At 36.3% G+C, this 144,179-nt stretch overlaps 11 protein-coding genes and 1 long non-coding RNA gene across 16 annotated transcripts in view; 8 read left to right on the top strand and 4 right to left on the bottom strand.

The window, feature by feature from the left end:
- LOC110463080 (ABC transporter G family member 27-like) overlaps positions 1-7,902 on the top strand; it is a 24,723-nt gene extending 16,821 nt beyond the window's left edge. The window contains exons 3-11 of the mRNA XM_021517421.1: positions 218-387; positions 728-833; positions 1,963-2,072; positions 2,266-2,427; positions 2,717-2,810; positions 4,256-4,319; positions 4,734-4,876; positions 6,796-7,010; positions 7,780-7,902. Of these exons, the coding sequence (XP_021373096.1) occupies positions 218-387; positions 728-833; positions 1,963-2,072; positions 2,266-2,427; positions 2,717-2,810; positions 4,256-4,319; positions 4,734-4,876; positions 6,796-7,010; positions 7,780-7,902 (1,187 nt within the window). The remainder of the gene's footprint in view (positions 1-217; positions 388-727; positions 834-1,962; positions 2,073-2,265; positions 2,428-2,716; positions 2,811-4,255; positions 4,320-4,733; positions 4,877-6,795; positions 7,011-7,779) is intronic.
- Positions 7,903-14,453: 6,551 nt separating this feature from the next.
- Positions 14,454-28,557, top strand: LOC110463079. Its single transcript, XM_021517420.1, has 5 exons — positions 14,454-14,507; positions 16,113-16,423; positions 27,148-27,242; positions 27,677-27,789; positions 28,536-28,557. Exons 2-5 carry the CDS (start codon positions 16,117-16,119, stop codon positions 28,555-28,557), a joined length of 537 nt encoding a protein of 178 aa, XP_021373095.1. The 5' UTR covers positions 14,454-14,507; positions 16,113-16,116.
- LOC110463092 lies at positions 17,990-19,945 on the top strand. Its single transcript, XR_002464348.1, has 2 exons — positions 17,990-18,108; positions 18,525-19,945. It is a non-coding gene; the product is annotated as an uncharacterized LOC110463092 (long non-coding RNA).
- A 4,940-nt stretch (positions 28,558-33,497) lies between the features above and the next one.
- On the top strand, positions 33,498-36,068 carry LOC110463091. Its single transcript, XM_021517438.1, has 2 exons — positions 33,498-33,816; positions 35,493-36,068. The coding sequence occupies exons 1-2, from the start codon at positions 33,577-33,579 to the stop codon at positions 35,754-35,756; spliced, it is 504 nt and encodes a 167-aa protein (XP_021373113.1). The 5' UTR covers positions 33,498-33,576; the 3' UTR covers positions 35,757-36,068.
- Positions 36,069-38,025: 1,957 nt separating this feature from the next.
- On the top strand, positions 38,026-41,685 carry LOC110463089. The gene is made up of 3 exons (XM_021517434.1): positions 38,026-38,125; positions 39,229-39,569; positions 40,272-41,685. Exons 2-3 carry the CDS (start codon positions 39,233-39,235, stop codon positions 40,607-40,609), a joined length of 675 nt encoding a protein of 224 aa, XP_021373109.1. The 5' UTR covers positions 38,026-38,125; positions 39,229-39,232; the 3' UTR covers positions 40,610-41,685.
- On the bottom strand, positions 40,840-50,872 carry LOC110463090 (meiotic nuclear division protein 1 homolog). Of its 3 annotated transcripts, none has more exons than XM_021517435.1 (6): positions 50,697-50,872; positions 48,688-48,753; positions 47,512-47,685; positions 46,883-46,990; positions 45,444-45,603; positions 40,840-42,953 (listed from the first exon to the last, which is right to left on the bottom strand). In XM_021517435.1, exons 1-6 carry the CDS (start codon positions 50,697-50,699, stop codon positions 42,847-42,849), a joined length of 618 nt encoding a protein of 205 aa, XP_021373110.1. In that variant the 5' UTR covers positions 50,700-50,872; the 3' UTR covers positions 40,840-42,846. The 3 variants fall into 3 exon arrangements, with proteins under 3 accessions (XP_021373110.1, XP_021373112.1, XP_021373111.1); XM_021517437.1 differs by lacking the exons at positions 48,688-48,753; positions 50,697-50,872 and adding exons at positions 48,097-48,158; positions 48,489-48,557; XM_021517436.1 differs by lacking the exons at positions 48,688-48,753; positions 50,697-50,872 and adding an exon at positions 48,489-48,617.
- Positions 50,873-51,113: 241 nt separating this feature from the next.
- LOC110463119 (importin subunit alpha-8-like) lies at positions 51,114-63,619 on the top strand. Of its 2 annotated transcripts, none has more exons than XM_021517480.1 (13): positions 51,114-51,274; positions 53,017-53,111; positions 53,579-53,691; positions 54,582-54,765; positions 54,876-54,980; positions 55,461-55,537; positions 56,734-56,847; positions 57,412-57,508; positions 58,830-58,998; positions 59,348-59,439; positions 59,959-60,126; positions 62,136-62,264; positions 63,152-63,619. In XM_021517480.1, exons 1-12 carry the CDS (start codon positions 51,196-51,198, stop codon positions 62,259-62,261), a joined length of 1,419 nt encoding a protein of 472 aa, XP_021373155.1. In that variant the 5' UTR covers positions 51,114-51,195; the 3' UTR covers positions 62,262-62,264; positions 63,152-63,619. The 2 variants fall into 2 exon arrangements, with proteins under 2 accessions (XP_021373155.1, XP_021373154.1); XM_021517479.1 differs by having other exon boundaries at positions 62,121-62,264.
- A 52-nt stretch (positions 63,620-63,671) lies between these two features.
- LOC110463118 (cytochrome P450 2U1-like) lies at positions 63,672-75,114 on the bottom strand. The gene is made up of 8 exons (XM_021517478.1): positions 74,279-75,114; positions 73,237-73,462; positions 71,656-71,782; positions 68,845-69,004; positions 68,193-68,329; positions 66,550-66,646; positions 64,971-65,177; positions 63,672-64,705 (listed from the first exon to the last, which is right to left on the bottom strand). The coding sequence occupies exons 1-8, from the start codon at positions 74,616-74,618 to the stop codon at positions 64,527-64,529; spliced, it is 1,473 nt and encodes a 490-aa protein (XP_021373153.1). The 5' UTR covers positions 74,619-75,114; the 3' UTR covers positions 63,672-64,526.
- Positions 75,115-84,493: 9,379 nt separating this feature from the next.
- On the bottom strand, positions 84,494-90,073 carry LOC110463069 (cytochrome P450 1A5-like). Its single transcript, XM_021517409.1, has 4 exons — positions 89,248-90,073; positions 88,056-88,853; positions 87,406-87,505; positions 84,494-85,997 (listed from the first exon to the last, which is right to left on the bottom strand). Exons 1-4 carry the CDS (start codon positions 89,666-89,668, stop codon positions 85,763-85,765), a joined length of 1,554 nt encoding a protein of 517 aa, XP_021373084.1. The 5' UTR covers positions 89,669-90,073; the 3' UTR covers positions 84,494-85,762.
- Positions 90,074-90,285: 212 nt separating this feature from the next.
- LOC110463110 (methylcrotonoyl-CoA carboxylase subunit alpha, mitochondrial-like) lies at positions 90,286-105,414 on the top strand. The gene is made up of 17 exons (XM_021517459.1): positions 90,286-90,366; positions 91,140-91,180; positions 91,761-91,900; positions 92,388-92,483; positions 93,769-93,890; positions 94,423-94,570; positions 95,007-95,128; positions 96,455-96,566; positions 97,185-97,266; positions 98,589-98,716; positions 99,349-99,532; positions 100,066-100,175; positions 100,371-100,573; positions 101,679-101,770; positions 102,256-102,443; positions 103,063-103,242; positions 103,732-105,414. Exons 1-17 carry the CDS (start codon positions 90,311-90,313, stop codon positions 103,855-103,857), a joined length of 2,130 nt encoding a protein of 709 aa, XP_021373134.1. The 5' UTR covers positions 90,286-90,310; the 3' UTR covers positions 103,858-105,414.
- Positions 105,415-112,977: 7,563 nt separating this feature from the next.
- Positions 112,978-124,002, top strand: LOC110463142 (putative uncharacterized protein DDB_G0286901). 2 transcript variants are annotated; one of them, XM_021517513.1, is made up of 6 exons: positions 112,978-113,057; positions 118,265-118,306; positions 118,929-119,912; positions 120,977-121,093; positions 122,969-123,546; positions 123,802-124,002. In XM_021517513.1, the coding sequence occupies exons 1-5, from the start codon at positions 112,991-112,993 to the stop codon at positions 123,532-123,534; spliced, it is 1,776 nt and encodes a 591-aa protein (XP_021373188.1). In that variant the 5' UTR covers positions 112,978-112,990; the 3' UTR covers positions 123,535-123,546; positions 123,802-124,002. The 2 variants fall into 2 exon arrangements, with proteins under 2 accessions (XP_021373188.1, XP_021373187.1); XM_021517512.1 differs by having other exon boundaries at positions 120,977-121,099.
- A 3,432-nt stretch (positions 124,003-127,434) lies between these two features.
- Positions 127,435-132,922, bottom strand: LOC110463132. The gene is made up of 5 exons (XM_021517499.1): positions 132,593-132,922; positions 131,863-131,990; positions 131,314-131,429; positions 130,401-130,522; positions 127,435-127,578 (listed from the first exon to the last, which is right to left on the bottom strand). Exons 1-5 carry the CDS (start codon positions 132,866-132,868, stop codon positions 127,456-127,458), a joined length of 765 nt encoding a protein of 254 aa, XP_021373174.1. The 5' UTR covers positions 132,869-132,922; the 3' UTR covers positions 127,435-127,455.
- Between the last annotated feature and the right edge of the window lie 11,257 nt (positions 132,923-144,179).

Below are 144,179 nucleotides of genomic sequence, written 5' to 3'. Positions count from 1 at the left end.
TGTCATTAATGCTCTGTCCTATGGATACATATCATATTGTTTTGAATACTTACCTGCATTTCTTCGAATCAGTACTGATGTAGGTTATATCATTGTATTGCATATACTTGAGATGTTAAGCGTTAAGTGAAGTTAAACCAAGACATTTTGGGAAGTAAATTTAGTCATAATTCATGATGGAATATATATGTTGTAATTAAAATTCATCCTGTTCTAGGATCTGGAAAGACAACCTTACTTAATACACTGGCGGGGAAAATTCCAGTTGTTTCCGGGAGTGTACATTTAAACGGACTACCTTTTGACAAAGCACTCCGTCGTCGTCTTGGTTATGTCATGCAAAGCGATGTATTCTTGCCTAATCTGACGTTGTGGGAAACACTTTATGTAAATATATTTATATCATATATGCTTTATACGTTTCATGGACTGAGTACCCGATGAAGTAGTATCTACATATCAAATATATCAAATCATTCAATGTGTGAAAATATGTTGTAAGATTAATTTCCAAATGTCTGATATCTTTCAAAAGATGGATGGTAGTTACTATATCATATTTTAAAATTTTGATTGCCGAAAAAACTACTGCACGATATGAATTGCACTATGAATGTATGGTAACAATATGAATGTATGGTAACAATATGAATGTAACAAGGTCTTAATCAGTTGATATTAAATTATTAGTACCATAGAATTCTGGATTAAATGTTTATGTGTGTAGTTTATAGCAATGGTAAGAATACCGGACAGATTCACAAAGGAAGAAAAGACAGACCGTATAAACATCATAGTTAAGTTTCTCGGCCTTCAGAAATGTCTACAGACGGGTAAGTCTTCCTTTTTCAACATCTCCTATCACTTTAAATAACTGGTATGATTGTTAGTGGGATAGAACGCCTAGAAGGTATAAACAAGCTCTCCATACGTACACACCTAGATAAACCTTCATCTTGTGTAACGACGTTTCAAACTTTACTTTGGAAATCTTTGAGCTTTATATTGTTATAAGTTATTGATAGCTAGCAACTTCACTTTCAAATTTTCATTTTTCTGAACGTAATTTAGTAATTTTTGTAAATGGGCGTGTCTATCAATTCTGATAAAGACCATGCATATCTACCAATGCTTAAACGATGCTATAGCATACCAGAATACAACGTTTATACATTTAGCAGTTTTAATAATTTAGCGCTTCGTGATTGGCGCTATAAACGCTTCCTAATTATAGCCGCTAAATATTAAGTGCTTTAACAAGTTATTTCAAAACATATATAAGTTGTTAGTTAACACACTAAGTATCTTTCTATTCAGCTGATAACAAAGTGTGTTATACATTAAGGGAATCTTGCATGATCTATTTCATATGAAATCTAATAAAAGCACCTCTGGCGAACTAAAAAGCATGAAACGACATTCAAAAACCGAATATGAATGCAAGCATCTGTTTTTCACAAATAATATTTCTCCTGACTATAAGACTACATTTTAACTCCAAGCATGTTTTTTTTATTATTTTTTTTTTCATGGTATCAGCTCGAGTCTCCTAGTTTTTCAATGACTGCGATATATGTCCCAGGTAAATTAAAGCACTTCAAGTACGTAGTGCTTGTGTACATCTATCAGTCATATCAATGTTGTAAACTGATAGTCTTATTGAACACGTTTATTTTATAGAAACCGGATGTCTCCTATTTAATTACTTTAATCGTATGATTCTTTGATACGCTTCATTTTGCTTTTACATGTCTGTTTTATTTCAAATTCACGGGCTCTAAATTAAATATATTTTAAATAATCAAAAAGATCTACGGATAAANGGGGGTTCTGGGGTAGGGGGGCGTCGCGTTCGTGTTTTATCTGCTTTCTGTTTTGTCACTATTTATTACATATACGTGTTGATGTTTTTCGATTTATTTTTAACAAACCAAGGACGCTATATCACCTTTCATTTTTCAGTTATCGGACGTACATATAGTCATGGCCTATCAGGATTGTCTGGAGGGGAGAAAAAGAGGGCTAGTATTGCTTGTGAGCTGCTGACGGACCCAGATATTCTCCTCTTAGATGTAAGATTCGATTTATAATTTCATTTGGATCATTTCATATCACTCTGATAGTCATGGTGTTACTACAAGTCGCAAAATCATCAATACAGAAATATATCGACAGTTTCGCGTTATACCGTAACTATTGCTTTCACTTCAATTTGTATCAAAAATGGGTAAATTGATATTATAATAATAACAATTATTAAAACAGGAGCCGACTTCCGGTTTAGACTCCAGCACTGCACACACGCTGATGGTTCAGCTGAAGAACTACGCCACAGGATACAACAAGACGATAGTGGCCACAATACACCAGCCCTCCAGCCAAGTGTTCCATATGTTCTCTACCTTACTGCTGCTCGTGGAAGGGGAGGTAAATATATTGTATTAGTATTCTTTCTTCTATACGCGTATTCTTCATTAACGATTTCATCAATATTTAAGCTATGCCTCCATTGAGCGTTTCCATTTTTTGTTTAGTCACATGATTGCTTCAGAAGTACAAGTCTAAATTAACATTTGTTCAGAAATATTTGTTTAAAATATTTCTGTCCCAACGAACTCATGAAAAACATTTGAAGTGTAATTGTGACAAATATTTAAATATGATTATCTTGAATATGAATTTATGAAATTTGACTAATTTAAAACGACTTTTGCAGATGGCGTATTTTGGTCATGCAAGTTCAGCCATGGGTTACTTTACAGATCTTGGAATGCCCTGCATTCCGGATTATAATCCAGCTGACTTCCTTCGTAAGTAACTTTCGTTTAACTTCAGTAGAATGGTTTTCTGAATTTCTAAAGACAAGAGCATACAGTTTAGCTCTATGTTCACTGACAGCTTTACATCTGAAGGCGTTTTTGATGAAGACATAAAAATTAATTTTCAATTTTGAATTTACTATAGGCCTATGAAATAATCTAACGCGACATTTATGAAGTTCCATGTTTGAAATCAAAGATGATTAAATTTAAAAGAACATAAGTGATGGTGTAAAAAAAAAGAAGCATCCCTGCCCTATAAATTCAATATGTATAAAGCCAATAAAAAAGAAAGTTGGCGTCAGTAAATATGTCATATCACGTGAAATGCTTTACCGATACAACAAACGTAACATTAAAATCGTTCCTCCTGTGTAATGGGTTCCAAAGTACCCTTTTCTTTCGCTGTATTCCTACATGTTTTGGAAAAATTTAGATATGGATATTCATTCAATAGAAAACTAGAATTTTGTTTTGTGAACAACAATATATGTCTCCCCTTATTAGCCAATAGGAAATCTTCGGTTAAAAAATTTAACAAAGGGCCATATATCTTTATATAGTGGGGCACAAGACCCGAATTTAGAATGCGACACCCCTACTTTCCAAGATACATTAAAACTATAGCAAGTTTGGACAACGTAGGTGAAATAACATGGAAGTTATGCCGTGGACAAACTTCGGTTTAAAAATTAACAAAGGGCCATACATCTGTATATAATGGGGCACCAGACCTGATTTTAGTGCGAAAGATTCCACCTTCCCAAGATACATAAGTATTGTAAGTTTGGTCAACGTAGGTGAAATAATATGGAACTTATGCTCCGGACAAACTTCGGTTTTAAAAATAAACAAAGGGCCATAACACTGTATAACGCGGCACTGCACATCTTCTGTGGGTGATGATGTTATACTTCAAGTTTGATCAAGATATCTTCAACGGTTCAAAATGTACGGGCCGGACAAGAGTTTAATGAATATATTGCACTTATTTAACCTTTGACCTTGAGGTGAAGGTCACAGTAACCTAATTCTAGTGCACTGCACAACTTCTGTGGGCGATGCATGCATACCTTAAATTTCATCAAGATATCTTTAACGGTTATAAAGTTATAGCCCGGACAAGTTGCGATTAGAAGAACCTAAAGAAGAACCAGTACTAATACAATATGTCTCCCTTCATTCGAAGGGGAGACATAGTTAAATCAATCAGATCAATTGCTCTTAAGTATCATAGAGGAGTCCTAAATGGAGAAACTTACAACATGATGCAGTAATAAAGTTAACCTTTCTTTTGCTTTATGCAGTGAATGATTAAATTTTGAAATAGTTAAGTCTGCACTAGGTATTTCCAGATTTCAGAGATGAATTTTAGCAGACCATATTTATTCAAATCTTCAAATTTTCTTAATTAACGCAAATAAATCATGTTGCAGTGGAATTACTGACATCAGATTCGAATGCAATTGAATTATTGAAGGAAAAGGGCAAAACGATCAGGCAAGTATAGTCAATTATGATGTCAGGCATAGATTTATTACAGAAATAGTTTACAGATATAACCTATTGTGTAATATTATTTGATTGAATTCCTAATAATGTCAATGATACTATGTTCACTGTATTAATTGTAAACTGGTTATCCGACTGAATATGCCGATGAAATGAAAGTGTGTATGAAAATACCATTACCATTTGAATACTTAAGAACCACAGATAAACGAAGTCTGTGACTTGGCTGTGTTTTCTGATGAAACACAAGCAATGCTTTCTAATAAATGTCGCACATATTTCCTCTGCTGTTTTAGAGCTCATTACAAGTGTAGCGGGCATGCAATTAGCGCTCTTAAGATGCGCGTTCTCCCAGTAAATTTGGTTTTTTCTCATAGAATGTTACGACGTGTTCTATTTCAGAATATATTCTCCTGTATCAGAGAACGAACAGCCTGTGAATAGGAGATACTCCTACACGGGTGATGGAACCGAACTCAAACAGTTACAGGCCGACAATGATGTGAATCCGAAAATCCATAATGGAAACAATGGCAGTTTTCCTGGTATGTCGTGAATAGTATGTTGTGTAGACGTGTGGTCCGCCATGGTCCGTCGTGGTATATTGTCCCTTAGATGATCTTTTATTTTATTTTGATATGAGAAGGTGATGCATTCAGATGACGTATTTTCAATACGATTTTCAAATATGTGTGATTCAAAAGGAGTTTTAGAGTTTCAGCGTCTCCCATGGTTTATGGCCGATAGGGACTGACACATTTTTATGGATATCTATAATTACATATGGTGTAAAGAATTGTTAACATCCAACATCAACAACACATATATCCTATCCAATAGCTGTTTTGGAAAAGTGTTTTGATGTTTCTTATTTTCTGTTTTCGACTATGAGTTTCAATATTGTCGTTATGTTTTTAATGATGCTATTGTATTTTCTTATATTACGAGTAAAGCATTTTATATATACAGGTTCAAAGATTTCTGTTGGTAGTGAAACAGTTTTTGTTGCGGAGAAAACTTTAAAGAACACATACCCACGTTGGCCAACGTCAATGTTACACCAACTGAAAATGTTGAACTGGCGGACAATCAAACAATCGAAAGGCCAAATATTTCAAAAGTATGACTTCATCCATGCTTTATTTCTGGCACTGGTTATGGGAGCTGTCTATTTCCAAATTGCAAACGTCGAAAACACTGTCAGGGACAAAATGGGTTTGGTAAGATTTGTCACAATTTAAACCATACACATGGAACATATTTGATCATTTTCACACATTTTGTTTCCGATGTAGCTTTGGAAGAAATATACAAGTTCCGTTAATAAGATTTTCAAGTGTATAAAGATAGGTTTACCGTCGTGAACTGAGGCTAAGTGTTGATGCAGGATGAGTTTTATATTTTCTCGCAATAAAATAAAATCAATTCCTATTAATTACTGATACTATTACCGTAAGGTAAAAACGAAGATTTGGTGATTCAATTTTGCCAATTTGCATGACTTTTACTTTCACAAAGTTTTCTGATGACCAAATTCTCTGCAACATCAGAAATGAATTATAAGTTAAAGAGTTACAAGCCTTGGTTTATCTCATTATGCGACGAATCAGGAACGTTTACAATGCTTGTTTTCCTTTATAACATTTTTTTTCAAATAATCAGATGACTACGCAGTGTAGCGTCATCACATAGCCTTTCGATATGTAAATTGAAGTATCATCACCATCGTAACGTCACTTGTCACGAACAATTCAATGACGTCACAAATTCGCTGCAAATGTAAATGGTGATGTTTTCATTTGATTTTCTAGTATAAATATAAAAACGTGAATGTGCACGACTTTCATTTAATATATGATAATCAGAATGAAAAATCGTATTTTAAATGAAGCTGTTCAATAACTGATACGAAATACATTAACTCTGAAAAAAATATTTGCGCATTCTCTAGGTGTTTTTCTCTATGCTGCACTGGGGACTCCGAATTCGATTTGCTACTATTTGGAGTTGTAAGTACGACTGTTTTCCAATAAATCGCACTCCAAATTAAGCTGTCACTACTCGTAATAGAATTAACATAATATGCTGTCTTTAACAAAAAAAACACCATATACAACATTGAATGCGTTTAAGTATTATTTTGGAGACAATCCTCCACGTTCATGTCTAATATGCACGTATATCAAAAAGCAAGAGAATCCAATTGATATCAATCGACGTCAAGGAAGGTGCCACAGATGGTCCAGAAAACACTAACGTTCAATGAGCACCTGTTTTTGTTTGAGTATTTCGCCATGTTTTTGTTTGTGTTTCCTTGCTTTTAACATCTCTTCTGTTTCTATTGTCATGTTGATTCCTCTCCCCCCACCCCCCACCCCCCAATATTTCTTTTAACTAAATTTAACTAACAATGCCGTTGTAAATTTGATACAAAACTGAATGCATTATTTTATATCGATTATAGTACGCCAGGAAACTGATGTAATACGGAAGGAGAGATCGGTAGGATCCTACCGGTTATCAGCCTACTACCTGTCTAAGATAACTAGCGAACTACCACTACTGCTGGTCATCCCGACACTGTTTAACACGGCCGTGTACTGGGCAGCCGGTCTTGGAGGTGTGGGCGGTTATTTTGCCTTCTGTGGTCTTGGCATTCTTAATTGTCTTCTCATACAGGTGAGTAGCATTTTTTGTATACTGTACGCATGTGTGATCAATGCGTCACCTTATATTTACTTATGCCCAAAGTTTTATTCAAATATGTCAAACGTGCCTTGTAAATCCATTCACAAATGATCCAGTTGGTCCACTGCCCAACAACCAACAATTATTCAGCCCCCTTTAACACTATTGTCACAACATGCAGCCACCAGCAATTCGGTTTTCCCACTACCCAGTTGCTCATCTATCCATCCAGTTGATTCACTATCCAGCCACCACCGGCTCAGATTTTCCAGTTTTCAGCCACCTCTAATACTGTTGTCCCGACACCAAGCAACCACCGATTCAGTTATCCAACTACCAAGACACCATTTATCCAGTTGTTTCATTATCCAGCCACCACCAATTCTATTTTCACACTGTCACGTCACCTCTATACTTACACTTATGCTGTTGTCCAAACATCCAAAAATTCAGTGTTCTCTCTGTCCGTCCATACATATCTACATTGGTTCTACTTGCAGATCGCAGGTGTTTGCAATGTTTTTGTTAACACGAAAACAAAATCTTCCAATGAGTTGACGTTCTTACTAATATTTTGATAGTGTGTGACAAATAAATGGCCCTCCTTTTAAAATCCAATAAAATCCCTTTTTTCGTTGCTTGGAACCTTTATCAGTTTCTTAATTTTATATACCCTTAATATTGTAAAACCTCGAGAAATTTCGAAATATTGAGTACAATTAATATCACCTGATGGAGACCATTTTTTGATTTATTTCAGGGTGTGGCACATATCATAGGCGTCTGTATTACCGACCTGACGCTCAGCATGCTCATCATGGACTGCTTCAACATAGGCGGTCTGCTGTTAGGTAAACTTGATCCGGAATCACAAACTCCTTAAATTCAAGTAGATTCTCAATGCTGCCTATTTCTTCGTGGTAATGTTCATCTTTGTATTCGCTTCAAACATTCTAATCTAGGGTTGAGGTAATTTCTACCTCCATACACCAAAGGGGTTACATTTTGCAACTGAACTTTGCTGACAAAACTTCTATCCGCTCTAGGTGGCTTCTACAACATTCATCCGCCATCTTGGTTAGTTTGGAGTAAGTACATTTCACTGGTCCACTACCCTTACGCTGCGACTATGATCTACCTGCTGAAGGACATGGGCACTATCAGGCAAGTGTTGAATGAGAATACAACAGTAATGGCAGTACAGTCATACAGTAACTTGCTTTCCATTCCGGAACACCTGGTCGTTTTTTCTTGTACTTTTTCCAGGAGACTCAATTGACATTTTTTCTCTGTTCATAACTTGCCATTGTATACTTGAGTCTCAACTACGATTTTGTTGACACTTTTTTTTATTTTTTTATTCTTTTGTTTGTTCCTTTTTTTTATGGAGGGGGGGGGGGCTATATTTCTCATGTTTCCTTTTATAAACATTCTCTCTTCAGATTATAAATCACAAGTACTTCTATTTCTCGGAAAGAAGAAATTGAACTTGTGGATAATCCTACTTAATATGGTTAAATATACAAACAATCGATTGACGATGTAAACTTTCCTATATTTTTTAATATGTTTATTTCTTTAATGCATCTTTTATCCATTTTAGCTGTAATGAGACCAGCGTCACTTCTTATCCGCGGTGTCTTGTGAACAACACAAACATGGTGACGTCACAGGATATTTTGGTTGGAGTGGGGATAGATCTACCGCTTCACTGTTACGTCTCAACTATGGCTATATCTATAATAGGTCTGCGTGTCCTGGGCTACTACGTTTTAAAGTGGAAAGGGACATGACAGTTGCTTACCATCTGTCTTACCATGGATATATAAGCTCCATGACAGAGGATGGCGTGTGATTGACTGATTTTGTATGGTCCATCAACATGAACAAATACCACTATGGTTCAAACTTTGTTTTCAAATACCTAGCATCATGTGCATCAGCATATACAATTAAAGCACAGGCGGAAATCTTGTTAGATGAAAAGACACATGTGGCAACTTCCTTTTCCAATAATTAAAAGAAATTCAAAATATCTTAGTCGTTAATATTAATAAGAAGGACAAGCATAAGCTCAAATTAGCACAAGGAATACGAAATACGGATTTAGTTTAAATTTAATACGTTTATGTAGAGAGTCAAACAACGTTAATTTATATTTCACCGATGTTCATTTCGTCGCTTTAGGACGATTAGTGATACTAGAAGCGAACAGAAGAAACGTATGTGGATGTACAGCAACAGGGACATAACACAAACGTAATCTACATGAAAACTAGTGTGATCTAATAAAAGCCGAGGGAAATATCGACATTCAAGAATATCATTCCGAGAGTTGGAGATTTCCATGTATCACCCTCAAGGTAGGGGAAGATTCAATTAGTTCTATTAGTTCTTCTCCCATCATGTTTCACTCACAAATAATGTTTTCCAACAAATCCAGAGTTGTCTTCCATGATCTGCTATTCAAGTTCTATTGGCGTGACGTAATTGCATTGATGACGTGACGCCAAACTATCATTATATCACTTGGATCGCGCCATCCTGCACGAGACTATCTCCCCCTAGGGGATGACAAACTGGTCTTTTGCGGCGTAAAAAGGAGACACACCTGTGAAGGGCGGGAGAAAGTGTTGTTCTGTTTTCGATGACCAATAGTAAAATGTCAGCTAAAAATTGTTTATAGAATTTGTATTTTATGTTGTGTTTATCTGTCATTACATAATTGATAAGTACCGAGTGATTTAACTTGATTGTGATACCCTATCTTGGTAGTAAATAGCGACTGCCATAAATGTAACAGAAAAGCTGGTATATGCTGTAAAGTTATGATGTTGTATGATTCACGTTTGCTGCACATATAAACTGTATATTACATTGTACCCGGTACAACTGTAAGACACATAATCTACTATAGTGATAGTTATCATGTAGTCTTTCACAACTCAATTTCATTTTTAAAAAGTCTGTCTTCTATGTATTTAACTTTATTACTCATATTGTTATAATGATTTATGTATGTAAAGAGGGTAGATTTTAATAAAATCTTTGAATCTGTGATGATTATGTGATTTTCGGTAGAGTGATTCCCCTTTGAACAAACGTTAAGTAAACGTTCTTGGAATCTATATTTGTATTGATTTCTCTTTATTAATGATGATTAGCGAAGTTTGATCAAAACCAATATTACCAGAATCTTTTATTAATTACTTGGAATGGATATGACATTATTTCTGTATACATGTATGTTGTAGGATAGTTATTGATAAATGAATAAATGTGATGATTATGCAAATGACCTGGTACCTTGAGTTCCTGAAAATGGTTTCCACATATAAGCAGGGTTATGCCAGTGGTTTAGGGTTGGCTGTGTTAAACCTACAGAAGATATCGAGTGGCATTCCATACAGCAGAAGAAGGTAAGAACACCTCTGCAAAATACTATACCAGTAACGCCTGCTAAGGCTACTCTGGTGGCTATTTTGTACGTTGTGTTCAGTGACAAGTACGGTACCGGTAAGTGAACGGCTTGGAGACGCCAGAAGCTCCTGCGTAAGGGGTCGCCTGAGAAGGCTACTCTGGTAATCCAAGCCCGCAGCTGATCTGGTACCGGTGTGCTGTGGTGGGGAGTGTGGAAGGTTACCTCGGGAGCTGCCAGGGATCAGCTCGGTGACAAGGTACCTCGGAGCTGCCAGGGATCAGCTCAGGGACAGGGTACCTCGGAGCTGCCAGGGATCAGATCAGGGACAGGTTACCTCGGAGCTGTCAGGGATCAGCTCGGTGACAGGGTGCCTCGGAGCTACCCGGGATCGGCTAGGTGGCAGGCGTATATCGGGACTGTTAGCGGGTAGCAAGGCCATACCTGGAGCTAGGAGTGTCAGCATTCCGATTTGCTGGTTGTCGTGTGGTTGGAGAGGTTGTGTACGTCCAGGCGACGTGTGTCGTGGTTCGACAGCACGGGTTGATAGGACAGAGGTACTGTCCTGGCCCACAATTGTCTTCATTTGTAAATATAGTTGATATTTTTAAGTGTTATTGTTCAACTGCTCGGCCAGGTAGCCGAGGATCCCAATCGCTTCTAGAGCAGGTAGCTCGGTCATAATTGAGATTCACACGGTGCACACACGCTACTAGGGGTTGCACGTTACAAATCTGATCATTTATATTTTTCCTTTGCTCAATAAAGCTTTTTAATGGTTTTTCGACAAGTTATACTACACGTAACATCTAAGCACAAATCCGAATATTTAATTCAGTCTTAACCACATACTTTTTTTAGGCCATAATTTGTTTGTGTTGGAATATTTTATACGGAAATGCCAACATCTTAGTTTAAATAAACAGCCTACTGGATTTATTACACAAATTGCAAAAGTTTCCACAAATTAGTTTTGTAATCGTTTATTGTTATGATTCCCTGTAAGTATGTGTCCTTGCTATTTTTGTTTGAAGACAGACAAGAACTTTTTCCCGGAAAATGTTTCTTCGTAGTTAAATTGTTCTTCTGTTTTGAGGGTGAATTCACCATTACGGTAAGTATTGGCACATAGCTTACTACAATGTATTCACAGTTTTCTCACTGTGAAATACGTGGATGGCTATAGAGTTTACCTGTGAAAAGGTAAGAAGGTATGGCGCACTTGTGCCTGTATCGACCTAAACGTGACCAACAGTAAAATCAAAAAAGAATTTCCTCTATTTCGGCAATTTAGATAACTAAAGTACAGGAAAGGGCACTCAGATTCGTATATGACGACAAATGCATACGAAGATTTACTAGCCCGTTCAAAATCACCATTCCTCCAAATTAGACTCTTCATAAATTTTGTTGTGGATGAATACAAAATCACAAACAAACACCCATTTACCTACGCAGTCATATATAAATAGTACAGAAAAAACACGCTATAAAGCATCACAAAACCACAGGGGAGGGGGGGATACTTTTTTCGATCAAGTTCAATACAAATTTGGGGCTACCTAGCAGACTACATCAGCAACAACACTCACACAATTCAATACAATCATGCAGAGCTTGTAAGGACCACAATGCACAAGAACTACATGCAGACAGACTAAATTGATCTTGTATAGAATCACAATGACAAAAAAGTGCCTTTTATTCATCATTTCTTTTTTTTACAGAATATTTTGAATTTAGATAAAAATTACGTAGGTCAAGGAGCGACAAACCCTTGCACATGTGTTACCAAGCCAGTATTTTAGTGCTGTATGAACAAATGTATGAATATTACTATACCTCTCTAGTTTTCCCTTTATAAAAAACAATACAATACCAGTTGAGGGCGGAGAGGAAACAGTAATAACAAAGTTATGGTCATCGAAGTTGATATTTCCCTTAGCGGTTTCGCCGCCTCAGAAAATAGTTTTGCACCTCGGGGGATCATACATTTGCTATGTCCCTCATACCCATTCTATAACTGTATAATATGTAATGTCATTGTATTGGTTTTGTACGTGATTGTCTTCAGTAAAATCGGCTTCAATAGCTTCTTGAAGCCAAAAAGTATTGTTAAAATATAAACAGACGCCAAATAATGCTTTGAATTGATGTGAACTACGTGACTTTGTCCTTAATTAAAAACTATCACAATTTAATACACTTGTTACATTTAAAGTGGAACATGTCAACTATGCCTAAAGTATTCAAGTTTGTTTGCATAAAGCACATGTTTAAAGTGACATATGAATGTGTTTTACTTTAATTTCCAAGTAAAATTAAGTTGAAAATACAATAGTCTTACTGGTGTTATCCTAATGTTTTGTGCGTCCACTGAATGTTTTGAAATTGTTCATAAGTTTGGTTGAGAACGATCTTATATAATATTAATAATCATAATTTAACGTTGCGTACATGTACTAATTGCTAACATCAAGCATAAACTCTGGAAGTCAGTGTCCTTATTTGGATGTAGGTACGCATTCCCCCATCTGTCAAACATTGGTCGCTGGTCACCCTTCTGGGAAATCAAAAGGGTATTTTTGTGAGGTAATCTATAACCTTAACTCGACCAAAAACAATGTAATTTTGAAAAAGAGGGAGCGGAATTATAGAAAAAGTGATATGATTTCCTAACCTATAATGTATACATACAGTATAATACCTTTTAATATACAAAGCTGTAAGCTTTGCTGCCCTTTGTTAAATCAAAATGAGATGCCGGCACAAAAACAATAGTACTTTTCTAAATACATCACTTGTTTTATTTGTGTAACGGGGAACATACCAGTATTTCAGAGTCATCTTTTAATTCATTCGCGAGATAAAAATGGAATAGAATCCAATGGCAGATTCGGGGACAAGGGTACAAATATAGTTTTAACGGATTTACTTTTCACTCTTAATAGATAATAATGGTATAATGATTATTTGGAAACAAAACAAATTGAGCCGCCATTCATTGCCGAGATAACATTTTTATGACCGCCCTTTTTAAGAAGAGACGTCATACAGGCCACACAAAAATCACTGTGTCTTGGAACGTTTACTATCAACCATTTTGGTAAGTCGATTAGAATGGTCAAGTTTATCAAAAATAATGAGATGGTTTCATGAACCGTACAATCAGTGCTTCAAAAGAGATGAAAGGAGGGATATGAGAGGCGATGATCCGACAAATATTGAAACCGAAACATCCTCTCCTATCCTTCGTTTTACCTCTTCCTTCTTCTTCGCCGTTTCATTTCAATCATTATGAGTAAACGTCTTGTAACCATCAGCTATATATATAATTAGCTATGGTAATTGTATAGTGTATATATATTGGGAGACGGCCTAATAAGTTGTCAGATTTACCTGTGCCTTATCCCTTTATATATATATATCCTTCATTTATTTTACAATTATGAAACAATTTATTTCAACTTATATGAATCATTCTTGTTGGCCCGGATGCTAGCGCGTGGGTCTTATTGTTGGCGGAAAACAGAGTACCTGGAGAAAACTCACGTTGTAGGGCAGGTGACCCCATACCTTTTCACGTCCGATCGGAGAGTCGAACCCCGGCCGCCTTGGTGAACGGCAGGTGTTCTAACAAAATATGTTTGAATTATTTAGTATGTTATTTAGTTTAATTAGTGCATAACAGTGAAATAAATTTAGATATAAAGGAAATATATATCTTACCGACAAAAATCTACCATCTTTCAGGAATTCTATCATGTCAATTTCAAATTGGCGGGAATTTAAATGAACACGTTTATTCAATAAAAACATCGCATTTGATTTACTGTTACACTTGTGAAAAAGGGATACCATTTCAACATTTTAAAACGACGGAACAGCATTTCAAACATTTTATAATCGTTTGCCATTTCATCATTATTTTTAATCGAGCATATTATATGTTTAACACGGGTACGGATCGAGCAACAAATTGTTCCATTACATAAGTACTGTGATCACGGTCAGTATTGCGCTTAAGCATTGAACCGAAAGAAGACGGGTTGGAATAAACAGACAAGCAGGTGCAATTTTTAGATGTTTTTAATCGAATCTATTATTTGTATAGAATTTAGCCTTCTCGATACTCTAAATATATACTATTGTTGGTCACTACACTTGTGGGGTTTCCTTATTGTTGCAAACACCATGTTGCGAGGCACAAACCAGCAAACAGGATGTAGAAACGCGTTTTTGATTTCCGGGAAGACAGATATTTGTCAATAATCAGCTGTTGACAGTTGTTATTATCATATATCTAGTCTACTTTGTTTTTGTACATTTCGATAACATCTTGAAAACATGTATATATTTGTTTAAAGTTGCTATGGAAACTCAGGCAGCTCTTGATGACATTACGAATTAGTCGTTTCGCCCAGATGTCACAATGCCCATATTTTGTTTGTTTATCCCGGGACCCTCCGAACTCTAGACCGACGCTCTACCAATAGAACTACCTGGTCGGCGACAATCGACTCTATCAGTCTAGTTCCGTTACATTCCTCCCTCCTTTTTCTTAGTCTTCGCTCTCGAAGACCCAACTATTTACAAGTAAGGTTCGTATATATTTCCCCCTTGTCAATCATTCACCCGGTGCTTGAATCAAGCTCACCAATTTTGTAACAGAGAAAGAGAATTGCAACAGCCAGACTGGGGTTGGAATGCGAAACCCTTGAGACGAACCGAACTCTAGACGGAGGCTCTACCAATTAAGCTACCTGGTCACCGACGATCAACCCAGTCCAGTTCCACTACATCACTGCATCATTTACACACAAGGGTGGAACTGTTTATCTCTGATATTGCACCGATAAAACATTCAAAGCAACAAACATACAAATTTGCAAAACAGGGGTCCAAATTCTGTGTACAGAATTGATATCTAACGTTTATGAAATTATCAAAGTTAAAGATCATAAGATGATATTAAATTCAAAGAGAGAGAGAGAGATGGTAAATATTTACCAAAGTATGAAAAAGGATGGAAGTGAATTTTTAAAAATAAGATCAATATTTGATTCATAATTGATATATTCCTTAAATCATTCACCCCTGAAATTGCATAAGGAGCTATTCCAGCTTTTGATTTGGAAGAGGTCAAATGTGTATTCAGAACGTGTCTTCAGGGGTGAATGAGTTCAGAGGTGAAGGAGTTAATATGCAATGTAACTAGAAATAAGAAGTTAAATTCCATTTATAATACAGTTAAAGCACAGTTTCCAATCACATACGGGTAAATAACAATTTTTAAATCACTATATTCTATTACTGCACATCAGTTAAATTACAAACTGTTAAAACACTGTATTATATTAACCCCAAAGTTACACAAATACAGAGGCTAGCTGATATTACTGGGGGTTAATTCTGCTCACAAACTACGATGCAGATATCAAGTTGATTTTAAAAAATAGCCAGGTGAGCAATTCAAGGCCATTGGACCTCTTGCTTAAACCCAACTGGTGGGATAATTGGGTTTGTTTTTGGTGAAGGACCTGGAAAACAAAGTATGATATTTTTGTCTAAATTTTAATCGAAGGTACTATTTTATATTTAAATTCCCAATTTGTTGATAACAATTTTATACAAGTTTTTAATTGTTAAATGATGCTTCAAATACTTTCTTATAGGAATATGGCACAGGCAGCAACTTCAATGACTCCAGAGCAGGTCAAGAAAATAAAGGCAAATTGTGAAGATATAGTGAAAAGAGTTCAAGCTGATGACATTATGGACTATTTTGTTGACGAAGATTACTTTTCCATTGAAGATGTAGCAGAAAATATTATGAGCGGGAAAACTCCCCAACACCAAACAGAACGACTTGTAATGCTTCTCCAACAAAAAAGATCAAAAGCTGGAATATTTGACTTTTTTCTTAACCAATTGGCAAGACATGGTAACAAAGATTTGGCCAAGAAAATTAGAGAAACTGAAGAAGGTAAATTATTTCAATTACTTCACTCTATTAAAGACTGTGTTCATACATCGTCATATTAGACTGTATAGTGGTACCTAGCTATAACCCAGTTTTTTTATATGAGACGAATGACACCTAAGTAACTATTAAAGTTTTGACTTTTCCAGACTTTTCGTTATGAGAAACACCATTTTGAATATTTTTTATGCTGTACTGCGGCGTCCGTCGCCTGTCCGTCAAATTTTCTTTGAGAGACTTCTTCTGAAGAACTTGAGGGCCTAGGGTTATGATATTTGGCCACTATGTACCTGGGATGGAGTGCTATAAAGTTTCCTCATTAAAATGACATTGAACTACTTTCAAGGTCACAGGGGTCAAATATGTTAAAAACTTTAACAATCTTCTTCTCAAGTTCCATAACGCATAGGGTCATGATATTTTGCCTGTAGGTACCTGGGATGGAGTGCGATAAAGTGTCCTTATTTAAATTACCTTGACTTACTTTCAAAGTAATAGGGGTCAAATATGTTTAAAACTTTAATAATCTTCTTCTCAAGTTCCATAAGGCCCAGGGTCATAATATTTAGCCAATAGCTACCTGGGATGGAGTGCTATAAAGTTTACTCATCAAAATGACCTTGACCTACTTTCAAGGTCACAGGGGTCAAATATGTTCAAACCTTTAACAATCTTTAACTCGAGTTCCATAAAGCCCAGGTTCATACTATTTTGTCAGTAGATACCTGGGATGGGGTGCTATACACTTTCCTCATTAAAATTACCCATACCTACTTTCAATGTCACAGGGGTCAAATATGTCAAAACCTTTTACAATCTTCTACTCAAGTTCCATAAGGCATAGGGTCATGAAATTTTGCCAGTAGGTACATGTACCTAGGATAAAGTGCTATAAAGTTTACTCATTAAAATGACCTTGACCTAATTTCAAGGTCGCAGCAGTCAAATATGTCAAATGCTTCTAACCACTTCTCCTAAACTTTAGGCTAAAGAACTAAAAGGTATAGAATCTTCATATTTCGCTGATGGCTTTCTGGGATGGAACCCGGCAAAATTTGAGAACGAAAATGACCTTGACCTACTTTCAAGGTCACAGGGGTCAAATGTGTTAAACTCTTCAAACGTCTTCTTCTGAAGAACTGAAAAGTATAGAGTCTTTATATTTGGCTGGTGGCTTTCTTGGATAGAGCCCGAAAAAAATTGAGAATTAAAATGACTTTGACTTACTTTCAAGGTCACAGGGATCAAATGTATCAAAGTTTTCATACGACTTCTTCTGAACAATTGAAGGTATAGAGTCTTTATATTTAGCTGATGGCTTCCTGGGGTAGAGCCTGACAAAGTTTGAGAATGATAATGACCTTGACTAACTTTCAATGTCACTGCGGTAACATATGTCAAACGCTTCAAACGACTTCTTCTGAAGAACTAAAAAGTATAGAATCTTCATATTTGGCTGGTGGCTTCCTGGGATAGAATCAAGCGACTTCTTCTGCAAATGAAAAAGACCTCAACCTACATTTGTACTTTAAAGGTCACAGAGGTCAACAACATTTCAAACAATTTGTTCTGAAGAACCAAAAGGAATGGATTCATAAGATTTGGCTGGTAGCTTTTTGGGATAGAGCTAACAAAGTTTGAGAAGGACAATGGCATTGACCAACGTACAAGGTGACAGGGAAAAAAAGGTAGTTTCAACAGCTGACAAAGTTTGCGAGAAAAATATTTGTAGTGCAATAGGATATTTAATGAGAATATTTTGCTATGACTGCTTAAATATTCAGGTTGTAACATTGGTTTAAACAAAAGTCAATCCATTTCGCACTGAAAAGCCGGATAAATGACAGATACAATCAACTGTTCTTAAACTGATTTTTATTTCCATTAATAAGTTCCGGAATAAAATGTAAATAACTTTTGTCCGTGCATAGAAAATGTAATTCCTTTTCAGAATAGGAAATAGCATTTTACAACTTTTGAGTCATTGATTTACAAAAGAGTTCAAAAATTGATAATCCTATTAGAAAGTTTACAATTTCCGTATTGGGGAAACATTGAAGTATGTTGTACTATGAATGTATTCTGTGTTATTATATTGATACAGGTGATGACCGATTTCCAGAGATTCCTGAAAAATTGAAAAACAAAATGGTGACAGAAAGATACGCTATGCACCTTTCAAAAACATTTCCAGCACAACATCTCATTACATTTGGTGTTTGTCTTGGTTTAAGTGACGTAGACATTTCACATGTCAAAGCCGACAATATGCAATATGGAGTATCTACTGTCATCTGGAGACTTATTACCGTATGGAAAAATAGGAATGGTCGTTCAGCGACACTTGAAAAATTACACAACTTGTTTCAGAACAATTCAGATAGCATTGAGCTTAATCCTGAAGCATATGCTAAAGCACTAGATAAGATCATAAAGTCATGAAATCCTATTATTTATCTAATCTTCATGATGTTAATTAACCACCAAATGCTCGCCTGCTCAAACTTTCAAAAATTTGTTTGTAAAAATGTAGAGTTCAAAACAGGTTAAAAGTCTAAAAAAAAACCAGAAATCATATTTTGATTTTAACTTCACTTCATCAATATGTAACTCCACAGGAACCTCTATGCAAAATACCAGCATCCTAGTACACATATTTAATGAATGACAAGCGTCTAAATAAAGTCATGGAGGAAAGGAAGACTTTTTGCAGAATAGGGAAATTTCTACCCAACTTAAGGCATGTGGAGGATTCTGGCCTGATTTGGAATTCCCAAAATGTTGTTTTAATTTCTTTCACTCCTGGACATGAAAGCATATTTTTCTCATTCCAACGGCCATTATTAGCTCAGAAACATTTTAAATGCATTTTGACTGGCTATTTGAAAAAAAAGGAAAATATGTACTTTTCCCCAATATTTTTTCTCAGAAAAGCAAACCTGCGAGAAAGATATCGGATACCTGCGTTCATCAACAGCTTTTGTTAATCAATAGACAACTGTTGTACAAGAAAAAGACTTTTACCAGGAATTCTGAACCTACACATATAGTGTTTGGTTAGCTTGTTGTTTTTATTTTACATTAACACTATTTTTAATCTATTAATGCATGTATGAAGCAGACCAGACTGAAGTAAGGGATTTCTGCCAACAGTTATTGTTTATATGACAATTTCATGAATTTTGCTTGGCGCATAGCATGATTTGGCCGATGGAATTGTCCTCAATTTTACTCAATTCTTATTGTGAACTTATGCTTAGAAAGCCAAAAACCAAGGTACTGAGTACAATGTATTTGGTAGCTGAGAAATCTTTTGAGTGGGACCACATATCGGAGGAATTTTTAATTGGCCTCTGTTTTTGTAAAATATTAATTATGTCAAAGACAGAAAGCAATTACATGTATATATGATCTCTGAACAAGAAGCACTAAGGGTCTTTATTGATCTCCTAATTTTTCAGTGGTGGTGGCAAAAATATACTGAATGTTATGCCAAAATGAATAAACCTCATAAAAGGCACAGCGTGATGGTAATTTTTGTTATTTATTTGAACAACTTGAGATAGCCATGTATCCTAACAATCTATATGGACGAAATAACACGACTGGTACTCTATTCCACAGAAGAATTTGTTTGAAAACGTCAAAATTGAACGGTGCAACTTTCTTGGTGGTTTAATGTGATTTATTTGAACTAGAATACTGACAGGTTAGCAAGGGCCCCGCTGTATGCCTGACAGTGCATCTCCCGTATAAGCACCAAACAAAATTGACTGTTCAGGAAGGACCATTTAAAATATTTTTTTGATAGTACATGTATATGTCCTGTTCTATTTTAAAGTAATTGCAGTGTTGACCTTCGACACTTTTTAAAGCCCTATTGCACATTAACCATCTTGTGACATTTTAGAAAATTTGGCCTTCTATGATGTATTCTATTTTTAGTAACAGCGAACTTGACCTTAGGAACTTTTTAAACCGCTATTACGCATCTGCATATACTTACAGTGTATCATCATAAGAAATTTCAGAAAGTTTGGCCTTCTGTTAGGGCCTTATATGATGTATTTTTGACAGTTTATTCCCAATTCTATTTTTAGAAACAGTGATCTTGACCTTAGGAACTATTTAAACCCCTATTGCACATCTGCACATCACAGTGTATCACTATGTGAAATTTTAGAAATTTCGCCCATCTGGATCATGAGATAATCTATGATACACACTGTGTCAAACAGGTTACTGGTAGATAATGTATCATTTTCTCTTTCCTAATCAATAAACATTTTAGAATTCCCTTCCTAGGATTGCCCTGAAAAGATGGTTTTCTCAACTTCCTTAAATACCTTGATAAATCCCCAACATTAAGTGGAGACACTAATGGATCGAGGAACTCTTATTGGAAGGTTTACTCACATTTTGACTGGCCTTGCTGGGGAATGCCCAGAAGTAGACTGAGGTCCCGATCTTGTCTGTGTCGACCATGGCATCATAAACGAGACTGGTGAGAATGTCCTTCACAGACATGGAGGTGATCCCCTTCTCTTTCTGAAACATCCTCTCTAGCTCCTTCAAAGTGAAGAAGTCTTTCTGGAAAAAAATATCATGAAACCTGAATTATTGTAACAGCACTTGCTAGCACTGCAATTAATTAGCTGATTCATTGGTTTACTTTGTTATAAAAAAGAAATAATTTGGATCTAAAGAAATTCTGTTGCATGTGTTTTCAGTCACATTCATAGATTTTGCATTATGGAAACGTCTATACTAGGATCATCTAATTAATAATTCACATGTATACAGTTTGAAAACACAAAAACACACTCAAAGATATGCTGATACAATAAATGTTAACATCACCATTAGCTTGAAACTTTTACTTAAATGATTGACTATACACGTGTATATAAAGACAAGTTCTCAAAAAAAATATTCCTTTCATACTTAAGGGTTCATTTATTCTGGAAAAATGCCAAAAAAATAAAGGGGTTGGGTTATCCCTGATAGTAAGCTTATTAATTATGACCAATTAATCCGATATGTAAGTCAACTCAAATCCTAAAATACATTAAGATTTTCAACTTTGGGGGCAATTTTAAAGAACATGACGTAATAACCAAATTGCAGGGGTAAAGAACCAACATCCATTAAGTGTCGAGTAATGTTCACGTTCATCTTCTAGGTAATAATCAAAAGTATATAGTCACTATGTACTAATTTACCAAGTTATCTTTCAGGAGAAAAAAACTATCCCTAGACTTATACTTAAGCCAAGACAACTACCAATTCAAAAGTGTTCTCTATCCAAAGAAATACCTTCAACAGCATGCATATTTGTAGCAGATCAACAGTCTAAATGAAATTTAAAAGGGAAAACCTTGGCCTTGGTTGATCGCAGAAGCGACAGGATATGGTGTGTAATGATGAGTCGTACCAAGTCAAGGTTTGCTTGATGTACATACATGTACTGGTTGTTTTATTAACTTTTCATAGAAAAAATCCATCATGCGTGACCTTTTTTCTTCAACACTCAAACCTTTCTTTCTAGACTGAAAACAAAACAAATGTTAGAAAGCAAGTTAATTTACATTTAGATTTTGAACGCAATCTTTGATAAGATTTTTTGGCAATAACATTGCCACTGTTAAATGTTCTTTGTAATAGTTTTAGCTGTGAGAACTAGTCTTTTATCAATAATATGATAAAAGCAATACCTATAGTGAAAGATACCAATCATCATTGGTATCAGCATTTTTTCAAACTTTAAAAAGACAGTCTACCAAATCAGCACCCTGGTCATCTAATTGGATTTGCATAAGGTGCCAATGCTATATGACATGAGTTTTTAATTTATTTGCATAAATTACCAAACAAAGCATAAAAACCTGCTGTTTGATCCAAAAATATCAAATTAATTATTACTGCAAAAGACTTTGGACGGAATGATTCAGAAAAAAAATCAATTTACCATCTTTAAAACACATTTTGTATAGCACTTCTAACTCGTGTTCAGACGTAAAGTATAATGCTTCCAATGCATGGGTGTCAACCTCTGAAACCTCCAATAAGGGAGATCTCCCCCATTCCACATTTCCAATGAGGGAAAAAGTGCGTGGAATGTGACTGAAACTGCTTTGCTCGATTTATCTTTCCATACTTGCCAACTCTCCTTATATTTAAGGAGGCATACTCCCGATTTTGGACCCCTTAATGCATTTTCAACCATTGAATTTGCTAAACTATTCCTGTTTGTTAAGATCTGATGGTTTCACCTGAAAGAACAGATCAACAAGAAACCGCCAATGGTGATATGGCCAATTAAATTGCTACAGTACATTTTCATGTAAAGCATCACATGTGATAAGAATCCTTAGATACATAAGCCATGCAAGTTTTATTGATGTTGGACAAGTAGTTACTTGGTAAATGACCTAAACCAATCTTCTTAACCATAGTGCAGATGGGGCCTGACCTCAACCAATCTTCTTAACCTGGTCAGTCAAGCGGAAAATGTAGGTCAGAACCAGTATCCAAAGCATTGCATATGATTAGCATCCTTAGATACATAAGCCATGCAAGTTTAGTTGATGTACAAGAAATAGTGACTTAGTAACTGACCTTAAAGGCCAGGGATGGGGTATTAAAGGGAGACAACTTCGATGGATGAATTTGTAAAACTTTGGCTGCCTTCACTTCAGAGAATGATTTTCTTCAAATTCAGGTTTTTCAAAACAATATTTGATACAGATTTTGTCATGGCTACAGAGTTTTTTTGTGAAGAATCTAACTATGGTTATCATTTTCTTTGCAAAAAAATAATTAGGTAATATTCATAATATAAATATTTTTGTAGTAATTTTGGAGGCTGTCAATTAAATTTGAAATTTGAATTTGACCCACCGGAAGTTGTTGCCGAAAGTTTACAACTGTGTTGTTGCCATGGCCCTAGCTACGCATGCTGAGTAAACAAAAGTCCTTACCTTACCAACATTTTGGCGGCAATGACCAGAAACCATATCGCGTAGGCACATACATATGAATGTTAATCCAATTATCACAGTCATAAACTGATAACAAGACAGAACCACACTGCCGAAAAACAAACATAGTCATTTTTTCAAAGATATGACCCATATATCCAATACCACCAGGATTTGTAAATCATAATATACAAGATAGATCACAGGCATTCTATACTCCTGCTGATATCACACAGAATCCTCCTTCTTTGTCAGGTTTAGTTCCATAAATGACCCATGTATGGGACACCATCTGGATTAGGATACCACCTCCTCACTAACTGTATTACACAGTTTGGCATAATGTCGCGTTTATGCCACACCAGTTTTCGTGTATGGCTATATTTCTCTAGTGCTTGCTTTTTCCTTTGTAAATAGCGAGCATATTTCCAAACCTGTCTGTGTGATAACATTACCCAAAACTTCTTATAAACTTCTTTCCTGCAATGATGGTTTCGTGCATGTTGTTGTTTGTTTTCTGTTTCCCACCACAATTGCCTGTAAGTTTCACCTGTAACGCAAGGCTGACTAAAACAATGATGACACTCAGTTGACAATGGATCTTTTTCAACAATAAATTCCTCATACTCTCCTATTTCAGATAGGCTGCTGCTTGCTTCACATTCCTCTGGATTTTCATCAAAGTTGGTCATGTTGCTTTACATCGATTCTTAAATTCGTCAGTATCAAACCCTGTATAAACCGTCTCTTCTAAATCCCATCCATAGTGTGAAAATAAGTGGAAAAATAGTATCCCCCCCCCCTCCCCCCACATTACAACAATAGAAACTTCAAGAAAGAATGGCAGCTGAAAGAAAACGTGCTTCAAGTTTTAAAATTGAAATTCCTGGTGACACCAGCAAAAAAGCAAGTATATTGTCAAAAATACACGAAGTGAAGCAGGTGCTGTACAGACAGCTGAATCTTTCAGTGAACAATGGTGACCTTTTGGACCATGTGTTGGACACCTTTATTGAGCAGCACAAGTGCCATTTGGATACCGTACCTAGAAATACAAACATGGCTACCTTTCTACGAGTGCCTAAAAAGAATGTTGATCAAAATGTGTTTATGACAGCAGAATCATCATTATCAAAGTTTGTGGAGGCCACTGAAAACCATGCTCGACTCTGTGATGGCAACCTCAGCAAGAACACTTTGATTAGTAAAGGACATATTGCTGTAGTGCGACTCAATTGTCAAAAAGAAAAACATCACACCATACTTTGGTCATCATCTCCATACCTGCTAAACAACGAATATCTTGTCAACCATAGAGTGATGCATGGATTTGTGTGTAGTGGAATGCTTCCTGTCCAATATACAAGGTTTTGTAAAGCTTCAAATATTGGACACATCAATAAAGAGAAGAGAAATTACATGTTTCGGTTATATAAGGATCACATAGAATCAGAATACAGGGACAGCATGGAGTCTGCACTTCATGAAGAAATTGGTATGTACGACAACCTTCATGGTATCGATATCATGACGGATGCCAGACATGGCTGGAGAAAAAATGCAAAAGATTCCAGCGTTGTGGCTATTGGAGAACAAACACACAAAGTACTGGAGTATATCCATGTGACTAAGTCTGACGACATTGTGTCACAAAGACATGAGCGGTTCGGCACTGAAAAACTCAATATGAATTTGTCAATCAACAAATTTGTGAAAGATAATCAGCCACTTACGGTCAATCAGAATGATGAATGGCATGCAGTCAAATCTGTGCAAAAGGCGTTGCAAATCATTTATAAGGGGCCGGCATACCTGAGAGGAAAAACATGGGCCGAAGAACTAGTGGACAAAGTGTAACCACTGTATACTCATTTCCATTGGGCCATGAAAAACTGTGAAAACGACCAATCAAAACTGCAGAAAGCTTTGGTGAAGGCTACACAACATTATCAAAATGTACACGATACCCGTCATCCTACAGCTCGATGTCAAAAGGAGCAAAAGTATGAACCATCCGTGACTCTCCCGAGGAGTGAAATGGCAGAAAAAATGCTTCTCATAGTTATTACAAATTCTGCTGTGTACAAGCACCCCGAAAATTGCGTACTTGCCAGAAATACATATTACGTGGAAAGTTTCAACAACACCTTGAACATTTTTCAGGACAAACGAATCAGTTTCAATGACAGTCAATACCTGGCAAAATCTCAACTTGCAGTCTGTCACTGGAATGAGAGTGTTGACAGACCCTTCACCTCAGTTTGGAACCCCCGTAGGGCGGGTGCACCTCGTAGGAGAAAAGGAAAGAAAAATTATAAAGCACCAACCTATCATTACTATTTGGAAAAGATTTATCAACAATATCTGTCAGTGGTTTATCATTTACTGATATTAACACAGACAAAATGAAACTGTTTTTAATACAGAAAATTGTTCGAAATTGTGATTTAAAAACAGTCAGGAACACTAAACTGTGAGTAAAAAGAGTTGTTCACACAATCAGTAAGTGATGCAGTATTTTGTATATATTTGTATGCAACATTGCAGTAAAGAGTTCGAAATAGTAAGGAAACAATTTCAACAAAACAACGTGTAGTACAGGAAAGAGCATATTAAGGATTTTGAACTGAACAAAGAAACTATCAAAACACAAAACTTTCATCTAAAATTATAGTAAATTTAGATACTCTTACCTTTGTATCTATCATTCACATTATAATGGTAAATGTATTGCATATAAATACATTATAATAGAATGAAGAAAAAGAGATGAACATTTGCCACATTCAATGTTTTTTGTAGTTTTTCCATATGAAATATTTCTATTTGTTTTATTTAATCAATTTCAGTAGAATTTCTCAAATTCAATAAAAAAAAAAAAAGTCAATGTTCGATAGATTTATATACAAATCTTCTTGAGATGTATACACTAGTGAGCATGTAAAAACAGTAAATAGTATAAACACTGACCATGTGGTGACCATGTGGTTGTGTTTACAAGCAGCAGCTGAAGAAGCTGTGTATAGCCAATTTAAGTCCCGCCCACTCTCTAATCAGCTAATTGCTGATCAACCGGTTTTTTTTATGTAGGTCGTCCCCGGCCTTTAACCAATCTTCTTTACCAGGTCACTGAAGCGGAAAATGTAGGTCAGAACCAATAACCGAAGCATTGCATGTGATAAGCATCCTAAGATACATAAGCCATGCGAGTTACATTGATGTAGGACAAGTAGTTACTTGGTAAATGACCTAAACTAATCTTCTTAACCAGAGTGCAGATGGGGCCTGACCTCAACCAATCTTCTTAACCTGGTCAGTCTAGCGGAAAATATAGGTCAGAAGCAGCATCCGAAGCATCGCATGTGATAAGCATCCTTAGATATAAGCCATGCAAGTTTAGTTGTTGTGGGATGATAAATAACTTGTAAACTGAGCTTAACCATTCTTCTTAACCGTAGCACAGACAGACAGACGGACGGACGGGAATAGCAAATCTATAAGCCCTGATTGCGTTGCAATCTGGCCAAAAATGCCATTGAGAGCGTAGTCATGCATTATAGATATATTTTAATAAATACAATTGCATGATAATGTCAAGATTTACTTAATATTCCTTAAAGATTAAAACTAAACAGCAACTCTCTTTTTTTCTCTCTCAAAGTTTTTACTTCTTTTATTGCTTCTGCTATCTTCTTGAGGAAAGCCAGACTTCTTAACCAAATATTCTTTTATTCATGAACCTGTAAGCACTTAGGAAAGAAAAGAAGGATAAAGCTCTGAATGCAAAAAGGTTCCGGTTTATAACAGAGGAGGAGGCTGGGGCCGAGGTCACACAAGACGAGGTTGGTATCACCGAGTACATATGGTCAGCTGTACATGTGTATACAGCAAATATCTTGAAATCATATAACTGAAATAGTTTGTCTTATTTTGCTCCTTAGATTTTGAGCAGATGGCATGGTTACAATTATAGGACTTAATGGATTTTTTTTCAAATTTCAAATATTATCATTTATCAAGAAAACAGATTTAGAGATGAAGTAAGAAATTAAAAAGATCATAAGTATGGATGGGTACTGTGCCAGATTGTTTATACTCCTTAACACTATAAATGTAGGTATTATGATAAAACGTACCGGGGCAACTGGTTAACTCGAACTTTCCCAGGGAGAAAGGCTCAGATCTTTTTATTAAATATAGATTCTGTATTGTTTTCAATAAACTGTCTTAGTACCTCATGGTGTTGTAATACATGTTTTGTTATTGATATGACCAGGTGAGAAATGCAACAGCAGGCCTTCAGAAACCTAGTCCTCATCGACTGGAGAACCTGAAATCACTAAAGCATGCCTTCTCCCAGGGAATTGTGTATATTGATGCTTTCTTCAGGTAACTTGACCATCATGAATTGACTGGTTGTTTGTTTGCAGGAAAGATAACGCCCTGAATTGACTGGTTGTTTGTTTGCAGTATAGATAACACCCTGAATTGACTGATTGTTTGTTGGCAGTAAAGATAACTCCCTGAATTGACTGGGTTGTTGTTTTATTGCAGTAAAGATCACTCTCTAAATTGACTGGTTGTTTGTTTGCAGTAAAGATCACTCTCCGAGTTTACTGGTTGTTTGTTTGCAGTATAGATAACTCCCTGAATTGATTGGTTGTTTGTTTGCAGTATAGATAATTCCCTGAATTGACTGGGTTGTTTGATTGCAGTATAGATAACTTCCTAAATTGACTGGTTGTTTGTTTGCAGTATAGATAACTCCCCTACTTGACTGGTTGTTTGATTGCAGTATAGATTTATATATATAACTCCCCTAGTTGACTGGTTGTTTGATTGCAGTATAGATAACTTCCTAAATTGACTGGTTGTTTGTTTGCAATATAGATAACTCCCTGAATTGACAGATTGTTTGTTTGCAGTAACGATAACTTCATTAGTTGACTGGTTGTTTGTTTGCAGTAACGATAACTCCCTGAATTGACTGGTTGTTTGTTTGCAGTATAGATAACTCCCCTAGTTGACTGGTTGTTTGATTGCAGTATAGATTAATATATATAACTCCCCTAGTTGAATGGTTGTTTGATTGCAGTATAGATAACTTCCTAAATTGACTGGTTGTTTGTTTGCAGTATAGATAACTCCCTGAATTGACAGATTGTTTGTTTGCAGTAACGATAACTCCCTGAATTGACAGGTTGTTTGTTTGCCGTAACGATAACTCCCTGAATTGACTGGTTGTTTGTTTGCAGTAACGATAACTCCCCTAGTTAACTGGTTGTTTGTTTGCAGTAACGATAACTCCCTGAATTGACAGATTGTTTGTTTGCAGTAAAGATAACTTCATTAGTTGACTGGTTGTTTGTTTGCAGTAACGATAACTCCCTAAATTGACTGGTTGTTTGTTTGCAGTATAGATAACTCCCTGAATGGACTGTTTTTTTGTTTGCCGTAGCGATAACTCCCTAAATTGACTGGTTGTTTGTTTGCAGTATAGATAACTCCCCTAGTTGACTGGTTGTTTAATTGCAGTAACGATAACTCCCTGAATTGACTGGTTGTTTGATTGCAGTATAGATAACTCCCCTAGTTGACTGGTTGTTTGTTTGTAGTATAGATAACTCCCCTAGATGACTGGTTGTTTGATTGCAGTATAGATAACTCCCTAAATTGACTGGTTGTTTGTTTGCAGTATAGATAACTCCCTGAATTGACTGGTTGTTTGTTTGCAGTATAGATAACTCCCTGAATTGACTGGTTGTTTGTTTGCAGTATAGATAACTACCCTAGTTGACTGGTTGTTTGTTTGCAGTAACGATAATTCCCTGAATTGACTGGTTGTTTGTTTGCAGTATAGATAATTCCCTGAATTGACTGGTTGTTTGATTGCAGTATAGATAACTCCCCTAGTTGACTGGTTGTTTGTTTGTAGTATAGATAACTTTCCTAGTTGACTGGTTGTTTGATTGCAGTATAGATAACTCCCTGAATTGACCGGTTGTTTGATTGCAGTATAGATAACTCCCTAAATTGACTGGTTGTTTGTTTGCAGTATAGATAACTCCATTAGTTGACTGGTTGTTTGTTTGCAGTAACGATAACTCCCTGAATCGACTGGTTGTTTGATTGCAGTAACGATAAATCCCTGAATTGACTGGTTGTTTGATTGCGGTGTAGATAACTCCCTAAATAGACAGGTTGTTTGTTTGCAGTATAGATAACTTCCCTAGTTGACTGGTTGTTTGTTTGCAGTATTGATAACTCTCCTAGTTGACTGGTTGTTTGTTTGCAGTATAGATAACTCCCTGAATTGACTGATTGTTTGTTTGCAGTATAGATAACTCCCTGAATTGACTGGTTGTTTAATTGCAGTATAGATAACTCCCCTACTTGACTGGTTGTTTGATTGCAGTATAGATAATTTCCCTGAATTGACTGGTTGTTTAATTGCAGTATAGGTAACTCCCTAAATTGACTGGTTGGTTATGTGCAGTATAGATAACTCCCCTACTTGACTGGTTGTTTGATTGCAGTATAGATAACTCCCTGAATTGACTGATTGTTTGTTTGCAGTATAGATAACTCCACTAGTTGACTGGTTGTTTGATTGCAGTATAGATAATTTTCCTGAATTGACTGGTTGTTTGTTTGCAGTATAAATCACTCCCTGAATTGACTGGTTGTTTGTTTGCAATATAGATAACTCCCTGAATTGACTGGTTGTTTATTTGCAGTATAGATAATTCCCTGAATTGACTGGTTGTTTGTTTGCAGTATAGATAATTCCCTGAATTGACTGGTTGTTTGATTGCAGTATAGATAACTCCCTAAATTGACTGGTTGTTTGTTTGCAGTAACGATAATTCCCTGAGTTGACTGGTTGTTTGTTTGCAGTATAGATAATTCCCTGAATTGACTGGTTGTTTGATTGCAGTATAGATAACTCCCTAAATTGACTGGTTGTTTGTTTGCAGTATAGATAACTCCCTAAATAGACAGGTTGTTTGTTTGCAGTATAGATAACTTCCCTAGTTGACTGGTTGTTTGTTTGCAGTATAGATAACTCTCCTAGTTGACTGGTTGTTTGTTTAAATTTCATACATTATTCAATTATGTAACACAACATGAATTTATATCATTGGCTAAATTTATTACCGATATTAATGAGTTAATTAGTTAACAATACTAATGTCCATCCTGTTCCACCATGTATTATTGTCACCCACTTGTATATATGTATTCTCTACACTGTATTGCTTGTAAGAATAAAACAATTGTCATTGTCATTACCAAACATTCCCTTTCATAAACAAAAGGGCTATCATTCCCTTTATTTGTGCAGTTTTAATGTCTTACACCTATAAATAATCACAACCAAATTACATATGATTACAATTTTGTTTGGTTAATAAGTGTGTTACTGTGCTTGCCCAATTGAGAATGATCATGAAACCATATCTGATGTCATTGATGGCATGTGTACATGTACACAACTCTTAATAACACAACATATGGCATATGCCTTTAATTCTTAATCAAGTCATCACTTGAATAGACGTATCTTCAAAAGGGAAAATAATATATGCACAACAATCTTTTTTAATTGAGTAATTAATCTATTAACTTGGTTAATTTGACCTGTTTATTGAAGATTGTTATAAGTTTTAAATTTGTTTTGGGAGAAAGGAAATATTTCATAGAGGAACAAAATGAGAAAATCTACATGTGATTTCACATTTGAAGTATTGTTTTAAAATGTAAAATTGTGAGATTTTTTCGTGTATCAGCTGGTATATTGCCTCTTTCATTATTTGATAAAAGCTGAAATCGAAACATTTAAACTCATTTCAGACTAAATATTGACCTGTTAATTATGAAAATGTATTAATTTGTATATGAGGAATATCTTGCTATTATGCTTTTTTCGGAAAGAAGAAATGAGGGAATATGCTGAAATTTGAAAACAAAATATTTTTCAAAATACGCTTGTTCAATACATGAAGATTTACTCATAATATACTGTTTTACTGGCATATAAAGTCATAGAAGATAACCAAAATAACTTCCCGAGAAGAAATATTTAGATTTGAGACTTTTTGTAAATTCCTCTGTATTAGATGGAATCATGCCACTTGCAATACTTAGCAACACCTGAATTGTGACATATGTCAACTAGTTTCAGACTTAATATTTGGCTGTTCAGCAAGAAAAGTGTTAAATTGGAGGATACATTTAAAGATTTTGTTCCTTTGGGAATTGGATTTTTTCACGTTAGGCTTAAGGGTAAATGCTGAAAACTGCAGAATTACACTACTGCACTGGTTTTTAATAGTAGAACATCATGAAAGATGACCAATATAACTTTTGAAGAGAAATCTAAATTGATTTTCAGGTCACCTGAGTCACTCATGGAATTTTATTTTATTGGGGATATTTTGTTGATTTTCAATGGGAAATACTGTTCCCCATTTTGGGGTTATCTTTACTTTATTTCAATATTATTTTATGTTATAACTAATGTTTACTATTTCTTTTGAAATTTTGGTCACTCCTCAACTTAATTTTGTAAAAGTCAATCCACAGTCAGAAGACGTTTTTTTGGTAACATGTAATTTAACTCAGGTGAATGGCCCTTTTGTGACTTAGATATATTAAAAACCATCTGAAAAACTTTAAGTACCCATACAAATACACTATTTTGAAGAAAAAAACATGCCTATGAGTTATTTATCTCAATGAAGCAATTTGTGAGTTTTCCATTTCCCGTTGCTGACAAGTGCATCCCGACCGGTCAACAACAAGGTGATACTAATTCATATATTTATAGGTGATGTAATGAGTTCAATTGTCTCAAATAGACATTGGCAAGCAGTGAACATTGTATACTGATAGCAACTTGTATGTATTACAAAACCAAACGAATGCACTTTGAAACCTCGGGAAAGTCGACAGCAATCAATAACGCTCAGTTTTCTATGTGTTGGTTACTTTGCATTATCGCTCAAATTTTATCGATACAAATACTGAAATGTCTCACTTATACAGATAATTGTTTTTCACTTTAGCTTTAAATCATATCATGACAACTACACAATACAATGTATGTCCCGTACACTGGCAGTCCTCGCACTCGGCCTTTCCGTATAACAACCACGTAGCTAAACACGTTTAATAAAGTGCATATACCTGTACACTTTGTTAAAATTGGTAACTTATCCATTCGCGTAATATTAATAACTAATTAGTATTGTGCAAAGCTTATTTTGTCGTTGTTAGCCCTATCCGGATACACACAACCACACACACTATTACTCACGCCGCATAAAAACTTTCCGGGATCCGCTACCCGGCACACCGTTTTTTCGTTATCTAGCCCGAGTGTCATGAAAATGATCGATAGCCACTCCGTATTTTATATGTGTTTTATATCTCTGATGAATGACACCTAAGTGACTATCAAACGTTTGACATTTCGTGACTTTTTGTTATAAGAAACACAACTTTGGATAAAAAAAAAATCACTTATAATCTTTTAATTGTAACGTTTGTTGATAATAGTCAGTTCACTTCACACTGAAAAGTTGGATGTATCTAATTCACAAAAAGGTCGTAAGTGACAAATACAATTAACTGTTTCTTAAACTAACTTTTATTTACATTAATAAGTTCCGGAATCACGGACTTAGATTCCGTGCCGGAATAAAAGGGATTGTTTTCAGTGCATAGAAAGTGGAATTCCTTTTCAGAATAGGAAATAACAATTTAGGTTGAATGTGTCACAACCTTACACTCCTATGAAGTTGATACTTAAAGGTATGCATGTCCACATACATCTCCAACATAAATGACATGGATAATGATCAAGATAAACGTATAGGTATTGAAATATAATCATCGCTTTGCACATTTTAGATAGATAAAATCCAGATTTACTTTGAAATTATCAATGCATGCACATGTTACACCTTTTAAGTCATCAATTTACGAAACAGTTCAAAAATTGTTAATCATAATATAAGGTTTATACTTTCCTTAATGAGGAAACATGAAATTATATTGTACATAGCGATGAATTAATAATGTATACTGTGTTATTATATTTGTACAGGTGGTGACGGATATCCAGAGATTCCTGAAAAATTAAAAATCAAAAGCGTGACAGAAGAGCATGCTATGTTCCTTTCAAACACAATTCTACCCGAAAAGTTAATTGCATTTGGTAATCGTCTTTGTATTGGTGAAGTAGAAATCTCACAAATCAATGCCGACTATGAGAAAAGTGGCATATCTACCGTCATACTAATGCTTATCCTCAGATGGAAAACTAGGACTGGTGGTTCAGCGACACTTGGAACACTACTGAAATTGTTTCAGGAACATTCAGATGAAATTGGTCTTATCATTCCAGCATATGTAAGAGAATTAAACAAGATCAAAATTAAGTCATGAAATCACATTGTCCTTTCCTTCATTATGTAAATTAGAAATGTAAAAAACTTTTGCAGGATAGGGAAATTCCACACGAGGAGGGTTTTCCAGATAAAACCAGCTAAAGGCTTGCCGGGGATTTTGCCCCAATTTAGAAATCCCCTGGCCATTAAAATATATGTTTCTCTCGTTCAGAAACATTTTAAAGGGGTGTTGACTAGCTATTAAGGAAAAGAAAAAGAACTACTTTTCCTCCCCATATTTCTTTTAGAAAAGCAAACCTGTGAGCAAGATTTAGGATACCCTTTTTCATCATCATTTTTTATAATCAACAGAAAACTGTTGTACAAAACAAAGCCCTTCAACAGGATTTTTGAAACTATACATTGAGTTTGGTCAGCTTGTTGTTTTTGACACATGCGTTTGGTGACGCAGGTGTCGAGGGATCGCATATACTACAATGTCTGATCGCATATACTAGAATTGCACTTCCTATGGTGATGCCATCTGGTGGGTGAATTTTGAATTTCATTGATAAAACATGCAAATGCTTTCGCCGCGCAACCATGCATTACATTTCATTCATGAAAGAAAAGTAATGACGTCATTTTGTGGTTAGCCAACGAATGCCAGAGAACACATTCAGTATCCACGCTGGTATTTTATTAACTGGTCGGAAATGAATGTAGTCTGCATAAAAAATGTGAACAGTGTTAATCTGACTTTGATGATCTGGAAGTTATGCATATGATTACTGTGATCCTAGATAATGCCAATATTAATCAAATAACAGCCAAGTTCTGCTCAGATATGTTAAAAAGGAGGAAGATTTTTTCATATAATTAGTATTTTATGATGTGTTTTTCGATCATATTTCATTAGTACCGAGTGATCTTATTGTGTAACAATATAATATCTCGATAGCAAATTGTAACAATTGTAAACATACTTCGCTTTAACAGAAAAGCTGGTATGTGTGTTATATTTATGATGTGATGTGATTCACGTATGCTGCCACACCTGGTACAGCTAAGATGTAACATACGTTATAGTGATAGTTATCGTTGTCTCTGGTAACTCAACATTATTTAAGGTTGTCGATCTACTATGTATTTTAACTTTAATACTCAGATTGTTTTAATAATATGTATGTAGATAAAAGACTTTGATAAAACATCCTTTGAATCTGATCGAGATTTTGCATCAATCAGTTATTTTTTGTTTGTACAGTAAAGCTTTTTGAAAGCTTTTCCACATATTATAGATATATACTTTTTTATCCTATCTTTTGTTTGTATTAGAATATTTTAAACCGAAATGGTTGTTAACCAGAGACGTGTATATTACATATACGTCTCTGTATTGACCACTATGCACATGAACTACATGCAGACAGCCTACATAGATCTAGTTTAGAATCACGATGTCAGAAAGTGCCTGTTATTCATCAGGTTTATTTTTTACAGTACAACTTTCAATTTCAATAACAATTACGCAGGTCAATGAGCGACAAACCCTTGCACACCTGTTACCAAGCCAATAGTTTACTGCTGTATGAACAAATATATGAATATTATTATACATCTACGGAGTTTTCCCTTTATAAAATAATACGATTAAATGTCCTATTTTCCTAAAATCACTTAAACCATTTGTGTCAGAAAGACGACTACTCCCTGTCAGAAAGACGACTACTCCCTCCCCAAAATAGGACTACTCCCTGTCAGAAAGACGACTACTTCCTGTCAGAAATGGGACTACTCCCTGCCAGAAAGACGACAACTCCCTGCCAGAAAGAGGACTACTCCCTGTCAGAAATGGGACTACTCCCTCCCCAAAATAGGACTACTCCCTGCCAGAAATGGGACTACTCCCTCCCCAAAATAGGACTACTCCCTGCCAGAAAGACGACTACTCCCGCATGACTATTTGTAGGCGGATCGGAGAATGGGTCATTCGGGAAATAGCTTTATGGTCACTCTTGGTGAAAAACTATTTCCCTCGGCGGCTTCACCACTTTAGGATATTTTTTCACCTCGGGGGACCATACATTTGCTATTTCCGGCATACCCATTCTATAACTGTATAATATGTGATGTCTTTGAATTTGTTTTGTACGTGATTGCCTTCAGTATAATCGGCTTCAATAGCTCCTTGAAGCCAATGATGTATTGTTAAAATATAAACAGACGCCAAATAAAACTTTGAATTGATGTGAACTACGTGACTTTGTCCTTAATTAAAAACGATCACACTTCAATTTAATACATTTATTACATATAAAGTGAAAAATGTCAACTATGCCTAAAGTATTCATGATTGTTTGCATTGGCGAAGAATCAACCACATGTTTAAAGTGACATATGAATGTGTTTTACTTTAATTTCCAAATAAAATTAAGTTTAACATACAATATTCTTACTAGTATATATTATCCTAATGTTTTGTGCATCCACTGAATATTTTGAAATTGTTAATAAGTTTGGTTGAGAACGATCTTATATAATAGTAATAAACATAATTTAACGTTGCATTCATGTAATAATTGTTAATATCAAGCATAAACTCTGGAAGCTTAAGTCATTGTCCTTATTTGGAGGTAGGTACGCATTCCCCCATCTGTCAAACATTGGTCGCTGGTCACCCTTTTGGGAAATCAACAGGGTATTTTTGTGAGGTAATGTATAACCTTACCTCGACCTAAAAACAATGTAATTTTGAAAAAGAGGGAGTGGAATTATAGAAAAAGTGATATGATTTCCTAACCTATAATGTATACATACAGTATAATACCTTTTAATATACAAAGCTGTAAGCTTTGCTACCCTTTGTTAAATTAAAATGAGATGCCGGCACAAAAACAATAGTACTTTTCTAAATACATCACTTGTTTTATTTGTGTAACGGGTAACATACCAGTATTTCCGAGTCATCCTTTAATTCATTCGCGAGATAAAAATGGAATAGAATCCAATGACAGATTCGGGGACAAGGGGACAACTATAGTTTTAACGGATTTACTTTTCACTCTTTATAGATAATAATGATATGATTATTTGGAAACAAAACAAATTGAGCCGCCATTCATTGCCGAGATAACATTATGGCCTCCTTTTTTAGAAGAGACGTCATACAGACCACAAACAAATCGCATTGTTTTGGTTCATTGATTATGACACCGTTGTAAGCGTCAGTCGCTTTTTGAGGTGCTTCTTAATTCTGTCCACTTCACTTCCGGTTGCATTAGGAGGTATCGAAGAAGACTTGTTTCTCAATAACTAGTGAAAATTATTTACAGGTGCAGTGGGTGATAACAAGGGTAGTATAATAATTTCATATAAGATAAGGGTATTCAGTTATATAAAAAACAAACCGTTTACTATCAACCATTTTGGTAGGTCAATTAGAACGGTCAAGTTTATCAAAAAATGATGAGATGGGTTCATGAATCGTACAATCAGTGCTTCAAAAGAGATGAAAGGAGGGATATGAGAGGCGATGATCCGACAAATATTGAAACCGAAACATCCTCTCCTATTCCTCTTTCTACCTCCTCCTTCTTCTTTGCCGTTTCATTTCAATCATAATGAGTAAACTTTTTGTAACCATCAGTTAGCTATGGTAATTGTATAGTGTATATGTTGGGAGACGGACTAATATATATAAGTTGTCAGATTTACCTGTGCCTAATTCCTATATATATATATCCTTCATTTATTTTACAACAATTATGAAACAAGTTAGTTCAATTTATATTAATTATTCTTGTTGGCCCGGTTGTTAGCGCGCGCGGGTATTATTGTTGGCGGAAAACAGAGTACCTGGAGAAAACTCACGTGGTAGGGCAGGTGACCCCATACCTTTTCACGTCCGATCGGAGAGTCGAACCCCGGCCGCCTTGGTGAAAAGCAGGTGCGCTATCCACTGCACCCGACCACCCTTTCATTGATTTTTTTTTCTAACTTTCCCACAAAAATCCACCATCTTTAGGGAATTGGTCTTGTCATTATCAAATTGGCGGAATTTAAATGAAAACGTTTACTCAATAAACAAATCGCATTTACTGTTACACTTGTGAAAAAGTGATATCATTTTTTAAAACATTCTAAAACCGCGGATCAGCATTTCAAACATTTCCGAATCGTTTGCTTTCTTATCGAACATATGTGTAACACGGGTACGGGTCGAGCAACAAATTGTTCCATTACAGCAGTACTATATATATGATCACGGTCAGTATTGCGCTTAAACATTGAAACCGAAAGTAAACGAGTTGGAATAAACGGACAAACAGGTACAATTTTTTAGATGTTTTTTAATCGAATCCATTATTTGTATAGAATTTAGCCTTCTCAATACTCTAAATATATACTATTGTTGGTCACTACGCTTATGTGGTTTCCTCATCGTTGCAAACACCGTGTTGCGAGGCACAAACCAGCAAACAGGATATGTAGAAACGCGTTTTTGATTTCCGGGAAGACAGATATTTGTCAATAATCAGCTGTTGTTATTATCATATACATGTATCTAGTCTACTTTGTTTTTGTACATTATTTTAAAAAGCGTATGTCGATAACATCTTGAAAACATGTATATATTTGTTTAAAGTTGCTATGGAAACTCAGGCCGCTCTTGATGACATGTTACGGATGGAACTATTTATCTCTGATATTGCACCTACAAATTTGGAAATCAGGGGTCCAACTTCTGTGTACAGAAAATTGATAGGAAGATATCTAATATGTCTATAAAATTAGCAAAGTTACAGATCATGAGATGATATTAAATTAAAAGAGAAAGAGAGATATGCTAAATATATTTACCAAAGTATGAAAAAGTATGGAAGTGACTTTTTAAAAACAAGATCAATATTTGATTCATAATTGATATATTCCTCAACTCATTCACCCCTGAAATTGCATAATGAGCTATTCCAACCTTTGAATTGGAAGAGTTCAAATGTGTCTTCAGGGGTGAATGAGTGTTTCGGATCAAATACAGGTAAATAAATAAAAAAAATCGCTATGTTCTATTACTGCACATCAGTTAAATTACAAACTGATAAAACACTATTTCATTAACCCCAAAGTTACACAAATAGAGGGGCTAGCTGAGATAACTGGGGGTTAATTCTGCTCACAAACTAAGAAGCAGATATCAAGTTGATTTCAAAAATAGCCAGGTGAGCAATTAAAGGCCATTGGACCTCTTGCTTAAACCCAACTGGTGGGATAATTGGGTTTGATTTTTATGAAGGAACTGGAAAACAAAGTAGGATATTTTTGTCTTAATTTTAATCGAAGGTACTATTTTATATTTAAATTCCAAATTTGTTGGTAACAATTTTATACAAGTTTTCAATTGTTACATGATGCTTCAAATACTTTCTTATAGGAAAATGGCACAGACAGCAACTTCAATGACTCCAGAGCAGGTCAAGAAAATAGAGGCAAATTATGCAGAAATAGTGAAAAATGTTCAAGCTGATGACATTATGGACTATTTTGTTGACCAAGGTTATTTTTCCATTGAAGATGTAGTAGAAGATATTATGAGGGGAAAAACTCCCCAAGACCAAATAGAACGACTTGTTATGCTCCTCCACCAAAAAAGATCAAAAGCTGGAATATTTGACTTTTTTCTTAACCAATTGGCAGAACATAGTAACGAAGATTTGGCTAAGAAAATTAGAGAAACCGAGAAAAGACCTATTCAGGTCTCAGAAAATGGAGCAGGTAAATTATTTCAATTACTTCACTCTATTAAAGACGGTTTTCATACAAATTACATCATTCTATTAGACTTTATAGTGTTACCTAGCTATAACCCAGGATTTTATATATATGTTTTTTTTCTCTGATGAATGACACCTAAGTATATGTAACTATCAAAATGTTGACATTTCATCACTTTCTGTTATAAGAAACACAACTTTGGATAATGGTTTTCACTTATAACCTGTTGGTTGTAATGTTTGTTAAAAAAAGTCAGTCCATTTCACACTGAAAAGCTGGATGTATCTAATAAGTGACAGATACAATTAACTGTTTCTTAACTAACTTTTATTTCCATTAATAAGTTCCGGAATAAAATGTAAATAAATTTTGTCGGTGCATAGAAAATGGTATTCCTTTTCAGTATAGGAAAAAGCAATTTAGATTGTATTAAGTGTCACAACCTTTCAATTCCGTCTTTGCGTATTGCAGAGTTATCTTCACTTGTGAGCAGGTAATGATTGTTACGTCATTGGTTTGTGTGAGAAAATTGCGTCGTTTTCTCAAATATTGATGACGTTACTCTCAAAAACAAATGATGTAACAATCAATACCTGCTCTAAAGAGAAGATAACTCTGCAATACGCAAAGACGGAATACTCTGAAGTTGATACTAAATGTATGCGTGTCCGAAGTGTATTCTGTGTTATTATATTTGTACAGGTGATGACCGCTATCCAGAGATTCCTGAAAAATTGAAAATCAAATCGGTGACAGATAAATATGCAATGTTCCTTTCAAAAACATTTCCACCTCAAAAATTAATTGCATTTGGTGCTTGTCTTGGTTTTAATGACGTAGAAATCTCACAAGTCCAGGCCGACAACGAGAAATATGGAGGATCTACCGTCATACATCAACTTATTGTCAGATGGAAAAATAGGACTGGTCGTTCAGCGACACTTGGAACTTTACATAACTTGTTTCAGGAACATTCAGATGACATTGATCTTAATTCTGAAGCATATGCCAAAGCATTAGATAAGATCATAAAGTCATGAAATCCTATTATTGTTCTATCTTCATTATGGCGATTAACCAGAGATGGTTAACCAGAGATGGTGTCAAAGCCACCAAATGCTCGCCTGTTCAAACTTTCATTGTATTCAAAATTTTGTTTGTAAAAATGTAAAGTTCAAAACAGGTCAAAAGTCTAAAAAAAAAAAAAAAAATTATTTTTTTATTTTAACTTCACTTCATTAATATTTAACCCCACAGGAACCTCTTTGCAAAATATCAGCATCCTAGTACACATATTTAATGAATGACAAGCTTCTAAATAACTTGCAGGTAAAACTTTAACATTTTCAGGCTGACACTCACGCCGGGGGTATCGCTATAGCTGTCTGTTCTTCGAACAGGCGAGCTAAAAATGGAAGACTTTGTGCAGGTTATGGATATTTCACCCTAGCTAAAGGCTTGTGGAGGATTTTGCCCCAATTTGGAAATCCCGAATTGTTTTTTTTACTTTCACACCTGGACATGAAAGCATATTTATCTCATTCCAACGGTCAGAATTAGCTCAACATTTTAAATGCATTTTGACTGGCTATTCAGAAAAAACCAGCAAAATATTTACTTTTTCCCTATATTTTTTCTCAGAAAAGCAAACATGCGAGGAAAGATATCGGATACCTGTTTTCATCAACATTTTTTGTTAATCAATAGAGAACTGTTATACAAAAAAAAGACCTTCACCAGGAATTCTGAACCTATAGGTATACTGTTTGGTAAGCTTGTTGTTTTTATCTTAACACTATTTTTAATCTATTAATGCATACATGTATGAAGCAGACCAGACTGAAGTAAGGGATTTCTGCTAACATTTATTGTTTGTATGACAATTTCATGAATTTTGCTTGGCGCATAGCATGATTTGGGCGATGGAATTGTCCTCAAAGTTTACTTAATTCCTATTGTGAACTTATGCTTAGAAAGCCCCAAACCACAGTACTAAGTACAATGGATATGGTAGTTGAGTGGGACCATACCTCAGAGGAGTTATTAATGGGCCTCTGTTTTTGTAAAATATTAATTATGTCAAAGAGAGAGTTGACAGAAAGCAATTACATGAATATATGATTTCTGAAAAAGAAGCACTAAGGGTCTTTATTGATCCCCTGATATTTTAATGGTGTTGGCAAAAATATATTGAATGTTATGCCAAAATGAATAAAACCTTATAAAAAGCCAGTGTGATGTTGACTTTTGTTATTCATTTGAACAATAAGTTGATAGCCATGTATTCTAACAATCCATATGGACCAACTAACACAACTGGTACTCTAAATTTCATATTCCACAGAAGAAATTGTTTGAAGACGTCAAAATAGAATGGTGCAACTTTCTTGATGGTTTAAGGTAATTTATTTGAACTAGAATACTGACAGGTTAGCAAGGGCCCCGCTGTATGCCTGACAGTGCATCTCCCGTATAAGCACAAAGCAAAAGTGATCATTGACTGTTCAGGAAGGACCATTTACAATCAATTTTTGACAGTATATGCCCTGTTCTATTTTAAAGTTAGTGCAGTGTTCACCTTGGAAACTTTTAAAGCCCTATTGCACAAGTACCATCTTGTGACATTTTAGAAAATTTGGCCTTCTGTAAGGGCCTTATATGATGTATTCTATTTTTTGTAACGGCGAACTTGACCTTAGGAACTTTTTAAACCACTATTGCACATCTGCATATAATTACAGTGTATCATCATAAGAAATTTCAGAAAGTTAGGCCTCCTTTTACAGCCTTATATGATGTATTTTTGACAGTATGGTCCCAATTCTATTTTTAGAAACAGTGACCTTGACCTTTGGAACTTTTTAAACCCCTATTGCAAATCTGCACATCACAGTGTATCACCATGTGAAATTTCAGAAATTTTGGCGATCTGAATCACGAGATAATCTCTGGAAACGAAAGTACAGACGGACAGATGGACACTGTGATTACTATAGGGCACCCTGACCCACATTTTGCGGGGGCCTTATAATGTTGATAGTCCTGCATCCCAGCAAGATGCTGATTATCATATCTGTAGGCATTGCGGTATATTAGAAGGCATTTCAAATATTTAACAAATATTACCCCCATGAACTTGTCTTCATTAGAACATACTAGATAACCATTTATATATATTATATACATTGTAGCAAACTTTACAAGGTGAGTTTAATATCAATATATTCAATCAAATTTACATATGATATAAATGTATTTATTTTCCAAACAAAAACTGTCATTCAACATAATCAAAATCCTCTGGGATATCAAACTGTTTGTCTATCACACTCTCTTCAAAGGAGAACTTCCGTTTAATCCAGGACTTGATGGAAAACACATTATCTACAAAAGGAAAGGGAGTCATTTAAAAAAAGAACAAGATACCCTTATTAGATCAAATATGGTTAATAACATTGTCAAACATTTGACAAAAAATTGAATTATGATGTCAAGTTTTGAAGGGTTTGAAGTTGCCACCTTAGACTTATTAAGATGTAGATTTTCTAGAGTCAAGGCAGAAAAGGATGAAAACATTTAAGCAGTCTTTCAAAACAAGCCAATTTCTCCCGACATTTACATAATTGTCTCCCGTTTTACCTGTTCAACATTTCTCTGTCACCCCATCTTCGATATCCAGGGGTTATGCTCACTTTCGTTCTCTACACCCCCGGAATATGTCCTAGCAAAATTGACAGGCTTTGAAGTTGGGCGTCACTCCTTTGTAATCTTCAAAGGACAGGTATCAGCCTAGCGATTGGTCAGGTTTTTTTTACCTGACACCAATCAAAAAGCTTTCTTCGTGCCTTCAAGTTTGCTATGACATATTCCAGGGGTGCAGAGAGCGAAAGTGAGTGTAACCCCTGGATATCGAGGATGCTGCCACCCCAAAGGTGATCGTTTTTAGCTCACCTGGCCCAAGGGCCAGGTGAGCTTATCCCATGGTGCAGCGTCCGGCAACTTTTTCCTTTAAAATGCTACTTGTCCTGAATGGCTCAGAGGATTTTGACCAAATTTGGTCAGGAGCATCATTGGCCAAAGGGTTCTCAGTTTTGTATAAACGGAGGGTATAACCCCCCTGGGGGCAGAGGGGCGGGGCCAAATAGGGGGAAAATAGGTAAATCTTTAAAAATCTTCTTCTTCTCAACCAATAGAAGGATTTTGACCAAATTTGTCCTAGAGCATCTTTGGACAAAGGAGACTCAAGTTTGTATAAACGGAGGGTGTGGCCTCTTTGGGGGCAGAGGGGCGGGGCCAAATAGGGGAAGTAGAGGATTTTTTCTCTCCTACTATACAAGTGAAGGGATTTAAACCAAATGCAGTCTGAAGCTTGGTCAGGAGCATCATTGGCCAAAGGGTTCTCAGTTTTGTATAAACGGACGGTATAGCCCCCCCTCGGGGCAGAGGGGCGGGGCTAAATAAGGGGAAAAAAGGTAAATCTTTAAAAATGTTCTTCTTCTCAACCAATTGAAGGATTTTGACCAAATTTGTCCTAGAGCATCTTTGGACAAAGAAGACTCAAGTTTGTATAAACGGAGGGTGTGGCCCCTCTGGGGGCGGAGGGGCGGGGCCCAATAGGGGAAATAGAGGATTTTTTTTCTCCTGCTATACAAGTGAAGGGATTTTAACCAAATGCAGTCTGAAGCATGATTAGGGACAAAAGAATCAATTTTGTATAAACTGAGGTGTGTGGGCCTCCTTCTAAGGGCAGATGGGTGGGGCCCATTAGGGGAAATAGAGGAAAACATCAAATATCCTTCTCCTTTTGTACCGATGAAGGGATTTTGACCAAATTTGGTCTGGAGCATCATTGGCCAAAGGGTTCTCAGTTTTGTATGAACGGAGGGTATGGTCCCCCTGGGGGCAGAGGGACGGGGCCAAATAGGGGAAAATAGGTAAATCTTTAAAAATCTTCTCCTCAACCAATTGAAGGATTTTGACCAAATTTGTCCTAGAGCATCTTTGGACAAAGGAGACTCAAGTTTGTATAAACGGAGGGTGTGGGCCTTCTGGCGGCATAGGAGCGGGGCCCAATAGGGGAAATAGAGGATTTTTTTTCTCCTACTATACAAGTGAAGGGATTTAAACCAAATGCAGTCTGAAGCATGCTTAGGGAGAAAAGAATCAATTTTGTTTAAACTGAGGTGTGTGGATTCCCCTTCTTTGGGGCAGATTAGTGGGGCCCATTAGGGGAAATAGAGGAAAACATTAAAGATCCTTCTCCTTCTGTACCGTTGAAGGGATTTTAACCTAACCAAACTTGTTTTAGAGAATCTTTGGGCAAAGGGAATTGAATATTTATAAATGGAAGATGTAACTTTGTTACTTGTACTCCTTTGATAAACCTGAATGGTACTCAGCAGGTTTTAAATTGAAAAATAAAATACCAGGTGAGCTATTAAGACCCCTGGGCCTCTTGTTTTTGTCACACTTTGGGTAAGACAGTGGAATGACATGAAGTAACATGATCGAAAGGAACCATAAGATTGTGATGTCACGGGAACAGTTAAATAAGACATTACAATCGGTTGTCATCGGAAGGAACCATAAGATTGTGATGTCACGGGAACAGTTAAATAAGAGATCACTATTGGTTGTCAACAGGTGAGAACATGTGAAATCAGGAAAGAAAACGGATCACAAATGCATAGAAACATTGTCTCTGAACGTAATATTGATAGGATGGGAGAGAAAGAAACAGTCCCCCAGTATGAGGGTATACCAGAGAAACTTCAGTCCTTTGGTGGATAAGTAAAACCATAGACTTAAAGCAAGCTTATAGGGTTATACTTTACCTATACAGCAACAAGTAACTGTAATATTTACAGATCCTACCTGTCCACCGATTGGCTGCTTCCTTGGCAACAACTGTCTGGTTCTGGACTTCCTGTAGAACATCAGGGTCACATTCTCTATACAGATCCAATTCTGACATCAACCGAGATTTTTCGTCCTTCTTCACTACAAGTTCTGCTAACAACTCGGATCGGTCATCCTGTGAAATCAATTCCAGTAATAGAGACAACCCTGTGATAATAGCTTATTCCAGAGATTTAAACAATAATTTTGATACAGTTGTCTAATTTTAGCATCACTTGATTTATTCACATAAACTATAAATTTCTTGTAAAAAAAAGTGGTTGAATATATAGTAAAATTACCTGTAGTGTTAAAAATGTTCAGATCTATGGTTCCCAAGCGTTGTGAACAGATTCATTATTTGAGATTTCTATAGGAACGTTTTGACAAGTCTAGTATTTGGCCTCATTACTGCAGAGTGGGAAAAGGATGGAAGGTAAACATAAAATTGCAGTAATCATTTCTTGATATAGTTATGAATTAAATGTATTTATTTTTCAGTGAACAATGCATAAATGAAGCGACAGTGATGAAATAATCACTGCAGAAGTCCTGAGGAACTATCTGATTTGTAGACATCCTCCTATAGTAGTGTTTATCACCTAAATAGCTGAAGGATAGTATTGAATGGAGGGACATACCAAATTTCTGGTTCCCTGAGGCCAGGTCTATTTCCCCAATGGAAAACAAAAAAAGCTTTGTCAAGGGGAACCAGAAACTTGTTTTATCCAAAAATACTATACTTTAACTGTTTTATTATACCTATAAAAAAGTATAGACACCTTTACAAGCAATATTTTAACTGTTTCATTATACCTATAAAAAAGTATAGACACCTTTACAAGCAATGTTTTAACTGCAATGTCTAAAACCAATCGAGAGCATTTGCTACCTAGGTCGGGTCAGATCAGAACAAGCTTAACCCTACCTAGGTCAGGTCAGATCAGAACAAGCTTAACCCTTCCTAGGTCGGGTCAGATCAGAACAAGCTTAACCCTACCTAGGTCGGGTCAGATCAGAACAAGCTTAACCCACCTCTCACATGATTGGCGTGATCATATTCGTGAGCAGGTTACAGAAATTGCAGAAGGAGTTAGTCTACACCCCTGGAATTTGCCAAGGAAGACTGCATGCAGGGGTGTTTAAGTTTTCAAGCTAAAACACAGCTGACATAGGACTAACCCCCTGGACAGCAAAGCCATGGTACAACAATATAGAAGTGGGGATATAGTTAATTTATTTATTTTTATACAGAATGAACAAAAAAGAAGAATCACTGAAATAGGAAAATTAGAATTTTCTCAAGTTACACAAACAAGATATGTTAAGTTCAAAACGTGATCTGCCCTATGAAAGTTTTCAAAAAAGTTACACTTCAACAATTAATTATTTTGTTATATATATATATTACTTACATTATCTTCCTTGCCAACCTTGGCCCTCAACACAGACTCTGTTAATGCCTTCTTCTTACTCTCGAACTCCTCCAGCTGATTCGTCACATCATTGATTTTTCTCTTCCTCTGTATTTTCAACATTAATATTGGTATTGTTTTTATATCAACTGATCAGCAGGTAAATTATTTCGTTCCTTCTCCTTTAAATACGATACAAGGCACTCAACAACAGTATAGTGCTTTAGTTAACATTCAAGGTTTGCTTCTAGAACGATAGATGGCCGGTATTCCTCAACTCCCTTTTAGGTTCATTAATAAAAACAATTATCAATTAACAAGCTATGACTGAAGTGATTTGTATTGTTTACCTGTACAACGATGTGACAAAATTGTACATTTCATATGTCACTTGAACCGGAATGTTTCGCCTATAGATAAAGAGTTTTATGAGACACACTGTCAAACAGGTTACTGGTAGATAATTTATTATTTTTTCTTTCCTAATTAATAAACATTTCAGAATTCCCATTCCTAGATTTGCCCTGAAAAGATGTTTTTTCTCAACTTCCTAAAATACCTTGATAAATCCCCAACATTAAGAGGAGACACTAATGGATCGAGGAACTCTTATTGGAAGGTTTACTCACATTTTGACTGGCCTTGCTGGGGAATGCCCAGAAGTAGACGGAGGTCCCGATCTTGTCTGTGTCGACCATGGCATCATCAACGAGACTGGTGAGAATGTCCTTCACAGACATGGAGGTGATCCCCTTCTCTTTCTGACACATCCTCTCTAGTTCCTTCAGAGTGAAGAAGTCTTTCTGGAAAAAATATCATGAAACCTGAATTATTGTAACAGCACTTGCTGGCACTGCAATTAATTAGCTGATTCATTGGTTTACTTTAACAGAAATAATTTGGATCTAAATAAATTCTGTTGTGTTTTCAGTCGCATTCATTTATTTTTGCATTGTGGAAATGTCTACACTAGGATTATCTAATTAATAATTCACATGTATACACAGTTTGAAAACACAAAAACACACTCAAAAATAATATACTGATACAATAAATGTTAATATCACCATTAGCTTGAAACTTTTACTTAAATGATTGACTAAACACGTGTATAAAGACAAAACTCAAAATTGTTCATTTCTTCAATACTTAAGTGTTTTTCTTACAATAAAAATATTGTTGTTTTTTTAACTAGAAAAAAATCTTTCTTTCACCTTTAAGGGTTCATTTGATATCTAAAAGTGGGAGATGGGTCACAGCCAGATGTGGGCCTATTCTGGGAAAAGCCAAAAAATTAGTGGGTTGGCTAACTTGGCTAATTATCCCCTACAGTAAGCTTATTAATTATGACCAATTAATCTGATATTTCGGTCAACTCAAATCCTAAAATACATTCAGATTTCCAACTTTTGGGGCAATTTTAAAGCACATGAAGTAATAACCAAAATTCAGGGGTAAAAAACCAACATCCATTAAGTGTCGAGTAATGTTCACATTCATCTTCTAGGTAATAATCAAAAGTATATAGTCAATGTACTAATTTACCAGGTTATCTTTCAGGAGAAAAAACCTGTCCCTAGACTTATACTTAAGTCAAGACAACTACCAATTCAAAAGTGTTCTCTATCCCAAGAAACACCTTCAACAGCATGCATATTTGTAGTAGATCAACAGTCTAAATGAAAAATATTTAAAAGGGAAAACCTATGCTGGGTTGATCTCAGACGCGACAGGATATGGTGTGTAATGATGAGTCCTACCAAGTCAAGGCTTGATGTGCATACATGTACTGGTTGTTTAATTACCTTTTCATAGAAAAAATTCATCATGCGTGACCTTTTTTCTTCAACACTCAAACCTTTCTTTCTAGACTGAAAACAAAACAAATGGTAGAAAGCAAATTAATTTACATTTAGATTTTGAACACAATCTTTGATAAGATTTTTTGGCAATGACATTGCCACTGTTAAATGTTCTTTGTAATAGTTTTAGCAGTGAGAACTAGTCTTTTATCAATAATATGATAAAAGCAATATCTATAGTGAAAGATACCAATCATCATTGGGATCAGCATTTTTTAAAACTTTAAAAAGACAGTCTACCAAATCAGCACCCTGGTCATCTAATTGGATTTGCATAAGGTGCCAATGCTATTTGACATGAGTTTTTATTTTTTTTGCATAAATTACCAAACAAATCATAAAACCTGCTGTTTGATCCCAAAAATATCAAATTAATTATTATTACAAAAGACTTTGGACAGAATAATTCAGATTTTTTTTTCTATTAACCATCTTTAAAACACATTTTATACAGCACTTCCAACTCGTGTCCAGACGTAAAGAGTATGCTGCCAATGCATGGGTGTCAACCTCTGAAACCTTCAATAAGGGAGATCTCCCCCATTCCACATTTCCAATGAGGGAAAAAGTGCGTGGAATGTGACTGAAACTGCTTTGCTCGATTTATCTTTCCATACTTGCCAACTCTCCTTATATTTAAGGAGGCATACTCCCGATTTTGGACCCCTTAATGCATTTTCAACCATTGAATTTGCTTAACTATTCCTGTTTGTTAAGATCTGATGATTTCACCTGAAAGAACAGATCAACAAGAAACCGCCAATGGTGATATGGCCAATTAAATTGCTACAGTACATTTTCATGTAAAGCATCACATGTGATAAGAATCCTTAGATACATAAGCCATGCAAGTTTTATTGATGTTGGACAAGTAGATACTTGGTAAATGACCTAAACCAATCTTCTTAACCATAGTGCAGATGGGGCCTGACCTCAACCAATCTTCTTAACCTGGTCAGTCAAGCGGAAAATGTAGGTCAGAACCAGTATCCAAAGCATTGCATATGATTAGCATCCTTAGATACATAAGCCATGCAAGTTTAGTTGATGTACATGAAATAGTGACTTAGTAACTGACCTTAACCAATCTTCTTGACCTGGTCACTGAAGCGGAAAATGTAGGTCAGAACCAGCATCCGAAGCATTGCATGTGATAAGCATCCTTAGATACATAAGCCATGCGAGTTACATTGATGTAGGTCAAGTAGTTACTTGGTAAATGACCTAAACCAATCTTCTTAACCATAGTGCAGATGGGGCCTGACCTCAACCAATCTTCTTAACCTGGTCAGTCAAGCGGAATAAGTAGGTCAGAAGCAGCATCCGAAGCATCGCATGTGATAACCATCCATAGATACATAAGCCATGAATTTTTAGTTGTGGGATAATAAATAACTTGGAAACTGAGCTTAACCATTCTTCTTTTACCTTAGCGCAAACAGACGGACGGACGGGAATCGCCAATCTATAAGCTCTGATTGCTTTGCATAATAATTATCTGGCCAAAAATGCCATTTAAAGGTGCTATTTTTCCCTAGGCTGTACATACATGTGTACATTTTATTGATGCTTTTAATTCTAAGCACGCGTAATCTCCCCCATGGACATTTTAAAAAGTTAGCAAGTATGTAGTTTCCCTTTTTACGAATCAAAATAACACCAAAAAGCATTAAATTGATTCAGATACAGTACCTTTTATGGTCTGCAGTAACTAGATCATTTGACAACAGGTAAAGAATTTGAGTTTGTACTTGAATGAGGGAGTTTCGAGGGAGATAGGTAATTTTTTGTCAAAAAGAGGTAGTCTCCCTCCTAATGAGGGAGGGTTGACAGCTTTGTCAAAGCCCGGATAGGTACTGAGACTAAGAAAATCCAAAGAAGGGGCGTGGCAATGCTTGCATCTGTTCATGGGGAATACAAGTATTATAGATCTAATGCTCGAAATACTTTACCATTGTAATTTTATGGCACAAAATCTCAAATAAAGATCATCTCTTTTCCAACAATGTCATTTTCATCTTTGAAAATTAACGGAGAGAAAGATGCATAATAATGTATGAAATTATCAGAATAATCAAGCACAACAGGACGGTCTTCTATCAAATATGGCGCGCTTTTTAACTTCCGGGACCGTTCGTTTCAGAAAAATGAGATATTGATGAATATATAAAACTCAAAAAAGTATACTTTATCTGCAGGGCATCAGTAATGGAACCCACATATAGCAAAATATCCATTAATATCTATTAAGCAATCACAAAAAGAACAATTTGTAAAAGAAACTAGAAAATCATCATAACTAGATTACTTAAGCCCTCCGTGAATCTGGCATCCGTGTACAAAAAATAGAAGAGGGGAGCTTACTCTGTTTGAAATCCACTACAGAGAAAGTAAACATGGATGTTGGGTGAATATCAGTAGGCCTATCTAGATTTTTATTATTATTTTATCATGGATCGAAAATCGCAATATAAACACAAAGCTGATGACGTACAGAAGATCAGAGACCGAACTAGAAATGAGGATGTCGGTAAGTAGGTTCGTGATTTTACCAAATTAGGCTTGATCGTACGCGTATACGTATCTATCATGCAATTGAAACACAGGCAGACAGGGACAAACGAGGGAAGTACCTGTGGTTGAAACATAGTTCTACATGTAACAGTTACACAGTACTAGTGTAGGCGTACACATCAAAAGCAGCGCGGATTATGTTGTCATGCAGAACATCTGTAAATATTTACAGTAACTAGCTATATTATTATTAGCTGCGTTATAATTTGTGACAGTTATTGCCCTTTGTTTTTCCTCCAGCACATTTGAATCTCATATGACTTGGTTTGAAACATTGGCAATGGGAGGACATCCTATGATTTTATTTTGAAAAGTGTAGTGTAATGTACATTTGAGCAAATTACAAACTGCATAGAAATTGCAAACCTTCTGATAAGTTACTGCAACATGTGTCACAGAAACTCGATCTAATATGGTGCGCGCAATTTAATCTTCTTCTTCTTCCTTTACAAGGATCAGACTCAAAGGTTTGAGTGCACTTGATCCTGAGAGGTGGCATTAAAAATGTTAAAAACAATTATTTTTGTTAATTTGTACTATCAGATAAAAACAGAAAACACTTTATGGAAGGTTGAAACTAGCCAGGGCAGACCTGAAAGAGTTCAGGTTTGGCTCCTGTGCTAGGGATGATGGTAGCGAATTCCAGTTAACAACAGTTCTAGGGAGGAAGAGGTAGTAAATTCCCCAACTCTAAACATCTTTAAGACTCGTCTTAACAACCACTGGAAGCAACACCCAGCCAAGTTCAAACCATCTTTTTATTAGACACTGTGTGACATTCTGATATGAACAGTGATACTGATAGTAGTGTGAACAGTGTATCTTAACCATACTTTTAACTATATAGGAGAGGAACTTTACTTGGAGTTACGTAACTCCATATCAAACTTACTATGCGTTAATGAAATAACATTTGTAAATAGCAACCAGAAGTCAATAGTACGCGAAAGTACGTTATACTATTAAGTAGAGAAGAAGATACATCTATACAAGCCCCGGCTTACCATTGATGTCAACTGAGCGAAACTGAGCGAATGAATATCTATACATATTTGTGTGGGCTGATATTTGATTAATTCTGTGGGCCCCTCTGGTTCACCTGTCTGATGCTATGAATGTGTACCATTCTGTTTGTCTGTTGCAGTTATACCACTTACCAGTAGGTCTGCAACAGCTATGCTTTAATTATATTTTTGTTTTTATATATTTATATAAGAAATATATTTCCCCCCTACATTTAAAATTTTCCCATTTGTTATTATTGAGGCCGGGTCAATAATTAGCACAGCAACAGAGGCACCGCCGCAATGATCATGTCCTTTTTCATGCACAAAATCAAAAAAATAAGAAAGCTATCATATCTGATTCCTTGTTTTTAATTTTAAGAAAAGTGAAATTTGAAATGAATAGAATAATCATATTCAATTAGTATCAATTAAAGTGCCGGAGAACATTTTGATTAAGGTTTTTCTCTCTCTAACTATTTTAACTGTTCTGAGAGCGTAGTCATGCATTATTTTAATAAATACAATTGCATGATAATGTAAAGATTTACTCAATATTCCTTAAAGTTTAAAACTAAACAGCAACTCTCTTTTTTTTTCACTCGAAGTTTATACTTCTTTTATTGCTTCTAGCATATTCTTGAGGAAAGCCAGACCTCTTAACCAAATATTCTTTTATTCATGAACCTGTAAGCACTAAGGAAAGAGAAGAAGGAAAAAGCTCTGAATGCAAAAAGGTTCCGGTTTATAACAGAGGAGGAGGCTGGGGCCGAGGTCACACAAGACGAGGTTGGTATCACCAAGTACTGTGTATATATGGTCTGCTGTATACAGTCAATATCTGGAAATCTTGATCATCTTACAATTTCACTTTTAATCATATAGCTGAAATAGTTTGTCTTAGTTTGCTCCTTAGATTTTGAGCAGATGGCATGTTATAACAATTATAGGACTTAATGGATTTTTTATTCAAATTTCAAATGTTATCATTTATCAAGAAAACAGATTTAGAGATGAAGTAAGAAATTAAAAAGATCATAATTATGGAGGGGCACTGTGCCAGATTGTTTATACTCCTTCACACTATACATGTATAGGTATTAGGATAAAACGTACCTGGGCAACTGGTAAACTGGAACTTTCCCAGGGAGAAAGGCTCAGATCTTTCTATTAAATATAGATTCTGAATTGTTTTCAATAAACTATCTTAGTACCTCATGGTGTTGTAAAACATGTTTTGTTATCGATATGACCAGGTGAGAAATGCAACAGCAGGCCTTCAGAAACCTGGTCCTCATCGACTGGAGAACCTGAAATCACTAAAACATGCCTTCTCCCAGGGAACTGTGTATATTGATGCTTTCTTCAGGTAACTTGACCATCATTTTGAAGTCTTATGCATGCATTAAGAGCCAGCTATCATCAGACATTGCATTATCATATGATATAGGTGGTACAGCAGTGTTAATTCTTCCAAAATTTTTACAGTAGCCTTTTCCTACATGACTGGAAAACATGGCAATATTATTATTGAAATTGAGAGGATCTTCAAGAGGAAGCAGCCTGTGCCTGTAATCAGCTGTAAAATTGGGCAAACAGTCACTGTACAGGTTTCAGATTTGATGTGATATTGTTGGTTTCCAAAACTCACAATTTTAAAATTTAAAATTTTCCAAAATACTCTATACTACGTATACTGAACCAAATATTTGCTAAATCCATGAATTATTGTATAATATGGTAACATGTCATTTGAGTCATAAAATTATTTGTTTGCAGTATCAATTACTTAGTGAATTGACTGGTTGTTTGTTTGCAGTAAAGATAACTCACTGACTTGACTGGTTGTTTGTTTGCAGTAAAGATAACTCCCCTAGTTGACTGGTTGTTTGTTTGCAGTATAGATAACTTCTCTAGTTGATTGGTTATTTGTTTGCAGTAAAGATAACTCACTGACTTGACTGGTTGTTTTTTTGCAGTAAAGATAACTCACTGACTTGACTGGTTGTTTGTTTGCAGTATTGATAACTTCTCTAGTTGATTGGTTATTTGTTTGCAGTAAAGATACCTCCCTGACCTGACTGGTTGTTTGTTTGTAGTAAAGATAACTCCCCTAGTTGGCTGGTTGTTTGTTTGCAGTATAGATAACTTCTCTAGTTGACTGGTTGTTTGTTTGCAGTATAGATAACTTCTCTTGTTGACTGGTTGTTTGTTTGCAGTAAAGATAACTCCCTGAATTGACTGGCTGTTTGTTTGCAGTATAGATAACTCTTTGAGGTGGCTAGTGAGTCTGTTCACTGGACAGGATGTTGAACTACAACAGGAGGCTGCCTGGTGTATAACCAACATATCTGCAGGGACACACCAACATGCTGTTGCCATTGCTAAATATGTTGCACCCTACCTTGTTACTTACCTGAGCAGTTCGGTACCGGTGATACAGGTAAGAATTATCAAAATGTTGTCTATAAATAATATTAGATCAAAGTAACCTAGCTATTCGCAATTTGGCAATTTTAGATGCAAAATAAAATTTTGAAACCTTATTTTCAGGACCAGAGTGCTTGGGCACTAGGGAATTTGGCTGGAGACAGCAAGGAAAGTTGTACCATGATACAGGCCCAGGGGGTTGTTCTGCCTCTTGTACAACTTCTACAGGTAAAATCTGCCTTCTACCATCTGCAAATTAAATACAGTCTTTCTCTTGCCGGACCTTAAGTTTGATTACGAAAGTAGGAATTTATATTTAAGAATTGTTGCTAAATGAATGATAAAACCAATCTACAGTCAGATCTTACCAATTAAGTCTTTACTTGATAAACCTGGAATTAAATATTAAGGTATGTGTTGTGAATCATGTATAAATCGGGACTGAGCTGACTTAAGTATTGTGCTCTGAGATTCACATGTGCGACAGTGCCTAACGAGACAGCATAGTCTACACTTGGTCAAGCCACTATACGGACGTGTTTTACATGCTGTTGGTCTGATCATAGATTACATTCACCGTCGCAAGCATATTTCATAACAACTATAAATCTTTCCTATAGCCTTCTCACAACATATGTATGATTTTTCAACTATAAGTCTGACATAAAAAAACTACAGGTTTGATCAAATTCGTTTTAATATCTTCAGTCACCTCATCCATCAGTTGTACAGTCGGCTTCATTTGCCCTGTCTAATATGGCCAAGGAATCACAGGACATAGCAAGGTAAGGGAGATAATTGAAATAATTAAAAAAAAAACAGGTAATAATATTCAAGGTTTGTATATACCGCTTTATCACAACCTAGTTCGTAGGTTGTCTCAAAGTGGTTCACAAATTATTATCCGTGGTTATAGGGTCTTTGCAACCAGCCAATATCTTTCTCAACTCCCTGGGGAGCATGCAGCCGGTGCTGCCATTTTGGCGCCTACAGCTACCATTCAACAATTCTAGCACTACCCAACCACATATACTCATTTACAGCTGAGTAGACTGGAACAAGCAAAGTAAAGTATCTTGCTCAAAGATACAATCCAGTGCCATGCCGTGACTCAACCCGGCAACCTTCGGTCACGACCCTGGTGTCCTACCACTAGCCTACCTTGCTTCCTTATGGTTATCATTTCATTTAATGGTATTTAATGATAGATTTCTGGTACATGATTTCCGATCCTCTACAACAGACTGAGGACACAAAGTAATTGTGTTATAAATAGAAAAGTTTATGGTAACGACACTACAGTCATGTCACAATGTTTAGCTCACCTGGTCCAAAGTACTGTTGCGTCTGTCGTCCATACGTCAACAATTTCTTCAAATGACTCCTTCTTCTTATCCATTGATTGGATTTTGACTAAATTTCACTGGAAGCATCCCTAGGTGGTGAGGATTCAAATTGTACAAATGGTGGAGCTGACCCCCCAGGTGGCTGAGGAGCGGGGCCAAAAGGGGGCGATTTGTCTATATTGCTTTAAGCAACTTATTCTCTGGAACTAAGAGATTGACATCAACCATATTTGACTGGAAGAATCCCTAGGTAGTGGGGATTCAAAATTGTACAAATCGTTGCGCTGACCCTTTCTTTTCCTGTCTCTCTACATTTATGAAGGATACAACAGATCTTTTTGATAACCTCATATCAAGTTTGATTTATTATTCCAGTAGACTGACAGAAAGGTCTGATACATTTCGGTGAAGGGGCTAGTTACATATTTAAGTATCTGTAGTTATTAAGATATAGGTATAAAGCTAGAACATTTTCTGGATTATTTGGCTTCAGACTAAATCGTAGATCAGAAGTACTTCCAGATATGCTCAGTTTGACAGTGATTCATAAAGATATGGACATTTTAAGGAAGATAAAATTGCTGGTATTTTTTTATTTCTTTTTCATGTTATCTGATTTTTGTCTCCTAACCTAGGGAGATTGTCCTGGCGAAGGCATTGCCCTTACTTCAATCCCTACTGGTCAACACACCAGAGAACCAAGGCATTTTGACAGAAGTCTCCTGGGTCCTTTCCTATCTGGCTGCAAGGTATACAGTGTACTCAAATTGTTGATAAAAAACGTAAAAGGAGGGACCTTGAAACATGTTGATGGTAAGCGAGGTCACAAATGAAACAAGGAGCATTGCTTCAAGACATATTGCAACTATATATATATTCTGTATGCCGGGAAATTTTTGGTGCAATTTAATTTTTGCCTTTTTTGCCCCTCCGTAGTGAGGGCAAATTTATCATTACAGCGAATATAAGTTAACAGCATAATATACATAGTAGTTATATGTGAGGGGCGAAATTAACACTGGGTGAAAATTGGTTTCATAAGCGAGGGGCGAAAATTTACCAGTATACAGTCTATCAGTGTATGACTTGTCAGTTATTTGATCAGGGGTAAGGTTTGGATATATGTTTGGAAACATTCAAAGGAGTTGTTACGATAAAAGAAAAAGGGCACTTTGTATAATGGTGGTTATGAAGCGAGGTGGCAAATAAAAACGACAGCATTGTATCATGGTATTCATATTTTCCTGTAATGCCCTTGCTACGTCTGCTTTCAATTAGAAGGAGATATACACATTTTGCTGTTTTGTTTACAGTGGAGAGTTCAGTGAGGAGATGGCAGGACTGGGCATGCTTACACAGATTGTTGATATCCTTGTCCAGCTTGTATCCACCAATCCCCACATAGCTCAGGTAATAGTCAGATAAAGGCCATGTAAAGCATCCAAGTTCAGGTAACATGTACAACACCCAAGTTCAGGTAACATGTACAACACCCAAGTTCAGGTAAAGTTCAGGTAATAGGTACAACAGGTAACAGGTACAACACCAATGTTCAGGTAACAGGTGCAACACCCAAGTTCAGGTAACAGGTGCAACACCCAAGTTCAGGTAACATGTACAACGTGCCCAAGTTCAGGTAACATGTATAACACCCAAGTTCAGGTAACATGTACAACACCCAAATTCAGGTAACATGTACAACACCCAAGTTCAGGTTACATGTACAACGTGCCCAAGTTCAGGTAACATGTACAACACCCAAGTTCAGGTAACATGTACAACACTCGAAATCAAGTAACGGTCAGGATAAGGTTATGCATCAAACATGTCTAAATAAAACAGTCTACATGTGGTAGTTAACACACACCACTCAAAGGCCAAAGGCAGGTACAGTGCAAATAAGGTCCTAGATACCAGCTACATAACTAAGGTTACAGTCCAAAAAAGGTCCTAGATACCAGCTACATAACTAAGGTTACAGTCCAAATAAGGTCCACATTGTCCTAGTACAGGTGTAACAGTCCATGTAACTTAATGTTCACCAACCACATAGTTCAGGTAACAGTCCTAATCAATTCTGAATAAATCAATATATTTCATTTTTAACAAAGTTTTTGTTCAGTCTTCGAGATAGTGGGTCCATTGCCATATTCAATATGGAGCTTGATTTCATTTTGTGTTTAGATATTCTGAATATCCAGGGTGTCAGCCTGCATGTATGCTTAAATGTTTTCAATGAAGCATAAAGCATGTCTATTTCCTGTTTGGTGATCAAAATACGACACACAGACACACACCCAATTACAAGTTTTAGCAACACGTAATACAGAACAGGAATGTTTTAAGTTCTATTTGACATTTGAAATATGAAGTGATGTCATCATTATGGCTGCTTGGCGAGCCTTTTACTTTTGCATTTTTCTGTGGTATACAAATCACTCAATTAGATATAAAGAGTCATTATCCCGTTGAATGTGTCGTTTAAATTGTCATAAATATGAACAGAGGTTCACAATGCAATATTTAATATATATTATGTGGTATAGCTCAGACCCACCAGGCCCTACCTCCAGCCTGGCATCCTGTACTTATTTACTTCCTGTTTTCCACAGTGATATTTTATTTTAGGCTAAACTCATTGACACTTTTATTAAAATCAAAATCAAAATTAAACTCGCAAGCATGAAAAAAATGAGGAGTTTTCAATTTAGTCAATTCATTGATGTTGCAGATAGTGACGCCATTGCTCCGTTGCCTTGGTAACATGTGTAGTGGTCCAGATGAGTACACACAGATGGCGTGTGTAAACCCTGCCCTCCTCCAGACCCTCGCTGCCTATCTGGCCTCCAGTCACCGGCACATCCGCAAAGAAACCCTCTGGGTCCTCTCCAACATGGCAGGTGAGCTGATTGAACAGCAATTCTGGACTCCAAGATTTGTTTAGGAAAACACCCATAGAATTTAATCGTTTGGATCTACTTGAGAAACCACTCCTATAAGGCAATCCTCTCAATAGACCAACATTTTCGCATCCTTACAAAACAGTTTACTTTATGTATTAGTATATACTGTCTTAAGAGACCATCTCTGTTGAAAAGACCAGTTTTTAGCCTTTCCATAATGTATGCACATGATAAAATAGATTACTATGATGTGATAGTTGTTTGTACCTGTGGTGATCCCCACTTCATTCAGTACTCAGCATTACACATGATGTAGCTGATAGGTGTACATTTCTTTTGTTCCCAGGAGAGCCCCATACCTGTCACACAATGATTTTTGGACCCCTCCTTCCAGTCGTTCTTGATCAAGTCGCTGGAGCCTATGACATTAAGATGGAGGTATGTTGCATTGTTGTCCAGGTAACACTTTTTCGACCAGTTAGTTCTGGCTGAATGAACACAAATTTTCCATTGGCTAAGTGACATCATGCCTTGCTGTAGATCTGTGGACTAGTATTATATTACCCTGTCCAATTTCCAATTTTCGTTTTAAAGACAACTCATTAAGAACTATTTAACGCAGGTACTGTCATTTGCTATGAAGCTACATCGTACACTGAACCCTGGCCAAAAGTAGTTCAATTTTGTTATAAATGTACACGTTCCTTATTAGGTGTTGGCGTAGGAGAATCCGAAAACATATCAGGAAGGGGGATTCCAAATGGGAAAAATTAGTTATGTTAGCCCAACATCTGATGTTGGTGGACTAAAATAATGAATTTTCCCCATTAATGAAAATTTGGACTGAAAAAAATTATCATAACCAAACGTAAATTATTTATTTATTTAAGGTATATGTAAAGGGTTGGGGCACTTCCTTGTGACCCCCACCAGTCACATTTATGTTTTACCCTTCAGGCTCTATATGTGCTTTGTAACATTGCTTGTCATGGGGAGGAATTTAGCCTACAGCTGTTGACTAATGGAATCCTCCAGAAGTTGGCGCCAGTGTTAAAGGCACATGATGTGGAGATTCTGAACTTAGGATTAGCACTAACTGAACTGATACTACGAAATACTGATGAGGTAAGTGACAAGATGCTAACTAGGGACCAGCAAACAACTGTCTAATACAGTGAAACTCATCCTAGACACTCCAGGGGTTACACTTACCTACGTTCTCAGAATCCTTGGAATATGTCATGACAAAATTGAAGACTTGTAGATGAAACAAAAAGATTAGTTTGATCTTTTGTTGTACATCAAAAGAATCTCGCAGTAGGCCAAGGGTAAATGTAACATTGACTGTCTTTGATGAAAATACAATCAACTTGTTTTAAGGATTAGTTGTCATATTTTTGACGTTTATTGGTGTGTAAACTACATCGGGCTTGCGATATATTGAATGGTGCGCGATATGTTAAATATATCGCCAGCCCGATGTAGTTTACACGCCAATAAACGTCAAACATATGACAACCAATCCTTATATTTATATTCCAAACCAACAATATTAGTTGTTCAATGTTGCGAGTATTGTTAATTGCTGTTTAAAACTCTTATACACACCGACTGGGTCAGCGGTAAATATTTTGGAACAGCCGGGTAGTTTCGCATTCCACAGTCGTTGTCAAGGGCAACCAGGCCGACAAAAACAATAAACAAGAAAGTTCCACAGTAAACACATCAATTTGATAATTGATTTTTTATTTATTTAAATGCATATATGTCAATTACCAATTTGTATACTAACATGTCACCATTTTAATATATGTTGTGGTCATTTAGCGATTTAACTGTCATACAATAACATTTTAAGACACAACACAGCGGAACATCGCCACTTGGCGGTAATTAGGTCAGTGTATCACTACACTGTGTCAGTGTATCATTACACTGACCTAATCCCCATTGTAGTTCATTGGAAAATATGTAACAATGGAACCAGTAGAGTTATCCAGGCACTATGCAGTGCAAATGTAAATATTTAATATTAAACGACTGTCAAAACAGGAAAATGTAGTTTTTGATTAATCACAAACGACAATAGCTTTCCCTTTAACTGAATTTTCAGAGAATTTCAACTAGATTACAGTTTATTTGCAAAACAGGAAGCAGAAGGAAACTTCCGACCATGCGTATTGACCTAGTAAAGTGAAACATCAATGGAGAATTTACTATTTCTTACAAATCAAACAGAACAAGAAAAATACTAATACAAATGTAATAGTAGATCTAGTTTAGCATACTGACACAGTTATATTACTGAACAACATTTAGGAAATATTAACCTGAAACCTGGTAACTAAAATCTGGTAACTAAAACCTGGTAACTAAAATCTGGAGAAGTACTCCTATCAATCATCATTGATACCCTAGTTTACTAATAAAGATATGACAGTAGGTTTGAACACCATTCCATCCATATGTATAAACTGGATATATTTTCAATGCTACATACATTATCATGGGTGGTCGGTGGTGCAGTGGATAGTGCACTAACTTTTCATCAAGGAGCTTCGAGGATATCCTTATCACACCCGCTCAACAACATGGGCTTTTTTCTCCGGTACTCAAGTTTCCTGCCACAATAACACCCCATGCGTGCATACTTACATTCAGACAAACAAGATCGATTAATATAATTATTGTAAAATACATTTTATAATTTGTGATACATTGTTCTTTTTTTTCTATGTAAATGGCAGTAGGATCCAAGAGCAAATTAAAAACAAAAAATATATCTATTTTATTTCTTTAAATTACAAAATACTCTCTCTTACATTATTCAATTCTGCAAGAGAGATGATTTTACACACATTTTCTGAGAGTATATTTTAACATTATTTTGCAGAAAAAAAATCAAAATAATATAGAACCATATAATGTGCAACTCATTAAAAATCGTAATTTGACTTCCTTGTTAACTCCACATTGGGGAAAAAAATGTGATATTTGTTTTTTTGTAAGCTAGCCATTTCTGCATATAAAAAAAGGTACAGTGTCTTTAAATGTTTTGTGAGTATAAAGAGATTTTTTTCCCCAGTCTGAACTATTATAATCTGACAGTGATTTACTAGATATTTTGTGTTAAGGGAAAGAAAGTGTTGGAGGAATGTGGAGGGCTGGATGGACTAGAAGCGCTGGAGTATCACAATAATCTACAGCTACGCGAGCGTGCCTGTAACCTACTGGAGACCTACTTCTACTTAGAATCATAACAGGTGATACATTGTGTTAGCACAAGACTACTGATAATAGCTTTTCCTGTGTATTTCGTTTCCAGAGTTAATCCCAGATACTTTGAAGTGATATACAGTATTTACAGTTTGGTCTATTTATTGGAATGTAAGATATGTTTTTCAAATATTTGGAATTCTCTGCCACTTTCCCTTTTTTTTTTGCGAATTCTATATAGGGATGTCTTCTACATTAACTCAGATTGTTTTAAGATGTAAGGTTGTTGGAATGCAATGTCATTTGATTGGTCGATCAGATGTATAAATGCTACAGTGTGATATCATTTGATTGGTCACTGGTATGGTAGCTTTTATGTAATTTCATATTTGTTGCTTGTTTAGATGTTTTTGTATTTAGGATGTAAAATTATTTAGTTGATCATTGGATGTAATTTGATTGGCCATTGAGATCTATACCTACTTTGGATGCAAAGTTATTTGATTGGCCATTGATCTGCATACCTACTTATGTGATGTGCTATGATTGGTAGTTAATTAGCTAAAACTTTTTCTGTGGTTAAATATGGAATTTGTTATTTAAGACAGAAATGATGCTACTTTGCAAAACAGTATATAATTTCAAGAGCTCAATTTCCATCCAAACATTTGGTGTAATTTCCTGATAATTGATCATATAACAACCCCAGATTGGCTTAGTACAATAATCAAGTTTCTGTTGTTCAGATGACTTGTACACAAAAACAAATCCACAACAAATGAATCGTGATGTGATTTTATTTCATTGCCAAAACAACAAACCCAAAATGGCAACGATTCGGTTTTATTTTTGAAGACAGTTACATGTACCAGAAAGAGTTTTCAAAATTGTCCATTCTGATAAAAAGTTTAGTTACTGACCAATACCTTTTTAGGATTAACAAAAACAAAACAGATCTGAAGGTGCTGGACTGCCACGGTGCTGGACTGCCACGGTGCTGCCACGGTGCTGGACTGACACGACGCCAGAGTGAGAAGACGCGTCACCAGAATCATAGCAACATTTCATGGGGAAATGAAAGACACCAACAATAACGAGTGGATTTATTGGTTTATATATCCAGGACGTGTCGTTTATAATGTACATAGTTTTACTCTGGACATCTATTCGGGAATATGGCAGCATTATAGCTTCCTTTCTGAGAGCAAAGTTCTATCAGTACTGGTACTGGAATTATGATTATTATAATGACAACAGTATATGATACGAGTGTCTGCTATTTCAGTTTTACTTGGTGAAAAGAATGTATTGTAATTGTAAATAAATTATATTTTCTTTATGTATTTTACCAAAATTGGAATATGTAAAAGAATGGTTTACATTTTTGAAATAAAACAACGTATTGATAAAAAAAAACCTTAAAAAACCTTTGTTTTGCACATTTGTTTTATTATACTGTTGCTTAATATGCTCGATTTATATTCACAAGTACTGTATTTATAGCGCTGTGAAATCACTTTCTAAATGATCTTATCTCGCACAGTGGACAGTATAAGGTGATACACATGTGTACATAACATTAACATACATATATATAAATATACCAGGGATTAAGCTCACTTGCTTTCTCTGCACCTCTGAAATATGTCATTAAAACATGATGGCAGGCAGTTAGCTATTGAATTGGTTTCAGGGGTAAAACTGACCAATCAGTAGGCTGATAGCTGTCCTTTAACGATTACAAAGGAGTGACAACCGACTTCAAGCCGGTCAATTTTACTGTTATGCTGCTGTACGATTGTTTTGATGTAGTCGGCTTGTATCATAAACAAGGTGGTGCGTACAGATACCCCCGTTTCATCCCAACATATTCCAGGGTGCAGAGAACATATGAGGAGGCAAGCCCTGGAAGTTAGCGTACAAACACTTATGTTAAAAGGCTATATGTGTTGTTGGCATGTACCAAGGATAATACAAGTCCTATTTATAATGTCTCCTTCAAAGTGTAGCTTCTTCCTCCTCTATTAAATATGTTTTCTGCCCTATGAGCAGAATATCAAAATACCCAATACTAGAAACGGATCCCTTCTTCACTATACAAGATGCACTTTGCCCCACCTATCCAACATATAGTGTATGGCGTTTATTGGCAGGAAGATCAACATACCAATTATACGAACCTGGATATCTCCTCCACTTTAACATACGTTTTGCCCCTTATGTCCAACTTACATATATCCTTTAACACAAATACATTACTATATAAACTAAGCTACATGTAGGGATCTAGGTTGAACATATCTTAACACTCAGCGAAGACGTGCCACAAGGTCATAGGGTAGAGGAGTCAATGTGAGCGCCTGGATGCCTTCCACTGATGGCTTGGGCGAGTCTGGGGCTGTGCTGAACTGGAACTTTTGGAGCAAATTTGTGAAGAACAGGAACAACTCCATCCTGGCTAGAGGTTCTCCTATACAGAGGCGGGGTCCTGTAGCAATAAGTGCAGATATATTGTAAATACTTTATTTTTCGGGTGTAATTCCTTTCGTGAGCTATGCCTGAATGTTTTTATCGTGAATACCTGAATTCCCAAATGAAAGGATACTATTTTGATTTTAATACTAATTGTTATCTATGGAGTTACCATTTGTGTAACATATTAATTTGCGAAAGAGTGTCTGCACAAATTAACTAAAGAAAAAATCTTTTCAAAATTTAGTAATATTAAAATTGCACAATATACGTGAGTTTACCTATGGAGAAAGGAACAAATGCATCCCTCCGCTTTATGCTTCCTTTGTCATTGAGAAAGCGCTCTGGAGAGAAAGAATGAGGCTTGTCCCAGTACTTCGGGTCAATGTGGGCGGAGTACAGATTGGCGATGATGATAGAATCTTTGGGAATAGTGTAGCCCCTGAGGTCACTCGTTCTGTTGGCCACATGTGGTAAGGAGAATGTTACTGGAGATTTGAATGAAACAACATTGAAAAGTTACAGACATGCTTTTAAATGTGAATTATGAATACTGTGAATCATGGTAGTATTTTCACTTTTATCTTATCACAGTTAGTCATAATTCTTATTTTACTGCCTCAAGTTTGTGAATATGTGTGGGTAAAGCTCAAAGTTATAGACGGATCATATAGGAGACAGTCCATTATGAGTACGTGTGGTAAAAGCTCAAAGTTATAGACGGATCATATAGGCGACAGTCCATTATGAGTACGTGTGGGGAAAGCTCACAGTTATAGACGGATCCTATAGGAGACAGTCCATTATGAGAACGTGTGGGTAAAGCTCACAGTATAGACGGATCATATAGGAGCCAGTCCATTATGAGTACGTGTGGTAAAAGCTCAAAGTTATAGACGGATCATATAGGAGCCAGTCCATTATGAGTACGTGTGGGGAAAGCTCACAGTTATAGACGGATCATACAGGAGACAGTCCATTATGAGTCCGTGTGGGTAAAGCTCACAGTATAGACGGATCATATAGGAGCCAGTCCATTATGAGTACGTGTGGTAAAAGCTCAAAGTTATAGACGGATCATATAGGCGACAGTCCATTATGAGTACGTGTGGGGAAAGCTCACAGTTATAGACGGATCCTATAGGAGACAGTCCATTATGAGTACGTATGGGTAAAGCTCAAAGTTATAGACGGATCATATAGGCGACAGTCCATTATGAGTACGTGTGGGGAAAGCTCACAGTTATAGACGGATCATATAGGAGACAGTCCATTATGAGGAAAAAATGAAACTCCTGCTTGTATATATTACACGAAGGAAAAACAAGTTGAATGTCATCTGAAATATGTCTAAATTATTTCCCAAAATAACATAAATATTTTTTTGTGGAGGAGTTGAATTTGAATTTCACTGATGATGGCATAACTGGAAAAGATGCTGTAATAAAAATGTTAAAAATATTGAGATGTTCTCCGGAAAAAAGTAGATCCAGTGTTTGTCAGAATATTGTCAATATTCTGCTAGATGATACCCAATGTACATCAACCGCACACTGTGGTAATCATTGTGCGTACTTCACCTGTGTACACATGCAGGGACTGTGATATCATAAAGCATGAACCCAAAAATCTTTCATGTTATGTACAGTATTAAATTATGATAATCATAAAGCATATATCGTTCTTGTCAAAAGAAGCATTTTTTGTACGATATACAATCAACAACATTCCTTTCAAACTGTCTTCTGCAGATCGTCTGTGAAGAAAGACTCATTCATTTCCCCTTTGAGTTAGGATGATCTGGTAGAATCTAGCTAATTGTCTGGCTTTAGATGGTCGTGAACTATACCATAGCCTTACATGTGTTGCCTATCCTCTGTACTTCCAGTAGTGTAGCCTCGACGTACGGCAATGTCCCTCTGTCTGTCAGGCTCACAGGACGGCCTCTACCAATCACCTATAATGGTGATAGAAAAACAAGGGAAGTCGTGTTTATTTCATGATGGAATTTGCAGTTTTAAGGGTATTGGGTGTTGCTTAACTCAATTCATCCGTATGCTTCGCTCAAAAGATGTCTAATAGAGAAATAAAAAGTATTGCCGCCACCACCACTGGTCTGAAAAGTATGTATTTACAAATTTTAATGGGATGTGCTTCTGAAATTGAAGATGCAGAACATAATTTAAAGGAAGTGTTTGTTGCAAAATGTCTGTTTTATTCAGAAAGATGTGTACTCCTGATCTGAATCCGATACAGTAGAAGCGTTCCGATATTTGCTGCCAGGTTTCCTGCAGTTGCACGGTTCTATGGCCTTCATGCTATTGTCCCTGCATCTGCAGCGTTGGTTGAGGCACCGGCTTCGTACAACATTGCCAGGTGATCTGACGGGATATTGGCGACATAGATAGAAGAGTGAATAGTCGTCTATTGATCAGAATAGCGTATAGTGTTACAACTAGTGTGTCTCATTTCAGTGGCCATGATTACATTCTGGCAGGTGTTGTGTTCCACCATAGAAATATCAGATAAATCTCGTTAGCCTTGGCAAGGGCCTTCTTTCCGAAGACAAGGAAATTGCAGCCGCTATTCCCAAGATTGATGCATGCAACAAAATTCAAGTTTTTTTGTGTGGTTTTTTTTTTTGGTATATGTCATCTAGACTCGGCAAATCATGTGTACAAAGTGACAGATGCAACGAAGATCCATAACATGCGTTCAACCCTTCATGGAAGAGTCTGGAACCATGCGCATTTATCATATCCTGATGATTCACCTCGATTTTATTATATGTCATTTAGTTTTACGGCTACTCTGCCGCCTACAATGATAGTACGAAGCTGAAGAAAAATTTGCATTGAGTACTTTAGACATGCAACTGCATAAATGTGTCAACAACTGCAAAACTAACCATGTTCTTGCATTAATAGGAATTTTAAAAAGTGTCTTCATATTTTATTTCGAAAATAAATAAGATGTTCTTGTCAGGGTTTCAAAGTAGGTTATTGTGCACACGTGATCGAGTATAAACCTGATCTATTTCCGCCTGGCATTTAGCCAGGGTACCAAGATGCGCAATTGTGTACATTTCCTCCTGGCATCTAGCCAGAATGTCTGGGAAGGCTAGTGTGTACATTACCATACTCGATACACCAGGGTTACGCTCACTGTCGCTCTATGCACTCCTGGAATATGTCATAGCAAAACTGAAGGCACGCAACTAGCTATTTGATTGGACTCATGTAAACAAAAATCTGACCATTCGCTAAGGATGATACCTGTCCTTTGTAGAATGCAGATGAACGACACCCGACATTAAAGCCACTAAGTTTTACCGTTACGCGACCACCAGATTCTTTTCATGTACATAAAAGGATCAAACTAGTCTTCCCGTCTTATTCACAAGGTGGTGCACTCTGAGCTTTCAATTTTGCTATGTCATCCATCACAGGGGTGAAGAGAGCGAACGTTACCGTAACCCCTCGAGTATCGAAGATTTACGTTACCTGGTCTATTTCCTCCTGACATCTAGCTTGCACGTCTGGGTAGAGGATCATGTACAGCAGACACCAGTCAAGACTGGTTCCTGTCGTCTCCCCTCCGGCCAGAAACAGGTCCACTATTATTTTGTAAATGTTAGACTCTGCAAAATATTTTATTAGTGTGTAAAAGTATCTTAGATATAAAGGCCATGAACGAACCAAACGATACAACTATATGTCATGGTAAGATAGATTTGCAGGGGTTCGATTCCCCATACGAACGTGAAAAGGTATGGGGTCACCTGCCTTATCATGTGGGTGTTCTCCAGATACTCCGGTGTCCGCCCACAATAAGGTGCCAGTGCGATAATACCCGGGCCAACAAGAGTTAGTAATATAAGTTGAAATAACTTGTTTCATAATTGTTGTAAAATAAATAAAGTTTGATAGATATCTAAATTTCGAAACATGTTTTCGTGTGTGAAAATGTTCGCTTTTCTGCTCTTCGATTGCCATGAAAATATACCAAATTAATCGCAAATATATAGATATGCCATGGTACCAATCGGCTTGGTGCTTAATACATTACACGTGTGTTTTCCGTTCTTATTAACGGTATCCATTATGTCGTATTTATCTCTTGTTGCATTGACATAATTGATATTGCTAAACGTACCGGTGTAGAGTTCCGGATCGGATTTATCCTCACACACTTGTAGATACAGGTCTATGAAATCTCGGATGTTGTCGCGGTCAAATGTCTTTCGGTGTTCTGTAATGGTTTTAGACAGGTAGGACTTGACCTTCTCTATAGCCGCCCTGCGTTTAGATATCAACTGAAACAAACAACTTGCACTTTTGAAAAATGTTAGACTCGTGCAGTATCTGTTCTGAGATTAGGTAAACGAGTATTATACTCACGGCACTGTTAATTTTTCGGTTTTTCGGTAATCTCTATCTTTGGATTTTACACGAATGGATACATTTCTATACAAGCATAGCAAAACTACAGACATCGTCTGTTGTTTTCCGCTTGATAATTATGCGACAGAATGTCACAGTTATTTATAAATACCTTATTTTATTATCCTATCGAAGATGTTTGTTGTCGTCCCAGGAAAACAAATAAATCTGATGAAAACATCATTTACAAAATAAGCTCCATCTTCAACTAGTCTAAATTTGAGTATGACGGCGATATAGAAAATGTGACAAAAGAGATTTTAGGGTAACTTTTTCAAGAAGGTTTGAACTAAGGGATTCGATTTCTATCTCAACTACATTGTCCATGTGCTACAACGGGCAAGCCCTAAACGAAGTTATATTTCAGACAAACGGGCCCCTAATGTACGTGATTTCATATCTAACAAGAAGCAACTCTGCCTTTAGTTTTAGACACACTAGGTCAACACTGTACACTGGTTTCATACAATCAAAGTTACAAAACTATAATCTTACTTCTTGGACTTTGCATTTAGAGGCCAACAACCTTTATTTTAGTCTAAAAAATGCAAAACTAAACACTCCTTTGGTTTGGTGATTTTGAGACTAACGCCTGCGTTATTGTGGACTGCAAATGCCAATCTCAACACTCCTTTCGTTTTGGACTCGCAAGGTCTGACTACTTTCTTGGTTGCGAACTAAAAATATCCTATTCAACACCTCTTGGTTTTGAATTAATGTGACCCAATTATACCCATAGTTTGGGGTTATGGAGGCCCATACGGCCCCCATACTAGACAACTTAATTAGTTAGGCCACGCTGTACATCCATTAGTATCATGTAATTACGCGGATCTAATGGCCGGACACCCTTTGATTTTGGACAAATCAGGCCCTCATTGTTAATACCCTTGATTTTGGTAAAGGAGGCCACACCAATAGTAAACTAATATGGCTCCACTGTACACCACTTAGTTTTGGACCAATGAGGTCCTCGTCTTACTACCCCTGTAGGTCCCTGTACACCAATTAGTTTCGGACCAATGAGGCCCTAGTATTACTTCCCCTGTAGGTCACTTTACACCACTTAGTTTTGGATCAATGAGGCCCTAGTATTACTACCACTGTAGGTCACTGTAAACCACTTAAGTTTGGACCAATGAGGCCCTAGTATTACTACCCCTCTAGGTCACTGTACACCAATCAGTTTTGGACCAATGTGGCCCCAGTATTACTTCCCCTGTAGGTTACTGTACACCACTTAGCTTTGGACCAATGAGGCCTTCGTATTACTACCCCAGTAGGTCACTGTACACCACTTAGCTTTGGACCAATGAGGTCCTAGTATTACTACCGCTGTAGGTTACTGTACACCACTTAGTTTTGGGCCAATGAGGCCCTCGTATTACTGCCCCTGTAGGTCACTGTACACCGCTTAGTTTTGGACCAATGTGGCCCCAGTATTACTACCCCTCTAGGTCACTGTACACCAATCAGTTTTGGACCAATGTGGCCCCAGTATTACTACTCCTGTAGGTCACTGTACACCACTCAGTTTTGGACCAATGTGGCCCCAGTATTACTACTCCTGTAGGTCACTGTACACCACGTAGTTTTGGACCAATAAGGCCCCAGTATTACTACTCCTGTAGGTCACTGTTCACCACTTAGTTTTGGCCCAATGAGGCCCTAGTAGTACTACCCATGTAGGTCACTGTACTCCACTTAGTTTTGGCCCAATTAGGCCCTCGTATTACTACCCATGTAGGTCACTGTACACCACGTAGTTTTTGACCAATGAGGCCCTAGTATTACTACCCCTCTAGGTCACTGTACACCACTTCGTTTTGGACCAATGAGGTCCTAGTATTACTACCGCTGTAGGTTACTGTACACCAATTAGTTTTGGACCAATGTGGCCCCAGTATTACTACCCCTCTAGGTCACTGTACACTACTTAGTTTTGGACCTATGAGGCCCCAGTATTACTACTCCTGTAGGTCACTGTACACCACTTCGTTTTGGACCAATGAGGTCCTCGTCTTACTACCCCTGTAGGTCCCTGTACACCAATTAGTTTTGGACCAATAAGGCCCCAGTATTACTACCCCTCTAGGTCACTGTACACCACTCAGTTTTGGACCAATGTGGCCCCAGTATTACTACTCCTGTAGGTCACTGTATACCACTTAGGTTTGGATCAATGAGGCCCCAGTATTACTACCCCTGTAGGTACAACTACCGAGTAGTTTGGTTACCAAGCAGGCGGACGGTTTTGGAGATATGCGGCGCTAGCATGAATACTCTTAATTGCTTTCGAGCAAGGAGGTCCCAACAGTCCTTATAATAAACCAAAAGCTACACTTTACACTACTAGGGTTTTAGACTGACTTGGTTCCACTGTTCATTAAACCTCTTTGTGTTAGAACAAAGACCAAACTAGCTGTTCATCTCCTACATCTCTCAGTTTGGTCGACGAAAGCCACACAGTACACACCATTGGTTGTAAACAAAATAAGGCTCTGTTAGTTTAAGAGTTACACACCTGGCGGCCGGACGGGAACCATCTCGTGATGGGGAAAAAGTTCTCCTTGGCGAAAGGCGCGTTGAGCTTGAAGATTTCCTCCAGGACCCCAGTCAGCTGTGTAAACCTGGCTTCGTCATACTGGAACCTGTAAAGGAATTTACAGTTTATACTTAACTGGAATAAGACCTAACAGTACGTGTTTATTGACTGAAAACTGTATGCTATTGAAATAGTTTAGTGGAATCTAAAATGGCATAACCATTATTGACTTACAATCTAGAAGATGATATTGTGAAAGACGATAAGAATTGAAACAGTATCGGCAGAAAAGAGAATCGAGAATGCCAATTATTGAATCAAGTTTACTATAATTAGTCCGATACTCGTTCAGTGGGAGTTGAAGGACTTGTATTTGTTCGTCGCTCCGTCATGTTTCTATGTCCATACACAATATCTCCTTAATTGCTGTACAAAGAAACGTGCATTGTTTGTTTAATTTTATTTCAAGGTTTACTGGTCTCGTCAAAGCCAAGGCCATATGCCCAGTGGAAAACACCGACGGAGAAAGAGTAGGGAGACGAGGACAGAAAAGGTACAAGTGTTTCCATGAGGGAAGCAGATTATTTTTGGTTTCTTCAATGCTTCCTAAGCAGGAAGACACTATGACAGCCCCAATTCTGCACACATTAGTCACCTCATACGTTAACTTACAGTGTGATAAAGCAGGCTTATTCTTTCCCGGAACATTCATAGGACAAGTGTACTGTACCACTCTCGGTATCGTAACACGAATTAAGTTCATGGTCTCGTCTGCAGATCAGAGGCTAGCAATTAAGTGTCAGTGCCGATAACTGGACTGACCAAACATGTTTAGTGAATGTCCATTTACAGTAAAAGCTCGCTATTACGTCCTTTGTTTTAGTTGTAACCTCTTTTACCCTCAACATATTTCAAGGTCCGGTTTTCATTTTTTCTCTTCTTTTGTTCGACAAAATTGCTATTAATGTCTTTCTGGATCAGTACGTCACGAAATCCTTTCATAATGTCAAACCTTCGCTGAACAACTGCTAGCAGTGTAGCGAAGTTTTATTGTAATGCACTGTGACTAGACGGTATAATATAAAGGTCAAGACAATGGGCCAAGTGTCAAATATTCATTATGTTTTTCCACATGAACGATCGATTACATTTTGCTTAACGTCATCGATGAACAAGAGAATCAGGGCCTATATTTATGAAACCGTTCTCGTGCTTAAGCATGGACTCTGTACTCAAACCAACTTCTTGTAACTTGCTTAAATCATGTGAAACGGCCAAAAAGTCAAGTGTAAGTATGAAAAAACAGTTCTCGGCGTGAAGTCTCTCCAAAATTCTTCCATATTATTGAGAGAGATTTTTTTTTTAATTAATTTATCACAGAAACAAGAAAGTGTGCTTGAGCGCAATACTTGAGTTTGGGCATAAGAACGGTCTCATGAATACAGGCCTACTATAACGACCACATATTCATTTGAATATTTTGCCTGATTACACAGTTTGTGTTTCTGTAATTATCTTCTGATAAATCCTGTACAGCATTCAATGATCGAAAATATATACCTTTCCCCAAACATTACACTACAAATGATGTTAGTGGCCGCTGATAGAAGGCATGGCTTCATCCGCACTGGCTTCTCATTGGATGAAATCAATGTTTCCATGACGACTGAAATTTCCTCTTGAATTTTCTCCTCTAGAGATTTCTTCCCTACACCAAAATCTCTGAGTGTCTGGAGCGTGAATCTCCTCAGCGTTTTCCATGGTTGGCCGCTGTTGTATGTTAAACCTGTATAGTAGTTCAAAACTGGATTATTGCAAATCGAAAGTGTCTACTTACTGAAATATATTTTTCAAATATGCACAAAAACGGATGCGAATAATTGTATAGATACAATTTCAAATACATATTTCACTTGTATTTCACAGCAAAAAATGTCTTTTCCATATATTTTTTGAAGGTAACATGCAGAAACATCTGACCAGCAAACCCATTTAATCCTCCAGCTTTACTGCATAATAGCATGATATAACATCAGGTCAATAACAGACGTACAACTTGGATGGTGGTCTCTGAATATTGGCTGAATATAATTATCAAGAATATAATCAGCGGGGAAAAACCAGTGGACGAACCATTACATGGATCTTATCACATCACTTCAATGACAAGTTTATATGTTATGATTAAATAAACGTATATGGTTAATAATCAGATTCCGGTTAATATCATTGTCACAAACTCGTCCTTGCATCGTTTAGAATAATAACTAGATAGTAAAATTGATGTTACTTGGTTTCGGCATATAAAGCTATCAGCTAACGGCAGCAGTTAACCCATATTTTGGGAATATCGTAAGTGTATTTCTTCAGTTTCTATTTATCCTGTGACAATAACCGGGATTTTGTTTTGTTTTGAGCGCATGAAAACGTTATGATATTTGAATATGTGATGGTACGTGGTTGTAGTCAAATCAATAAGATATTATACATAAACGCGTATTAGTCATTGTTCTAACACTTAACGAATACATGTGAAAATGTAATCACAACGAAATAAAGCATATCCTTACGGTAAATGTAGATCAATATAAACTGTACTCACCTGTTCCTCTGGAGACGCCGACCAGGGGTACGAAGAGCTGAGGTCTATCTGTGAACACGTCTGCTTTCTTCACAAACGCTTCATGTATGGCGTCGTACCCGTTCACGATGATCATGACAGTCGAACCGCAGTACAATGTATACACATCACCGTAGGTTTCAGCCAATTTGGTCAGTTCCAGATAACCCTTGGGGTCCTTCTTGAATAAAATTTCGTTTCCAAAGATCAGTCTAGGTTTTGGGCCTGGTGGTAAATTACTTTTTTTGGAGAAGAGTTTCCAAAATGACGTCATAAACATGAGAAGTCCAACAACAACGCTGATAAGAATGAAAGTAATCATATTGTCAGAGGTCTGCAGTGTCGCACCGATAAATATATCGTGTAATTAACTCACCGGTATATCTTTCTATCAGACAAGCCTAAGTCTGCGCAAGAACAATCTTCACTGAAAATGATTAATTATCTTGTATCTTGTTAACCTCATTCGAAGCTTTTTTATGGAATCTGATATATCTCACCACCAAGCTTTTGGTCTCCCTCACCAGCAAGTCTTTGGTTTCGCTCACGTCTTTAGCTACATGTAATCACAAATCGTTGGTTTCCTCACCATCAAATCTTTGGTCTATCTCCCTAACAAATTTCATAGCTAACTCACTGACAGGCCACTGGTCAATCCGACCATGGTCTTATCTCGCCGACAGCAACCTGATGTATATATATTTATCTCACCTCAACCCTGGACACAATTAAGTGCGATCTAGTAACCTGATATACGAAATAAAAATCCAGGACCATTCACTATATCAGAGAATGTGGGTGTTGCGACAGATTATATTAATTCACACTGGCCTTTCGTTTAGATTTATAATATATATATATTATGTAGGTCACTGTGTACACTATTTTATAACGCGACTGTCTGGATGTTTGATATATACAGATATAAGCGTGTCTCCTATACCATGTGTATAAATAGCATTAAATATTTAGTTTGAAATTGAATGCTTTAAAAGGTTAATTTAATGTTGTTTACGAATACTCCATCAACTTAGGCTTCAATGTGTTAATGTACGGCGTGACATTTGTATTGCTTCGTTTTATGTAGAATCCCCACAAATAACAAGAGGTTACCCAATTGTTAACAAAAACATAATTTGAACAATAAAACTAGGGAAAATATGAACAAATGAACGAATGGAGATCATTGAAAAGGTACAAGGAGAATAAGACCATGCGTTCCGAAAGCGTAAGCATCTTCTCCTTTATGTAATCATGCAGGTCATGTTACATTCCTTTGTACCACTCAGGACGTAGTCCTGTGGAGGTCACAAAATGTCCTCAATATATCGCCAAACGCAGTAATGCCAGATTCTAGATAAAGTATCAAACCGTTAACGTTTACGTGATATTACCTATTCGGAATATGATGTAATTAAATCAAAACGAATTGACATCACCTCTTCAATTTAGTGATGCCAGATTTTCGAAGAGGTTATATGCATACGTAATTAAGCTACTATTTCACGTACGACATGCATGATTGTGTGTCTAAGGTCAAGGATAATGTGTTAAATGTCAATGATTGTGTGTCGAAGGTCAAGGATAATGTGTTAAAGGTCAATGATTGTGTGTTGAAGGTCAAGGATAATGTGTTAAATGTCAATGATTGTGTGTCGAAGGTCAAGGATAATGTGTTAAATGTCAATGATTGTGTGTCGAAGGTCAAGGATAATGTGTTAAATGTCAATGATTGTGTGTCGAAGGTCAAGGATAATGTGTTAAATGTCAATGATTGTGTGTCGAAGGTCAAGGATAATGTGTTAAATGTCAATGATTGTGTGTCGAAGGTCAAGGATAATGTGTTAAATGTCAATGATTGTGTGTCGAAGGTCAAGGATAATGTGTTAAATGTCAATGATTGTGTGTCGAAGGTCAAGGATAATGTGTTAAATGTCAATGATTGTGTGTCGAAGGTCAAGGATAATGTGTTAAATGTCAATGATTGTGTGGCTAAGGTCAAGGATAATGTGTTAAATGTCAATGATTGTGTGTCGAAGGTCAAGGATAATGTGTTAAATGTCAATGATTGTGTGTCGAAGGTCAAGGATAATGTGTTAAATGTCAATGATTGTGTGGCTAAGGTCAAGGATAATGTGTTAAATGTCAATGATTGTGTGTCGAAGGTCAAGGATAATGTGTTAAATGTCAATGATTGTGTGTCGAAGGTCAAGGATAATGTGTTAAATGTCAATGATTGTGTGGCTAAGGTCAAGGATAATGTGTTAAATGTCAATGATTGTGTGTCGAAGGTCAAGGATAATGTGTTAAATGTCAATGATTGTGTGTCGAAGGTCAAGGATAATGTGTTAAATGTCAATGATTGTGTGTCGAAGGTCAAGGATAATGTGTTAAATGTCAATGATTGTGTGTCGAAGGTCAAGGATAATGTGTTAAATGTCAATGATTGTGTGTCGAAGGTCAAGGATAATGTGTTAAATGTCAATGATTGTGTGGCTAAGGTCAAGGATAATGTGTTAAATGTCAATGATTGTGTGTCGAAGGTCAAGGATAATGTGTTAAATGTCAATGATTGTGTGTCGAAGGTCAAGGATAATGTGTTAAATGTCAATGATTGTGTGGCTAAGGTCAAGGATAATGTGTTAAATGTCAATGATTGTGTGTCGAAGGTCAAGGATAATGTGTTAAATGTCAATGATTGTGTGTCGAAGGTCAAGGATAATGTGTTAAATGTCAATGATTGTGTGGCTAAGGTCAAGGATAATGTGTTAAATGTCAATGATTGTGTGTCGAAGGTCAAGGATAATGTGTTAAATGTCAATGATTGTGTGTCGAAGGTCAAGGATAATGTGTTAAATGTCAATGATTGTGTGGCTAAGGTCAAGGATAATGTGTTAAATGTCAATGATTGTGTGTCGAAGGTCAAGGATAATGTGTTAAATGTCAATGATTGTGTGTCGAAGGTCAAGGATAATGTGTTAAATGTCAATGATTGTGTGGCTAAGGTCAAGGATAATGTGTTAAATGTCAATGATTGTGTGTCGAAGGTCAAGGATAATGTGTTAAATGTCAATGATTGTGTGTCGAAGGTCAAGGATAATGTGTTAAATGTCAATGATTGTGTGGCTAAGGTCAAGGATAATGTGTTAAATGTCAATGATTGTGTGTCGAAGGTCAAGGATAATGTGTTAAATGTCAATGATTGTGTGTCGAAGGTCAAGGATAATGTGTTAAATGTCAATGATTGTGTGGCTAAGGTCAAGGATAATGTGTTAAATGTCAATGATTGTGTGTCGAAGGTCAAGGATAATGTGTTAAATGTCAATGATTGTGTGTCGAAGGTCAAGGATAATGTGTTAAATGTCAATGATTGTGTGGCTAAGGTCAAGGATAATGTGTTAAATGTCAATGATTGTGTGTCGAAGGTCAAGGATAATGTGTTAAATGTCAATGATTGTGTGTCGAAGGTCAAGGATAATGTGTTAAATGTCAATGATTGTGTGGCTAAGGTCAAGGATAATGTGTTAAATGTCAATGATTGTGTGTCGAAGGTCAAGGATAATGTGTTAAATGTCAATGATTGTGTGTCGAAGGTCAAGGATAATGTGTTAAATGTCAATGATTGTGTGGCTAAGGTCAAGGATAATGTGTTAAATGTCAATGATTGTGTGTCGAAGGTCAAGGATAATGTGTTAAATGTCAATGATTGTGTGTCGAAGGTCAAGGATAATGTGTTAAATGTCAATGATTGTGTGTCGAAGGTCAAGGATAATGTGTTAAATGTCAATGATTGTGTGTCGAAGGTCAAGGATAATGTGTTAAATGTCAATGATTGTGTGTCGAAGGTCAAGGATAATGTGTTAAATGTCAATGATTGTGTGTCGAAGGTCAAGGATAATGTGTTAAATGTCAATGATTGTGTGTCGAAGGTCAAGGATAATGTGTTAAATGTCAATGATTGTGTGTCGAAGGTCAAGGATAATGTGTTAAATGTCAATGATTGTGTGTCGAAGGTCAAGGATAATGTGTTAAATGTCAATGATTGTGTGTCGAAGGTCAAGGATAATGTGTTAAATGTCAATGATTGTGTGGCTAAGGTCAAGGATAATGTGTTAAATGTCAATGATTGTGTGTCGAAGGTCAAGGATAATGTGTTAAATGTCAATGATTGTGTGTCGAAGGTCAAGGATAATGTGTTAAATGTCAATGATTGTGTGGCTAAGGTCAAGGATAATGTGTTAAATGTCAATGATTGTGTGTCGAAGGTCAAGGATAATGTGTTAAATGTCAATGATTGTGTGTCGAAGGTCAAGGATAATGTGTTAAATGTCAATGATTGTGTGGCTAAGGTCAAGGATAATGTGTTAAATGTCAATGATTGTGTGTCGAAGGTCAAGGATAATGTGTTAAATGTCAATGATTGTGTGTCGAAGGTCAAGGATAATGTGTTAAATGTCAATGATTGTGTGGCTAAGGTCAAGGATAATGTGTTAAATGTCAATGATTGTGTGTCGAAGGTCAAGGATAATGTGTTAAATGTCAATGATTGTGTGTCGAAGGTCAAGGATAATGTGTTAAATGTCAATGATTGTGTGGCTAAGGTCAAGGATAATGTGTTAAATGTCAATGATTGTGTGTCGAAGGTCAAGGATAATGTGTTAAATGTCAATGATTGTGTGTCGAAGGTCAAGGATAATGTGTTAAATGTCAATGATTGTGTGGCTAAGGTCAAGGATAATGTGTTAAATGTCAATGATTGTGTGTCGAAGGTCAAGGATAATGTGTTAAATGTCAATGATTGTGTGTCGAAGGTCAAGGATAATGTGTTAAATGTCAATGATTGTGTGGCTAAGGTCAAGGATAATGTGTTAAATGTCAATGATTGTGTGTCGAAGGTCAAGGATAATGTGTTAAATGTCAATGATTGTGTGTCGAAGGTCAAGGATAATGTGTTAAATGTCAATGATTGTGTGGCTAAGGTCAAGGATAATGTGTTAAATGTCAATGATTGTGTGTCGAAGGTCAAGGATAATGTGTTAAATGTCAATGATTGTGTGTCGAAGGTCAAGGGTAATGTGTTAAATGTAGATGATTGTGTGTCGAAGGTCAAGGATAATGTGTTAAATGTCAATGATTGTATGGCTAAGGTCAAAGATAATGTGTTAAATGTCAATGATTGTGTGGCTAAGGTCAAGGATAATGTGTGAAATGTCAATGATTGTGTGGCTAAGGTCAAAGATAATGTGTTAAATGTCAATGATTGTGTGGCTAAGGTAAAGGATAATGTGTTAAATGTCAATGGTTGTGTGGCTAAGGTCAAGGATAATGTGTTAAATGTCATTGATTGTGTTTCGAAGGTCAAGGATAATGTGTTAAATGTAGATGATTGTGTGTCGAAGGTCAAGGATAATGGGTTAAGTTAATGATTGTGTGTCGAAGGTCAAGGATAAAGTGTTAAATGTCAATGATTGTGTGTCGAAGGTCACGGATAATGTGTTAAATGTCAATGATTGTGGGTCGAAGGTCAAGGATAATGTGTTAAATGTCTATGATTGTGTGGCTAAGGTCAAGGATAATGTTTTAAATGTCAATGATTGTGTGTCGAAGGTCAATGATACTGTGGTCAATGTCAATGATTGTGTGGCTAAGGTCAAGGATAATGTTTTAAATGTCAATGATTGTGTGTCGAAGGTCAAGGGTAATGTGTTAAATGTCAATGATTGTGTGGCTAAGGACAAGGATAATGTGTTAAATGTCAATGATTATGTGTCGAAGGTCAAGGGTAATGTGTTAAATGTCAATGATTGTGTGGCTAAGGTAAAGGATAATGGGTTAAATGTCAATGATTGTGTGGCTAAGGTAAAGGATAATGTGTTAAATGTCAATGGTTGTGTGGCTAAGGTCAAGGATAATGTGTCAAATGTCAATGATTGTGTGGCTAAGGTCAAGCATAATGTGTTAAATGTCAATGATTGTGTGTCTAAGGTCAAGGATAATGTGTTAAATGTCAATGCTTGTGTGGCTAAGGTCAAGGATAATGTGTTAAATGTCAATGATTGTGTTTCGAAGGTCAAGGATAATGTGTTTAAGGTCAAGGATTTTAAGTGAAAAGTCAAGGTATACAGAAATCACCATTTCACTATGTCTACCAAATTAATTATTGTTAGTTCAATACTTGCTTTGCCTTCGTATATTTTTCTAGATGACATGTCTTTTGTTCTGTCATACAATTTCATACCAATAGCTAGCCGCAGTCGGGACATGTTTTACTTACAAACATCACCCTGTACTAAATATTTCTCTAGGTTTTTATACAACTGATATATTAGATCCATTTTTATTTTGCAGCTCATATTTCCGCGGCAAATTACACACTGATATTTTAAATACAAAATACATTAATTATTGACAAAATATCCATTACATGATGGCCAAATATGTATATGTTATTGTATATCTTCTGGTAGATATGTGATCAGTTTAATCGCAGACGGAATCAAACCTTTAATTGCAAAGTTATATATATATACACGTGATAACTGATTTCGTGAGCATAGATGTGAATTGTCTTCAGACCACGACACATATACACATTTTCGTACCTACACACATACGCTGGGACGTTGGGCCGCGAAAAAAGTATTCTTTATCGTCTAGATGGGACACTCAACAACATAAAATGCACTCTTATTATGTAGGTTAATGGACGTGACTGAGAAAATATAAACTATTTTTTACCAGGTTTTATTCACATCTAGATATTTCTTAACCGTGAATGCGAGGTGATTTAACCGCAATCATATTTGGTACTAGTGATCAGGTTAACAGCACAATCTGGGGATATTTAATACGAATACTCCGGTAACGCAGCGTGGCACAGTTGGTAATGCCACGGTGTCTTGATCACAAGGTCGTAAGTTTGGATACGTTGCTTGTTTGTCATTCAACAAGACATTGTACCCCTGTTGTTTAACTCCACCTGTCTAGTGTGGATAATATTATCAGGGTTACCGTTGGATAAGTAGGTATTCAAGTAGTATGACGCAATAAATGACCGACTGCAAAAGTGACCAATTGAAAGAGAATAGCCATACAATATCCAAATATTATACCCTCACATAAACACGTCCCAAGATAAGAACGAGTAAGGTCCCACACTCTCTTGATTGTGTTGATATCATAATAATCAATAATTTCTTCGTCATTAAAAACCATAATCAATATAATATTCCGGTGAGCGGTTATATTCTAATTATAGGATGGATTATATATTTGCCCGTCCATTCGATTTATATTCTTGTCCGCCTCTTACCATAACTTAATTCTGAACTTCCCTTATCTTTGTGTAACATTTTGCATAAATACCAGGTATATCACGACAGGGTCCATAGCCAAAGGTGAAGCTTAATTTATAGGAAGGGTTAAATGGACAAATCATTATCACATTTGTCCAGGCTTTAACTTATGTACGGCTCGGTATCATTTTCTAATCTTGTATGAGTCTTTATAGACGGATGTATTAGCTTTCGTGGTGCGTACACCTCCGAGGGTCATATCCCGAAAACAAGGTCACAACAACTGGATCAAAGGTCATATATCTTTGTAAATTCTTGTTCATGCCATAACTTCAGAAAAGCTTGATAAGTAATCCTGGTGTACATCAGTGGGTAAAGTTCACAGAAAAATGTTAAATGTCAGATTAGTTTCATGTTAGCCTGTAGCCCAACAATAAATATTGTGTTCTGACGAATCTTCATGGTTAAATGTATATCATGTTTGAGCAGCGTGTCCCGTACAACTCGTGTATCAGTGTTTTCTGGGGTCATTCCCATGCGTGATATGGTGGCAAGGTTAACGTCACGCGGTACGGTTACTGGTCAAGTGTCAAATAATTGCAACCTTGTCGAAAAAATGACATCAGAAAGATTGAAAATGTTTTCCAAGAAAAACTTCACAAACTGGTGTATCACTAGTCAATGAATCGCGGCAGGGAACATATATGGCAAAGTAATATAGAAAGTCTTTTCTTTCGTAACATGTTACCGGAAAATCTATTGAAGTATTTGTGTCACGTTAATAAACTCAAGGGATACACAATTAAAAAATAAACGAAAATTAAAGTGCAACTGAACCAGTTTCCAGTCAGGCATAAGTTCTGAAGCCTTTACACTTTAAAACCCTATTATTATACACCAACCCAGATTCTGTGTTCGAGCTCAGATCCTTATTCTATTATCTAATTATTCAAATTAAATTGTTTGAAGCCGAACTGTCTTCAATATCGTAGACCTTTTCGGTCGTATCGCATGATTTCATTGAGTTATAAGAAAATTGAATCATGTATGAGCATAATGATTTTCATAAAAGGCTGGGCATGGATGGTTTTAATAGGCATAGTTCCGCACTACCAACGTCAGAAACGATTTGTGTCAGAGTGTTAAACAGGATTTTAAATAATAGTTGACATTGTTTATTTTGGTGAAACCAACCCGAAGACCACATTACAGATAACAAAAATAAACATTCCTTAATAATGTCAATAATTTCACTCACTTTTAAATAACAAACCAGAAATCATACAAACCACTCAAAATTATTTTAAATATTTATTTGCATCAAAAAAGAGATTCAAAATCCTTAAACTTATATAATTTCACAAAACATCATGTTTTTAATGAGATTCTAAATAAATTTAAAACATCATAAATATGATAAATTATTAATTATCTTTGTACTGAGCAACATGTTGCTGTACATGTACCATCAAAGCAATACAAATTGGTTGTTGTTTTCTAACATAAATCAGCCAATATCCCGCACCAAAACATACCAGCAAGACCATTCTCATGATTCCTTTCACTATGCATTTTTTTTTTATTTAGCAAGTTTATAATATGATCAACATTAAGTAAAATTATCACATACACAGTTTCAACATCATAAATATACTGTTGTTTGTATAAGTGTTAAATTGCACAACCATGAAATATTGCTTCTAAAGTCAAATAAGTCACATGTACATGTACTTAAAAACTGAAGTGAAGCATTTCTCTGGAACTCAAAAAGTTCTACATACTATCGGAAAAGTTCAACAACCACTAACCATTTCATCCAATTAATTATTTTTTTCAAGTTATGGACCCTTAATTTCCCTCGTTTCTGTTACATCTTGCAATATTATTTACTTCAAACTTTATAACAAGGTTTAATATCAAAAATGCTTTGGAAACTCTGCTAAATATTTTTTTAACTGTAATTAATAATAATGGTTGTATGCTCCTTGGTGTACAGCATTTGCAATTATTTGACTATAAACAATGGAGTTATGTCCCTTGGTGTACAGCTACCTGGTAATAATTATTATTTGACTATAAATAATGGAGTTATGTCCCTTGGTTTAGGGTGTCTGCTAAATGTCTCTTGTCATATTTAATAAATTAACTTCAAACTTCATGACAAGGCTATTTACATTGTACCATAAAAGCTGGGACAAGTTTAAGAACAACTATTATCAGACCGTACGTTTTGGAGTGATGGTCCCTACAATGTAGATAACAGTGTCTTTTTGATATTTTGTACTATAATTAACTGTTAACCTTCAATTTTTCTAACAACTTGAAGGTTAATTGCCATAAAATCTCAGATAACGTTGTTATATTTACATTTGCCCCCGCGCCGTCCCATTACAACAGTGTTAGGGCAAGTGTAATTATATAGGCTATAATTACAACTGCTCGACTATAATTACAACTGCTTGTTTCAGGTGTAGGAATATGTACATATGTAAACAAACAAAATGGCCGCCTGAAATGTATTTTGAGGCAGGGCAAATGGTTTTAATAGGAATATGTCTTAAAAAATGAAAATATGTAAATATAAAAAATACCTGGTTGTCTGGATGTAATTATTGTTGATATAATTACAAGTGGCCTCTGGCAAATCCCATAAAACCCTGGTTGTCTGGATGTAATTATTGTTGATATAATTACAAGTGGCCTCTGGCAAATCCCATAAAACCCTGGTTGTCTGGATGTAATTATTGTTGATATAATTACAAGTGGCCTCTGGCAAATCCCATAAAACCCTGGTTGTCTGGATGTAATTATTGTTGATATAATTACAAGTGGCCTCTGGCAAATCCCATAAAACCCTGGTTGTCTGGATGTAATTATTGTTGATATAATTACAAGTGGCCTCTGGCAAATCTACCATAAAACCTAGCGGGTTTTATGGGATTTGCTTATATAATGACAATTTACGAAGTATCATTCCTCTTGGTGCCATATTCCTGATGTGTTCCATAACAAAGTATTCCACCTATTCATCTACCAGTAGTCAAAAACGATTTCTCCTTTAACATCTGTTCAAAAACCTCTAAATGTGTTATATGTTTCAATCCTACAAACAACTGTTTACTTGGTACATGCCAGGCATATTATGTACTGCTTCTTGGTAGCCTTGTTTTATATAAAGTTGTCCCAATGAAAAGAGTTACAAAAGGGTATGTAACAGAGTATATTTCTATGTCAGCTATATATACATATTGCACAAAACTTTTAACTCAACACTCACCAGCAGACACAACGATAACTACAGTAAGCGGGTCAGAGGAAACCATTCGCTTCTATTCGTTGGTTAACCAAAAAATGGTGTCATTATTTTGTGAATGAAATGTTATCAGAAACCGCTATGTGTCGCAGCAAAAGGATTTGCATATAAATAATAAAAATAATGAATGGGATTCCATATAAAGATATCAGATTCCTTATAAGGAGAGGGACTCCATTTAAGGAAATAGATGTCGCTAGTGTCAAATGTGCAATTCTACGTTAAGCAATTTTCGTAGTATGCTAACGCATGTGTACAAAAATGACATGTACTAGTGTTATGCCATGCATGCCCGTTATGATGTCAAACCATTGTCATGCAATGTCAGAATCAATGTGTAATGCAATGTCTAATATCATTGGGGGTGCATTTCAAATCTATTTTATTTTTATGGCTGCATACAAAAATTACCAAAAGCTTTTGGGGAATTTGGTGTGAAAATAGAAAAAAATATTATGACAACAATTCATTCAAAAAGATAAGCTCTGAAATTCTTCAGACTTACTACAAGGTGGGTGTCTGGTGGGTCACTAATTACAATTCACACTAATATAAAACACAACATGGTCCAGTGTTTAAACATGGTTAACTTTACAAAAAGTCTACTCAAATAATTAAAATATCAAATATATTTCCAAAAATAATCAAACAGAGCCAAATGTATGCATATGTATGCATAGGCATTCCAAAAGCTTATCTCGAGTAAAGAAACACAAAAGTTTGAGATTTTTCCATGATGTTTCTGAAATATCCTATTTCAAAATGTTTGTTACTGACTCAATTAACTGACAACTTGAAGTCTTTGAAGAACAAGACCTTGAATGTGTTCGGTCAACATAAATAGCATAACATGTATTTTTAATCCCTGGTTTCGAGTGTGATTTTAAAAGGCTTAGGACTAATGACATAATTGTATTCTCCCTCCAGATTTGGGATCTGGGATCCACGTGTAAATGTCAGCTGGTGTAGGAGGTGCGTAAAAAACAGGAAAGCTTCCACGTCAACGAGACTTTCCCCCGGACACCGTCGCTCACCAGTCCCATAAGGCAGATAGAAATCAGGGATTGACAATGCTCCACTGTCATTTAAAAACCTACAAAACACAAAATGTAATGTATTCAGTGGAAACTTGTTAGTTTTGGTGCTTTGTTTTCAAGGTTATTTATCTTCAAGATAAAAGTGAAAACTTCCAAGTTAAGGATCCCCATATTGGCAAATTCAATTCTAATGTATGCAATTTTTAAATCGAATAAATCGAACTCTGAAAACACGAAAAACTTGGATATCCTGAAGTGAAACATCGGTCCCAACAACGTAAATCCTACATAAAAATATCTCCTAACTCAACGTTTCTTAAGATTCACAAGTCTATCATATATTCTTTAATTATTTGATACATATTTGACGCAGTGCTACGGTAAACATAGTTCTAAATGAGCAGCTTACGCTCGGTCATAATTACTTCGATTAAACTTATGGCATTAAAATGTGTTTGACTGTAAAAATACTTTGTACAAATAAAGAAACAAACTTCATCAATGTTGGTTTACAACAATTAGTACTTACTGCGAGCCCGTAAGGCACTTTTCTAACCAGAAAATGGGTCACAGTGTGCGGTCATGTGTAAATAAGCTCCACAGTAAAAATCTTAACCTAGGACTGGTTCGTTGGTTTATGTTTTTACAGGAGCTTGTATGGCACTGATAATTAATTGAGAGATAATAGGAACAATACGATAATTATTGTTGACTACATCGTGTTGAGGAGATGTTGAGGAGATGTCAAGTGTCATTGGGGTCTATAAATGTGGATATGTTTCCCGATTAACTCATACCCATTTCGGAATGTCGAAATCAACTGAGCAATCCAATTTTCTATCAGCATAGCACGAGGTCGGAGACAGAATGTGTGTTTATTGTAACATTAATTAATTAATGAATATGATAATGAATAAGTTGTTATTTTTTATTTTATTTAGTTATCTTTTTGTCATTTATCGACTGATTGTCAGAGAAATCAATGACATATATAGCCTCATATTGGACCAAACGTGTTACCAAGCTTTATGCCAACCATAGGGACTCGCTTAACTCGAATACTCGGATAACTCGAAGTTTCCCAACTATCCTGTCGACTTCGAGATAACGAGGTTCGACTGTATATGTTTTGATGTCAATTGCTTTTCTTTCCACTATCAATTTGGGGGTCAATTTTATACCCAATTACCAATTCAATGGGATATAATATGTCTTCCTGAATTTCATGAAAAAGTTCACTAATGAAAAATTAAAAGACCATAAATAAAAGACAATACTTAGAACTTCTCTTGGCATTAAGGAAAAAACATAGATTAAAGTTGCATTTAAAAATAATGTTCCAAATGTCAAGATAAATATAATGGAAATTCTTAAAGTAAACAGGAGAAGAACACAAGATTGAAATTTTATTATTACTGGTGTACAGAATTATATGATATGTGTACGACTACCTTGTGTACCTACCTGTTGGGGTCAAACCGTACGGGGTTTCTCCAATATCTGTTGTCATGGTGTACACTCCAGACATTAAACAGCATCAGTGTATCCTTTGGGATGTCATACCCTATACAAAAGCAAGAGAACCATTTAGAATAAATGTTAAATTGGTAGTTCAACTAGGCCAAAAGTTAAACAGTTTTATGGTTTTCCTATAAAGCATATGCTTTTGAAAGCCATTTTTTCTATTCCACTTCAGCCTATTTAAACAGGTTAAGTAATGCTAAATTAATTATAGCTTTTGTTAAGTATTTCATAAAATATAAGTATTCCCTTATCCACCTAATGACATTAAATTATTTTGAAAGTGAATCTTGAAATGCTTCATTTGTTTAGGCCTTCAATGAGCAGTTTAAAAAGTCTGAACAGTTAATTATAATTCATGTAGACATCACATACAAAGTAAGTTGTGTATACACATGTACTTCAGCTTCATCATGAAATAAGCACTCTGTACCTTTGTACCAACAACTGAAAGCTCTACCTCTGAAAATTTGTGTAATACTAAATATAGCTCAAAGTATGGACATACATGTTATATGATTATTCAACATACAGACAAGTGTATACTCTACCAATTATAATACATTTTGTATATTTCTAACAAAAATTTTTACCCTGGAATATGCAACTGTCCATGGTTCTGTGAGGTAACAGGAAAGGAAATAGGGTTACAATTCGTTGTACCTCCATTATCACAGCTGTTGTGTAGGGTAAATATGGCTGATCAGATAAATTAGGGAAACGCTTTCTCCCAACAACCTCATCCAATTCTTTCTGTACTTTTATTTGGATCTCTGGAAAGGCCACCATATATCCTAACAACCAAGTCAGCAGAGCTGGAACTGCCCCAAACCCTGAACTCATTAAAGTCAGGAGAAGATAATCAATATCCTCAGTCTCAATTTCACCATTATCTTCATCATTTTCCAGAAATAACAGGAGTTGGTCCACAGTATCTCGTATGATACTGGGATGATACGTGTCCTTGTGCTTGTTTAAGTAATGACGGAGATGCTTCAATAAATTCAGGCTTTTTTCGCCCATTTCTTTAAACTCATCATCACTAAATGTTGCAAGGATAGGAAAATAATCGCTAAGTTTTCTTTTTTCTGCAGAGAATCTCAAGTCTAAGCAATCAAACATCTCATCCACGGTGTCATCATCTGGACTGTACGGTTCATCAAACACAAGTTTTAACATGATGTGAAGATGAGCAAATTTAAAACATTCTGCTGGGTCAAATTCTTTGATCTGATCAGATTGTTGAAGAAAGTAACAAATAAGACTCATAATTTCGTCTGTTATTTTCTGTTCAACACAATTATCTGCTGCGCAGCAATAGCTATCCATGCTGTCCTGAACAAATTGACGCTTCACTTTCGTTTTTGAACCCAGATCTGCTGTTGCTATCCCTATAAATGAAGAAAAAAAACAATAGATAAGAACATTACCTTTCATAGTTTAGATTAATTGGTGGAAATTGTACATTTGATCAACTGCTCCTTTTCAAACTAAACTTTGTTTCAGAGTGAGACATCAGTGATTTTTGAGGTACATCTGAACATGAAAATACAAGTACACTAGCATATAACTATAGTTTTAAAATATGTAATGAGAATCTGGATTAATTCTGAGAGTCAGATAATGTTTCATAAAAAACCCAGAGAAATGAACATCACTATGTCAAATTATTCTGTCGATCTGTTATTCATGCAGGATTATTTCTTCGTTACTTTTTTTTTCTTTTATCAAAAGTCTTCAGAATAAGAATTCTTTTTTCAAGTTCTACCAGGTCCTATAACATACCTCTTTGGCGGTTTCCTAAATATAATAAGTCATTTGATTTGAAGTCTGGCCTTCCAGAAAAAAGCTCTTGGCCAGCTGAAAGACCCTCCAATATTCCTCCTAGACTACAAACAACTATTGTGTTGTAATTGCCTGTCTTGATACTGTATATATCACCATACCGGTCCTTTAGATTTGTCAATCTTAGATGCGATTTTGATCTGAAGTAATCAATGGACCCAACAAAAGGGAGTTTCCTTGGTCCAAGTGGGTAGTTAGTTTTACTTCTCCTCTTCCAAAGATAGATGAAGCTCAATGAAAACAGTATCACAACTACCCACCTGTTCACTTCCAATAAGGATGATCCCATGAATAACAATCTCTCCAACATGGAACTAATGTTCAATTCCGATTCTTTCACTGTCAAATTAGTTTTAGACATGTCCACATGTGATGCAGTTCAGAATTATAAATAGAGTACCATTCACAATAGATACAGGCTTTAACTTAAATATACATATGCAATTTTCACATGAAATCAAATTCTGAAACATTAATTTAAAATTGAAGTTCTAAAACTCACAGAATATGTACTCGAAATAAAATTATCAATATTTAATGTGTCGGTCAGTAGGCTAATCAACTATGTAATGCATATGATGTCACAAGTTTGTTTTACAATTAGACTATTTGCAATTTGTTTGATTACTTAATAAGAAGACAAATATGTCTATTTCAATACATATCGGCATCAACTTTCGCATGTTCATTGAATACGTTAACATATGATTTATAAAAAGAAATCTATGATGCGCTCCTTCTTCAGTTGCAGCAGCTGAATCTCCACAGTCCAGGTCAAACAAATGCTTGATTGTCTAAATGCTTACGTCAAAGAAAATTGAAAAAAAAATCAGTTCATCCACGTTACTTTTATCCATTATTTGATTATAAGTTTCCAATTAATTAGATGTCATTGTCAATTTTATCAATAAAAACGATGCCTTTGTAGAATTAACCGTAAATATCTAAGCTTCTGTTGGATACAGAAGTAAGCCGCTTATATCACAACAAATTTCAAACCAAAATGGCCAGCCTACCAAGTCGAAGGACACTCCAAAGACTTTTTAGTCAATATATCAGGTTGTCAGCTTGATTACAACTTGCAAATGAGCTTAACAAACCTAATACAAAAACACTTCTATTTGCGTCACGTATACGATTTGCTTATTGGAGAAAGTCGCAAAAAATGTAATATGACATGACCCTAACTTTAACACACTGGTTACGATTTGTTTACATTCTGATGCCCCTCGCAGACATACGATGATATCATATTGTAACTTTGTAACATACGCGTTACAGCAGCCTTGAAGCCTCCTACCATTGGCACTGTACGGGGTCTGTACCTGTCGATTACTGAAGTTCATTTTAGATAATGAAGTGATCGGACTTAAGTGTGGGGGTGGGGGCAGCTGCGATAACGTAGCTTTCTGACGACGATTAAAATAACATTATTTCTAACTATTTCAGACTCCTGTGGTAATATAGTCTATTAAAAGGGGTCTGAAGATTGACACCCGTGTTATATCATCGCCTTTTGTTTGTTACCTATGAAGCTTACTTTGTCAGCCCACTTCATCGGATCATACACAGTCAAATATAACAGCTAGATCACCCAAAGAGGAGGTTTTAGTTAATGTGGACTGTTTTCATTTGGATGAGAAACAGAAATTACTTTTGGAAATAATCATGTTATCTTGCAGCAAACCTTAGACATGTAACATTAGAGTAGCATAGAAGTGTATGGTGAATTTAGTTTTAAAGGCAAAGGAGAAAAAAAATGTCAGTTTGAATGCTAGCATCATGGTAATGTATACATTTACCAGAATAATGTACCTCTTTTTATATTACAGAGGAAAACAGAATATCACTAGACAACATCACTCCACAGATGGTGAGTACAAGGACAAATACAGCTCATCCAAATCTTCAGTATTTATGGCACAGTGTCTATGAGGTTTTGTAATTTTTCATTGTTATTTAGTCAATATCTATCAAACCATAAGGCTTATTATAAATAAGGTGTCATTACATATCTACTGTAGCTTGTTAGGGTGAAGGACTCTCAGATGTGTTTATAGATATGAATGGCCATTTGAAAAAAAATCAAGGTATACTGGTCTAACAAATGACTTAATCTACATAATCTTGAGGTGTGGAGTCTTTCTTTCTGTCATCTAGCTTGCTTTGCTAGAGGATATAAAGTTTGTTCAAATAGCTAGGTATTTATTCTTATGTAAAGTCACAAGTATCTATTGCATTCCAAACCTCAAATTTCTCCTGCAGATCTACAAGGCCAAGAGTCACAATATTTGTCTGCTAGCTGCACTTGAACAGAAGGTTGTCAAAGTTGTTGAAATAAATGACCTTGATTTACTTTCAAGGTCAAATGTCAAAATCTTCCAAAGTTAGAGAAATTATTCAATATAACTATATACATTAAATTGGAGGTTACTTTTCTGATTTCTTTACAGGTGTTCAGCACATTGATAAGATCCTCATTGCTAACCGAGGTGAGATAGCCTGTCGTGTCATACGTACCGCTCGTCGCCTAGGGATCAGGACTGTTGCTGTATACAGCGATGCAGACAAAGACTCATTACATGTTTCCATGGTAACACAATCATATTTTTAAAAAAAGATAACTTTGAAAATATGTTTTTTGTTGTCAGCAAAAATTAAGTTAAATTCAATGAAAACAACATTTGATGACTTTCAACAACTTTACTGGTAATACCCAAGAAATGTAAATGGAGTGATAACATACAATATGTACATGTACTCGTACATTAATTAACTTGTATGTCTGAAGCTGTACTGGAACTACTGAGCAACAGCAGTACAGTGGGGTATAACTTGTGAAAATATTGCGAATATTCAGAAAGAAGTTGCCAAAAAGCTGAGGGGAGGATTACGCTACAGTCCCCTATGATATATGTACATGGAAGTGCAGTGCTACCCATCAGTTCCCTGATGTTGCAACATTTTAAGGCATTTTTTGTGTTTTAGTTGTGAGGATGAGTTTTAAAAACTTTCGATCTGACAGGAAAAGCACAATTTCATTCTGTTTTAGTTTAAAACTATGTCCTATTCTGTTCCAGGCAGATGAGGCCTATAATATTGGACCTCCTGCAGCTTCACAGAGTTACTTATGTCAGGACAAAATCATGAATGTTGTGAAAGCATCTGGAGCACAGGTAAATTGTTCAGCTTACATTTGTAAACCTTATCCATGCAATTTAAAAGATTTATTGACATGACTGAAAAGTTCTGTCAGTGGAAAAAGAGGACAATGCTTCTGCATATTGAAATTATCTATACAGGCTAGCATTGTCAGAAGTTATATAGACTATTTAAAGGAAATCAAAATTGATTTATTCATATCTAGTCATGCAGTTTTAATATATTTTTAAAGTAATGTGCTATTCTGTTCCTTTAGTTGTTAAACGATAGTAGAAGTGAATGTGGGTTACCTGTGATGGGTGCATTATAATACATATCTGAGTGTCCTGTGCCTTAATATAAGTGATTAATGTAAGTACTGGATTCATGAATAAGTTAAAGGTGAAAGGAATGAGAACATTTGAATACAGAATACAAAAGGTAAGTTTGCTGTTGAAAACATTCAGCTAACTTGAAATTTACCATTTTTTACGCCCATCGAAAGATGTTGGCAGGCGGCTGGGCTGGTGTCTGCTTGATATCTTCACTAATTTTCAACAGATTAAATTCAAACTTCATAAGAAGGTTCATTACCATAACAACTCGGACATGTTCAATAACCACCAATATCCAACGATAACTTACTGAGTTAGGGCCCTTTATCCACTTACGAAACGGTGTCTGCTCGTTATCTTCACTACAGTAATGTTTAACAGATTAAATTCAAACTTCCAATAGGAAGGTTTATTACGATAACAGCTCGGAAAAGTTTGATAACCATCAATATCTGACAATAACTTACGGAGATAGGGCCATTTATCCACTTTCTGAAGCGGTGTTCTCTTGATATCTTCATCATAATTGTTGGAGTAATGTGTCCTGAATATGTCACTATAATTAATAGAGTTATTCCCCTTGGTGCCAATAATGCAATACTGCATGCATTCCATGATGTTGTATAACACGTATTGATCTATCATGTTTGAAAAACTATTCTCCTTTACTATTAATTACTCAGAAATATTTCATATATCAATCATACAAACAGCTGGTCATTCAACATGTGACGGGCGTATTATATACCTCTTTGTGGTGCCCTTGTTTCTTAATCTGTTCCTATATTTGCGGAATTTGCCAAGTTTTCCAGATATGGGATATTTTTTCAATGCTGGCGAGAGTCCATCTGTGTTGTTTAATTGGGATGCTTGAAATTTAATGAGGTCCTTTTAAACTTTCATGCTTGAAAAGGATATTGGGAACTCATCAATTGAAACTCCAAATTTATATAATTTCATTGTTGGCAACTTTATTTGTTTAAAGGCTGTACATCCTGGATATGGCTTCCTGTCAGAGAATACAGAATTTGCAGAGCTGTGTGTGAAAGAGGGGGTGGAATTTATTGGTCCCCCAGCCTCGGCCATAAGAGACATGGGCATCAAGAGGTATATATTTTGACTGTGTATGATGTACTATAACTACATGTACTATACTGTAAATAATCAAATTTTGCCAAATACTTATTTTCGGTCTTCAAACAGATATTTGGTGATGGTTTGAATTTGTAAGAGGAAATTAAATGAAGCTATGAAGTTATGTACTTCTTTCTTTTAAAATGCATTTGAATTTTTTGTATATTGTTTAAATTCACGATTGATTCTGTTGGAATTAGGAAAAAATATTTAAATCAATAAAGGCTTTCACTGCTTTACAGCTTCAAACATTTAAAGTAGTTTTATAAAAAAAACAATTACAGGTACTGTATGTCCCTTACTGATACCCTGAGCCTCATTTGGTTTGGCCGGTCAAATGAGAGTTCCGTAGCCAATATTTACAACCAAATTTTACAGACAAAAATTTTACATTTTTCCTGTAAGCTCATTTTCATTTTAGTTTATCTTTTATGTTTATTTCTGTGTACTGTTGGAATAAAAGCTTTATGAAATAATGAATTACCTGTTTTAATGTGGTATCCAGTACATCAAAGTACATCATGTCTGCTGCTGGAGTGCCTATCATTGAGGGTTACCATGGTGAGGACCAATCAACTGCCACACTTGCTGCAGAGGCTGCTAAGATTGGCTACCCTGTCATGATCAAGGCTGTGAGGGGAGGGGGAGGAAAGGTGGGTTTGTCTCCCGAAAAATTACCATACAGGGAAAAGATTGTCAACATTAGGATACTTAAACACAAATGCAGCAAATTTCAAACTTTCTTTCTGTTTGTCTGTGTTAGTCCGAAAGATAAAAAAAAAAAAAAAAAAAAAAAAAGTGGTAACCTGACATTTAATTTTTATTGTACATTTTTCGTATGTCGTTTAAACAGTCTGTAAAAGTCAAAATACAATGTATTGCATAATAAAACTAAGAGGTATGCCTTCCTACTTGTACTTACCATATATTCCCGACCCAAAAGTCCAGTATGTTTTTGTTTTGACTTTTTATGATCGTAAATTGTCCTAGCTCTAGCAATGCTTTCCAATGGAAATGTAGGAATTTTCATGAAACTGGGGCCAGTTCCTTAATACTTTTAAACAGCGACTTGTACAATTTTGTGTTTAGGGTATGAGGATTGCTCACAATGCTGAAGAATTTGAGTCGCAGTTGGATTCAGCAAAGGCAGAGGGAATGAAATCATTTGGTGATGATGTCATGTTGCTCGAAAAATATGTAGAAAAACCGAGGTAATTCCTATTTTCTGTTTTAAAAGGATTTTTTTAGTTTGTTCGGTACTTCTTTATATTGTGGGCGAAGAAAATGTGTTTTGAATATATCAAAGTTTACAAGCTCTTTATAGAAATATGTATTGTATATGAACTTTGATGCAGGACTTCTCCCGTGAGGTTTAGTTAAAAGACACTATTTTCTTCCACCTTGGCATATGAAAGATACAGTTGTCCCATGTGGAACACACATCTGGGATATGTGTATCCCACATGGTTGCTCACAGTGACCTGTACTATTGTGACATCACAATCAGACGACAGTGTTTTGTTGAAAATGCGTCAAAACGTTATTTGACTGACTGGCGGTCTTGTTTTCTGCAAGTGCCACCACTTCAAGAATGTAAGAATTGTTGAACAAACTTGCCAAGAAGGTCTTGCATGGGTCTCTATATTTGTGGTATACCTTACTTTTATCTGCTCTTTCCAAATATGACTTTAGTTTGTGTACATTATATCTAGATGTGTTGCTATTTACATTGTCTTAGTCCTGTTTTACCAAAATTTCATTTAAAAGGTGGGAGAAAAAGAGTCAATTATTATGTAGGTATGTGGGATATGGACATTTTACCTAGGGATGTTGAATTTTGGTCAGAACCGAGGCTTTGCTGATCGGGATATGGATATTGTACCCGAGAGTGCAGAATTTTGGTCAGAACCAAGGCTTTGCTGACGGGATGATATTCTACCCTCAGATGTAAAATTTTGGTCAGAACCGAGGCTTTGTTGATCAGGATATGGATATTGTACCTGAGAGTGCAGAATTTTGGTCAGAACCAAGGCTTTGCTGACGGGATGATATTCTACCCTCAGATGTAAAATTTTGGTCAGTACCGAGGCTTTGCCAAGGTTCTGAAAACAAGTTCTGCACCTGTGGGTAGAGTTTCCATATCCAACAAACCTATGTATGGTAGACTTTGTGTTATAGAGATTGGCTTGTGTTTTAGAGATTGGATCTGGTTCATTTTTACCGATATTTCATATATAAAGTATTATCTTTTACACTATCAAAAAAGTTCTGAACTGTCCATCTATATGTTAACCAACAGTAAAATTTAACTTTAAAGGTAAAAGATATAATAATATAAAACAAACAGTTGTGCACATAGTGTCGGCCCAACCAAACGTCAGACAACTCATTTTTTTTTTTATACAAAGTGTACTTATGTAGTCCACTAGACTGACTCAACAGTAAGAGGTAGTTGTTTTCCTGTGTATTTAGAGCACATAGTTTAAACCTATTTCACTTCAGTTGTTTTATTAAGAACAAAATTTGTTATATCACAGACATGTGGAGGTACAGGTGTTTGGGGACAAGCATGGCAACCACGTGTATCTATTTGAGCGTGACTGCAGCGTACAGCGTCGCCACCAGAAAATCATAGAAGAGGCACCAGCAGTAAGTTGATAGCTGTCTCTGCTGTTAGTTTATACATTGAAACAGCTGCTACAATGATACTTAGAAATCAACAAAAGAAATTGTATTTTGTGACATCGTATGATATCGTACAAATATTTATCACCTCCTCTTTATGTCTGTCAAACAAAGCCACTCCCAATTGAAAATGATCGCCATTTTATCAAAATGATCTCCCATTGTGCAAAAAAACAACAACATGTACTTGGTTATGTTTTTATGTTTTAAAAATTTAGATTAGATATTTTTAGTATGATAGACAGTGATATTGCATTTCATTGCACAAATGATTTCCATTTGAAAAGATAAACAATTTTTCTATGGTAGTTTTGTCTTTGATCTTTCCCAATTTGACCCTGGTTCCCTAGTGTTCCCAAACATCCCTGCGCATAAAAATCTCAAATAATATTATTTTTATTATCAACCTTTGAAAGATTTTTTTCTTTTTTTAGTAAAATAATCACTAACCATTAAATTTGCTGATAAAGAATATTAGTGGTGTTTTTGTCTATTATTAAAGATATATAGCACATACTGCAGAATACATACGAGCAACAAAGTAACTATTTTACACTCCTCAAGTTACTGTCGCATTTTCAGCCTGGGCTTTCAGATGAAGTGAGAAGATCTCTGGGTGAGGCGGCAGTGCGGGCAGCACGGGCTGTCGACTATGTTGGAGCAGGTCAGTAAGGGTCTAGCTAAGTCACAGAGGGTCAGTAGGTTGTTAAGTCATAGGGATCTGGAACAGGTAAGTAGGGATCTGGTCACTTGGGCTGTTTTCGTTTATCGCGGTCCAAACGGTTGAACCGGTTGGACCAGAGTTGTTCATTTAGGATGGAGGCACGATAGTCTGGTGGTAGGACGCTGGGCTCATGACCGAAGGGTTGTGGGTTTGAGTCACATCACGGCACTGTGTTGTATCTTTGAACAAGATACTTTACTCTGCTTGTTCCAGTCTACTCAGCTGTAAATGAGTATGTGGTTGGGTAGTGCTAGAATTGTTGAATGCTAGGTGTGAGCACCAACATGGCAGCACTGGCTGTATGCTCCCCAGGGAGTTGAGAAAGATATTGGCTGGTTGCAAAGGTTCTAGGTTGTGATAAAGCATTATATAAGAACCTCAAATTATTATTATCGAATTGTTTATAAAATAAGGTCAGACCCCAGTAATCTGATGCTACTTTCAGGCGAGCCTTGACAAAGCCTTGCAAGACCTGCATAAACATTTGCAGGTCCGTCAGGATATATACCTAATAATGTTACATTTAAAACGGACGTACCGGTTGTTCCGCATAAAGAAACAGGTCCCTGGTGTCTGAACCAAATCATTGAGAGTCTGGACCAAGTCATAAGAGATCTTGGCCAGTCAGGAAGGTCTGAGCCGAGTCACTGGGGATCTGAAACATGTTATTTGGGGTCTGGATAAGGTCAAAGATGGTCGAGCTTCACAAAAATTGTTCATTGGCTGATTTACTTTTATTCACGAATAATTCACAACTGTGTATCACAGCATAACAATGGTCTAGGTGCTGAAATTTCAGATAACAAAAATGCAGTTATTGATTAAAAGAATTATGAATTGTAAGATATTAAAAACAAATCTATTTTTTTAAACCAACTGTTTAGTTCAATGCTTGTAAAGCAGTTATGGACTGACAGTCAATATTTTTCTTCTGGTGACAGTGTTATGTTCATTGAAAATTTGTATGACATCTCAATATATTATTTGTTCAATTGTAAGTGTAAGTTTTATCTTAATTTCAACACGACATTGTGTTCATCTGAAATTTGTAAATGACCTTTTGTTGTAACATCTGTTCAATTGTGTTATTTTTATTCAAAATTCAACCCGGCAGTATATATTTCTACAGTACCATAGTTTCAGACAATACAATACAGAAACCATCAATTCAATTATGTGTGTGCATGTATTTTGATTTGAAAACAATGTTGTGTGAAATCAAAGTTTTTTATAGAGTTATAGTTTCTTTCCCTCATTCCCAGGTACTGTTGAGTTTATTATGGACAAACACCAGAAGTTTTTCTTCATGGAGATGAACACACGACTGCAGGTGGAGCACCCTATAACTGAGATGATAACGGGCACAGACCTGGTGGAGTGGCAGATCAGGGTAAATTGTGTTACATATGTAAATAACATATCAACAGAGACTGCTTCAACCCCACACATTGTACGAACCAAAACCTGCTCGACTGTTAAACATTGCACAAACCAGCGTCTGTTAGATTGTTTCACAATGTCCAGACTGGCACCTCCACAGTGTAACACGTTTTACAAATCATGCTCTGCTAGAATGTGTAACCCAGTATCTAGACTGGAACTCCTACAGTCCTACATGATGTACAGACTCACTCCTGCAGGAGTGTTAGCTTCTAGACTTGAACCTCCACATTTCATACTGTCCTTGACATTGTGAATCTAATATTCAAAATACTTGTTTCATTCTGCTCGATTTCCCAAAAAGATTATTTTAAAAAACATATCTATACACATACATTTTGTTGTATTATGCAGAGAACTGTTATAAGTTTTAAAAACTTGTTGTTCAATCATTTTGAATCATTTGATCAATAAATATGTTTAAACAAAAACGTGTATTTTAACTGGGACTTTCCATGAAAAATTGCTGAATTGAAGTTATTCATTATAGTCTTATAAGGGTTCCTCTTTCACATTTTCTTATTCTATTCACATAAATAAAAGCCTCACTCTAAGCGGCAACGGTTTATCTCTTATGTCTAGGTGGCAAGTGGTGAGAAGATTCCTGTTGAACAGAAAGACATACAGTTCAACGGTCATGCTTTTGAGGCTCGTATTTATGCTGAGGACCCTAACAATACCTTCATGCCAGGGGCAGGGCCATTACTACACCTAACCACGCCAGCTTCTGATGAAAACACCAGGATTGACACCGGCGTCAGACAAGGTAGGTGTTCACCAGAGAGCTCTTGTGAAACATACCACTGTGCAAATTATTCTAGGTACATTGTAACATTAGCTGTATAATATAGGTCTTTTTGGGTAATGATGGTGTCTATTTTTCTATACCCCAAAATTTTATAGATGTGGGCATATCAATAATTTCACCTATGTCTGTCCCATCCTGAGTCTTCGATGTCATAACTATCATAGTGTGTTCTTTTCTCAACAATAAAACTTTATATAAAGGTTTAGCAAGTGAAAATTTTGGACACATTCATCTTTCAAAGTTCCAATGCCGAGGTCAAGGTCACTTGCTAGTTATAGAAAATCATCAGCTAATTTAGTGTCATCACTTTTATTTTGTTATTGATTTGATAAAATTTTATACAATTAATCAAGATGAGGGAAAATGTGAAACATTTATTCTAACTTTGACTATAGTTGGACACTGTGTGCAAAAAAGGAGTGGGAGAGAATTCTGCGCAAAGAAAGGTGTTTGATAGCGAGTATTTAAGTTTTATTTTGTTTGCACTACAGGTGACGAGGTATCTGTTTACTATGACCCAATGATCGCCAAACTTGTGGTTTGGTCAGAGGACAGAGGTTCTGCACTGCGCCGTGTCAAGGCTGCACTGGCTGACTACCATGTAAGTGCTATCATTACCAAATATGGTAGCTGGATCTGCCTGTACATATCATTGTTTTAACAAGTTCACGAGGAGGATTCTTAAAATATACAGTCCCTTGAATCATATATTCACCTATAAATACTAAGTATACGTTTGTGTTTGAGATCTAATCTAATTGATTGTTTGATTGTATGATAATGCTTGGTTTAACAGGTGCTTGGTTTAAGTACAAACATCCAGTTTCTGATGGACCTTGCAGGCAACCCACACTTTGAGGCAGCTCAAGTGCACACAGACTTCATTCCACAACACTATAATGAACTGTTCCCTGAGAGGACGGTGTCTGACACCGCTCTATGTCAAGCTGCTATCTCCCTGGTACAACAGGAGGCTGTCAGAGCCAGGGAAAGATCAACAGCTACTAAAGGAAGGCTTTGTATAAGTTAGGGGTAAATACACCAACTGTTCCCTGAGAGGACGGTGTCTGACACAGCTCTTTGTTAGGCTGCGATCTCCCTGGTACAACAGGAGGCTGTCAGAGCCAGGGAAAGATCAACAGCTACTAAAGGTAGGCTTTGTATAAGTTAGGGGTAAATACACCAACTGTTCCCTGAGAGGACGGTGTCTTACACAGCTCTTTGTAAGGCTGCTATCTCCCTGGTACAACAGGAGGCTGTCAGAGCCAGGGAAAGATCAACAGCTACTAAAGGTAGGCTGTGTATAAGTTAGGGGTAAATCCACCAACTGTTCCCTGAGAGGACGGTGTCTGACACAGCTCTTTGTCAAGCTGCGATCTCCCTGGTACAACAGAAGGCTGTCAGAGCCAGGGAAAGATCAACAGCTACTAAAGGTAGGCTGTGTATAAGTTAGGGGTAAATACACCAACTGTTCCCTGAGAGGACGGTGTCTGACACCGCTCTATGTCAGGCTGCGATCTCCCTGGTACAACAGGAGGCTGTTAGAGCCAGGGAAAGATCAACAGCTACTAAAGGTAGGCTGTGTATAAGTTAGGGGTAAATACACCAACTGTTCCCTGAGAGGACGGTGTCTGACACCGCTCTATGTCAAGCTGCTATCTCCCTGGTACATCAGGAGGCTGTCAGAGCCAGGGAAAGATCAACAGCTACTAAAGGTAGGCTGTGTATAGTTAGGGGTAAATACACTTTGTATGTAGTATGTAATTTGTCATAGGAAAGAGAAAATGCAACGGTTAGACATGGATCGAACCCGAGACCCCTCGAACACTCGACGGACGCTCTAACCAATTGAACTAACTTGTCGCCTGAGATCGACCCAGTCCAGGTCCTCTACATATATATGTATCTCATTTCTTCTGTCTTGGACTTGAAATCACTTTATACACCAGTAACATTTTTCCTGCCATTTTCTCCAGAATATTTAGGTTCTCTGGAAGAATGTGATCACCAACATTTATCCTAGATCATTTTGTCCTGATTTCCTCTTGATGACATCTGCTTTATTCTTTTTTCAATCTTTTTTTAGTGGTTTTTTTTTTTTTTTTTTAGATCCATTTTCACCTTTTACACTGTGTACAGCTGCCAGAGTGAACTCACAGCTAATAAGAATAATTGTCCTTCAGGATGGAGATGAGAGTAAGTTTGAAAATTCATTACATTAATTTTATTTGTAGCACACAGTTTGACTGTTTAAGATATATTGATTTTACCTCCATTTAATAACTGAAAGACAGCCTAGCACAAGACAACCTAGCACAATAAACTACTTTTAATTGTGTATTGCTTTTGTTTCCCAATTTTAAAATCTTCCAACATGTTTACCCTCAGCATTGTTATTAAGACGTTTTAATCAAAACACATACTGTAAACTGAGGCTTTTTTTCATTGGAAACTCTGGTTTCTTCCCATATTAAGATCCCCTAACCAACATCCGGGCCAGCAAGAGTGATCGATATTCAGTTCATATTACTTGTTTCATATTCATTGTCGATAACAGTAAATGCGCAACAGCAAAATCTGGTCAGTTTGGAAATGGTAGTACGATGTACATGTAATCTGTGAATATTTCTTGAGGTCATGAATTCTAATTGTGAATAATTGTAATATGAATTGTTTTTCAGAAGTTCAGATAACTGTGCAGTCTAACAGAGACGGCTCCTACTCCATCAAGGTCAAGGACAGGCAGTATCATGTGACTGCCACTCAGCGTAAAGAGGGCGACGAGATGAATATTACATGTAACATTGACGGGAAATTCTCTAGTGCTCGCATAGTACGGATGGGATCCTCCATTCACATATTCTCACTGGTATGTTTACAACAGGGAGACATTTGTTAACATATACAGTAGCATTTGAACAGTGTTGTGCTGGTAGGCAGAGGTGGGTCTCACAATATCAAGGGGACACTTATGTAAGATATGTTAACGGAGTCTTAAAATAATTGAATAGATACAGTTTATTTTAGAGAAGCCCTCAGTGAAAGTATAAGTTGACATTTTTGTCCAGGTGAAATTCATCATTATATTTTATACATTTATTTGAAATCAGTTAAAATAAAAAGCTAGTGGAGAGAAAGGTTTTTCAACTAAATAATGTAAATTTTGAAACATAATAAATATTGGGAAACACAGAATAGTGTTTTAAATGAGGACGGACTAATGTATACCAAGAAATGTTTCGCCCAGTCCAACTTTCGCCCTTTACTAATGAAATCAATTTCCATCAAGTGTTAATTTTGCCCTTCACGTTTAATTACTATATTAATTATGCTGTTGACTAATATTTACTGTAATTATGAATTCACCCTCGGTAGGGAGCGCGAAAAAGGAGATAATTGAACTGCAGTAAAATTTTCAAAGTATACCGTATATTTGTAATTATCTATATAGTCAAGTTCTTCACAGAAATATTGATATCTGTTTTCAGGATGGCAGACAGGACCTGACTCTGCCGGTGCCCGAGTATCTAAGTGCGTCTGGGTCCAAAGCCAGTACTGGGGACCCTGTTGCTCCCATGCCAGGGGTCATAGAAAAGGTGATGGTCAGTGTTGACGATGTTGTGACCAAGGGACAGCCGCTTGTCAAGATGATAGCCATGAAAATGGAGGTATGAGTGCACATCAATGTTACAGTACAGTAAACACTTAATATAACGACTCTAAAGTACATTTAAGAGCCTGCTGACTACCACATTTTTTATGTCCCTATTTCTTCACAATGCCTTTATACATGATCCTTGGTGTAGCGCCAAATTCCCATATAATGTTGATATGTCACTATCCAAATGATAGCAATATGACCAGATTGAACTGTGGAATCTAAACAAACTTAAATCAATGTTCTCATATTTCCTGTTTTTACTCTATCAGCTTTCTATTACAAACACAAATATAGTGATTTGGTTAATTTTCAAGAGGACTTTTCTGAGCTTCTTGAAATTCTTCTGTAATGTCCATATGTTATGCTAGGCATTCACTTAATAATAAATAAAAAAAGAAGTAAATATATAATAAAAAATCAATGCATCTTGTTAGATAATATGTATGTTTATTATTTCAACTTTAACATTTAATATAAGTTCTCTTTATCTACACAGTATAACATAATATCACCAACGGCTGGAGTGGTAAAAAAGGTGTTCTTCAAAGAAGGTGACACTGTACCAAAGGGTGCTGTCCTAGTCCACATCGAGGCTGATCCAGAAGAAGGGGAGACAGACTGAAGGAAACGTCATTCTAGTCATTTAACAACAGACCATGGACATTTAATTGTGAATTAGAAGTAAGTGTTTAGAACATATGGCGAAATTCCAAACCTGTGAACAAAAGGGAAGTCCTGCAAAAATCTCAGGTTAAACTATTTATACTGTAAACATGAAACTTCTGTGTATGTTCCTTTCACCGTTCAAGGTTTTTGAACTATTTGCTGGTTCAAATGTTTCTGGTAAGCCACTAGATACTATGATTACGTATGAACAAATGTTAGATTTAGCAAATGTGACACATCAAATAAGCATGAAATACAATTCAACATCTTTTAACCCTTACAGGTCAAACATTTATCTTTCATATGCAGTTAATCACATAATGAACTAGGGTAGGTTCCATGACAGCAATAAACATTTGTGTCGTTAAAATATTTAAGGACAGAAAAAACTTTATTATTGCTACGGAATACTTGGGTACCTGTAGTCATTTACTTCCAATCCAACACTAATATTTCCACTGTGGCTGTGAATATCAACACAGAAAAACGTATATGAGAGAAAAATGCTACAATTTTATCAGAATTTTATCACAGCCAATATTTCAAAAAGCTATTTCATGAAACTATAGATATGCAATGTGTAACTTCATTTGATAATGATGTGTTCAATTAGCAGGATATGATTTAAACGTTTGTGATGTAGAAATTGGAAATTAAATTTAAAAAATAGACAAAAAGCCTTGAACGAATTATGAACAAATTACAACCATATAAGTGTCATTGTGAACTATGTCAATAATGTTTGTAAACATTATATTCTGTCATTCCAGATATAGATATATGAAGGGGGCAGGAAACATGTTTTATTAAATATATAGTTGGGTTTTACATTAAGAGGGTAGGGGACATTTCTTATCAAATATATACTGGGGTTTACATTTAAGGGTGGGAGAGGAAAAATAAATATAGATATATAGGTGATGGGGTCTACAATAATTAGCTAGGAGGGGGAATACATTGAAGGTAATGGCTGTCAAAATGAAAAGTGTCTCCACATTCCCATATATTTGCATCTGAAATAGTCCAAAATAATACTGACTTTTACAATTTGTGAGAGCAGGTTGTCCTGCTGCAACTTTGTTAGTTATGAAAAAAAGTAATGACATTTTTTAGTGTTATTAAGTATGAAATGCCAGTCTGATTACATGTATTTGAAATTTCAATATAAAAACACCATGATTAATGTCATGAGTAAGAAAATGACGTTTACGTGACTGAAGGTTTTGTTTCCGTACTGGAATAGGGTTATTCATCGCTTGTTTGAAGTAGAGCTTTACGCTGTTGTTTCAAGTTCTTTACAATGAATACTGAGAGCTGTTTTGGTTGTTAAACATGTTATTTATGTGAGGATGTGATACAAATTTTATGATATAAATACACATGTATATGTTTGTGTGTGTGTCTTGGATTATGAATGAACAATACCAAGTGTATTTGATACTCACTATATACATTTTTTACATAATATGAAAAAGTGTGATTACTCGTATAAAATAAAATTAAAAAAATGTTAAAAATGTTCTCACTGTTTTTTTTGTTGTGATTGGGGAAGAAGCTTACTAAAAATATATAGAGTTACTTCATGTGAAATATATAAATACTTGCACCATATACTATGAGTTTAATTTTTTTCTCTCCATACCAACACTTACACCCCTGAAATATGTGTTTAAATATTCGTAGGCACGGCCAGGCAGATACATGTCCTTTGACGATTACACCCAACTTCAAAGCCATCAATGTTAGCAGTGAGTTACTGCACAATTCTTTAGATTAGATCTTCATTAAAGCTTTCAGAATAGTCGTCTCTTTCATCCAAAAAGGTGGCGCCTACGGAGCCTTCGACATTTTAAGTAAATACATGTATCGAGAGCACAAGTCTTGGATTTCGAAATTCACAATATCAACACAAAATGACGTAATTGGAATACAAAATCGATATATATGAATAAAAGAACTTGGTGAAACCAAGGTCGCAAGATCAAGCACTCATCTCCAATCCTTAAAGGTACTAAATGTACCTCATACAAATTAGACAACAAGAGAGTACCGAAGTGTCAATAAACTGTTATAAGAACTAAAAATCGATAAAACATATACAAAATATAAAGAAAAGGATTTACATGGAAAATATTGAAAAAGTAAAAGGAGATTAAGACCATGGGTTCCGGGAGGGTTAGCGTCTTCTGATCACCGATGACACTAGTCATTTATATCTAGGTCAGATCCAAGTTATGACACGCCCAAATGGCGATATTCAGGGTAGTGATATCAAAACAACAAGTCACATAAAACATCGACCTTCATATCAAATGAGCCAAGAACCTTATCTTATAGTGTATAAATGAGATAGTTTTTACAAATACAGTTCAGGGTGTTGAAAGGTAAGCGATTTTAGGACACCGTGTAGCACCCTGTCAGGATGTCCCTCTTAAAGTCCTGGTAAGCGTTACTCTGTACCGTACCGTTCTATTAACCAACGGCGCCTTAGAGATCAACATACTTCTTCATTATTTACTCACTAGGTAATAATCGGTTTCGCAACACATGACGACTAGATAGGAAACACAAACTGCCATATTTGGGACCTTTTTGTTATTATTGATTGGTTAACCTTTTATAAATTTTAAGCTAGAAAGACAATATTGGACGAGTTTTATCAATTTCATATAAAAGGTAGACGAATCAATATTGTGTTTAGCACTTAATCAAGAATGCATGCAAGTTTTCGAAAAACAAATATTCTGCGACCATTGACAACGTTCAACGGCGCCATTTTGACGTTTGTCTTTTGTTTCAAATTTGACGTCCCAATGACGTTAAAAGCTATTGTCTTGGATAGGACGAGTGCTGATGAACATAAGGTGACATTTTTTAAAAATGAAATGAATGAATAAAACGGCAGTAAACGAACTGTCAACCGATAAAACATAGGTTACCAAAACACCATCCGCGCTTTGTTTGTTTGTGGAATATCGTCTGTATAACTATTGATCCCTCACCCGCTCAGTGCTATAGGGAGATTTCATTGCACGTCACGCACCATCGACGTCGTCGCTTTCGGTGACATCCTTACGATCCCAAGCGCCAATCAATAATAGTAATGTCATATATGTCTGTAGTAATGGCCGACTATTAAATAAAGCATGCGTATGGGTGTGGAGGCGATTTTACTTTTATTGGTGAGGAAGTTCATATATACAATGGCATCATAAGGTAAATAATTCAAATAAATACAAATGCAAAATAATTATTTATTAATTGTACAAGCCAAATATATTTGAAAGGCATTACTTTAAAGTAGTAATAACTCTACTGTATATTATTTGATATCAGGACACATTAAAACCTACATAGTAATACCAGCCTGTATTAACTACTGTGTAATACCGTAGTAGAGAGTGTTTTGGGATTTGTTTTGTTGTATTTGGCAAAATTAAAGTTCTCTTACAGATAAAACATTATTTACATATTTTTTGCGTCTTTTCCATAGCGTCCACAACGTATTTCCAAAAATTGATGTATGGTAAGTTCATGTTATATTTCGTTTGTTATTCTGAATATAACTGAACGCTTTACAGAAGACAAAACGGTAATGCATTTAGTGCCTTAACGTCTAAAAGATCAATAAATATATTTTGCCTTGGTCAGAAAAATGTTGTTACGTTTGTATTATGCTCTAAATTCAACATCACCTGTTTATTACACAATTGAGCGTACGTACTAGATAAAAATAATACTCGCGTACGCCAAATATTGTCTCCGACTCTTTCTCTCGTGGAATCCCATGTTCAAAGTACATACCATTCAAAGACGGGTTCTCGTCGAATTCGTCAATATTTCAGTGTGTAAAAGATATTAAAATTTATGGTTATTTTTCCGGTATCAAAGAAGGTCTAAACTATTCATAAATTTCTCACCGGTGAAAGAAACTTTTAAAGGAAATTCATTGTTCGAAGAGCTTATACATTTGCTTTAAACGTCGGAGCAAGGTAAAAGTTGAGATCCTGGATCTGAAAATAGATCTGTCCTACTGCACATAACAACACCATGTCATATTATCTGTCTTAGATTATTTGTGAAAACTGTAATGTGCAATGCTTTTAAAGATACTTCAGATTGGGTAGGCAGTTAGGTTTCAGAAAGACATCTACGTGTAAATGACCACGAACATCGTGAAAGTATTGTATGTTTCGTGACTTGATAGTTTGCACATACCTGTATACCTAGAGCGGGAGTTACACTGATACACTATACGCTTTCACCACACTTAGTATAATGATACATAGATTGACAGGTTGTCACCACGTGTCGTCAATAAACTAGTACCACACTGCTCACAATTACTCCTACCAATTGGCTTACTGTTATGTAATAAAAATGCATTTTTTTCTCAATAATAATAGATCAATATATATCCAATTTTGACTTCTATTATTTGTATATAATTATAACAAGCGAGGAAAAACGCACGGCCAGACCGGGGTTTGAACCAGGAACCTTCCGACTCTATACGACGGACGCTCTACCAATTGAGCTACTTGGTCGCCGACGATCAACCCAGTAAAGTTCCGCAACATTCCTCCCTTCTTTTCTAAGTCATCGTCCCCCAAGACACAACTACTTACAACCGAGGTTCGGGTATCCCCTTGCCAAGCGTACACAAAATGCTCGAAACAAGGGTTGGTCACAGGCACCACTATAACAGGAGATGAAATATGTACTGCCAGACCGGGGTTCGAACCCGGGACCCTCCGAGCTCTGGACGGACGCTCCACCAATTGAGCTACCTGGACGCCGACGATCAATCAAATCCAGTTCCGCTAAAAAAACCTCTTCACACAAAAAGCCTAGCAAGATATTATCTTAATCAGTTGAAGCACCACCTGTGGTACCCTTCACGATATCTCGTCAAATCCCCGACAGTATGTAGGTAACTAATCACTAATAATGTAGTGAGAATCCCGTTAAGTAGAACTCAGATAATGATAACGACCTTACAATTACGTAGCTGACACTGAGTGAATGGTCATCGTTCAACATTTAACAGTGGATACCATCACCTTTTATATGAACATCTCAACGTTCCTTGCCATTCTATTGTGTGTATGAAGATCCGTACTTTAGAGAGAATATCATATTATCCAACCAATAACACTGCACTTAGTACCTGCACTGTAGAGTAACATTACTTAAGACTTACTGGTTATGCTGCGCCATATGGATGCAATGACTGTGAAGATTCGGTTGGAAATTTGTAAAGTCCAGTATGCATTGTTTTGTCCATTTCTTTATTCACCTCTCAATGGAGATGTAGGTGTAGTCATAGACATTACAACATTGTAAGTAAATGCCATGTTACGTTTGAAGATCTTACGGAAAATACTGAGAAACGATTGTATGTCTACTATGTTTGAACCACGCTGTCTCCCTATGTATTACTAGTGTAATGAGATGATTCTACTAACACTCCATAAGGATAGTCACTCATCTTCGGTAACTCGAGATTGTGTAAAGGTCACATTTGCCAACAAGGATACCGGTATATATCCCATTAACATCAGTAATATATCCTACATCAGAAGTCCATCGAAGCTAACATATCACCGCACTTCAGACACAAAAGTACCCCCAATCAATTTTTGAGTTATTCTAAACACATTTATTCCTATCTTTTCAACCACAATCAAAGGCTTAATGCGTATGACTTAAGAATAGCTCCTACTTCAGCGTGATGGGTTCAATGGGGAACTACTTCAGACAGTTGAAAAAACGACACAATGCCGCATTGGATTCACTGTCCATAATTCAAAAACGAGTAAGCAGATTGGATGCAAAACAAAAAAAAAATAAACATATGCATACATTTCTTGGCCCAGTTGTCCAAACCAAACTCAACAGTTTGCATGATAAGTATCCAGCTGTGTCTAGCGAAAGCAAATACTATCATATTCCCTGTTTATAAAACCAACTAGTTTTGTTTTAAAACAAAAGAAACTATATTTGAACATTTCAAATTTTTCGGAAGACGAAATACATATAATACATATAATTCCCCCCTCCTAACCTTTACTATACCAGTTTGATAGATAATATGTGGTCAAATCATCTGTCACAATGTCACAAGACACCTTTTTTCGATGAACAACACAGGAGGAATCTCAGAATAAATACAAGATACCTAGCTACAGTCTAGAATATAGAAAAAAGAGAATGCGACGGACCAAAACTATAAATGGACGCGCTACCAGTAAAGTCACTTATTTCCTCTGCAGGGTGGGGGATGGGAAAACAATATACCTTCTGTTTCCCAATTAATGTTTAAGAGACGACTAATGTGGGAACCCCCTGCAGAATTATGATGGTTTTTTTTACATCTTCTACGGGACCAAATATTAATCTGCTGCAAAAATTGCAACACATGGGATATGATTTGTATTTCCTTTCCTTTAAGGAACTTTTGTTTTGTTTCCTAACGCCTACCTTGGCAATACCTTGCTTCAGGCCTTATATTTGATCGTTCGCCCAAGTGGGGAAGAATAGTGATTCTGTCCCCTAACCGAGACAACTCGAAGACCGTTTAATTAGCAATAGGGGTTATGTCCCCTAACTGAGACAAACCGAAGTCCTTATAATTAGCAATAGTGGTTCTGTCCCCTAACGCGACACACCGAAGGCCTTATAGTAAGCAGTCTATCCGATTCACGTTCAGCTTAAAATATATGTTAGTAAGGACTGATTAACCCGTTGTCAGTATAATGTACAACCAATTTTTACAAACATTGATTAACGTTAAAATAACGTTATATAACGTTAAAGAAATATGTCATATCAACGTTAAAATAACATTAAAATTACATTGTCTATACGATGGTATAACGTTATGGAAAATAAGCTGATGTGTGACAGGATAGAGTGTCATACGCGGCCTACGTATCAAGGTTAGGACATATCAGTTAGATGGCACTTTTAAGTGATCCTTACATTTGGACACCATCTTCATATGACCTAATCTGTTACGATGACGCAAAATTCCCAAACAGACACAAACCGGGATCAATTCTCCTTCAAAATCGACCCTGACTATATGCTTACGAGGCTCCATTCCATTAGTAAAATCGACCCTGAATATACGCTTACGAGGCTTCACTCCATTAGTAAAATCCACCCTGACTATACGCTTACGAGGCTTCACTCCATTAGAAAAATCGACCCTGACTATACGCTTACGATGCTTCACTCCATTAGTAAAATCCACCCTGATTATACGCTTACGAGGCTCCATTCCATTAGTAAAATCGACCCTGAATATACGCTTACGATGCTTCACTCCATTAGTAAAATCTACCCTGACTAAACGCTTAATAGGCTTCATTCCATTAGTAAAATCCACCCTGAATATACGCTTACGAGGCTTCACGCCATTAGAAAAATCGACCCTGAATATACGCTTACGAGGCTTCACTCCATTAGTAAAATCCACCCTGAATATACGCTTACGAGGCTTCACTCCATTAGAAAAATCCACCCTGAATATACGCTTACGAGGCTCCATTCCATTAGTAAAATCCACCCTGAATATACGCGTACGAGGCTTCATCCCATTAGTAAAATCTGGCATGAACGAACCAGAGAGGAGTATGAAATAGAAAACGACTGGATTGAACAGTAGCAAATATATGTACCTGGTCACAATTGAAAACATCTAACAAGATATTTCTCATCATTGTGAGAAGTCTGCTGCGTGTTGAAAATCACTTAAAAATATAATGTTGTACATTTTCTTGCTTTTTAAACGTTCATCGAGATAAAATAAGAATCCTAAGTATACACTTCATACATGGAAGTGCAACAGATATAAGTTATTTGAAAAAATGTGAAATAAATACCTGTAGGTACGGGTTATAACGATGGCAGCAAAGAACACACTCTAGTGATGAAATCCAAAGTAGCTAACACATCTATGTGTTAGGGGATATATACTGGCGAATTGGAGTAAAATTGCACATACTATTTTGTAGACAAACCTTTCAGTGGCGTGTGAGCTGGATATTGTTTTATCTGTGTCTCACTCGTTGTTGTATTTCCTCCAGTTATCGGATGTATATCCTGCACTTTAAACACAGGGCAGTAATGCTGCTGTCCAAACAAACTAGCTGTTGATGTGACCGTTGACTTGTTTTTGTGGGTTTTTTTATTATCTCGAGAGATTGTTGTCTTTTTTACCATACCGAGGTCTTTGTCCTTTATATCATATAGTCGTGTATATTAATATTGCGCCATTTCAACCCATACTCATTATATTGGTGATACAGTATAGATTGTTGCCCAAGTCATTAAACCGCTCTTGTTAATCCGCCCTTAATATATTTCAAAGGTTTACACAATTGTAATGTTACTGTAAAAACTTTTACTTGGCGTGTTCTTTATTTCGCGAACAATACAAATATAGGTTTTACTTGCTACTGCCAGACCTCGCGATTGTTTCATGGACACATATTTTGCAGTCGTATCCTTATAATTATCTCATTTGTCACATGCACCCTATAAACTCATTAGAAGGCATTTAAGTTTTGAACAAATTTGATCTATTTGATAGCGATTATTAAATATCTAAAAATAAATGTTTCATTTTATTGAATTTTAGCAGTAATTAAGATTTTGTGATAAATTATATAAACATCCTATAAACTGCCTCGTTTTATGTGTTTTATATGGAGTACAATGTCAAAAATTACCTAAATCACTATTCAAAAAAGTGTAAATTGTAATGAATAAACAAAAGTTGGTAATGCTCTTTCTCAGAAGGTGTATAAACATACGAACCATGGACACGAGTTGTCATTGTAAACGTCAGCTAAATAGACAAAACGAGATGAACAATTCGTCTACTTCTTATTATACACGCATTCCTATATACATGGATTCTCTTTAATATAACCTGATCGTGGTGAACACAGGAGGGACTGATTGACATAATACTCATAAAGTATTGATCACTGACACACTGTTTTAGTCATTTATCCCCGACTGGTCATACGAAACATCTAGGTAGATAGTGCACCGTCCACAGTCCCGACGGACATTGAATGAACAGGTATACAGGACAAAGAACACCTGTCGTGATGTTACCTGTGTTTATCTTATTGTGCCTGGGTAAGTAATTAACAGAGTTTCAACGCATTTACATTTTTATACTTAAAATATGTAATGTTTAAATTTCATATGATGTGAATTTACCGCTATTTTGCAGAAGTCTTATAAAAATGTGCAATTCAATACATTGTAAACTAATTTCAAATCAACATTATGATAAATTTGCATATTTCGTTTCATTGTAATGTCTAATGCTTATATCTCTATCAAACAATGATGCTTACTATTTGTTTCGGTTGTGACATTACAAATCTTTTGGCAAATTCGTTATAGGAAGCCAAAGCACTAACAAATTAACAAATTAGTAAGCCATATACAGGTATACTACGGTTTACAGCAGAACGGATTATAATTAAACCCAGCAAAGGTTATTGTAATAGTAATATATGAATTTTGCATTAACATTTCATGACGTTATTGATGCTTAAGATTATCTTTATTTACAAACCCATAACATATGCATAGGTATAATTATTTTCTGTGCCTATTGTCAGGACTGATAGTATTAAATACTACGACATGTACAGTGTATATCTAGTTTTCGGATTTCTATATTATGATAATATCACAGATTTAGTTCCACCTTCATGCTTTTCCTAAGGTAATGAATGTCGATATGTCCGTGTTCCAGTTTTTATGTAACAGAGAAATGACCATAAGTAAGCAGTGTTACACAATATGTTCAAAGCACAGCCGTATGACACAGATCCCAAACCCCACGGTCCGGATATATGTGTATGATACATAATACAAATGTATTGGGGTAATAGTTGGGATCAGTGTCACGCCCCTGTGGTTCAAAGGACACCATCACTTCCTTTTTAAACAATGAATAATTATCAACTGCTTATATATCCAACCTAACAATATTCCAAATTTTATACCTGTTAGATATCCGGACTAATTTCCTAATGAAACATTGTAGACAATTGAAATGGGCTGTACTTTTATGGTTTTGTTTTTATAATTTCCCAATAATAGACGTTTCATGATATTTTGTGTTATAAATATCAAAATGTCAAATACCCTTTTAAAAATGACGTCACTTATGGGGATCAATTTGTGTACATTTAATTTCAATGTGATGGTTGGTAAACAGAAATATTTCATTGATAAATGACGTTTCATGATATTTTGTGTTATAAATATAAAAATGTCAAATACCCTTTTAAAAATGACGTCACTTATGGGGATCAATTTGTGTACATTTAATTTCAATGTGATGGTTGGTAAACAGAAATATTTCATTGATAAATGCACCCTTCAAAAGTGTTTGTATGTCTATTTTTATTGGGGGAAAAATGCGCACATTTATTTTCATAAACCGTTGTTTTACCTGTTCTTATAATACTCCAAACAATCCTTCCTTAATTGATTATCGATATTGAACCATATATAGAATAGTGATAGCTGTCAATGTAACCGAGTCAAATGTAAGGGGGTTCCACTGTATACAACTTTCTTCTGTGGCTCAAGATGATCCTCAACTAGAGAGAATAAGAGTTCTTTTTAAAACGATTCATATATTATTTCTCTCTTAAGATTCGAGAAAATTGAATTATATTTCACGAAACAAGTAAACTTGGAAGGCACTGTTTAATTCCACAGGTTGTTTCGAAATGGAAGTATATTTAAACCACACTTTCGGAATGTACACATGCACAACTTTGACCCACATGCATTCTTTGGGTCGTACACACAACACACAAACATTACTCATCACAATTGTAAATCATTATTAAGTATATACTGTACCGCCATACATCCATGTGTGTATATATTTATATATATAACGGTATTGACAATATGTGGTGCCACTTGTCAGTCAGGACATACATCAATCCACTGACAGGCCCACTATCATGTTGACCAATACACATTCACAGAAAAAGGGTCAGTATGGGGCTCCCCACTGGTAATTAGATGATTAACTGGTATGAACTGGTATTAACTGGTATTCGTACAATTTGTTTCAATTTTGTTTGCAATGTTACAATAGTTATATTCAGTATTATACTTGATTTTTGCAACAATAAAGAAACAGTTTAAAACCTTAAATCAGCAGTTATATAGCGGATAATATCTATTGGATACCGTTATGCTGTAATCATACAATATATATATGTATAGGTGTGCATGATATCAGTAAAGTATTTAAAAAAATGACAATAAAATTACATAAAAGCTGCTTTAAATCAAGTAAAATATTGCACACAAATTTTTAGTTTGATTACGAAAAACAGAAGGAAATGGTTAAAAATCTCCACGGTACGTCATTAACTTCATTCTTCTATGATTGTTATGCATCTAATTAGCATTTATGACTCTAAGAATTATACTTCCATTTTAGAAATATCCCATTTACGTCCAATATCGCTCCCGCCAGATAACAAACGTCAATCGGAACCAATTTAGAATGATTTTATATATTTCCAAATAGTTCTCCGAGCAAAGTTTTCGTGACGACATTCTGAGTTCACAATTAAGTCTTCGTTGATCGCGATCCAAACGGTTGGATCGGGTTGGATCGGTTGGATCGGTTTGATCGGGTTTGATCGGTTGGATCGGTTGGATCGGGTTGGATCGGTTGGATCGGGTTGGATCGGGTTGGATCGGTTGGATCACAGTTGTTCGTTAATGAAATAAGGTCGGTAGGACCTAGTATTCTAATGCTGTTTTCAGGCGAGCCTTAGACATTCCCAGGTCCGCCAGGATTTGAAAACAGACAAACCGGTTGTTCCACATAAACGAACAGGAGGTTTACAACGAGATGCAAATATTAGGTCCGAAAAAAACGTAGTCGCGGTTTTCTCATGTTTATTCCAAATTTAATGTACTGAAAGATAGGATTCTGTATAATAATCTTAGAATCCTTTGTGAATAACTTATTTTGCAAATCATTCCACCGAATTCTTGTCGCAAGAATAGCACTACAGTGATAATGTTTAATGTTTAAATATGTGACGTTGAATAAAAATTCTTGCATTTTATATCTTGAAAAAGGAAAGGTTGTCAGATTAAATATCAATTTATTCTATTTCAGGGTGTCTTATTTCATTTCAGTTGAGCAATAATCGGCTCGAGGGAAAATTCAATGAAAAAAAGATAGAGATGCATGAAATATAGCGTTAATCCTGGCAAATTGCAAATACTTTTTGCATGATGCTGTATTTAACATCCTGTGGGCTACAAGCTATTCTAGAGATGATTTCGATGTAATTACAAAAACAAAACATATTCAGACACCAATTCCTCGACGGGGCCTCAAGTATGCCAACAACATCTTATTGATCGATGCATGCTTTTCCCCATATATATATTTGTCTTGTTTCCATTTTCGTGGCCCTACAACCCATCTCATACCTATAGTTAAGACAGCTATGATATACATATGATGGGTTGCAAGAACATTTGTGACAATTATGATAAAAATATGTTGTACTAACACAAGCTATAAACCAATCCGATAAACATGTGTTTAATACGTATATCACATTACGTAAGGTGAATGATTTCAAAACTGCTTTTGCTCAATACAACCTGTTTAAACAATCGAACCAATAAACATTTAATGTTAGTGTTTTACAAACATATTTTTTTATATTAAAAATAAACACCTTGAAGTGGTAGCACAACAATTAACACAACGATGGCTTTATAAATCGCACTGCTAGGAAAATAGGAAAATCTTGAAAAATAGACTTAGCGAGTCGTCATTCGTTCTGACTCACTCAGCTCACAACAATTATTATAATTAATATCCGTCGCCTTATCCACTTACCGCTATTCAATCTTCACAATTACTAGTAAGGAACATATGATCACTGCGATCCATCAGTTAGGAATTTATCCTAAAATTGAACGAATACCATCGCACAACGATTTTCAGGAAATGAAAGAGTTGTCAAGTTAACAAAGGATTTTCTTGGGTCAAATGTTATACATTAAAACATAAACTTATAAAAGAATCCACCAACAGCAAATCAAAAATAATACGGCAAGGCAGTTGATCGAAAGTAACAAATAACTGTCATAGAGCGATTTCTTGTCAAATTTAAAACCAAAATTTAAAGCAATAATAAGGTTGAGGATACTGCTCATGTCAGGCTCAAACTAGGATGCATCAATAAGGTCACAACGTCGACCAATTAAAAAACCAGAAACAAGTCTGATCGTCCAACCTCGATTAAACCAGAAATTATAAACCATATACTATTTTTGTGCAATTTTCACTAGAGTCATATGACTTTTCAAGAGCAAATGGACAAAACAAATCGATAAAATAGAGGGAGCTGTATAATTTATGTTACAAACAGTCTTTCCCTAAGACAGGGGCTAACTAACACACTTCACTATCGTTAAGTGTAATTAAGGATACAATGGACAACCAAGGGGACAATGGATTGCTACTGATAGTCTTCTCGTCTGTGGTGGAGCTGGATCATGGTAATCTAGAATCAATGTAATTCAATTATTTTATCAGCACTTGTGTTGATGCGGATTTCGCTTTCTATCACTTTATTCATTTATCTAATAACTAAGACAACAACACATACAGAATTATAAACAAACATTAAAATTCCACTTGGTAGATGACTATATACAGTAAGCAACGGCCTCCCAAAGGACAAATTGTATATCAAAACACAACATCACCTTATTTCAACTTCTATCATAGTGGAAAAGTATTACTTATCTATTACATCATTTACACGTCTAAAATTAATATGCTATCCAACACATACAAGCAGCATCTATTCCCGCTATCGTTTACACTTTCACAAAATAAACAATATTTCGTCTTTCGGAAGGGGAGTTAAAATGGAGGCAGGTGTAAGGTAAATCACTCATTTACGTTAATGACAACACTGCTTGTTTTTAAAAAAGCCCAGTCTGTTGTTGTATAGTGGCGGCTAGAAAACAGCTTATAACGATGTACACGTGTTTACCTATGCTTAATAGAACGAGGATTTCCTGCCTGCCTTATAAGAACCCTTTAGTTAAATAAAAGCATAATTTATTCAACCAAAACCCTTTGATTCATGTCTTTTGAACGACTCAAACCGAAATAAGGAAGTTAAGTCCAATTAATCAATCATGATTTGTTATTACTTTAATAACACATTCTTTGCAAAACCCGTTTAGCAATTCTGTCGTCGTAATTTTAGTCTGATCATTTTTATGAAACATCTTGTTTTCCCTTTAAGTTTCAGTCGGCCGCAGTCAAGGTAATTTCTTCCCATGGCTTGGTAAGTGATTTTATTATCAATTACATATTATGATAATTACATAACTGATATATGTGTCACTATTTACGACTATATATGCGTTAGTCATGTCATACTATGTCAAAACACGAGTTACGGAAGAAGATATTGACAACATTCATGATGATTGATTGAGATTACATTCTATGTCCTGAGTTTACCCTCACACATAATCTACTTCTACTACTTCTATTATCATAATAGGCTCAGCGAACCATCAACACCGACAATGATATAATGACCATTAAATGGCCGATAGAATGTAATAAAAATGAAATAATAAAACAGAAAAGCAAAACTGCACAAGAAAAACGCTGAATTGTAAACGATCAATGTTGGTATGAATTTCGTTCATCTGCATGTGCTTACATTGAAGTAAAATCAACATTTCATCAATATTTAAGAAGCATGACCCCTTTTATACTATGGTACATGATGATAGGTGCTTTGACATGCAGTTTAAAAAAATGAATATTACATAGAAAACATGCAGCCCTCATTTAAATGATAATCAACAATTAAAATGCAGATGTTAAATAATCTAGTGTTTTTAAGCAACGTCATAGACCATCGTATTGAAATATTACAATTTTATGTTTCACAGAGAGCCCAGGTGGACCAAATGTTATCGGCTTTCGATCCGGGCCTGGTTTGAATTTCGGAAATGGCTTCCAGGGGATGAATGGTCCTGTCATGCCAAACTTTGTTGACAATAATTTTGGACCTGCTATGATGCCAAATTTTGTTGGTGGTAATGTTGGACCACTTGTGATGTCAAATTTTGTTGACAGTAATATTGGACCTGCTGTGACGCCAAATTTTGTTGGCGGTGATGTTGGACCAATCATGACGCCAAATTTTGTTGGCGGTGATGTTGGACCAATCATGACGCCAAATTTTGTTGACGGTAATGTTGGGCCAGCTGTGATACAAAATATCAATGATGCTAATATTGGACCATCTGTGATGCCAAATGTCAATGATGCTAATTTTGGACCAGCTGTGATGCCAAATGTCAATGATGCTAATTTTGGACCAGCTGTGATGCCAAATGTCAATGTTGCCAATTTTGGAGCACCTGAGATGCAAAATATCAATAATGCAAATATTGGACCATGGCCAGCTGGTATGCGTAATATGAATGCCGCTAATATTGGACAATCTGTGATGTCAAATTTCAATAATGCTAATATAGGACAGGCTGTGATGCAAAATGTCAATAATGCTGAAATTAGACGTGATATGATGCTAGATGGCAATAATGCTAACACTGGACCAGCCGTGATGCCAAATGGCAATTTTGCTAATACTGGACAAGCTACGAATCGAAATATAAATGATGCTAATATGGGACCAGCTGTGATGCAAAATTTACCAAGACAAAATGTAATTCAAACGGTCGCTACATCAAACCAGCAAAGAGGACTTGCACGGATTCTTCCTTTTCCCCAAGTGATACCACAGATACCAGGCCTGCCGAGAGTATCCGTACCTAATCCTGGTTCACAAACAAATAACATGGCTTTTGATGATTTCGGACAGCAAATGCCTAACCAACAGCAAATACGACAGAATGCCAATACTGCAAGTAAGAATATCATGTTTTCATGACATTGTATTATTATTTTCATTTTCATTCTCTTATTTCAACATTTATCAAATCCAAACCTTCAAACGTTAATTTAGTATAATATCAGGCTAATTACAGTAATAACCTATAGATCTATATTATCAATCTACTAAACAAGTTGTAAGGGTTTTTAAGTAAAATAAGTATTGACAAATTGCTAATATCAGATAGATAACATTGATATAAAGTGTAGTTATATTTCATCAATCTTTCGAATAAGTTGTAAGGGTTTTTTATAACAAACAAAATGTATTGACAAATTGTCAATTTCAGATGAATAACATAAATATGCTTATATAGTTAGTATGAAATGGTTCCCTTGGGAAATTAGGTTGGCACAAGGTCATATACGGTAGTTTGATTTCAATGTTGTTTTTCAGAATAAATGAAATATAAAATATTTACACTTCTAAGATAACAACCCGTGTCTACTACTTCTGAAATCTTAAACATTAACCGATTTGATAGTCAGAATTTTTACACAAAAGCACACTTTTTACTGACAAGACATCTAGTAATATTAATTACGTACAGATATGTATACGTGTTATATATGTTCTACATCAATGCACACTTTAAGAAAACGGGAGATATCATAGTTTGAACTCAACCGTCATTCAAACTGAAAACGAATAAAACAAGAGCAGAATTCCAACACAAACGAATGAATAACACTGAGACTTTTCAAAAAGTACAAGTAGCATAAGACAAGATGTTGCGGAGGGATAAGTATCCTCTTCTTCATCTGCAACAGCTGAAATATAGGTCAAACATTTTAATGCCATGTAATTAAAAAGGGACACCGGGTTAATGGTATGACTAGTGTGTTGTTCCCTTTCCGCTTTTTGCAAGGGTCGCCATGTAAAGATTTCCTTTGTTCATATTTTGCTCTAGTTTTATCAGTTTGGCGTTAATGCTTATGTTGATACTACCGTATTCATGTTCTTTTAAAGATTTTTTTTAAAGTGTTTTTAAGGATTTGTTTTCCTTAACATTGATAAATATGTTGTCTTCTGTTTAAGATCGCGGTGGAGCCGAATTTGTAAACTTTGCACAACGACCAATAGGTAATCGTTTGGCACCGATCAACAGTGGCGTTCAACCCGTGCAGGCAGTCAATGATGTCAACCGACGGCAAGGTATTGGTATGTCACGTCTGGTTAAACTCGTTTAGACAACTGAGGGCAAGCTATTGGTATGTCACGGCTGGTAAAACTCGTTTAGACAACCGAAAGCAAGGTATAGGTATGTCACGTCTGGTTAAAATCGTTTAGACAACCGAGGGCAAGGTTTTGGTATGTCACGTCTGGTTAAAATCGTTTAGACAACCGAGGGCAAGGTTTTGGTATGTCACGTCTGGTTAAACTCGTTTAGACAACCGAGGGCAAGCTATTGGTATGTCACGTCTGGTAAAACTCGTTTAGACAACCGAAGGCAAGGTATTGGTATGTCACGTCTGGTTAAACTCGTTTAGACAACCGAGGGCAAGGTATTGGTATGTCACGTCTGGTTAAACTCGTTTAGAAAACCGAAGGCAAGGTATTGGTATGTCACGTCTGGTTAAACTCGTTAAGACAATCGAGTGCAAGCTATTGGTATGTCACGTCTGGTTAAACTCGTTTAGACAACCGAGGGTAAGGTATTGGTATGTCACGGCTGGTTAAACTCGTTTAGACAACCGAGGGCAAGGTTTTGGTATGTCACGTCTGGTTAAACTCGTTTAGACAACCGAGAGCAAGGTTTTGGTATGTCACGTCTGGTTAAACTCGTTGAGACAACCGAGGGCAAGGTATTGGTATGTCCCGTCTGGTTAAACTCGTTTAGACAACCGAGGGCAAGGTATTGGTATGTCACGTCTGCTTAAACTCGTTTATACAACCGAGGGCAAGGTATTGGTATGTCACGTCTGGTTAAACTCATTAGGACAACCAGCTTCGTTCAGCCTGGTATGGTCCGATTCAAATCCAGGCGTCGTGGCAATTGTAGCGAATCACAATACACATGATCGAAAATGAGTTGCATAGAGCATGTTCCTCTTTCGAGGGAGGCATGAGGAATGGGGGATGGGTAAGAGTATTCCCGCGCAAACATTGTCCATGTTATATGTCTAATATAATGTTAAATGCATTTACATGGATATAAAAGAAAAATAAGCTGCTGTGAACGAGAAACATTTATGGCGCTGATTTTCCTTATAAAAAGAAAAATATCAGGCCGTTGATAATATTTGTGCATGAATTATTAATTAGCGAATATCTTTCCATAAAATACATCCATTTGTTTTTATTAAAGACCACGGATGTTTTGTTTACATATACGTACGACATGGAAGCATAAAAAAACTCGTATTGGCACTTGACTATTAAGATGCATGATTGTAGAAACTACGGAACGGATGCAAACTGCGCAATTATTGCCGAAATGACGGTCAAAATCCGTTCACGTTATCACTTTTGTTAAATTTGTCATAACATATTTGAATAAGGCTGAAAAAGCAACCATGCCTATACTCATACGCATGAAATATTAAAAACAAAAACTTTGTCATTAATAAAGATAATAAAATCTTAATACATTAAACCATACACTGGTGGTTTGTTCAATGTACAGTGGACTCCACTGTGCCGTCAAATTTAATTTGGACTTTTCTTTTAATAATCCATACGATCCATTTTCAGACGTTTGCATGGTATAAAACAATAATTGAATACTATGATAAAGGTCTTCTGTGAGATTCCTTTATCATGACAATGGGTTGTTTATATAGATATTTTTTTACTTTGTATCCTTAGAAAAGTTTCGTATATATCTATGGACAAGAACTTCAACTTAACTTAAGCGTAAGCTTTAATTAGCATTTCATTTTGATAAGTGAGCCATGGAATTTAGAGGAAGATCTATCATACAACATTTGTTGACAATTAATACATATATTTCCTAATCCGCAGTTCCTATGTTGCCTTTGAGGAATTTTCGAAATACTAATCGGGGTGTCTCATTGAATATACCTGCAGTTATGCCAGCCCTACCATCTTTCGAAGGACGTTTCAATGCTGGTCTTGATTTCAACGACCCAAGGATTCGAACCCCGTCCGCGGCGGCCGCTGCAGCTTCCTCCAATGGGCAACGTGCTAACAATAATGGGCTTGGACAGAACTTGGTGCCCCAAAATATCGGCTTAAATGGAGGAACTGGACAAAACTTTCAGGTTGGCCAGAATTTAGCACTTGGTCCGGGTTTTCAAGGTGGAGTTAATTTCGAACCGGGCTTCCGTTTTCCAGGCAATGGTTTCCAATTTAACCAACCAGGATCGTTTCCTTTTAACGCAAGACCAGTTGGATTTAATGATGATGGATTCCAGACCTTCATTCCTGGGACACAGTTTTCCGACTTTAATGATTTCCGATTTGGAGGACCACCACAAGGCGGGTTTACTTCTCCGGCTCCTTTCGATGCTAATACGTTTCCCGGATTGTCATTCCCTGACCAAAGAGGAACAAATTTCTTAGGTGGAAACAACCTTATGGTAAATGACTTCGGATTTAACAATTTTCCAGGAGGACCTGTAATGACTTTGTGAATGTGAATCAGGGTAAGTTGTATGTTATGTGTATCTTGTCGTTCCTTATGTGTGAAATATTACACAACAATGCCATGTTTTTGTAGCTGTTGCTATTTAATAAGTCTGACATAAAATATCGCGACATAGAAGAATGTTTGATATCCGCAAAGAATGTTAGGATTGCGTTAATATTAGTTTGTGAATGTATTTCATATTACCTCATAAATGTTGTTATTGATATATGTTAAACTAAACAGGCGATGATTAAAAGTGTTTATGTTTTAGGTGCGATGAAACAGAATATGGTGTTTTGAGGACAGTGGTGGGCAGTTTGAAATAAAATGAAAGAGTATTTTGGACGACATCGCAAAACATTTCTCATTTTCATATTTAGCTTTAACATTCCAGCTCCATATCATCAAGCGTTTCTGTATGATTGTTTTTTTGCATTAAATTTCATGCATTTTCCGAAATGTGTTTTTTTTACATAGAATTTATTGTTTTTGTTTGAATATATTTTAATTTAAAAAGAGCTATTTCAAATGATAGTTTAGATTTCTGTTGCGTTGCATTATTCTAGTTTGACCTTTTAACTACAGTACAAAAGCCATGAAGAAATATTGTGTACTTATCGAATTCAAAGGTACATAAACGTTTCATTTACGGTATCATATTCTAAATTTAGCCGTCTTGTTTTAAATACGTAAAGATACATTGTAACGATCACGTCACTTAAAGGACAATTGACATGGCGTTATGAAACTCCACTATGATAATATTTAAAAATAGACATTGACATATAAATCTATTGGCTTGCGTCTTTTATCATAAGTAAATCAACATCTTCAATTATTTTTATCAAATTTCCAATTATCAATAAATTTATAAACGAGCAAAAATAAACCAATTAAATGAGGCTCTGCTGCGATAAAAAGACAACTTCTAAACGAGTTTCATATCAATCATATTAATGATAAAATACTTTTTAACAAGAAATAAAGAATGCATGCGAATTTTCGCAATAATCTTCGAAATCAACATCTCGACCTCATTTAAATTGTGTTCAATAAGACCGATCAGTTCTATCATGACAGTGTCTTAGTTTTGACGTCACAACGACCGGTATTATAAGAGGTAACAAGCAAAGTATAACATAATAGATAATTAGGTAATCGTATGTAAAATAGTTCGTCGTTTAATTAACAATAATAACTAAGATAATTTAATTTTATAAACACAGCACATACATAATCTTTTTTAATGTTACACACAGCAAAATAGTAGTAAGAAACGTCAGTTTTTCCATAGTATTAACTGAAACAAAACTTACAAAACCAGAGAGAAGAAAAGCAGTCGATATCTGTGTGTTGAATAACAGGATGTTTCACGAATGTTTTTAACTGAAGGCATTTCCTTGCCGTACATCGTTTTCTGTTGGGGTTTTTTTTTTCATGAAGAAAGTACTATAGGGGTTGAACAAAAACCTTAACTAAGAAAATGTCCTAAATTTCAGTAACGCTTTCAAATATTTCAGGAATTTATGAGTTAAGAATCGTTCATGACACCAAGACATGACAAGATAAACTATAAACGCTACAGTCTTTCAATGGTAGCGAGTTGCCTTTTGTTTCTAATACACTAGAAAGTAACAAGCACGTAACACCTTGAGTTTGGATTAAGTTTCTTGACACTTATCATTTTACAGACGGTGGACATCGTCACGTGACTAAAAGTCCTAGAAAACCACAGCGATTTTACTATTTCATGGTCCATGTCCTGTTTTACCAACATCTAGGGTAAGAGATGGGAGGAGAGAATCAAACACTATACAAACATGTCGGCATATAAAAGTCCTACTGTCAGATGTAGAAATTGGGTTCGAAACCTCGGTAGTTTTGGTCTTTCCCAATGTGTAGGATATCTGTATCCCACATACTGAGAGATGATAGATTTTATTTATCACCGAATAGCTTTGTGTGCACTTAAATCATTTAGAGATAAATTAATATATGTTTTACATTTGCATTTTGTTGTGATATAGTATAACATTTAAACAATCAAAAATGAATGATGGTGTGGTTCATTTGAAATGTTATATGACTATCCAATGTGATGAAAATGTTATTTCAATTTGTACCAACGATTGTTGTCAATTTACACTATTTCACAAAACGTAAAATCAGTTCCAATAAGAATATGTGTTTATTTCGATTGAATTGAATTTGGGTTAAATCTAAGACCGTTTCCTGACCTCCGAATCAGGTTCCTCAGAATGTACCCTGTATTCCATTCCGACATATTTTTTGTCATTTTTGTCAATTTCAATATTCTGAACAGTTAAATTTGGGACTGAGAAATAGTTTATACAAAAACGAACCCTGATGTATATTTCAGAAAACTTGAAGTAAATATTTGGGGATATACTCTTATTTTAGTTCTTTTCGTTATTTCTCTCTATTGAATATGTTGTTGTTGTTGTTGTTGTTGTTGTTGTTGTTGTTGTGCTGATTCCTCAATGAGATAATCTGTTAAAGCGTTACAAGTTGAGTGCGCTTACAGAAGTATATCTACAGTAATAAACCAAATGAGGTAATTTTAAGAAATAAACATTACGTTTTACTCATTCTTGTATACATCTAGTCGCATCTCAATTGACAAGGATATTGAGTTCTTTTACAAGTACCTTGAATATCAATCAATGTATAAGGTACACCTTGAGGTATTTGATATTACTTCAGTTCAAATCAATGGACAACATGCGCATNTCTTTTTTAACTTATAATTTATATTTAAAATTAAAAATGCCCGCCTTATCGACAGTCCACACAATTTCGTTCAATAGTTTGAACAGCGTATTGTCGCGTGCTGATTGGCAAACAGAGTAGTACTTTGAAATTTTAACAAACACTTCAATTTTATTCCACAATTCAGTATCGATACAATTGCGTATGATATGTCTATAGGGTGATTTAAGTTTATCAATAGAACTCCGAGCTGAAAGTTAGATTTAAAATTGTTTCGATTTTTCCCCGGAACAAATTTCGCGCATGGACAAATACAGTAAACACCGTAAATCCGATCTTGCCCTCCACGAGGGAGTTATTTTTGGAATTAATTCGAACTTTTCTCATTTTGTAAAGAATCCAGGGGTGAATTTATTTGTTGATTGTATGGGAACCTGCCAACAATCGATATATTCTATAACATCCTCGTTATTTGACCTGTCGTCAGAAACTGAGGAACCGTGCGTTTGAAGTGAGTGATCTTGCGACGGAGCACAGGTTCGTTACAAATGTCTGAAATGTTTATATGTGCTGTGACTCATATCAGTAGGTCTGTAACATATGTGTCAGTAGGTCGATAGAATATATATGTGTATTTTAAACATTTGTAACGAGCCCCTGTTGATCAGTGCAGTGTAACAGACGATATTTCTGATAAATTGCATGAGCGTTAAAATTGTTTCCATTGCGGGCATTGTCGATTTCAACCGATGTGCATTTGTACGATATTGCAGACCTTGGTCTTGTTTTCGTTGTAATAAAAGTGTTTTTTATCTTATTTTTTTTTATTTTGCACATAAATTTACAATGACATTGTCAAATCTCACAATGCCCATCGATATTTCAGCAGCCGTCATGTTTATTTATATTGGATTAATACGCTAAGAATTGTGTCTCGTGATGAATGGTAATTAAAGTACCATCAACGACACAGCTTTCAAAGAGGCTATATAGTGTCAATGCCATGCAAATGTAAATATAATGGGAATGTTCTCCTTCTTTTAACACACACACACAAAAACAAGCAAAACATGAAGAAAAGTATTCCTCTAATCATGATTAAAATTGGTCAGAAATATTAAGTATCATTAATCACCTTTTTTCAAATATGTGAAAAAATAATAATAATCAAACGCAACTTGATGAACTGGTTTATTTAACAACGACACCCAACATTAGGAATACAAGCCTCTCCCTTAGTGCAGCACTCGACCTTCCCTGGCAGGTACTCGCACGTTTTGGTTCCAATCTTACACGATGATAGTGTCTCACGCTTAGACTGTGGAGAACAAAATGTTTAAAAAAAAACGTTTATTACTATTGACAAAATATGTGTGGCAATGGTTATGAAATAATAGATGTTGTTTTCGTATTAGGGGATGCGTAGGTTTGTTTGGGTATAAGGGGATGCGTAGGCTTGTTTTGTTTTGGTATTAGGGGGATGCGTAGGTTTGTTTTGGTATTAGGGGGATGGGTAGGTTTGTTTGGGTATTAGGGGAATGCGTAGTCTTGTTTTGGTATAAGGGGGATGCGGAGGTTTGTTTTGGGATAAGGGGGGGGCGTAGGTTTGTTTTGGTGTTAGGGGATGCGTAGGTTTGTTTGGGTATCAGGGGAATGCGTAGGCTTGTTTTGGTATAAGGGGGGTGCGTAGGTTTGTTTTGTTTTTGGGGGATGCGTAGGTTTGTTTTGGGATTAGGGGGATGCGTAGGTTTGTTTGGGTATAAGGGGATGCGTAGGCTTGTTTTGTTTTGGTATTAGGGGGATGCGTAGGTTTGTTTGGGTATTAGGGGAATGCGTAGGCTTGTTTTGGTATAAGGGGGATGCGTAGGTTTGTTTTGGTATAAGGGGGGTGCGTAGGTTTGTTTTGGTATTAGGGGGGGGGGGATGCGTAGGTTTGTTTTGGTATTAGGGGGATGCGTAGGCTTGTTTTGGTATTAGGGGGATGCGTAGGTTTATTTTGGTATTAGGGGGATGCGTAGGTTTGTTTTGGTCTTAGGGGGATGCGTAGGTTTGTTTTGGTATTAGAGGGATGCGTAGGTTTGTTTTGGTATTAGGGGGATGCGTAGGTTTATTTTGGTATTAGGGGGATGCGTAGGTTTGTTTTGGTCTTAGGGGGATGCGTAGGTTTGTTTTGGTATTAGAGGGATGCGTAGGTTTGTTTTGGTATTAGGGGGATGTGTAGGTTTGTTTTGGTATTAGGGGGATGCGTAGGCTTGTTTTGGTATTAGGGGGATGCGTAGGTTTATTTTGGTAATAGGGGGATGCGTAGGGTTGTTTTGGTATTAGGGGGATGCGTAGGTTTGTTTTGGTAATTGGGGGATGCGTAGGTTTGTTTTGGTATTAGGGGGTTGCGTAGGTTGGTTTTGGTATTAGGGGATGCGTAGGGTTGTTTTGGTATTAGGGGGATGCGTAGGTTTGTTTTGGTATTAGAGGGATGCGTAGGTTTGTTTTGGTATTAGGGGGATGTGTAGGTTTGTTTTGGTATTAGGGGGATGCGTAGGCTTGTTTTGGTATTAGGGGGATGCGTAGGTTTATTTTGGTATTAGGGGGATGCGTAGGTTTGTTTTGGTATAAGGGGGATGCGTAGGTTTGTTTTGGTATAAGGGGGATGCGTAGGCTTGTTTTGTTTTGGTATTAGGGGGAGGCGTAGGTTTGTTTTGGTATTAGGGGGATGCGTAGGCTTGTTTTGTTTTGGTATTAGGGGGAGGCGTAGGTTTGTTTTGGTATTAGGGGGATGCGTAGGCTTGTTTTGTTTTGGTATTAGGGGAATGCGTAGGTTTGTTTTGGTATTAGGGGGATGCGTGGGTTTATTTTGGTAATAGGGGGATGCGTAGGTTTGTTTTGGTATTAGGGGGTTGCGTAGGTTGGTTTTGGTATTAGGGGATGCGGAGGTTTGTTTTGGTATTAGGGGGATGCGTAGGTTGGTTTTGGGATTAGGGGATGCGTAGGTTTGTTTTGGTATTAGGGGGATGCGTAGGTTTGTTTCCAGAAGGAAATATTGGCCCTCGGAAAACGGAAGGACGCAACACCACTACCAGAGCAAGAGGGCAACAAACAGAAAAATAACCAGCTTACAAAAACAAAATCTATCATTCATAAGGTAAAATGTACTAATTTCCAATCTACACAAACCAAATACGAATCTCCGACGAGGATACGCGCTACCGGGTAATTTCATGTTTTTTCATCGTTGAGTGTGCGCGCTCCATAGGATGTTTTTTTTTCTCCTGGTCACGTGATCATAGGTAAAGTTTAACATTTTTTAGCGAAAAAATATATTTTCGAAACAAAACTATACAGAGCACATTACCTATTGTAACTTATCAAAAGGTATTTGAATATTGATTTGTAAATATCTATAATTTGAATAAACTGAGGTATGCCGTACTGAATAATGCAAGATGGTATATAGATTCTTCATCCAGTGATTGGTTAATCATTTTCATCTAATTCGGATTTTGAACATTTCAAAATGAAACAAAGAGATCTATCGAGCCATTATTTTTTACAATTTAAAATTAATGATTGCGTATTTGGACGAAAAGTTTCTTAATTGGTATGAAAAAACATCACACAGCTGTGTTGAAGCCTCTATTTTATTATACTTCAAAGTTATTGATACTGGTCAAAGTCAATCTGAATGTTCGTAAAGCGAACCATCTGAGAAATTTAAGCATTCGTTATGGGATGAATGTCCAGGATTTTTACCAATTAAATTAACGAAAATATTTACCAATAATTCAACCGTTTTAAGGATGGCCTCGGAATGGAGAGACATGTATACAATGAAACTGTGGTGGAATGCTATTAACAACGCGGTAATTTGAAATAACAGGCACCGTGCGCCTTGCTCCAAGCCTATTCCAATTTAATAATGTGATTCAAATAATCAACACTTCATGACTACTTACCAGTTTACTTATATAGATATATAACAATAACAATGCCTGAAAGTTGTATTTTGATATATTCAGTATTCTTCTTTCGATTTGTTCAAAGGATACAAATATTTTGTCTACTTTTGTATTTCTCAGCATTATAATGACCTCGGAATGAAGTGGGTATCGAGTATACCAACTAGATCACTGGACAGGTACGTACCGGCGGTCGCTGGCTGCCTAGGAGACCGTCGATTACTTGACTCCAATCTTTTAGTGTCCAGGTGGGTTCCGCCTGTATCAGCACGTCATTGATCATAAAGGCTGGAGTCCATGCTACTCCTCCTGCAAAAAGGGAGGTTAGTATAGTCTCTTTCTCCAGCTTGGGGGTAACACCTCAAAATCTCAAGCCAACGAGTAAGCTTCCTAACTGTCTACCCAGAGGCTTGCCGATGGCAAGACTTTTAAGAATCTTACCCTGAGGGTTGAGATTTTTCTGTGTTCTCCCACCCCAACACCCGTCTTTACCCTCGGGTAAGACAGAAAATAAATACTTTACTCTTACTAGAAGTGTGGAGTATCTGTCTAATCGGGAAAAAATCAAACTAACACAGGCATAAAGGGAGATCATCTTAAAAACGATGAAAAATCGCAGAAAACGGGGATAAATCCAATCTTCCAAACGGCAAGTAAATTAGGTACATATTTTTTAAATATTTCTAGGAATAAGCGTTTCCAACAAAAACATATCTTTCGAAAGAAGTACATTTTTAAAACCCAAATGATGCATACTTATATTGTGGAGTAGCCATTAATGAATTCAGGTTTATTCAAAATATGACTTCTATATTGCATTTTTTTCTGTTTCATTCATGAATAAGCCTGTAAATACCATACACATGATTTAGGTAAAATACAATTCTTATTCTTTAAAATTCTTTAAATGACCCACTTATTTCAAGTTTTACTTTCCAAGATTGATATTTCGGTGAACATTTATCCATAGAATATATCCAGCAGTATCCGATTCACCGTTCTACTATTCAGATTTTAAGAAATGTTCAATTGTTTTTCTGATTCATGAAAATACAAAAGCCATGATTTCTTCCACTTGAGATGTTTATTGGTGAACTTACTTGTTGCAGTGTATTTCCAATCTAAGCGGGTGCTTTCTTCTATAGCCGAGTCTTTGTACATGACGTTAAATGCATTTCCACTTAGTTGCAGGCTCGTGGCTATAGATGCATACATGCTATAATGAAAATAACATAATTGTAAATAATAACGCACAACAGCCTGTATGACTTTGTTTCTATTTACTATTCGTACAAACAAATAAACGTGTCTCCCCAACTGAACTACAGTACCCATTAAACATGGTTTGAAATCAGTGAGTGATGATTATCTGTTACACGTCTTCAATTCTTCTAGATTGTATCAGGACGTGATCAATTTGCTCAAATTAAATCATGTTTTGATGCCCAAAACTTTCCATTTTCAAACTCTGATATCTTATCTGTCATTTTCTGACAGCATTGTTTTTTTTACATTCTTTTCGTTATCTATTACGTCACACAAGGAAGAGAACAATCCCCGCTGACACCAGTGAAAATTGAACTTCGTGATCTGAAATGATTACCACAAACAACGTTAACAGAATTAAGCTATACCGTCACTTGACTTACGCCTGTACTACGCTCTCCGTCTTATTGTGTGTAGCGTCATTAGAAAATTCATTTATCTGGGCATAAACAGCACCCAACCAGCGGTACGTCTGGTTCCCAGAGCTCAGTACGTCAACAATTTGCGCTCCCTAAAATAATACGATGGCTTGTTGAAATAATCACTAAATTTACAAAAATAAGCACAAATTCAAACAACTACATTTCTTTTTTACAAAGAGTCAACGCAGAAAGCCGACGTAAACAGTACTGCACCATATAGTCACTCTTACCATTTATAACACATCAGTAGTACTTAATTGTTCAACAGATTAAAATTCATCAATTAAAATGTTCCGTAATGATGTCATTTTAGCCCATTATGATTCATATGTAATCAATAACGTTAACGCAACAGCAAACCCGCACTACGAACCAAAAACGAACCAAAACGAAAGGCCAACAGCATCAGCCGATGAGACAATAATCAGGAAAGTCATTGCAGAAAATCTCCCTATGTAAAATTACTTAAAAACTACAGGCGAAACAACGTGTTTTGTATTATCATTTCATGTTTTCTGCATCACCAATTGCCCCCAAAACAACGCATGACCTTGACAACACATCATATTGCAATATATTGCAAACATTATTTATAAAAATGTTGCCTGTTTTGATAGAATTGTATTCGCATTAGCATTTTGGAGGCAATTATTCTTTTACAAAATATACCAAAATATACATAACAACTTACCTTGGCCGCTAGAAAGGAGTTTCTATGGTAAGGCAATGGAAATTGATGTGTGATGAGTCTGACGTTTTGCGAACCATAGTGATCAGCCACTTGGAGAAGAGTTGGGAAGGCATTCAGGCTATCGGGACACAGTGGTCCTAGGAATGCTGACAACTGTATAGGGGCTGAGGTGTTCCCCTTTCCATAGGTGAAGCCAAGAGGCTTACTCGGGAGGGGGACCTGGCCGCATACTGCCCCGATAAAGGCAGAGACAACTAACAAAGCACTGTACTTCATTGTGGAGAGTATAATGTTAACTCTGTATTTCCCTATAGGCCTATATATATATATATGAGTGATAGTGGTTATCAAGGTGGTCATGTGCAAGGTTTGATAATATTTGCATCTGACCACAGGGACCAGATACACTACTGGAAGTCAAATAGACAAATTAATAGCTGTATGTCCTATATATACATGTGTATATATATATTACTATAAACTACTTATGTTGATATCAGTGACTGACCCCTGTGTACTAGTATCAGGCGTTACGTTGAGGTGTATGCTTTTCTCATGATTTAATTCGTGTCCAGATTACAAGCAACCACGTGACTTAAGATAACGAGCAGAATACAGGTGTACAATAGGTATAGGTTGTCTAGGGAAGACTTTACCATATATCAACTTCCTTTTATCTGAAGATCGCTGACTTAATACATGCTTATATACAGCGAGGATTCAGAAATCAACTAATTGTTGAGCGCTTACATAGAATACCAGAAACTAACTAAAAGCATAAAATCATAAATATATGTATAAAAAAAAGGCAAGCGGCCATAACACCTAATCAACAGAAAAACACACACCTGATAATCAGTATAATGGTTTCGAAATATAAAAACAAACAAAACAAAAACGGGTCCCACTTTCAAGAACTTTCTTGAGCTGACGACAATCCTTTCACCTAACATGTGTCTTAGGAGAGCATTACTGGACTAAGGAAATCATTTATTTTCGTGTGTGCTTTCTTATTAGTCCCCCACCGGTTCCCGGGGGGTCCGTCCGGCCGTCCGGCCGTCCGAGAAGTTTGCCCGGGACATATTTTTTACTATTTAACCTGGAGTTACCAGATTTGGTTTACATAAACTTTACAGGGACATCTTGGGGTGGCGGAGTGCAGAGTGCAAGAATCAGGTCGCTATGACGTCACAATGACCTATGCTTTGACCTTTGCCTTAACTTTTGAAAAAAAACGTGTACGGGACATATTTTCTGTACTATTTCACCTGGAGTAACCAGATTTGATGTCCAAGTACATCTTGGGATGACGGAGAGCAGAGGTCAAGAATTTGGTCACTGTGACCTATGACTTGTCCTTTGACCTTTACTTTTGAAAATGTTTGTCCAGGGAATAACTTCTATACTATTTCACCTGGAGTAACCCGATTCGGTGTACAATGACATCTTGGGATGGCAGAGTGCAAGAACTGGCACAATATAATAGCAACATCAATAAAAGGTAGCTTGCAGACTACACATCAAACTAAAATGACATACAGAAGCTTCATACATTTTAACATAGAAAATTTCAATAAAGACATGGAAACTTCACCTCTGCCTACCACCACTGAACAGTCAAAATTATCATCCGAATCTGTAAATGAAATGTATGAAAATTTCGAAAATTCAGTAACCAACACTATAAACAAGCATGCACCAATGAAAACCCAATCAAATCGCAAGATAAACTTCCCCTGCATGAATCAAAACCTACGGAAAGCTATACACAGAAAACACATGCTATATAACAAATATACTATAACCCGAAACAACAATACATGGGGAAAATACAGGATTCAAAGAAACCATGTCAACAAACAAAAGAAATCCTCCATAAACAGTTATTTCATGGAAAGATGTACTGGTGGAGCTAAGAAAAATGATTTCTGGCCTACAATCAAACCATTCCTTTCGAACAAAAACAAACACCAATCTAACATAGTTTTATTGCAAGATGACAAAATTATAAATTATTTCTGACAAAACTGAGGTATGCCAAACTTTTAACAACTTTTTTTGTAAATGTCGCTAATGAAATAGGAGAACACATTGATTTTAACCCAGACACACACGAGAGCATTAACAAAATCAAAGAAAACTCAGACCACAATTTGCAATTTAATTTCACCACGATTCAGGAAGAGAATATAACAAAAATAGTTTCACAATTAAACATTAAAAAGGCTCCCGGGGTAGATCACATCAGCGCAAAACTCATCAGAGCAGGACAACACTCCCTTACCCCTCATATAACCAAACTCATCAACACAACCATAACTTCTGGAATTTTCCCCGCCAATTTAAAGCGTACCCAAGTCCAACCCATTTACTATCGCCCAGTCAGCATACTACCATCCATATCCAAGATCTATGAACGAACACTTTTTGACCAACTCAGCAAATTTTTCGACCATATTTTTGACAACTTTCTCTGTGCTTTTAGGAAAGGATATGGATGCCAAACCGTACTTTGAAGAATTATTGAAGACTGGAAACAAAAATTGGATGATAACAAATATGTAGCTGCTATTCTGATGGATCTATCTAAAGCATTTGATTGTCTCCCACATGAAATTCTTCTTGCCAAATTAGCAGCCTATGGAGTTTCGGAACATTCATTAAACCTAGTAGAAAATTATCTTACCAACAGAACACAAAGAATTAAGATTTAAGACACTTTTAGCAGCTGGAGTAATATCAAAAAAGGGGTACCCCAAGGCTCAATCTTAGGCCCACTTCTTTTTAACGTATTTGTTAATGACATCTTCCTCGCTGTAAAACACTGTCAACTATACAACCATGCTGATGATAATACCCTATCACACTCATCTACAAACTTAGAAAAACTGACATCCGCACTCGAAGAAGACACCAAAAATCTCATACACTGGTTCGATATAAATAAAATGAAAGCAAATCCTGACAAATTCCAAGCACTTGCAATAGGTAAAAAGACCTGGTCACAAAACATTTCTTTTCAAATAGATGATATTTCGATCCCATGTGAAGAAAGTGTAAAACTACTAGGTGTTGACATTGACTTTAAGCTCTCTTTCGATCTCCACATCAAAACCATATGTAGAAAAGCCTCACAACAACTAAATGTACTCTATAGAATTAGAAAACACCTGAGCAGACTAAATAAACTCACAATTTTCCACACCTTCATACTATCACACTTTAGTTTTTGCCCACTCTCCTGGCACTACTGTTCGGAAACAAATGTTAAAAGAATTGAGAAAATTCAGTATAGGGCACTCAGATTTATTTATGATGACTTCTCAAGCAACTACGGTGAACTTTTGGCCCGGGCAAAGATACCTACTTTGAAAATTAGAAGAATGAGGCAAATGGCTATAGAAACCTACAAAAGCATACACCAAACCACACCGTCATGTCTCCACAACATTGTCACACCCAAGTCTCAAAATTACAGCTTCAGATATACAAACATTTTGGACATCCCACATGTTAAGACTACTACATACGGTATAAAATCCTTCAAATATGCAGCAGCCTGTCTTTGGAATATTCTTCCTGAAAACTTTAGGACCACAACAAATTACGGCCATTTTAAATCGTTCAATATCCTCCTGGAATGGAACCAAATGTAAATGTGCAGCCTGCAAATAATAAATATTTCACCTTACTCTAACCTCATCTTCTCTTTATCCAGCCTACAGTGTCTCCATTGAAAACTTTAAATTTCAAGCCTTGTTTTAATTTAATTTAATTCAATTTATTGATATATGGTATATGGACTTTGAGTGTTGTGAAACACTATACCTATTATCAAAGTAATATATGAACAAGATGTGTGTGATATTAGTAATTGATGTCTTAATGTATTGCATTTTATGTACCATGTATCTGTATGTGTATATGTATATGTCGGTCAAAAGCTTATGCTATTTTGTTATATACCCACCGACTCTAAATAAAATGTATATGTATGACTTGACCTTTGACCTTTACTTTTGAATTTTTTTGATATAAGTGTACTGTTTGTTAAATTTAGAAATCATTGCCGGTGGGGGACTATGGATTGCCTTGCAATACTTTTCCTTGTTGAAACAAGTAATGCAAAATTAAAGAATGTTTGTAAAAATAAAGACTAAATGTAAACTTGTTCTCAGTCGCCCCGGGCGTACTACATGTTTTTGGCCACTGCGGGCCTATGCTTTCCTCGAACTTTCAGGGGTACATAAAGCTTTAAACAATCCCATAAGAATAGATCCAACAAGCTCCATTCACTTACAAACTCAGTTACATGCTCCGAAATATCTATCAAAAGACCCGCCCGTGGTCTTTGCTGTTTTTTCAAGTTTTTACTTCATCAAACCTATCTAACGCAGTTGTGGCTTAACACACTTCTACTTCTACTTCTAAATGGTACTGACCAACTTCAACAATTTGAAGATAAAATGTCAGACGAGGAGTAAAACATGGAATGAGATTATTTTTAAAAGATACGAGATGGTCTAATTTGCGTTTGGAAAGTGAGGGTAGAGGGCTGATTTGAACAATTCCGTTGTGGGGCTCGAACTAATGTCAGGTGGGAGTTTATTCCACTCGGGTATAGTTCGAGGGAAGAGTGATGCCTTTCTGGTCTGGGTTTTTGAGTGGGGAATTTGATACGAAAACAGGTGGTTTGTTCGGGATTTTCTAACTGTAGGGATTAATCTGTCTGATTTTACGATAGCGACTTTCTGGTTTACAATGTAATGAAGCATGGTCAGACGAGCATCTCAACGTCTATCTGCTAGAGGGCGCTGCTTTAGGTGATCAAACATTTCTGACACACTGGAGGGTACGATGGTTGTAACTGTGCTTATGGAGCACATAGCGCGCTGCCCTTCGCTGGACCATTTCCAACTCGAGCTGAATTCGACACTATTTTAAGAATTCATGATCGCCTTAATAAAGTTGCTAGGGCAACAAATTGTAATTCACACATTGTTACCAAACCTGGTAACTCCAGAGAGATAAACATTTGTTACGTTGGTATAGGTTCATATCACCACAATTCACAGTTGGTGAAGCTTTAAAACGTGTGATTCACATCAACATTTACATAAACATCGTGAAGATCATGCGGATTTTTTATTAGCATCAGCCAGGTTTGTTGTCTAGGCATTCGCCAGTGTATCCTCTCATTGAAATATAATACAGCTTTTGTATAGCAATAGAGCGAGAACAAACACTGTTATTTTGATCAGGTTTGACACATGGGCTTGATTGCAAATATTAAAGTATATAGGATTTTATAGTTTATCAGGGGATTATTACAATATCAACTTCACAATAACGAAATCAAAAATTGAGTTACATTGAATTGTGGTGTTTCGCTAAATGGTTTCCGGACGTTTTCTCAGAGAATGCTGGCCGGATTTTATTAAACTTAACATGAGCATTAGTGGACGTGTATAGAGGTGCTTAACGCGTTTCATTTTTTGATCAGTCGATGGATCAACTCGTTTATGTGTATACACCATCCCAAGGCCAACGAACTATTTTCATTAGTTAACATCATTGCGACAAGGGGACAGTATGGAGAATGTCGGTCACTGTCACAATTAAAACTTTAATCGTTTCAAAATTGAAACCGAGGGACCTTTCGATAATTTATGAATGTTTCGCAACTGTTATTTTCAGATAAAAGTATTATTTATATTGAAACAAATTCATGTAAATTATATATACTTTCTCGGAATCAATATTGAAAAAGTATATTTTCAACGGCGAATTCAAGAACGCTTGAATAAGAAATACCAATGGGTAAAATACGTTTCACAAAATACACACAATTGCTGATCGACTGTCCTAATTGTTGATATACTTTCCTTGTTGCTGATCTACTGTCTCAGGTAGTGATCTACTGTCCTTATTGCTGATCTACTGTCCCAGTTGGTGTTCTACTGTCCCAGTTGGTGATCTACTGTCCTAATTGCTGATCTACTACATGTATCTTTATTGCTGATTTACTGATGTACTGTCCCGGTTGCTGATCTACTGTTCCAATTGCTGATCTACTGTCCCGGTTACTGATCTACTGTCCCGGTTACTGATCTACTGTCCTAATTGCTGATCCACTATCCTAATTGCTGATCTACTGTCCCGGTTGCTGATCTACTGTCCTAATTGCTGATCTACTGTCCTAATTGCTGATCTACTGTCCCAGTTGCTGATCTACTGTCCTAATTGCTGACCTACTGTCCCGGTTGCTGATCTACTGTCCTAATTGCTGATCTACTGTCCTAATTGCTGATCTACTGTCCCAGTTGCTGATCTACTGTCCCGGTTGCTGATCTACTGTCCTAATAGCTGATTCGCTATTTAATTGCTGATTTACTCTCTTGATTGCTGATCCACTGTCCTAAGTGCTGATCTACTGTCCTGTTTGCTGACCTACTGTCCTTATTGCTGATCCACTGTCCTAACTGCTGATCTACTGTCCTAATTGCTGATCCACCGTCCTGATTGCTGATTTACTGTCCTGTTTGCTGATCTACTGTCCTAATTGCTGATCCACTGTCCTAACTGTTGATCTACTGTCCTGTTTGCTGATCTACTGTCCTGTTTGCTGATCTACTGTCCTAATTGCTGATCCACTGTCCTGATTGCTGATCTACTGTCCTAATTGCTGATCTACTGTCCTTTTGTTGCTGATCTACTATCCTAATTGATGATCCACTATCCCAATTGCTGATCTACTGTCCTTGTTGCTGATCTACTGTCCAAACTGCCGATCCACTTTCCTAATTGCTGATCCATTGTCCTAATTGCTTATCCATTGTACTAATTGCTGATATACTGTCCTCATTGCTGATCTACTGTTCCAATTGATCTACTGATGTACTGTCCCAATTGCTGATGTACTGTCATAAATGCTGATATACTGTCCTAATTGCTGATGTACTGTCCTAATTCCTGGTCTACTGTCCTAATTGCTGAGATATTGTCCTAATTGCTGATATACTGTCCTTATTCATGATCTACTCTCCCAATTGCTGATATACTGTCCTAATTGCTGATATGCTGTTTTAGTTGGTGATCCACTGTCTTATTTGCTGATAAACTATCCTAATTGCTGATCTACTTTCCAGATTGCTGATATAATATCCTAATTGCTGATCCACTGTCCTAATTGCTGATCCACTATCCTAATTGTTTATCTACTGTCTTTTTGTTGCTGATCTACTATCCTAATTGCTGATCCACTATCCCAATTGCTGAGCTACTGTCCCAGTTGGTGTTCTACTGTCCCAGTTGGTGATCTACTGTCCTTATTGCTGATCTACTACATGTATCCTTATTGCTTATTTACTGATGTACTGTCCCGGTTACTGATCTACTGTCCTAATTGCTGATCTACTGTCCTTTTGTTGCTGATCTACTATCCTAATTGATAATCCACTATCCCAATTGCTGATCTACTGTCCTTATTGCTGATCTACTTTCCTAACTGCCGATCCACTTTCCTAATTGCTGATCCATTATCCTAATTGCTTATCCACTGTATTAATTGCTGATATACTGTCCTCATTGCTGATCTACTGTTCCAATTGATCTACTGATATACTGTCCCAATTGCTGATGTACTGTCATAAATGCTGATATACTGTCCTAATTGCTGATGTACTGTCCTAATTCCTGGTCTACTGTCCTAATTGCTGATAGACTGTCCTAATTGCGGATATACTGTCCTTATTCATGATCTACTCTCCCAATTGCTGATATACTGTCCTAATTGCTGATATGCTGTTTTAGTTGGTGATCCACTGTCTTATTTGCTGATAAACTATCCTAATTGCTGATCTACTGTCCAGATTGCTTTTATAATATCCTAATTGCTGATCTACTGTCCTAATTGCTGATCCACTATCATAATTGTTTATCTACTATCCTAATTGCTGATCCACTATCCCAATTGCTGAGCTACTGTCCCAGTTGGTGTTCTACTGTCCCAGTTGGTGATCTACTGTCCTCATTGCTGATCTACTACATGTATCCTTATTGCTGATTTACTGATGTACTGCCCCGGTTGCTGATCTACTGTTCCAATTGCTGATGTACTGTCCCGGTTACTGATCTACTGTCCCGGTTACTGATCTACTGTCCCGGTTACTGATCTACTGTTCCAATTGCTGATGTACTGTCCCGGTTACTGATCTACTGTTCCAATTGCTGATGTACTGTCCCGGTTACTGATCTACTGTCCCGGTTACTGATCTACTGTCCTAATTGCTGATCTACTGTTCCAATTGCTGATCTACTGTTCCAATTGCTGATCTACTGTCCCGGTTGCTGATCTACTGTTCCAATTGCTGATCCACTGTCCTAATTGCTGATCCACTATCCTAATTGTTTATCTACTGTCCTTTTGTTGCTGATCTACTATCCTAATTGCTGATCCACTATCCCAATTGCTGATCTACTGTCCTTATTGCTGATCCACTGTCCTAACTGCTGATCAAATGTCCTTATTGTTGATCCACCGTCCTAATTGCTTATGTACTGTCATTGTTTCAAATCTACTATCCTACATGTAATTGATGATCCACTATCCTAATTGCTGATCCACTGTCCTTTTCGCTGACCTACTGTCCTTATAACTGACCTACTGTCGTAATTGCTGATCTACTGTCCTAATTGCTGATTCGCTATTTAATTGCTGATATACTGTCTTGATTGCTGATCCACTATCCTAATTATTTATCTACTGTCCTTTTGTTGCTGATCTACTATCCTAATTGCTGATCCACTATCCCAATTGCTGATCTACTGTCCTTATTGCTGATCCACTGTCCTAACTGCTGATCAACTGTCCTTATTGTTGATCCACCGTCCTAATTGCTTATGTACTGTCATTGTTGCAAATCTACTATCCTACATGTAATTGATGATCCACTACCCTAATTGCTGATCCACTGTCCTTTTCGCTGACCTACTGTCCTTATTACTGACCTACTGTCGTAATTGCTGATCTACTGTCCTAATTGCTGATTCGCTATTTAATTGCTGATATACTGTCTTGATTGCTGATCCACTGTCCTAATTGCTGATCCACTATCCTAATTGTTTATCTACTGTCCTTTTGTTGCTGATCTACTATCCTAATTGCTGATCCACTATCCTAATTGCTGATCTACTGTCCTTATTGCTGATCCACTGTCCTAACTGCTGATCAAATGTCCTTATTGTTGATCCACCGTCCTAATTGCTTATGTACTGTCATTGTTGCAAATCTACTATCCTACATGTAATTGATGATCCACTACCCTAATTGCTGATCCACTGTCCTTTTCGCTGACCTACTGTCCTTATTACTGACCTACTGTCGTAATTGCTGATCTACTGTCCTAATTGCTGATTCGCTATTTAATTGCTGATATACTGTCTTGATTGCTGATCCACTGTCCTAACTGCTGATCTACTGTCCTTATTGCTGACCTACTGTCCTTATTGCTGATCCACTGTCCTAACTGCTGATCTACTGTCCTAATTGCTGATCCACCATCCTGATTGCTGATCTACTGTCCTGTTTGCTGATCTACTGTCCCGTTTGCTGATCCACTGTCCTGATTGCTGATCTACTGTCCTAATTGCTGATCCACCATCCTAATTGCTTATGTACTGTCCTTGTTGCTAATCTACTATCCTACATGTAATTGCTGATATACTATCCTAATTGCTGATCCACTATCCCAATTGCTGACCTACTGTCCTTTTCACTGACCTACTGTCCTGATTGCTGACCTACTGTCCTAACTGCTGATCTACTGTCCTAATTGCTGATTCACTATCCAATTGCTGATATACTGTCTTGCTTGCTGATCCACTGTCCTAACTGCTGATCTTCTGTCCTTATTGCTGACCTACATCCTTATTGCTGATCTACTGTCCTTATTGCTAACCTACTGTCCTTATTGCTGATCTACTGTCCTTATTGCTGATCTACTGTCCTAATTGCTGATCCACTGATCTACTGTCCTGATTGCTGATCTACTGTCCTGATTGCTGATCTACTGTCCTGTTTGCTGAACTACTGTCCTAATTGCTGATCCACTGTCCTGATTGCTGATCTACTGTCCTGATTGCTGATCTACTGTCCTGATTGTTGATCTACTATCCTGTTTGCTGATCTACTGTCCTAATTGTTGATCTACTGTCCTGTTTGCTGATCTACTGTCCTGTTTGCTGATCCACTGTCCTGATTGCCGATATACTGTCCTGATTGCTGATCTACTGTCCTGTTTGCTGATCTACTATCTTTATTGCAACACTTGTTGCCTCTATTTTTACACTTTCTCTTAATTACCGAGTCTGATGGCTCCCCATGGATCTCTAGTTAGCCTGCTGGTATGACTTGTGGTACTGTTCCCTGGTTAAAAGTTGAAAGTTTACTATATACGAATGTTAACAGCAAAACTAGGCCTTCATATTTATATGCAAATGATATACTTTTTGCAAAAAATAAGCAATTAAACAATATCATAAGAAATTTAGAAAACATATAGAATCAAGAATAAGATTATTTCTCTGGAGTAACCAACTTTGAGAAGTCAGGCTTCATTTTTGCCCCACCCCCTGCCCCCAGTTGGGCCACACCCACCATTTATACAAAATTTAGTCCCCTTGGCCCAAGGATGCTTCAGACTAAATTAAAATAAAATCCCTTGATCCCTATGCTAGAAGAAGGATTTTAAAAGTTAACCTCTATTTCCCCTATTGGGCCCCTCTCCTCTGCTCCCAGGGGGGGCACACCCACGGTTGATACAAAATTGAGTTCCCTTGGACCAAGGATGCTCCAGACTAAATAAGGATAAAATCCCTTAATCCCTATGGTAGAAGAAGGATTTTAAAGGTTGTACCTCTATTTCCCCTATTGAGCCCCACTTCTCTGCCCCCAGTGGGGCCACACCCATCGTTTATACAAAATTAAGTGCCCTTGGCCCAAGGATGCTCCAGACCAAATTTAGTCAAAATCTACTGGGCCGTTCAGGACTAGTAGTATTTTAAAGGAAAAGTTGGCGGACGGACGGACGATTGACGCTGCGCCATGGCATAAGCTCACTTGCCCTTCAGACAGGTGAGCTAAAAAATATAACAAAAATGTATGATCAATATGTTTATTCAATATACACATCGCTCGGTTATCGCATTGTACTGTGATTGTCTCACATGGCACCGTTCCAGCCCCAGCTCCTACACACTGTTGATTCTGTGTATCTAACAGCTAGTATTTATATGTAAAAGATACATAAATTCTACAAAACGACCAGAGTTTTTGTTAATTTGTACATATCCATTACAATCAACCTTTCAAGGCACTCTCGTGTTAAGAGTTCAAAGAGTTTTAGAAATTGAAGATTATTCGTGAGAGTAGTTTGAGGAATAAGTTTTTTTCTATCCATATTTTTACTATACTGTTGCTCAAAATAGACAATACTCAATTCACCTTGTGTAAATGTCTAACAGATAAGAACAACTCTGACAGCGACAAAAAGATAGGTTCAAACGCTTCCAAACGTTCTTGACCTCA

The sequence above is a fragment of the Mizuhopecten yessoensis genome, unplaced genomic scaffold (genome assembly GCF_002113885.1).
Source record: "Mizuhopecten yessoensis strain PY_sf001 unplaced genomic scaffold, ASM211388v2 scaffold10867, whole genome shotgun sequence".
Lineage (NCBI taxonomy): Eukaryota > Metazoa > Mollusca > Bivalvia > Pectinida > Pectinidae > Mizuhopecten > Mizuhopecten yessoensis.
This window is presented reverse-complemented; position numbering and strand designations above follow the sequence as displayed.

Coding starts and splice junctions, on each gene's coding strand:
- LOC110463079 (XM_021517420.1), top strand. CDS start 16,117: ATGGCACAGGCAGCAACTTCAATGACTCCAGAGCAGGTCAAGAAAATA. Junction 16,424..27,147: donor AATTAGAGAAACTGAAGAAG/GTAAATTATTTC, acceptor TGAACCTGTAAG/CACTTAGGAAAGAAAAGAAG. Junction 27,790..28,535: donor TATATTGATGCTTTCTTCAG/GTAACTTGACCA, acceptor GTTTGTTTGCAG/TATAGATAACTCCCTGAATT.
- LOC110463091 (XM_021517438.1), top strand. CDS start 33,577: ATGTTCCTTTCAAACACAATTCTACCCGAAAAGTTAATTGCATTTGGT. Junction 33,817..35,492: donor GTCTTATCATTCCAGCATAT/GTAAGAGAATTA, acceptor CATTTGTGTCAG/AAAGACGACTACTCCCTGTC.
- LOC110463089 (XM_021517434.1), top strand. CDS start 39,233: ATGGCACAGACAGCAACTTCAATGACTCCAGAGCAGGTCAAGAAAATA. Junction 39,570..40,271: donor GGTCTCAGAAAATGGAGCAG/GTAAATTATTTC, acceptor ATATTTGTACAG/GTGATGACCGCTATCCAGAG.
- LOC110463090 (XM_021517435.1), bottom strand. Junction 45,604..46,882: donor AGGTTGGCAAGGAAGATAAT/GTAAGTAATATA, acceptor TTGATTTCACAG/GATGACCGATCCGAGTTGTT. Junction 42,954..45,443: donor AGCAGCCAATCGGTGGACAG/GTAGGATCTGTA, acceptor TTCCTTTTGTAG/ATAATGTGTTTTCCATCAAG.
- LOC110463119 (XM_021517479.1), top strand. CDS start 51,196: ATGGATCGAAAATCGCAATATAAACACAAAGCTGATGACGTACAGAAG. Junction 51,275..53,016: donor AACTAGAAATGAGGATGTCG/GTAAGTAGGTTC, acceptor TGAACCTGTAAG/CACTAAGGAAAGAGAAGAAG. Junction 57,509..58,829: donor CCAATCCCCACATAGCTCAG/GTAATAGTCAGA, acceptor TTGATGTTGCAG/ATAGTGACGCCATTGCTCCG.
- LOC110463118 (XM_021517478.1), bottom strand. CDS start 74,618: ATGATTACTTTCATTCTTATCAGCGTTGTTGTTGGACTTCTCATGTTT. Junction 73,463..74,278: donor CGGCGTCTCCAGAGGAACAG/GTGAGTACAGTT, acceptor ACTACTATACAG/GTTTAACATACAACAGCGGC. Junction 65,178..66,549: donor ACAGAGGATAGGCAACACAT/GTAAGGCTATGG, acceptor TCAAATCTCCAG/TAACATTCTCCTTACCACAT.
- LOC110463069 (XM_021517409.1), bottom strand. CDS start 89,668: ATGTCTAAAACTAATTTGACAGTGAAAGAATCGGAATTGAACATTAGT. Junction 88,854..89,247: donor TTTAGGAAACCGCCAAAGAG/GTATGTTATAGG, acceptor CTTCATTTATAG/GGATAGCAACAGCAGATCTG. Junction 85,998..87,405: donor GTACGGTTTGACCCCAACAG/GTAGGTACACAA, acceptor TGTGTTTTGTAG/GTTTTTAAATGACAGTGGAG.
- LOC110463110 (XM_021517459.1), top strand. CDS start 90,311: ATGGCCAGCCTACCAAGTCGAAGGACACTCCAAAGACTTTTTAGTCAA. Junction 91,901..92,387: donor ACTCATTACATGTTTCCATG/GTAACACAATCA, acceptor ATTCTGTTCCAG/GCAGATGAGGCCTATAATAT. Junction 93,891..94,422: donor AGAGACATGGGCATCAAGAG/GTATATATTTTG, acceptor TGTGGTATCCAG/TACATCAAAGTACATCATGT.
- LOC110463142 (XM_021517512.1), top strand. CDS start 112,991: ATGAACAGGTATACAGGACAAAGAACACCTGTCGTGATGTTACCTGTG. Junction 113,058..118,264: donor GTTTATCTTATTGTGCCTGG/GTAAGTAATTAA, acceptor TTTCCCTTTAAG/TTTCAGTCGGCCGCAGTCAA. Junction 121,100..122,968: donor CAACCGACGGCAAGGTATTG/GTATGTCACGTC, acceptor ATATACCTGCAG/TTATGCCAGCCCTACCATCT.
- LOC110463132 (XM_021517499.1), bottom strand. CDS start 132,868: ATGAAGTACAGTGCTTTGTTAGTTGTCTCTGCCTTTATCGGGGCAGTA. Junction 130,523..131,313: donor TTGGAAATACACTGCAACAA/GTAAGTTCACCA, acceptor CCCTTTTTGCAG/GAGGAGTAGCATGGACTCCA. Junction 127,579..130,400: donor TAGGCAGCCAGCGACCGCCG/GTACGTACCTGT, acceptor TGTTCTCCACAG/TCTAAGCGTGAGACACTATC.